The sequence below is a fragment of the Schistocerca piceifrons genome, chromosome 3 (genome assembly GCF_021461385.2).
Source record: "Schistocerca piceifrons isolate TAMUIC-IGC-003096 chromosome 3, iqSchPice1.1, whole genome shotgun sequence".
In the NCBI taxonomy this organism is placed as follows: Eukaryota; Metazoa; Arthropoda; class Insecta; order Orthoptera; family Acrididae; genus Schistocerca; species Schistocerca piceifrons.
The window spans coordinates 741,478,629-741,581,741 of record NC_060140.1 but is presented as its reverse complement, the minus strand read 5'-3'; the positions used below and the strand labels follow the sequence as shown (position 1 = coordinate 741,581,741).

General features: G+C 40.2%; 1 protein-coding gene and 1 non-coding gene across 2 annotated transcripts; one reads left to right on the top strand and one right to left on the bottom strand.

Moving 5' to 3' along the window:
- Positions 1 to 754: 754 nt before the first annotated feature.
- Positions 755 to 100,455, top strand: LOC124789628 (general transcription and DNA repair factor IIH helicase subunit XPB). The gene is made up of 17 exons (XM_047257049.1): positions 755 to 940; positions 1,702 to 1,782; positions 4,787 to 4,920; positions 7,158 to 7,268; positions 11,565 to 11,714; positions 29,428 to 29,604; positions 29,725 to 29,883; positions 34,729 to 34,826; positions 58,812 to 58,918; positions 71,323 to 71,445; positions 75,110 to 75,283; positions 84,402 to 84,670; positions 88,048 to 88,212; positions 90,102 to 90,288; positions 96,050 to 96,198; positions 99,051 to 99,188; positions 100,284 to 100,455. Exons 1-17 carry the CDS (start codon positions 910 to 912, stop codon positions 100,404 to 100,406), a joined length of 2,376 nt encoding a protein of 791 aa, XP_047113005.1. The 5' UTR covers positions 755 to 909; the 3' UTR covers positions 100,407 to 100,455.
- On the bottom strand, positions 91,865 to 91,939 carry Trnat-ugu. Its single transcript has one exon. It is a non-coding gene; the product is annotated as a tRNA-Thr (tRNA).
- Positions 100,456 to 103,113: the final 2,658 nt, after the last annotated feature.

Below are 103,113 nucleotides of genomic sequence, written 5' to 3'. Positions count from 1 at the left end.
GGCTTCACTTCTTTTATTACTCCAAAAGTCTAGCATTGATCTTGTATTTCTTATTTTTGTGTGTGCAGTGTATGGTTTTACTTTTCTGTTGCGATAGCGACAAAATGTTAGGTATATTTTAAGTTTCTATAAAAAGCGAAAGAGTAAATAAAGTAAAATTGAAAATAATAATGGACAAGTAGGTGGTGTTAATCGCTTACCGTATTTACCGTTCAGTTTCATAGTTCCAAATGTGTCGTTTTCTCCTGACACTTCAGCGCCATCTACAGCGTTATTGTAACGTAATTAAATGGAACAGAGATTCGACGATATGAGTAAGTGCAATCAGCTGTCACTTCTTATCCCATAACCGAAAAAGCGTAAATAAAGTGGAATCAGGGCCACAGTACTTTGAAGAAAAAGCACAATACCACTGCTCTTCAAATCTTTAAGCCAACTTCAGTTCCTGGTATCAAATTGTTCAGATGACTGTAAAATGCATATACAAAGTTTCACGGTACCGGTACTGCTGAAGGTGATTGTCTGTAGCAGCGAAGAAATAACACTCAAAATACTCTAAGCGCTGTACGGGCTAAAATGCGCCGTCCCAAAATCATGTGACTTGAGCTGCAGGAGATCTTGCGGACAGAATTCTCGTTCTGCGCATTCTCATTCCATAGATACTTATACTCCTTGGGCCACATGCAAATTTTCTGAGAAGGATTACAATCATAGATGTTGTACACGTATGTCAGAGATAACATGCATAACAAATTGTAAACACTAGTGCGCGGCTTGGCTGTTTTTGCACTGGCAGGGTTGCGTCAGTGTGTCATCGCAGGAGTGTGGTGATTGTCTGTGTGGTTGTACATACAGCATTGTGCAATTGTTATAGTTTTGTGTTTGTGACTCTGTGGTTATACAGCCGCAATGGGCGGTCAGAAGAGATATAAGAAGGATGGTAAAGAGACGATCTCCCTTTTATCTATGTCATATTGTGAAATTATTTCGTTACATCATTTGCTTTTGTTTTCTAGCAAGTTGAGTGGTAGCGATGAATAAGCAAGTAATATTGCCCAGACTCTTTAACAGTTTTTAACATTGTCACCCTCACTGTATTAGTACATACTTATATAGAAGCAGTATGTTCCTACTTTAAATTTTCGTCCGTCACTATTTTCTGCAAGAGGATACCAGTTTGTTTACAAATAGTATGTAAAATACCCGTGTAATGCATTCATGGTCCCTACAACTACGTTTTATACACATTATATGCATTCTTGGTCGCTTATGTGGCCAGGTGAAATACCTTTTCTCGCAAGTTACAACACAAAGCCACAGAATAAGCATCATTATTTTCACATTTTTCTAAATGACTTGGCCATAACATGTTATTGCTATTTGTTTACTTTGATCCCTGTGTACAGAAGTACCAGCTAAGAAATTTCGTAGTTAAAATTAACACACAGAATTAAAATAAATCGTCCAATTTTTGCGCTTTCTAGCACTTTTATAAAAACAGAACAACAAAATGAGAGCTTATTAAATGATTGTGAATGAACACTTGTTATTACTTTAACTTGCAGCGTGCTGTTCTGATGTGAACAATTTCTTTTGCATCACTGTATGATAACCAGTTGACAGTTGATGAAAAGGAGAATTTATTAAGAATTTTGTTTGTTTCCGCAGATTTATAACAGATCACATGTAATTTTTTTTCAGATCCAAAGAAATGGAAAAAGAAGAAAAAAGATGATGATGATTATTCATATGCTGATGACGACGGAGAACAAGGAGAAGGAGGTATTGCCAAGTACTGATATATTGTCTTCCAGTTTCTCTTTTGAAAAAAAAATTCTGCTATATTATGTCAGATATACCACTGAGACATGTTAAGGTGGTTTGTTTCTCCGAAAAAGATTAGAAAATGAATGGAAAAGGAGCAAGATTTTCGGTTCTTATAGCAGTGTTTTGTATTACAGTTTGCATGAGGAAAATTGGTTTTTACGGAAGCTACTGTGCAGAATATCGCCAGGTTATCACAGAATTGAGCAGCTAAATTTTTACTGATAAGAGCTAATGTAATGATGATGGAAAGTTACAAATGACCTACCAGGATTAGTTTACAGATCCTGGGAACATTGCGTCAAGTAATTTGATGAGTGCTTGCATAGTTCAGTCAGTAGAGCTCTTGCTTGCAAAAGGCACAGGCGCTGAATTTGAGCCATGTTCGGCGACACAGTTTTAATCTTCCAGGAAATTTCATATCAGAACACTTTCCACTGGAGAGTGAAAATTCATTCAACAGAAAAGAACATTTGAAGTGCAAAAACTTATTATGCTTTTGTACACAGTGCTTCAGACATAACATACATTATTTTCTTCTGCCATTCCAACCTCGAAATGGCAATAACGTGCTGAAACTTGGCAGATTATTGGCCTTTTATGTGCTTTTCTGCTGGTCAGTGCCACTTGTATTTAGTGAATAATTACGTGTGTTTGTGTACATGATTAGTAAAAAGAAATTATGTACAACACAATAAATATCATCCAAAATGTAAGTGGATTTGACATCTTGGGTCGTCGGGTGTTCTGCCAGATATCAGCATCGTACTTGCATGATATTTCGCTAACGTAACTTGTTACCTTCATCAGGTGTGACCTGAGACTACTCCTCGAATGGACCTAGTCCAGTATTTATGCCTGTGGCCTTCCCCCTTCACCAGGCGCTCCCTCTGCAGTCCGCACCCGCTCTGCGTTTTATCTTGTTCACCGCCCTGGAGTTGATATGATGTTTTATTCTGGCAAATACTGGTCCCACTTCTTCATCTCGACATCTCAGCAAAAAGCTGAGAAAACTCAGCATCCTCCCTTTCCTCTGTCGAAGCTTGTCCAGCTTCTTGATCATTAGATTGCCGGGAAAGCCTGAAGAATTACATCAAGAGACTCTATGGGGAGGAGATGTACCAGAATATCAAGAAGCTGGACAAGATTCGACAGAGGAAAGGGAGGATGCTGAGTTCTCTCAGTTTTTTGCTGAGATGTCGAGATGAAGAAGTGGTACCATTATTTGCCAGAATAAAACATCACGTCAACTCCAGGGTGGCGAACAAGATAAAACGCTGAGCGGATGCGGACCGCAGAGGGAGCACCTGGTGAAGGGAGAGGCCACAGGCTTCCTGATGGAGGTAACGAGCTACGTTACCGAAATATCGTGCAAGTACGACGCTGATATCTGGCAGAACACCCAACAACCCAAGATGTCATTAGATGGCTGGGAAAGCCTGAAAAATTAAGTGGATTTGTATTGTAAAATGGACAATATAATGAAAACAATTGTTCTTTCTTCAGTTCCCTAAATTAAAGTGAATTACAGAACTGTTAATGTAAAAAAGATAAGGCCAGTATAATTCTCCATCCTTTCCATGTCTCAGCTGGTGCTCTGTCAATAATGTCAAAGTTGTTGGCAGAACGTTGAATCCTGTACTCATTCACCCATTCCCCTTTCATTCTATAACTGCTCATTTGCATAAAGGTAATTATTTATCGCAAATCCAGCTGTTCAGTTAACCCTCACTCAGTATTAGGATTTTTCTGGCTATTAATTACTCTTCTGCCTCCAGCACTTATTTGCATATATGATTAGTGGATAAGCAGCATAGTGAATACATTGTTGTAGGCAATGTAGTTGTGAAACTAACAGCTGCATCAGTAGTGCAAGTCTGTATGCCATATGCCAGCCATGTGGCCTCAGCAACATAGAGAGTATGAGTGTTGCAATTTTTTTTGGTGTGTGTGTGTGTTTATAATATTAATTTAAGTCTTAGGAAGTGTTTTTTCTGAAGGTGTTAGTCTAGAGTGTAGCCTTGTATGGATAAATGTGGATGCTTAGCACTTCAGACTACATCTACGTCCATACTCCGCAAGCCACCTGACGGTGTGTGGCGGAGGGTACTTTGAGTACCTCTATTGGTTCTCCCTTCTATTCCATTCTCATATTGTTCGTGGAACTAGAATAGAAACTTTCAACATGCTGTGCCACAGAAGAATGCTGAATACTAAATAACTGGATTGAATAACTGATGAGAAGGCACTGAAAACATTTGGGGAAAAAAACATTTTTAGAATAACTTGACTTAAATAAGGGATAAATTGATAGGACACATACTGAGGCATCAAATAATAGCATGATAATGGAGGGAAGTGTGATGGGTAAAAACTGGAGAGAGAGAGAGAGAGACCAAGGATGAATACAGTAAGTAGGTTTAAATGGGTGTAGGTTGTGGTAGTTATCCAGTGATGAAGAGGCTTGCATGGGATGAACTACCATAGAGAGTTGCCTCAAACCACTCTTCGGGCCGAAGACTACAGCAGCACCAAATAACATCATGGTTCTGATTTCAGTAGAGTAAGTTTCATGTTCAGTATATCATTTGTACAGTTAATTGTAATTATGTGGTGTGAGTCATTGTTCATATGTAAATATGGCTTCATGCTGACCGTTTACAAGTGGTTTCTTTTTATTTTTGTAATACAGATGTAAATTAGTAATGTCTACCCACCAACCTTTAGACATTACAAGGATAGAAATTCTGTTATGGAATATAGGAGTTGTGAAGGAGATCCTTATTCAATTGATTTTCAAATTTAACTTTTCTGTCTGTCTGTCTGTGTGTTATAGATGCCCCTTCTCAGCACAATTTCTAATAAAATCCTGTTGCACTGAAACCAATATTGGACGGCAGCTGTACTTCTTCACTACATTCAACAGCATTTTCATTACAATACCATCATGTTTGTTTTACAGAGGGTATTCCAGATGCTGCTAAGAAAAATGTGGAGGCAGAAGATCAGTCTGCCCTGGAAGATGAATTTGGAGCTAAAGATTACAGATCACAGATGGCACTTAAATCTGACCATCAGTCTAGGCCTCTTTGGGTAGTAAGTATAGGCATTCCATTACCGAGATTCTATTTATTTATATTTCCTTTCCCAGATTGTTCTCATACTATATCCCCCTGCCTCATGATGCCTTGTATTTGTTTCCTCCGCGTTTGTTCATTTCTTCATTACCTCTACTGAAGGTTTATTGACGCCTTATAATGTTCCATTTCATTTTATGTGTTTCCCCGATTTCTGTTTATTTTTACAATTTTTGTTTTTTGCTTCCCTACTGTAGTCATATTCTATTTGCTTGATTACTGATATTTGCACTTCTCTAACTTCTGTTACTGTTGCATTTTTCTGTTTTGTAATTTATTCCATATCTAGGAACAGATAAGCTGTGTGCAAGAGGCAAGTCTGGTCTACAAACGAGGGTAAGTCAATTATTATCCACAAAGTAGTTATAAAATTTTATTGTAATCGAATAGGAAACTTATAGGAACATTATTTTTCGACATAGTCTCCTTGTGTTTCAGTGCACTTGGTCCATTGTTGTACAAGCTTCCTGATATCCTCGTAAAAGAAGATTCTCGGTTGAGCTGTGAGCTAGGAATGTACTGCTTCATCTGAGGCAAGTCGACGGCCCCTTAATGCCTATTTGAGTGGACCAAACAAGTGATAGTCAGGAGGGGCAAGATCGGGACTATATGGTGGATGATCCAGTACTTCAAATTTGAGTTTCTGGAGCGTTTCAGCAGTGTAGGCAGTAGTATGCGGATAGGCATTGTTGTGCAACAACACAACACCTTTTGACAGCAATCCTCGGTGTTTGCTTCGAATTGCAGGCTTTTGCCTGGCATTAAGCATCTCACTGTAACGTACAGTGTTTATTGTTATTCCCCTTTTCCTCACAATGTTCTAGTACTGAACCTTGTGTGTCCCAAAAAAAAACATAAGCATCAATTTTCCTGCGGACGATTGGGTCTTGAACTTTTTCTTGCACAGCAAATTTGGATGTTTCCATTCCATACTCTGCATTTTACTCTCCAGCGCGTAATTATGGATCCATGTTTTGTCACCAGTAATGATCCTGTCTAAGAAGTTGTCCCTTCGTTACCATAGCGATCCAAATGTTTTTTGCAGATGTCCAAGTGTGTTTGTTTATGCAACTGTATGAGCTGTTTTGGGACCCATCTTGCACAAACTTTATGAAACCCAAGTCTGTTGTGGATGGTTTCATAGGCGGAACCGTGACTAATTTGCAGAATACGTGCCACTTCTTCAATAGTTAATCATCTGTCTCAGAGTCATTTCACGTGAATCCTCAATGGTTTCTTCATTTGTGGCAGTGAACGGTCATCCAGCTCCTACATCGTGCATAACACTTGTGCGACCATTTCGGAATTTTTCAATCCATTCATAGACACTCCATTGTTGCAAATCACTGTTCCCGAAATGTACCGAAAGTCTTAAATGAATTTTGCCCCCTGATATGCCTTCCAACCACAAAAAATGGATCACTGAACGTTGCTCTTCTTTGGTGCAAATAGACAGTGGAGCAGCCATCATTAACAGCACGGCAGCAATAACGAAACTAAACTAGCAACTTGAAAATTGCAAAGATATAACAACAAATAAACAAACCAAGCGTCATCAATGTAAAACAACAGTACTACCAAAATAAACAAAAATATAACTAAATTGCGGATAACAATTGACTTGCCCTTGTATTTATTACCGTCTGTAATTTTTCCTAGCTTACCAAATTCTATTACTTATTTGTTATGACTAGTGGAAGACCATCAGTTGCATGGAAACTTCAATATTAATTAGTTGAAATATTGGATAACAGCTTTACGATATTCTAGGAATGCACTTAGTTTTAGATCACAAGGAAATTAACTGAGTAAGTTGAATAAATTTAAGATAAGACTGACTGCTAAACTTCTCATATTGTTCTGTGTCAAGAATAAATTTCTTGTGATTCAGATACACTAGTTTTTGTTTAGATATTGCTCGGAGTAGAGTCCTTAGGTCCAAATTTATGTATTATTTTGGTAGAGAGAATTATCTGACACTTACTTAGTTCATATTGAGGTCTTTTTGTAGTAGCTTATTTCAGTACATTTTTTATTTATTTCACTTTGCAAATGTTTGTTTAATAGAGTATTCTGCAGCATAATATTCTGTGGTACTTGCATAATTATTATCTGAATGTAGACTTTTCCAGCATATATCATTGATGAAAAGCTCTGTTGTGTGGCAATGACAAAATCTTATACTTTTGTTTCCAGGCTCCAAATGGCCATATTTTTCTAGAATCATTTTCCCCAGTATATAAACATGCCCATGACTTCTTGATCGCAATATCTGAACCTGTATGCCGACCGGAACACATTCATGAGGTCAGTTTTATTCCAGAAATTTCTTGCATTTTGTAGAATACTTTTATGACATTTACAGTCAGTCTATTTAATTGTTTTGGAATGCTAAAATTATAGTGTTAATGCAAATGCCAAAATTAGAGGTCAGCACATGAAGTGCTCCCAAGTCAGCTGATGTTGACTGTGCAGTGTATTCCCAGTAGTGAAATTTATGAACAATTTTTTCTTTGGTGACTTACATGCAGTTACATTTCTTTTCTTATGTGAGTGATGTGAAATTTTGCATACCCCAACAATCAGATTGCTGCTGTGTTGAGTTCACTTACTTTATCTCCTGGTAACATTGATTTTATAAGTAGACAGTGAATACAAGGAAAAAACATTCAGAATCATAGAAAATATGAACCTGTAAAATATGAAAACAATGACAGAATAAAACGTTCTTTAAACTGGGACAGTTGCTAGTTAAGGAAATCTTTCTCTGTCTTGTGGACAGTAGAATACAATGTTGCTCTGTCACTGCGTCGTTGGATGACCCATACATCAGTTGAGAGTGGAGCACAATGCTATTGGCACATTTTGTTATCCCATGCTTATATTACCCATTCAAGGACTTCCCTGAAATAACTATGCTATAATATGTGATTGACAGACACCAGTGATGGGGAACACAGTTGCCAAATCATACCATATACAGCATTTCACATGCTCATGAAATCAACAGTAACAGGTGCACACAAAAAGAAAAAGTAGTTACTGGCTGTTGTTGATGGTGGAGAGGGCAGTGGCGATGGCTGCAGCAGCTGTGTATTCAGATCTCTGTCCCCTCCCTACTGTTCCCCACTCTATGTGACAGCCTTGTCTGATACCCTACCACTTGACTCACTGAAACATCAGTCACAAAGTTATTTTGATCAAAGTATACTGCAACCAACTTTTGATTATGAAACAAGCAGGTACATTTCAGTATCTCCTCTGAACAAAATGAGCACACAAAAGGATGGTATATTTGTTGTTTTAAACATTTTTCTGTTATTAAGATCATTATAAGCAAGACTTAAACAAGTAATACTTACAGAAGTCTGTTCCTTTTAGCCCTGAATAGTGTTCCACATTAAGTTTACTCTCAAACATGGAGAATATCCCCATGTTTCATCTTCATGGTAATGGCTGGGTGTGGTCTGACTCCATAAATCTGAACCTGCTGTTATTAGACGTTAACTGTAGATATAACAGTAACAGAAAAATTACTGTCTGTTTCAGTTCATCAGATTCTTCAATTTCTGTCATTTGAATAGTCTTAAACAGAATTTTTGCTTTAGTGATAATTACAATGAAGGCTATGCTTTGTAGGGATTCTTTGTAGAGCAACCATTAACATAACAGGAGACAACTTAAAAGAAAACATTATACTCTCCTGGAAGAATGTATGTGTTGGCACAAGCAGTACTTCTGACTTGAACTGTCCTTTTGTGTCCCTTGTACACGATGAAAAAAGACATTAGTGTAAAAGTGGAAATGATAGACTTTATATGATTATGAGGGGTTGTTCCATAAGTAATGAAACACTTTTTCTGGAAGCAGGTCGGTTTTATTCAGGATTCCAGTACAACATGTTATTCCCCACTCTTTTGGCTACAAAATTGTATTTTTCGACATAACTTCTGTTCAATGCAATGACCTCACTCCATCTTACTGGGAGGATCTATATGCCTGCATGGTACCACTCTAATAGCCGATGTAAGAGCCAGCATCTTGCTGCATCATTAACCTTCCCATCATCTATGTACAACTTCCAGTGGAGTACATCATTCATTGGACCAAACAGATGGAAGTCAGAAGACGAGAGTAACAGGCTGTAGAGTGGACGAGGAAGAACAGTCCGATAACATTTTGTAGGCTTCTCTCTCAGTTGCCCAGACTCGAGTAAGGTTTGTGTTGTAATGGAGAGGGAGAAGTTCATTTGCATTTTTGTGATGGACACGTTGAAATCATTTCGTCAGTTTCCTGAGAATAGCAATATACACTTCAGAGTTAATTGTTGCACCACGAGGGAGGACATAGTACGCAATAACCGCTTCAGTGCGGCTTTGAATGTTTTCTTTGGAGGAGAGGTGATACGGTGCCACTCCATGGATTACAGTTTTGTTTCCAGTTTGAAGTGACGAACAATGTTTCATTGCCTGTGACGATGATCGACAAAAAAGTTTCACAATCGGCCTCTTAATGCACAAGCAGTTCCACACACATCGTCCTTCATAGCTCTTTAGGGTCTCCTGTTAAGTGGTGAGGATCCCAGTGGGCAAACACCTCTGAGTACCTCAACTGGTGGACAAGTGTGTCGACAGAGACGTCCAGTTGAGCAGTGAGGTGTCCGATTGTGATCTATTGGTCACCTAAAATGAGAATGTCCCCACATTCCAATGTTGCAAGAGTGACAGCTGTGTGCAGTCGGCTGGCATGCGGGATATTGTTGCGATGATGCCAGACACCTCTCGCTGTGATTTTGTTCACTACCAGGTCTCTGTAGACATTCTGCAAGTGCCTATGGATATCTGTGAAACTCTGGTTTTCTGCCAGAAGAAACTGTCATAGCTCCCTGCTTGGAACATACCTCCATTACAGGTGCCAGTTTGAAGACTACTTATAGTGCTGATACCTATCAGAGAAACTACAGGGGCAGAAGTGGGAATATTCCACAGTGTCCGCAACAGATTTGGTGTGTTTTCACCTGAAATTGGCTGGGGGAAAAAAAGTGTTGCATTACTTACAGAACTAACCTCATAATTTTATTTCTTCTAGACCAATCACAATAAGTAATTTACAACAACGATTGGTTTCAGCCATACATTGGTCATACAAAGTAAAATCAGCCAGTGTATGGGCTAACTCTGTCAGAATTTAAAGTGTTTTACTGTGATAGTGTCTAGAAAAAATAAATAGTATCATATAAATTTTCAGTTACGGACTGTCACTTTGTGAAATTGTAGGTGGTGATGGGGGGGGGGGGGGTGTTTCTGTTATTCTCTACAATAATGAATATCTCTCTTTGTTCAGTATAGTAGTCTAAATGGGAGGAACAGAAAATCTGTTACTGTAGATTAAAATAGCATCAAGGGGAACTGAACAACGTATCTGATCTGACGAACAAAGCACTTTCAGTACTGTGAAATACCCTCTCTCTATGACACCCTTCGGAGAAATTTTTGATTTAATGCAAGAACCCAGCTCTGTGGCTGAGGTTGCTAATGCGTGCTTGTACTCAGTGATGCTCAAACGGGGTGAGCTGGTTCGATTGCTACTGGTGGAAAAACTTTTCACCGCCAATATTTGGCCAGCAAGGGGAGGAAAGGTGGTGGTGTAAAGTTCCTGATGACCAGACTTTGGGCGAATGCCCTAGTTTAAATACCAAACCTCTCCTCACAGAGTCTCATGAAGTGAGGGCGTGTGACGCTGTTGATGTGGATCTGTCATTCAGATGGGGATGTTAAGCATGGTGGCCTCTTTGGTGTTATTAGCGAGGAGGAGACTATGTGCTGGCAACAGGTTTCATCCTCTCCTTTCTCCCACGACCATCTCCTCCTCTTCCTCCTCCTTCCTCCATGTGCCAAAAACATTAATGCAAGGTGTTGGCACATTGCTAGATTTCCACGTACTTAACACACTCTCATTAGCTAAATACTCGCTATGAAAAATTTCTTCTGCTGCCAGGAATCAACCCAGCTGCCTTACGGATCGAGCATTGATAGGCAACTGTTTCATTGACCTAGTATTGAGTTGTATTACAGTACAAAGGGGTTTTCATAATATAAAAGCAGTCTGTATGTAAGATAACCAGATTTTTATGTCATTTAGCTGAATATTGTAAATGACAAAATAAAGCTAAAATGAAATAGACCAAACATTTTGTTAGCAAGTTTTTTTTAGCAACAAATAAGTAATATGTAGCATATATTGCTTTATTTTGCAATGTATTACATTTTGGTGCCATATGACAATGATGAAGAATCATTTCTCCCTGGTCTTTGGTATGTCACAGATATTCCACAACTCTCTGAGAGAAACTGTGCTATGCCGGTTTTTTTCTCAGAATATTTTACTCTTAGATTTATAGCCTGTGACTTAGTTCTAGACCATCAAGCATATTAATCTTATATACTTGTTCCTTTGTAATAACCTTCTGAAGAGCAGATGATGCATGACAAAGTAGCTCAGCATTTAATTTTAATATGCAGAATTTTTTATGGTGTGATCACAGTGTAAAATACTATTCATTATTCTACAAGTGCAAATCTCTAGTTCATTCTTTTCTTTCAGTACAAACTCACAGCTTACTCGCTTTATGCTGCTGTGAGTGTTGGACTTCAGACGCACGACATAGTAGAGTACCTAAAACGTCTTAGCAAGTGCAGTGTTCCTGATGGCATTGTGGAATTCATCAAGCTTTGTACATTGTCATATGGAAAGGTAGGTTGAATGAGCATTTCATCAGATTTCCTTAATTTGAGATTGTTTATAAAGTTTTGTGGTAATAAGTGTAAGTTTTTTCACTTATAAATATCTGTGTAGATAGTACAATCTTTACAGGGAAGGAGTACTCCCCAGCTTGATTAACCACATGATTCAAAGATAATGAAAGGTAGTGCATTAAACCTCAAATTCCTGCCGTGTTTGTACCTTGGTTGCGGAGTAAGTGTTGTCTGTTGGTGAAGCTTACAATGCAGTGCCACAAAGACCCATTTTTGCTCTTGTTTTGTGAAACAGAATCCTCACAGGCCTCAAAGCAGCTGAGAGAATCTGCCAAAAAATATCAGTTTAAGGTCTCAGCAGCAGTTTCAAAGCGCAGGCAATGTTCATCACAATACAGCATTAAATTAACGGAGGGTAATTACTTCACAAAGGTGCCAAAAACTAGTGTTAATTGCATGACAGTTTCCAACAATATCTACAATACAGTTATCATTGGTGCTTCTAGCTGCCACAGGTGTTGCAGTTTCCTGACAATCAATGAAACTTGAAATTTCCTTACCGATTGAAACTATATATCAGAACATGACTCGCTCAGAACCTTGCCTTAAACAAGCAGTGCTGTTACTGACCAAGCTATCCAGGCCTGACTCAATGAACCCCCCCCCCCCCCCCTCCTCCTCAGGTCCGCTTCTCCTATTATCTCTCTTCTTTTCAAATCTCACTCATGTATATACCGTGTGTTTTAATCTGACAGAAAGTTTCAAAACAGGGCACATTCTTATGTAGAGTGGTATATTCGTTCTGGAAACAGTCCCCTAGGCTGGGACTAAGCCTTTTTTCTTCAATCTCCTTTCTTCCCAGAGGGCAAAGTATGCAGGAAAGCTTCTATGAAGTTTGGAGAGGAAGAAAGAGATACTGACAGAAGTTACACTCTTGTGATGAGCCTAGAGTCCTGCCGAGATAACTCATTCAGTAAGAGCATTGCCTGTGAACGTCAGGGTTCTGGGTTCAAGTCCATTTAGCACACAATTTTAATGTGTTAGTAAGTTTCAAAATGGCACACACTCTGTTGCAGAGTGAAGGGTTGCTAGAGTCTACACCTGTCGGACTCTTCTGATGCGATAAAAGTTGATGAGCTCCCAACAGATCTTCCTTACTAATTCATTATTAGTAACTCTTTGTGAAGGAGCATCTCAACAACCTGTGGATAAAGCACTAAAAATATTCACTCTTATACGAGAACTCACCCTCATTGTGTTTTGCAGAAAGCTCGTAACACAAAGATACAAAGAAGTCTTCATGTCACAGACATTCTTGTCTGTGGGACATTCAGGTCATTGGTGTTCCTAGGCACAGCGTATGGCACAGATGTCTCTTTGCTGCACTTGGGAGTGATGTCAGGTACAGCTTGACCAAACTTGGGGCTACATGAAGCCCAAAACAAACACCTCACGCATACAAACCATAACAACAACAACAACTATACATAGTTTGAAGAAACTATGATCCCAACTAGGAATAACTTTAATTCTCGAGCTCTTCTTTCCACGAATGGCAACTATGTCAAGCTTGTTCCATTCATCTGCTACTGTAGTAAGTGATTTCCCCCCCCCCCCCCCCCCCCCCCCCCCCCCCCCCCCCCCCCCCCCCCCCCCCCCCAGTCCACTACGTCCATCAGAATTATTACGTATAAAATCTTAGTAGTGTGTGTCCTGTCAGTGCAGACATAGACATGCTTATTTTACTGCTAGCAGTGTAACGTTAGGACTGTGAATAAAGAGAGCGGATACATCAGAGATGAATTGTATGTGTTTGCAGATTTATTTTCAAAAACTTATCTTTCATTGCTTAGATATCCGCCCCATGGACTAGTCAGCAAGGCCTCTGAGACAAGCTGGAGCCTGTCAGCACTTCCAGATGTCTGCATAGGTCCTCACTCCATCCCCACCCTCCTGACAATGTGATCAACACTCAGTTGATGTTGTGAGCCACACCATAGGGACAATGGATGACTGGCATTTGTGACATCTTAAGAGTCAGCCATATTACTTGGACAAATGATCAAAAATATTATGCATAAGGCTTCTCTCTATGATACAGTTCTAACACATGGAATATATTTCAAATGTCAAAAGCAACCAAGAGTATGCGGAATTTGCTTTTCATTGGACGAAAAAGTATAAATTTAATTTCCATAATTTAACAAGAGATGCTTCTATCCTTTGGCCTGAATGTTACTTACATTTGTCTGTGTTAACCCCAAATCCTCCAAAAAATATAAAGAGTAATTCTTCTGCCTAAGACATACAAGTATACCCTTTTACTCTAAAGGAAGTTGTCACTTTTTCCTGTAAGATAGATTGTCTCATTTATCTCATTTTCACCCCCATTTCTGACTTATGTCCTAGTGTCTGTGTTAATACAGTATGTAACAAGTTGTATGCCATGGCTGTCATAAAACAGCTAAACTATCTCATGAAATGAATTACATAATATATTTTCAATATTTAATTGTTTTAGTTATGTTTTATTATTCCTATAAAGCCCAACAAGGCTCTTGGAAATGCAGCTGTCATCTGTTTGTGGTCTTTGTTTAATATGTAGCAATGACCAGCACTACAAAGGTATACCTCAGCTGAGGAAAAACAAAAGTAAATAATAATAATAATAATAATTTATTATTATTTTAATAATATTATTAATAATGCATTGTCACAGTTCCTGTTAGTGCCACACTGACCAAAGAGACATGTATATGAACGTATTTAAATATATTTTATTTTATTTGTATAAGGAGAAAAAAAACAACAGTAGTCTTAGCCCATTGTTGGCTGCACCAAACTGAATTTATTGTGTAGTTTTGGTAAAGCCAACCATACCCTTAAAACCTAGTGGGAGACCCTTTACTAATTCCTTATTCGACATGATTTCTTCAGGACATAATGACCCAAATATTCCAATGCAGATGATAAACGGGTATTCATTGGACAAATATATTATACTAGAACTGACATGTGATTACATTTTCACGCAATTTGGATGCATAGAGCCTGAGAAATCAGTACCCAGAACAACCACTTCTGGCCGTAATAATGGCCTTGATACACCCGGGCATTGAGTCAAACAGAGCTTGGATGGCGTGTACAGGTACAGCTGCCCACGCAGCTTCAACACGGTACCACAGTGCATCATGAGTAGTGACTGGCGTATTCTGACGAGCCAGTTGCTCGACCACCATTGACCAGACGTTTTCAGTTGGTGAGAGATGTGGAGAATGTGCTGGCCAGGGCAGCAGTTGAACATTTCCTGTATCCAGAAAGGCCCGTACAGGACCTGCAACATGCGGTCATGCATTATCCCACTGAAATGTAGGGTTTTGCAGGGAGCGAATTAAAAGTAGAGCCAGGGGTTGTACCACATCTGAAATGTAACATCCACTGTTCAAAGTGCCATCAATGCGAACAAGAGGTGAGCGATACGTGTAACCAATGGCACCCCATACCATCATGCTGGGGAATACACCAGTATGGCCATGACGAATACGCGCTTCCAATGTGCGTTCACCGCGATGTCGCCAAACATGGATGCGACCATCATGATGCTGTAAACAGAACGTGGATTCATCCGAAAAAGTGACGTTTTGCCATTCATGCACCCAGGTTCGTCATTGAGTACACCATCACAGGCGCTATCACAGGCGCTCCTGTCTGTGATGCAGCATCAAGGGTAACCACAGCCATGGTCTCCGAGCTGATAGTCCATGCTGCTGCAAACATTGTTGAACCGTTCATGCAGATGGTTGTTGTCTTGCAAACGTCCCCATCTCTTGACTCAGGGATCGAGATGTGGCTGCATGATCTGTTACAGCCATGCGGATAAGATGCATGTCATCTCGACTGCTAGTGATACGAGGCCGTCGGGATCCAGCACGGCATTCCGTATTACCCTCCTGAACCCACCGATTCCATATTCTGCTAACAGTCATTGGATCTCGACCAACGCGAGCAGCAATGTTGCGATACGATAAACCACAATCGCGATAGGCTAAAATCTGACCTTTATCAAAGTCGGAAACGTGATGGTACACATCTCTCCTCCTTACACGAGGCATCACAACAACGTTTCACCAGGCAGTGCCGGTCAACTGCTGTTTGAATATGAGAAATTGGAAGGAAACTTTCCTCATGTCAGCACATTGTAGGTGTCGCCAACCTTGTGTGAATGCTCTGAAAAGCTAATCATTTGAATATCACAGCATCTTCTTCCTGTCGGTTAAATTTCGCGTCTGTAGCACGTCATCTTTGTGGTGTAGCAATTTTAATGGCCAGTAGTGTAGTTTCGATTTATGATCATCTTGGTGATGGTTAGGACAGGTTCCAGCCCAATAAATAGAGTTATCATGCCTGTCTTAGCTAGCCTATCAGCTTGTTCATTGCCACTGACTGACTGAGAACCCACAGCAGGTTTACCCCGCTGCTTTCTCCTAGTCTTGCGAGGGCATCACGATGTTCTGCTATGATATATAATCTCATTGCAGAGGCTGATGGAGATTTCAGAGCTGCTTGACTGTCTGAATAAATGTAGATGCTACAATCCCTCTAGCACCTATGCAAATTCTCTTCCGTGCACAGTCTGATAGTGGATATTTCCACCTGGAATACCATGACAAACTTCCATAGAGAGACTGCTCTCTCTCTCTCTCTCTCTCTCTCTCTCTCTCTCTCTCTCTCTCTCTCTCTCTCTCTCTCGTCTAGGCTACACCCCGTATAACTTGGCACCAGAATGTTTCTGTGTTCTTGACTCATCAGTAAACTAGATTATATCTCCCTTCTACCAACTATTAATTGGAAGATTTATTAAGGCAGCTGGAAGTTATTGTATGTTCAACTGGCATTTTCCCAACCACTCCAATATGTACCACACTCATTGTGTTGGTGCGAGGTTCTGGTTATCCTAAAGGTGTCCAGTTATGTGCCATTTTTAACCTGTATGCCCATGCCGCTGCCTCCACTGTAACCCAAAATCCCATCTGTGCGCGTACTGCTAATTTTGCCTTTTCTAGTTAAGCAGGCCAATCTTTGCACTTTGCCAAGCTTCTTAGCAGCCACCTTCTGTTGTACATTATTCCACAATGCTGTAGCCCCATAAACTGACATAGGTCTTACTGCATTGGTGTATATCCAGTAAATACTCCTGGCCTTAGACCCCGGTTTTTACCACTGGTCCTACTAGTGCTCATAAGAGTACCTTTCACCTTGGAGCATACATTCTTATGTGAGAGGTCCATGATAGTTTCGCACCCAGTATAACCCGTGGATACTTCACTACCTCCGATACTGGTAGATTTCCATTGAGAAGCTTCAGATTCCGGTATGTGTACTGGAAATGCTTCATTGTAAATTGTACAACAGTGTTACTAGGGACTAACCCTTAGATTTGGTTTTTGCACAATGTTCTGTGCACATCATGCCATTTTTTTAACAGTACTAGCAAATTTGTCAAGTATTACTATAATTAAATCTTCTGCTCATCCATGGCAGATGTAGCCTCTAATCTTTAACTCTTTAATGAGTTTATTTCCGGTCTCGTAAACTGACATACGGCTGGGAGTGCGGTGTGCTGACCACATGCCCCTCCATGTCTGCATCCAGTGACGCCTGAAGGCTGAGGATGACATGGCGGCTGGTCGGTACCATTGGACCTTCATGGCCTGTTCAGGTGGAGTTCAGTTTTTTTTGAGTTCATTCACCAATAGGTTCAACAGTAGTGGGGACAAAACCCTTTCTCATGGACACCATTTTGTCATTCGTCGTGGTGGTTTCTGCCTTTCTTCTGTTCAGCATGGTCTTAATCCTCCTGCATGTGGTGGTCTCGTTGCCATGCTTTTCTGCGACTCATGTTTGTGTTTGTGTGTGTGTGGGCCGAAAGCATTAATTGTGAGAGTCTTTTTGTTGTGCCTATCTGCGACTCAGCATCTCTGCTATATGGTGAATAGCAACTTTCCTTCTCATAATAATACACACATCAAAAAAAGTTTTGCATCATCTCGGTTCCGAGAGTTCCGGAACCTGTACAGAAAATTGGGATAGAGATCAACATAAACATCATTTCTGCCCTTTCTATTGCTCATGAAAACCACACATTGCATGTTGTACCACCATACAGTGAGACTTTCAGAGGTGGTGGTCCAGATTGCTGTACACACTGGTAGCTCTAATACCCAGTAGCGTGTCTGCTTGCGTTGATGCAAGCCTGTATTCGTCGTGGCATACTATCCTCATGTTCATCAAGGCACTGTTGATCCAGATTGTCTTATTCCTCAACAGTGATTCGACTTAGATCCCTCAGAGTGGTTGGTGGGTCAAGTCATTCATAAACAGCCCTTTTCAATCTATCTCAGGCATGGAAGACATCATGTTTACACCAGTGACTGTTAAACTTTTTATTTACAATATGCAATTTCGGCCTTAGGCCATTATCAAGTGCTGATGTTTTGGCTTTAAGTCTTGTCTACTTTATACAAGCTGACACATTGTATAAAGTAGACATGGCTTAAAGCAAAACATCTGCACTTGATTATGGCCTAAGGCCGAAATTGCAATAGTGGAAATAAAAAGTTTAACAGTCACTGGCATAAACATGATGTCTTTCAAGAAATTTCACATGACTGTGAATCCTAGTTATGAAAAGTTAAATATCTCAGGCATTTTTGCTAGGGTTCATATCTGGAGAACAAGCTGGCCACTCTAATCAAGCGATGTCATATCCTAAAGGAAATCATTCACAAGATGTGCACGATGGGGCCGCAAATTATCATCCAGGAAGACGAAGACCTCACTCTTATGCTGTCGATATGGTTGCACCATTGGTCAGAGGATGGCATTGTCATATCGTACAGCCATTACGGCGCCTTCCATGATTACCATGGGTGTATGTCGACCCCACATAATGCCACCTCAAAACAGCAGGGAACCTCCACCTTGCTGCACTCACTGGACAGTGTGTCTATGGCATTCAGCCTGACCGGGTTGCCTCTAAACACCTCTCTGACGATCGTCTGGTTGAAGGCATATGTGACACTTGTTGGTGAAGAGAACGTGATGCCAGTCCTGAGCGGTCTATTCGGCATGTTATTGGGCCCATCTGTACCGCACTGTACAGTGTCATGGACCTCACCTTGGACATGGACTTCGCCATCGATGTCGGAAGTGAAGTTGCACACCATGCAGCCTACTGCGCACAGTTTGAGTCGTAACATGACGTCCTGTGGCTGCACGAAAAGCATTATTCAACATAGTGGCGTTGTTTTCAGGGTTCCTCCCAGCCATAATCCGTAGGTAGTGGTCATCCACTGCAGTACTAGCCCTTGGACAGCCTGAGTGAGGCATGTCATCGACAGTTTGTGTCTCTCTGTATCTCCTCCATATCAGACAACACAAGCCGCGTATCTCCTTCCTTGTGGAATGACTGGTACTGATCAGCTGTTGGACCCCCTCTGTCTAATAGGCGCTGCTCATGCATGGTTGTTTACATCTTCGTTACTCATATAGAAAAGATAGTAATACTGCCTCAGTGTTTGTGAGCGAGCATAGAGAGAGAGAGAGAGAGAGAGAGAGAGAGAGAGAGAGAGAGAGAGAGAGAGAGAGAATCCCACTGAGAAGCAGAGCCTTTGTTTGGCTGTACTTAAAAATGACAACCAGGAGAATGCCATATTACTTCGAATCATGTCCACTTTAACATAACTTCTGTCTTTAGTCAATAGGAAACATTCATGTCGGATTTCTTGTTAATCACTTTCAATACAATCACTCAGTGGGAAAATGATATACAGACACCAATTCCAAAGGAGTATATTGTGATACACCGAGAAAGTATTTGAAACAGTAGCTTTTTCTCCATCTGTTTTGTCCACACTGTGAAAAAATTGATACTCTGTACGGGCGCTGATGACCCCGCAGTTGAGCGCCCTACAAACCAATCATCATCATCATCATCCATCTGTTTTCTTTGTTTCTGTTATGGTGGAGTGAAGACTTTATTTAATCTGCTAAGACAATTACTCCTTTGTTCTTGATTTCACTGTCCTCCCATTTTCCTCCTGCCCACTACTTAATTTTGTTCTGCGTTTAATTTTGTGCTAATTTGTGTAAATTACTTCCATATTCTTATGTACATGTATTTTTTTAAACCATTTATGGTTACTGTTTTCTGACTTCTAACACAGTTTTTCTCTTTATTTGCAATGTGCCCCATTACAATATTTGTAATATTACCATGTTTAGGTTTAATTTTTATACAAGATATACTAGGAACAAGTCTAATTATAACAAATTACAAAAGGAAGAGTAAGAAGTATATATTTATATTCACAGTAATATCTCCTGTAAGACCCATATATTTTCAGGTAGAACTTCAAGTAGCATAGTTATTCATATGCTAGAAAAAAATATTATTTTACAAATTTGTGAAATTTGTTCATATATATCTTTACTAAAACTGCTTTATTGATGGGTCACCTGTCTCCCGTTCTATAACACACTTCCTTAGTGTCTCTCTCTCATTATTAAGTTTGCAGCACGTCCATAAGAGGTGTTCTACTGGTCAATTACCGTCTGCAAATGTACAAACAGCACTTAGGCTAGACTGAAACACTTGTAGTTAATTTCCATGCCCTGTTAATATTGTAGTAAGATTACATGAATGCAGTAACAATTTGGAAAGACAAAGTTGAAGAGTCGGAAAATTTTTTTTGTGCTTGCGACTTTTGAAGTTTCAGCTCATTCTCTTTCCCAATTTTCTTTCTGTGTGCATTGTAATTTTCTTTTGATCACAGGCAGAAAAATTCTGTAGTAGCTTTCTGTTGCATTTTCTCAAGCTGTTTGTTTGTCAAGCTTGGCTGCCAGTTCATTTCAAGGAGTTCCTACATGGGCTTTTACCCATTCAAAGTTAATATGTTGTTCCCCTGATGCAAATCCCAAATTTTGTTTCTAATCCTTTCTAACTAAAATGTATGATTCTGGAATTTTGTAATGAATTCAGTGTAATTCGGTTGCCATGAATATTACAGTTGCCATTTTAAAATTTGTGTCTCATAAGTTATCTAGTTTCTCTAAACCTTGCAAAATTGTTAATAGTTCTGGTTGGCTAATAGTGAAGCCATTCTTTAGTGTGTACTTTCACTGACCGACAACTGTACTATTAATGATTATTGCCACTCCTGAACCTGTTTTATTCTCTAAATTAGTCATATTGACATAAATCTGTGTCGAATATTTCTTTATTGTAATGTTCTTCTAAAGTTAGTGTACTTGCCGGATGGGGCCACAGTTTTAAATCTAAAGGACTGACTGTAGAATGGGCCACATGTTCCATTTTTTATAATTTTATTTTCTTCAGCTGTTGCCTGGAGCCTAGTAATTATTGGTGTAAGGAGTGGTAGATTGCACAGTGCTTCAGTAGATGTTGTTCTGTAAGCCTTAGCAGTCTTAATGTTGATCAAGTTCTGAATCCCTCAAATCTTCATACAGTTATATTCTCTTCTTAGTGTGTCAATCCAAACAGGAGCTGCATGTGCCAATGTTGGTATTATAGCTCTTTTGTAAATTATTTTCATTGCCCCTGAACGATACTGATTTAAATAAATAATGTATTCATTTTGTTCACTTTTCTTTCATGTTCTGTATATGTCCATTAAAGGTAATTTTAGAATCATTAATTATATCCAAATATTGTTATTGTTCAACTTGTTGCAAAACATTGCTGTGTAGGACTACTAATTATTGCTTTGTCTGTATGCCTTCTCATCATTATTAGCAATACTTTTGACTTTAGGTCATTAAATTGGATACTGTTCAGAGCACAAGCTGTGATTTTCTTTTTTTCTATTTCTCTGTTGTTGTACTCCTGTGCACTAAGGACTGTATCTGCTTTGGTCAGTATGATTAAGTCATGTACAGATGCTGCTGTCTTTGTTTTAGCTGTGTAATCCAAATTCAGCAGAGAATTATATTGGGTACTCCAAAAATATGGATTACAGTAAGACTCCTGTGGGTGCCCTTTTGTCACCTCCTCTAGTTTGATGACGTTAAATGGAAACACTGCTGTTCTGTTACTGAAATAGTTTCTAGCCAGATTATATAAGTTTCTAGGATATTGAAACTTGTGTAGCATGTTTAGGATGCTGGGCCACCAAAAGCACCCTGAACGTCGAGACTGACCATTATTACGTATAGTCCTTCTTAACTGCCAACAATGCAATCTCTGTCTCTTTCTCTGGAGCAAATCCATACTGATCGTTGCTTGGGAGATTTTTAGCGAAGTCATGCTACATATTTCTATTAATTAAGAGCTTTTCCAAAAACCCCCCTCCCCATGCACAGAAAGCTGATGGAACAGAATTTGGAGACTACAGGGTTTGAGAGTGGGTTCTACTTTGGCTCTTTCCCACAGTCTTGGAAAGCAAGCATTCTGTAGGCAATTGTTACATAAAATGGTAAGATACTTGCTGTGTATTCTATGAAGGAGCTTACTAGTAACACCATTTTTACCAGGAGCCTCGTCTGCAAACAAGTTCATTATTATTTCCTCTGTTCTGTCTATGTAAAATCAGGATCATCTACCATTCCATTGACTCAGAGCCTTTGAGATCTTTTTAGTTTATGGTATTCTATGCCTTGTGTTTGGTTATTTTGAGTCTTAAACACTTTATTGAATAAAGTACCTAGAGCATCTTTAAATTCTGTAATAAAAGTTTCAATATTTGTTTCCACTTGAACTTTTTCTGCCAGATTGTGGCCTTTGTTTAAAAAAAAAAAAAAATTGTAAGGTCATGTTCTGTAAATATTTGTGTGTAAGCTCTTCCAAGAAGTAACATTCAAGATCTTGCTTGTGTGAATGAAGGTGTGTGTTTCCCTTTCTTTTTCTGGTGAAAGCTGTGGCATGAAGCTTATGTGTAAGTAACTTTTAATAGTGATGACTCACTGAAAGGCAGAAGTGCTGCGTCATCAATAGGTACACAAACAAAAGGTATAGAGCTTGGCCAGCTTTGAGAATGCACTGCCTTTTCTAAGCTTGTAGGAAAAACATGCACACACACATGCCCACACGCTCACTCACACTCATGCTCACTCATTCACTCGGTCACTCACTCATTTGCACATGCCTTCCGCTCTACATTGTGCTCAGTTGACTGCCAGCTCTTTTGTGGTCCATGTTGAATGTACTGGGGTGAGGTGGAGATATGGGTTGGGGAGGGGTGAGATATGGAAAGAGACTGGAGGCAGGAAGAGGGTTGGGGGGAGGCATCTAACAGCTTGTGGCAGAGTGGGGAGCCATCTGTGGTCTAGCTAGTGGTACAAGTAGAGAGGCAGGTGGCAGACAGCTGGGCATGTGATTTCAAAGACTAGAGCATGAGATAACAGCACACATCTGGCTAATGTGGGGACACAAATTCGATGGGGTACAGGGATAGGGGGTGAGGAACAGCGAGTTACCTTAGTTTTTTTTCCAGGAAGATTATGGGAGCGAAGGATGTGCTATAAGGTTAGCTCCCATCTGTGCAACTCAGAAAAGCTGCTGCTGCTGGTGGTGGTAGAGGAAAGGATCCAGATAGCATAGGCTGTAAAGCAGCCATTGTAGTCTCACTTGCTGTGCTCTGCTGCATGTTTTGCCACTGGTAAGTCCACCTAGGGTTTGGCAACAGCTTGGCAGTGGCCATTCATTCTAGTTGACAGCTGGTTGGTTGTCATACCAATGTAAAATGCTGTGCACTGGTTGAAGCAGAGCTGGTATATAACATGGCTGCTTTCACAGATGGCCCAGCCTCTGGTGGGGTAGAGTAAGGCTGTGACAAGACTGGAGTAGGTGGTACTGGATGGGTGCATTCGGCAGGTCTTGCATCTGGGTCTTCCACAGGCAGGGGATTGGGGACAGGAATGGCATAGGGATGGACTAGGATGTTGTGGAGATTGGGAGGGTGGTGAAACACCACTTTATGAGGGGGTTGGAAGTATCTTGGCCAGGATATCCATCATTTCAGGGCATGATGGTAGTTAATGCCCTGATGAATTAGTGGTTGTCATTCCAATCTGGGGTGGTATTGGGTGACAAAGGGGTGCACTTCTTTGTGGATGGTACTTGGGATGGATGTGAGGACCAGGCGTGTGTGAAGAAATGACACAGGAGGGCTGTTTACAGTGACCCCACTGAAAGAATCTCGGTTCTTGTTGATCAACGTCTCCAACCAATTGTCCAAAACCTAGCCTCCAAAATTAAAGATACCAACCATTTCGTGCACTGATTCTCCACCATCCCCACAACTTTACCTCCCAGATCCCTAATTGTCACTGTTGATGCAACCTCACCATTCACCACCATCCCTCGTGTCCATGGCCTTGCTGCAGTTGAACATTACCTCTCCCAAAGCCTTGCAAATTCCAGTCCCTCCACTCCATTCCTCATACAACTAACCAACTACATTCTAACCCGTAACTATTTCACCTTTGAAGGTAAGATAAACGAACAAATTTGTGGCACCTGCATGGCACCCTCCTAAGCCAACATCTTCATTGGCCTCCTAGAGGAAACATTCCTAGCTACCCAGAACCTCAAACCCCTGGTCTGGTTCAGTTTTCTTGTTGACTCCTTTGTAATCCTGACCCAAGCCCAGGACACGTTAGTCTCATTCCACACAATCTCAACACCTTCTCTCTCACCCACTTCACCTGGTCATCCCCCACCTATCGTGCCACCTTCCTAGATGTCGATCTCCTCTTTTCAGATGGCTCCATCCACACCTCAGTCCTCATAGACCCACCAATCACCAACAGTACCAGCACTTAGACAGCTGCCACACCTTCCATACCAAACATCTTCCCATACCCATGCAGCCCACTACCCGTGGTCAATGCATCTACAGTGATGAGAACTCACTCGCCCAGTATGCTGAAGGTCTCACAAAGGCATCCAGAGCCAGACAATACCCTTCAGACCTACTCCTCAAACAGATCTCCCATGCCATATTCTCACACACACCTGATCCTCACATCCACCCAAGTCTCAAAGAAGCACCCCCTTGTCACATAATACCAGTCCAGACTGGGACGAGTGAACCACATCCTTCGTCATGGCTTTGATTGTCTATCATCATGCCCTGAAGTGAGAGACATCCTGCCCAAGATAATTCCAACTTCTCCCAAAGTGGTGTTCCGCCGCCCACGCAACATCCATCACACACTAATCCATCCCTATGCCATTTCCATCTCCAATCCTCTGCCACAGGGATCGTACTCCGGTGAAGATCCAGATACAAGATGTGACCAATTCACCCATCCTAGCTCCACCTACATCAGTTCTGTCACAGGCTTATCCTTCTCCATCAGAAGCTGGGCCACGTGTGAGAAGCTCTGCTGCAACCTCTGCACAGCATTTTGCACTGGTATGACAACTAACCAGCTGTCAACTAGAATGAGTGGCCACTGCCAGTGGCCCAACATGCAGCAGAGCACAACATTAGAGACCAGCACTAGCTCTTCTGAGCTACGCAGATGGGAGCTATCCTTACAGCATATCCTTCACTCTGGTAACCTTCTTGGCCAAAACCGAAGGTATTTCGCTGCCCCCCCCCCCCTTCGCGCGCGTGTGTGTGTGTGTGTGTGTGTGTGTGTGTGTGTGTGTGTGTGTGTCTGGCGGGGAGGGGGGGGTGGCGCTCGTGCTGTTATCTCACACCCTAGTCAGTGCTAGTCAGTGAAATCGCATGCTCAGCTGTCTGCCACCTGCAACCTCCTCCACCTGCATCCCTAACTGGCCCCAAGATAGCTCCCCACTCTCCCACGAGGTGCTAGATGCTTTCCCCTAACCCCTTCCCTGCCTCCTGCCCCTCTCCATACCTCACCCCCCCCCCAATCACCACCCCACCCCACTCCATCCCCTTACCTCACCCCAGTACACTCATTGTGGCCCAGGAAAGAGCTGGCAAGCGACTGAGCTCACTGTAGGGAGACAGGCTTGTGCATGTGAATGAGTGCGTGCGTATGTACATGTTTTTACTACAAGATTGAAAAAGGAAGTGCATTCCAAAAGCTAGCCAAGTTCTGTGCCTTTCATTTGTGTACCAATCAATGACACAGCACGTCTGCCTTTCAGTGAATCATCTTCTTTATTCTGAAATAATTCGTAATTCTCAACCAGAACTTTCCATATGTTATTGTCTTTTAATTGTTTATGTTTGCAATTTAAAGTGTAATCTTTACAGTAAGTAGCAATCTATCTTTTCCTAAAGTGATGATATTCCAACCTGGAGTTTCCATTGTTTGACATTACACAGTTTTTTTTTTTAGTAGGGGGACCAAGATTTTATACAAAGGAAGAGTAAAAACCAATTAAAAATTAAAAACAATACAGCAACAAGAGAAATTACATCTCTGACATACCATTCATAAACCATCAGCAGGCACTAACAGAGTTTGCATAACTGTGGCTCAATTAATAATTGAAGAAATACAATCAGTAATAACAGTTTGCACACTACCATTTTACATTAATATTTAATTTGATTTTGATTCACCCGTAAGTGATGGCTTCCAAACAAACCAAATGTAGTCAGTGACTGTGGTACACTTCGTAGAAAATGCACCAGTGAACTTCAACCTCAGGAATAACCACGAGTCATTCGGTTATACACATGTAAGTGGTTTAGTATGAGCACTTGCTTTAGTCCAACACATTTTTGGAAAATTTATTTCAAATGTAAAATTAGTTGTAAAAGAGGCTATACTTTATTTATATTTTTTAAAATGACATTCACTGACATTTGCATGTACTTTTGTTTTTCATATTACTTTTTATAAATTTTTGTTCTTTTAAAAAACTTTTATAACTTCACAAATTTCCGTTCCTGGCAATGTGTTTTCTAAAATACCCAGTTCACGTGACTGGCTACAGAAATCACGAGTTGGTGCAGAGGACATTGTTTGCTATCCTCCCACCTCGCTTATGCTTTTTCCTTCTCCCCCTTTTACCCACTCTCTTCTTTCCTGTACCCAGTCACTCCCATAGTCGTATGTAATATTGCAGTGCAATATTCTAATTTCAATCGTTCATTATGTGACAATATGATGTACTTTCATTGAAGCGTTAAATGACTTTAAGATGTTCAAAGTGCCTAATTATATTTGTTCATATATCTGTATAGAGCTTTTTAGTGGATTAAGCACACTTGAGGATGGCAACTACATGCCAAAACAAGTAACATGTAAATTTTTTATATCGAAGCAATTGTGATGTAACAAATTAATATCCACACATTTACAAAGGTCGCATACATCAAGTTGGCAGTACGACCGATTTTAAAAAGTGACTGGTCATTACAGAATCAGTATCTTTGTTAAGTTACCAGTATTGCTGATATCAGGATTGCTATCTTCCCTAAATATCTAATTCCAACTATTTTTGTTGATAATAATATGGTTCTAGGATGAAAGTAATATCAATCTGATATTGCATAATAAGCTGCATTAGATTAGTTTTTACAGCTCTGGAGTGCTATAGATTTACTTGTATGTCCGTGATTTGTTTTTGAGTCATTTGACTTGTATTTGATGTCATCATTAGTGATAATCAATACTCTATTTAGGCTATGTACTGTTTACTTTCAACATACAAATCTACTGCATTGTTCTTATCCGAAAACAGAGATGACAAACACATATCTCATTTAGTGTCCATTTCTTTTTAGTTGCACTTAAAAATCACTGTAGTTGACGATGTTTGTTGATTTCTTTGTGTTTTGTGAATTGTTTATCGGTTAATTGTTGCAGAGCTAAAATATCTTTAGTGTACTGTTTTGCAATAAGAAGTGTTATTTCTGGTTGCTTGTTGCTTTTGAAAAGGCTTTGAATTATTTTGGAGACAGGTGGTTATCTTTAGGGATCTCTTCTGCCAATAGGGCAATATTTGTTGAGGAACTTGATTCTGATGAACTGCATTCAGATCCTGTACCATTTCATCTTTTATTGTGTACTGCCAGATGCAGATGTTGTCTCAGTAGCAGCTGCTGCACTTGACGTTATGTGAGCTTCAGTATTAGCTGGAAATGAGACAGATTTACCAGATACTGTCTCGCTAAATTCATTTAAGTTGTTAATTTTCTTTGGAAGGACTACGACAGTTCCATCTGCCAGTTTTTTTAAAAAAAAAAATCTGGAGTTCATCAGAAAAATTGTAATTGGTCAGGATTGAACTGTTGGCAGTATCTTTAGAAAATTCAAGATGAGATTAATGGCTTTTAGTATGTTAGTTGACATTTATAGTACAACAGCAGAAGAGACAGATGTATGTTTCTCTTCTTCAGACTGTGTTGGAGACAGGGCAATTTCAGGAGCTGCTTCTTTACAGTGATGACATACTATGTCATCCACAGTAATGATCAAATTGTTGAATATGTTTTGAGCAGTATGACAAAGTGATTTTATATGATAGCATTCCTGAACTTGGGAGCGGATTATAATATCTCTAACATGTCCTAGTGTATGTCCCCATTTAGATATTTTATTAACTATAACAGCATTACTAATGGAGGGAAATATATTTGAAGAAACAACATGTGTACTGACACTCTTAATACACTTTACTGGCATCATTAACTCCTTAACACACAAATTACCTTCTTGCACTGATCAATTTACATTTTCAACAGCTCTTGTAAAAATACAAATATTGCTCCAGATTTATACGAGTAATGTGTAATAGTGATGCTATAAATTATTTCAGTTTCTGATTTTTCATAGTCATCTATTACAGTATTGAGAACAAAACAGGGGATTGCAATTTTGATGGAACAGCCAGTGCTGGCTGAGGCAGTTCAGTCATGGAGGTTCCAGTCAAGCTTCCATTTGTGCGCACAATCATAGCTTTGATGTTGACCGTTGACTGCAGCACCATGCTGTAACTGTTCGAGGAGCTTGACATGCTGACAAAGGTGCCTCGTTTAACTTAATTACATGGGAACCTCAGCCCCTGCGCTAAAATGAATTACACCACAGTGATTGTTGTGAAGTAAACTATAACACAACAGAGTTCAAGAACTTTAACAGTTGTGTTAAACCACTGTTCTTAGGACCTATTCTTTTGGTGTACCCATATTGTATGAATCGTCCCTAGCAATTTTCCCTATTGTTAGTGTAGTTGTATATTATTTGTTAATTTTGTAAATGTTATACTGCTGCCTAATATCCACATTTGTTTTCTTCGCCGAGTCCATGTTTTTAATTTATTATTCGTTAATTCTAATCTTGCACACATGTGAATTGGCCAAATTCGTGGATGTGGAATTTTTGCGTTTCTGTGATTTTGTTGTAAATATCTACCATCAAATGGAATGCTGTATCAGTTTTCCATAACATTTCTCTTATATCCTTTTTTTCCATTCCAGCTCGCTCATTGCTTTCAGCTAGATAAAGGTTTCCTTATTTCAGATTTTTCCCTTCTTTGTGATGAAATTTGTTGATGCAGTTTTTTTGTTGGTTATACCTTCATTTTTGTTCCAAGATGATTTGCAGGCCTACTTTTTCTGTTGTTTTAAGTGTTCATGGCTGTTGTGATGCTATCTGCACACTGTCTGTCAGAATTGAAAAATCTGTTTTTTGTTTTTGCAGAGTAGTGGCTGGAAAAAAATTAGTAAAATTGTACAATGTTTCACCCTTTTTCTCCGTAGGTGAAACTGGTTTTAAAACACAATCGTTATTTTGTTGAGTCACCATTTCCTGAAGTGCTTCAGAAGCTGCTGAAAGATCCAGTAATTCAAGAATGCCGGTTACGTCGAAATGTGGAAGATGGTGCTGAGGGTGATGGCCTGATCACACAGACACAGGACAAGAAAGGTACAACACAGGTCAGTTGATTTCCAGCATTTCTTAAATCTCTCTCAAATATGGTGTTAATGCCATTTGCATCATAAATGTGTTCTTCTTGAATTTCCTATCATCTTTATATTCTTTATTTGCGTATGCAGTTTGGCAGCAGTGCACCTCCTACAGAAGGTGCAGGGCCGACAGATGCAGATGGCCAGGCTGTACCAGAGGACATAACTAGCTTCTATGACAAGATTGATAAGGAAGATGAGGATGAAGAGGATTCTGTTACAAAAATTGTGTCATTTGAAGTCAACCAGGTCAGCGTTTTTTTAGTGTAGTTGTTTACAGTTTGTACATAATCATAATCTTTAGACAACAAAGTTATGTTGGTACATGTTGAAGAATTTAAACATATTGTTCACTTGTTCAAACAATTGCAAAAGATATTGAGCACAAAAAACATGAGTATTGTTTTACTGTGAACAGTCAGAACACAATTACGGAACTAGGACCAATATCCAAACACATAAAAACACGTACTTATCAATTGCTGATACATTAACATTTAGCAGTGCTGACACAAACATAAAGCGCTTCAATATTGCATTATATTTGTTTTGAGGATAAATTTATCATTAGAATTAATGTTCAGAGTAGCTCACAGTTCTGTAGTGATTAAACAATAATCCTTTGATAAGGTATTTCCTCCTAAAAGTCAGCAGATTTTTAGATGCTCTCTCTCTCTCTCTCTCTCTCTCTCTCTCTCTCTCTCTCTCTCAAAATACTGCTGTACTAATTCACCTGTCTGAGATCAGAAAATTTGAGCCAATTACTGAATTTCTTTGTTTTCCATCCACACTTTTGTACATTCTTCTCTGGTAGCTTCAGACATTATTTTGCTTAATATAAACATGCCATGCAGTTGAATTCATTGGTTTTTGCAATAGCAGCTGCTTTGTTAATAATGGGCTGATACTCATGTTATTTCAGTTCAGGTTTAACTATTAGATAATCCTATTTCCTCTCACTGTTTATCCTCACTTTTAAAGCCAACATTTGTGGCAACTTTCCTTTCTTATTTATTTGTGTCTGCAGCAACCTATAAAGTAATCACTTCTCATCTTTGACTCCTACCCCCATGAACCATGGACCTTGTCGTTGGTGGGGAGGCTTGCGTGCCTCAGCGATACAGATGGCCATACCGTAGGTGCAACCACAACGGAGGGGTATCTGTTGAGAGGCCAGACAAAAGTGTGGTTTGAAGAGGGGCAGCAGCCTTTTCAGTAGTTGCAGGGGCAACAGTCTGGATGATTGACTGATCTGGCCTTGCAACACTAACCAAAATGGCCTTGCTGTGCTGGTACTGCGAACGGCTGAAAGCAAGGGGAAACTACACCCGTAATTTTTCCCGAGGGCATGCAGCTTTACTGTATGGTTAAATGATGATGGCGTCCTCTTGGGTAAAATACTCTGGAGGTAAAATAGTCCCCCATTCGGATCTCCGGGCGGGGACTACTCAAGAGGACGTCGTTATCAGGAGAAAGAAAACTGGCGTTCTACGGATCGGAGTGTGGAATGTCAGATCCCTTAATCGGGCAGGTAAGTTAGAAAATTTAAAAAGGGAAATGGATAGGTTAAAGTTAGATATAGTGGGAATTAGTGAAGTTCAGTGGCAGGAGGAACAAGACTTTTGGTCAGGTGATTACAGGGTTATAAATACAAAATCAAATAGGGGTAATGCAGGAGTAGGTTTAATAATGAATAAAAAAAATAGGAGTGTGGGTAAGCTACTACCAACAGCATAGTGAACACATTATTGTGGCCAAGATAGACACGAAGCCCATGCCTACTACAGTAGTACAAGTTTATATGCCAACTAGCTCTGCAGATGATGAAGAAATTGATGAAATGTATGATGAGATAAAAAGAAATTATTCAGGTAGTGAAGGGAGACGAAAATTTAATAGTCATGGGTGACTGGAATTCGAGAGTAGGAAAAGGGAGAGAAGGAAACATAATGGGTGAATATGGATTGGGGGAGAGAAATGAAAGAGGAAGCCGTCTGGTAGAATTTTGCACAGAGCATAACTTAATCATAGCAAATACTTGGTTCAAGAATCATAAAAGAAGGTTGTATACATGGAACAATCCTGGAGATACTAGAAGGTATCAGATAGATTATATAATGGTAAGGCAGAGATTTAGGAACCAGGTTTTAAACTGTAGGACATTTCCAGGGGCAGATGTGGATTCTGACCACAATCTATTGGTTATGAGCTGTAGATTAAAACTGAAGAAACTGCAAAAAGGTGGGAATTTAAAGAGATGGGACCTGGATAAACAGACTAAACCAGAGGTTGTACAAAGTTTCAGGGAGAGCATAAGGGAACAATTGACAGGAATGGGGGAAAGAAATACAGTAGAAGAATGGGTAGCTCTGAGGGATGAAGTAGTGAAGGCAGCAGAGGATCAAGTAGCTAAAAAGATGAGGGCTAGTAGAAATCCTTGGGTAACAGAAGAAATATTGAATTTAATTGATGAAAGGAGAAAATATAAAAATGCAGTAAATGAAGCAGGCAAAAATGAATACAAACATCTCAAAAATGAGATCGACAGGAAGTGCAAAATGGCTAAGCAGGGATGCCTAGAGGACAAATGTAAGGATGTAGAGGCGTATCTCACTAGGGGTAAGATAGATACTGCCTACAGGAAAATTAAGGAGACCTTTGGAGAAAGAGAGCCACTTGTATGAATATCAAGAGCTCAGATGGAAACCCAGTTCTATGCAAAGAAGGGAAAGCAGAAAGGTGGAAGGCATATATAGAGGGTCTATACAAGGGTGATGTACTTGAGGACAATATTATGGAAATGGAAGAGGATGTAGATGAAGATGAAATGGGAGATATGATACTGCGTGAAGAGTTTGACAAAGCACTGAAAGACCTGAGTCGAAACAAGGCCCCCGGAGTAGACAACATTCCATTAGAACTACTGACAGCCTTGGGAGAGCCAGTCCTGACAAAACTCTACCATCTGGTGAGAAAGATGTATGAGACAGGCGAAATACCCTCAGACTTCAAGAAGAATGTAATAATTCCAATTCCAAAGAAAGCAGGTGTTGACAGATGTGAAAATTACCGAACTATCAGTTTAATAAGTCACAGCTGCAAAATACTAACGCGAATTCTTTACAGACGAATGGAAAAACTGGTAGAAGCCGACCTTGGCGAAGATCAGTTTGGATTCCGCAGAAATGTTGGAACACGTGAGGCAATACTGACCCTACGACTTATCTTAGAAAATAGATTAAGGAAAGGCAAACCTACATTTCTAGCATTTGTAGACTTAGAGAAAGCTTTTGACAATGTTGACTGGAATATTCTCTTTCAAATTCTAAAGGTTGCAGGGGTAAAATACAGGGAGCGAAAGGCTATTTACAATTTGTACAGAAACCAGATGGCAGTTATAAGAGTCAAGGGACATGAAAGGGAAGCAGCGGTTGGGAAGGGAGTGAGACAGGGTTGTAGCCTGTCCCCGATGTTATTCAATCTGTATATTGAGCAAGCAGTGGAGGAAACAAAAGAAAAGTTCGGAGTAGGTATTAAAGTCCATGGAGAACAAATAAAAACGTTGAGGTTCGCCAATGACATTGTAATTCTGTCAGAGACAGCAAAGGTCTTGGAAGAGCAGTTGAACGGAATAGACAGTGTCTTGAAAGGAGGATATAAGATGAACATCAACAAAAGTAAAACGAGGATAATGGAATGTAGTCGAATTAAGTCAGGTGATGCTGAGGAAATGAGACACTTAAAGTAGTAAAGGAGTTTTGCTATTTGGGGAGCAAAATAACTGATGATGGTCGAAGTAGAGAGGATATAAAATGTAGACTGGAAAGCGTTTCTGAAGAAGAGAAATTTGTTAAAATCGAGTATAGATTTAAGTGTCATGAAGTCGTTTCTGAAAGTATTTATATGGAGTGTAGCCATGTATGGAAGTGAAACATGGATGAAAAATAGTTTGGACAAGAAGAGAATAGAAGCTTTTGAAATGTGGTGCTACAGAAGAATGCTGAAGATTAGATGGGTAGATCACATAACTAATGAGGAGGTATTGAATAGAATTGGGGAGAAGAGGAGTTTGTGGCACAACTTGACAGGAAGAAGGGACCGGTTGGTAGGACATATTCTGAGGCATCAAGGGATCACAAATTTAGCATTGGAGGGCAGCATGGAGGGTAAAAATCGTAGAGGGAGACCAAGAGATGAATACACTAAGCAGATTCAGAAAGATGTAGGCTGCAGTAAGTACTGGGAGATGAAGAAGCTTGCACAGGATAGAGTATCATGGAAAGCTGCATCAAACCAGTCCCAGGACTGAAGACCACAACAACAACAACAACAACAACATCTTTGACTAGTTTCACAGAAATCATTTCCTTAATCCGGTAAGACTGTTACATGCACAGCAGATAAAACTGCAGTACACCTTCTGTGATTACAACAGAATGTAACCATTTATACCACAAACAGATGAATTCTGATGGCAAGTAACAAGTGCAGATCTATGGGTGGAAAAAATTTATTTTGATCACGTAATTTGTTTGTTAGGGCATACGATGTGATACATACTAGATAAAATACTTGTGCTGTTATGCGAATTCTTTGTGAAATGCTCACGTGAAGAGGAAAGAAAATTTCAGGAAATTTCACACTGTTAATAGTGAGGCTGCAGTGGCTAAATTGAGAGAACACTTAGTTGAAAACACCTACTAACAGCTCCAAGTCCTATTAAGTTGTAAGATTTTTCTCCTTTAGTCAGCATTTAAATTTATTGATATTTTTAGGAAATTTGCATTGAACATTGAAAGTACATTAGTTCAACTGTTTCAGTTTCTTTCCATGCACTTTAGTATTGTTCTGTGGGATTATGAAATAATTTTCAGGCTTCCTTGTAATTATCATTTTTAAGCCTGCGAAATTGTGTTAGTCTTTTTTTTCTGTCACTGTAAAATAATTTAAAAAGAATAAGACCAAGAAAAATGCTGAATTGTGATAGGAGGGGGACAACTTTTGTGCAATGTCTGTAGACTTTCTTTTACTTTTGTGTAAGAAACTGGAAATGATTTACTAATAAATTTCTTTTCCTTTCTTTCCTTGTTACAGGAAAAAATTGAGGTGATCCAGAAGCGCTGTATTGAGCTTGAGCATCCCCTGCTGGCAGAGTATGATTTTCGAAATGACACTGTGAATCCAGATATCAAGTTAGTATTCATATATATAATTGTCAGATCCATACTTATTACAAAAATGTATGTATGTATGTATGTTCCACATCACCTCCTAAACCACTAGAGTGATTTCAACCAAACTTGGGACATGTATCCCTTACGTCTAAAAAGAATCACTGTGGAGTAAGAATCACCTACCTATTAAAGGATTTTGGGGGGGGGGGGGGGGGGGGGGGGGGCGGCGGCGGCGGCGTGAAAAAGAAGTGTAGGCATTAGGCATGACTTGCGAGTATCCAGACCTTACTTGTCCAGTATTTGAGAATGAGAGCACTTAGTGACTTGCAACAAAACTGTACACACAATTTCAAACCACAGAACTTTTTCTCACTGACAATGCCCACAAAATGATGAAAATGAAAAAAAGTTTATCGCTTAGTACATTTTCATTGTTGGTTCTGTAAAACTGCTGCGTTATTATTTGTTGGCTACTAACTCTATTTGCAACGCATTTCACAGATGGTATATATGCCACTGAACATACCTACAAAATTATATCATTTTACGACACGTCATTCAGGAGATATGATGTCATAAACATTTAGGTACATGAAAACAAAACTGCAGGCAAAATTCATTAGAGATAAAAGTGAACTATGTGCACAGACAACACAAAAGTTTTGTGGGTTTGATACTGCGTCATATTGTATAAAACTGCTGCTGGAGAAAACCAGTGTTTCGGCCATGGTTGCAGCAGCCTCCTTCTGGGACTTCTGTCACCAGTAGACCCAGAAGAAGGCCGCTGCAAGCATGGCTGAAATGTTGGTTTTCTCCAGCGGTAGTTTTACACAATATGATGTGGTACCATACCCAGAAAACTTTTATGTCGCCTGACTCTAGGCACAGAAGCCTACACAGTTGTATGTGTACAGATATGGATGAAATATGTTCAATACCCGTGACATGCATACAAAAGCAAACCTACACTGTGTGATCAAAAGTATCCGGACACCCCAAAAACATGTTTTTCATATTAGGTGCCTTGTGCTGCCACCTACTGGCAGGTACTCCATATTAGCAACCTCGGTAGTCATGAGAGAGCAGGATGGGGCGCTCCGCAGAACTCACGGACGTGGAACGTGATCAGGTGATTGGGTGTCACTTGTGTCATATGTCTGTGTGCAAGATTTCCACACTCCCAAACACTCTTCCAACATCACCAGATATGGGCTTGAACTACTGTAGTAATAAAAGAACTGCACTGCCTTCGAACAACTTCCAACTCACCCCAACCCGCTATCCTTCCCTGGGGCACAGCCACAGTCTCTACACTAAATTGGCTTCAATTTATTAATTCTCTTTATTTGGCTGTCAAGGGTAATTAACCTTTGAAAGTCATTATTGTTTAATTGTGCACTGAAGTATGTAATAAGAGAATGGTATAGGACTAACCTAAAGAACACAAGAAGTAGAAGCTCTAAAAATGAGTTTAGACTGCTTCGAATTTGCCGGCAAGCAACCAGACAACAAATTAAATCACTGCAAATAAATTGACCTTAGAATATTGTTTGAAAAAAAGGAAAAAAGAGAGAAATAATACTAACTGATCCATCACTTGCAAAATAACAGTACAATAGAAAAACACGAAATCAAAACTGTTGATTGAATTTAAATATTTTGGTGAAACATAATACACAACCTAAACAAGAAACTGACATGGCAAAGAGAATAAAAACCTGAACAAAGCAAATGACATTGCCAAAAACACACATGACCAAAAAGACCTATCAACAGTTGCAGGATTAAAACCTTATAAGGTAGTAACACAACCTGAAATAACATTTGCACCTTCAGAAGAGGTAATACAACATGAAGTTACAGAATACTAAAGACACAAAGAATAATAATTAGGAAGTGCATGGAGAATAGCTTCAGATTAAACAGTATACAAGAAAACGGAACTGGTAATAAACTTGATCAGAAAGAGAGACCCTCATTCTTTGGACATCTGATCAGAACACCAGAAAACATAGTTAGTAAGAGAACAATAGAGAACATGTGGAATACTAAGAGCAACATTAAATGGATTACAGAAATTAAGGAAGTTTTAAGAGAAATGAAATTTAAAGTAGATGATTGAGAAAACAACAGACAAAACCAAAATACTGCAAGACATTCAAACAGACCACAAAAGAAGATAAATAAAAGTACTACAGCAAGGTTGATCTCAAACAAAGAAAGGAAACAACAATATGTTTGTTTATATCTGAACAAATGAAGATATAGGGGAAAGACAGAAGAGCAAGAAGAATCCTTTGTATAATAATAAATTACATGAAACCTTTGTGTAACTATTGTATTATTGAATTGAATTGTGTTATTGGGTAATAGCAATTCGTTGTATAAACCTTTGTATAAATGATTAAAGTGGTGCAATGAAGGCCATAAAATTAATAATAATAATAATAATAATAATAACAACAACAATTATTCATTTTTAATTAAAGTTTTCATTTACTTGCCCATGTACAATAAAAATGAGTAATTTTATGTTCAAATAATAATGAGCAATGCATTCCTGTTTGGCACAAAGTTCGTATATAGATATTTCAGTGTGTCTGCATTATTAATTTCCCTCTTGCCTTTTAGCTGAACATAATTTTTCTATATTTTCAATTCAAATATTTTTAAAGTTAGTGCCACATCTAATTTCTCATTGTTGGCTTGCATTGCACAGAACTGTGTCTAAATTTTAATATCTATATTTCATTTTTTCTCATGATTCAAGTGCTACGTTCCAGTGCTCACATTTGTTTAGTTCAGTTCTACATCTACATCTACATGACTACTCTGCAATTCACATTTAAGTGCTTGGCAGAGGGTTCATCGAACCACAATCATACTATCTCTCTACCATTCCACTCCCGAAGAGCGCGCGGGAAAAATGAACACCTAAACCTTTCTGTTTGAGCTCTGATTTCTCTTATTTTATTTTGATGATCATTCCTACCTATGTAGGTTGGGCTCAACAAAATATTTTCGCATTTGGAAGAGAAAGTTGGTGACTGAAATTTCGTAAATAGATCTCGCCGTGACGAAAAATGTCTTTGCTTTAATGACTTCCATCCCAACTCATGTATCATATCTGACACACTCTCTCCCCTATTACATGATAATACAAAATGAGCTGCCCTTTTTTGCACCCTTTCAATGTCCTCCGTCAGTCCCACCTGGTAAGGATCCTACACCGCGCAGCAATATTCTAACAGAGGACGAACGAGTGTAGTGTAAGCTGTCTCTTTAGTGGACTTGTTGCATCTTCTAAGTGTCCTGCCAATGAAATGCAACCTTTGGCTCGCCTTCCCCACAATATTATCTATGTGGTCTTTCCAACTGAAGTTGTTCGTAATATTAACACCCAGGTACTTAGTTGAATTGACAGCTTGAGAATTGTACTATTTATCGAGTAATTGAATTCCAACGGATTTCTTTTGGAACTCATGTGGATCACCTCACACTTTTCGTTACTTAGCGTCAACTGCCACCTGCCACACCGTACAGCAATCTTTTCTAAATCGCTTTGCAACTGATACTGGTCTTCGGACGACCTTACTAGACGGTAAATTACAGCATCATCTGCGAACAGCCTAAGAGAACTGCTCAGATTGTCACCCAGGTCATTTATATAGATCAGGAACAGCAGAGGTCCCAGGATGCTTACCTGGGAACACCTGATATCACTTCAGTTTTACTCGATGATTTGCCATCTATTACTACGAACTGCGACCTTCCTGACAGGAAATCATGAATCCAGTCGCACAACTGAGACGATACCCCATAGGCCCGCAGCTTGATTAAAAGTCGCTTGTGAGGAACGGTGTCAAAAGCTTTCCGGAAATCTAGAAATACGGAATCAACTTGAGATCCCCTGTCGATAGCGGCCATTACTTCGTGCGAATAAAGAACTAGCTGCATTGCACAAGAACGATGTTTTCTGAAACCATGCTGATTATGTATCAATAGATCGTTCCCTCCGAGGTGATTCATAATGTTTGAATACAGTATATGCTCCAAAACCCTACTCCAAACCAACGCCAATGATATATGTCTGTAGTTCGATGGATTACTCCTAATACCCTTCTTGAACACTGGTGCGACCTGCGCAATTTTCCAGTCTGTAGGTACAGATCTATCAGTGAGCGAGCTGTTGTATGTGATTGCTAAGTAGGGAGCTATTGTATCAGCGTAATCTGAAAAGAACCTAATTGGTATACAATCTGGACCTGAAGACTTGCCCGTATCAAGCGATTCGAGTTGTTTCGCAACCCCTAAGGTATCTACTTCTAAGAAACTCATGCTAGCAGCTGTTCATGTTTCAAATTCTGGAATATTCCATTCGTCTTCCCTGGTGAAGGAATTTCGGAAAACTGCGTTCAATAACTCTGCTTTAGCGGCACAGTCGTCGGTAACAGTACCATCGGCACTGCGCAGCGAAGGTATTGACTGCATCTTGCCGCTTGTGTGCTGTACATACGACCAGAATTTCTTCGGATTTTCTACCAAATTTCGAGACAATGTTTCGTTGTGGAATCTATTAAAGGCATCTCGCATTGAAGTCCGTGCCAAATTTCGCGCGTCGGTAAATTTTAACCAATCTTCGGTATTTCGCGTTCTTCTGAACTTCGCATGCTTTTTCCGTTGCTTCTGCAACAGTGTTCGGACCTGTTTTGTGTACCACGGGGGATCAGTTCCATCTCTTACCAATTTATGAGGTATGAATCTTTCAATTGCTGTTGCTACTATATCTTTGAATTTGAGCCACATCTCGTCTACGTTTGCATAGTCAGTTTGGAAGGAATGGAGATTGTCTCTTAGGAAGGCTTCTAGTGACACTTTATCTGCTGTTTTAAATAAAATTATTTTGCGTTTGTTTCTGGTGGATTTGGAAGAAACGGTATTGAGCCTAGTTCAGTTAATATTCAGTCATAGCAAATGTCTTTTGACCTGTTCAGTCACCACAAGAAGACTGCAATATGTAACAAGTTTGAGAGGGAAGCAATGGACCATAAAAATGAGAGCTCCAAAAAATTTCTCATTTTATCATTAAAAAAATACCATGTTACTAATTCTGAAGGTGTTAGGGGAACATTCATCAAGAGGAGAAGGTTCACATTTTATCAACTTGTCTAATTCAGCACCAATTTTTTAAATTTTTTTTCTATTGTCATTTATAATCAGTCTCTACTGAATATTTTCATAATATGTACAACAAGGAATCAATCCTGTTTCAAAGTCCACTTGTATGGTGATGCGTAATAAATACCAACAATCCTTTAAGTTTCCAATGCTTATGATTCTAGTCAGCATAAGCAAAGGTACCACAATACTTAAAACACATGTAGGGTTATGTGTCTTGAAGACAGAGGGTTCAAATCCTGGTCATAGAAGAAATTTTTGTCACTTATACTTGGCTGGCACAGAGGAAAAGGAAAGATAGTATACTGTTCTTTGTAGCCATACTGCACACCAATTTATGATTAAAATGGGTCTGTTCGCCCACATCTCACAGACTGAGAGTGTAACAATAAATAAAATCATTCTTCTGACCAGTGTAAATGTTTTATCTAACAACACTTCGGCAGCTGATGTGTCAGTTTAACAATTTATTTGCTGAAGCAGCTTCTTATTTGCCACCATGAGGCTGTGTGGACATAGTCTCAGGACTCCTAACCTAGAAAAATCTAAAGTGATCATTATGAACCATCTCTGGGATCAAGAATCTGATGATAATGATCATGTTGTCAGATGAAGCTTCTAAGCTGCACTATTCCTTTTGGTGCTGTTCAACAGAAATAACCTATATTACAACATACATCCTTTTGTCTCATTGGCATCAAATCACGTTAAAATCTAAACATAGCCCTAATAATCCTTTATGCTAAAACACGTACGCTTAAAATATAACACAACATGCACATCCTGTAATGGGTAGGTGCCAGCCTACACAAACACTATATTTCAGTTTTGAAATTCCATCTATTACTTAGTGTCCCAAGTAAGGAAGTCCTACAGCCTACTGTGTTAAGAGAATACATAACAGGACAGAGAACAGAGATATTAAATGTGAATAATATTTAATATATCTAAAAACAAAGAAGATGTGACTTACCAAACGAAAGCGCTGGCAGGTTGATAGACACACAAACATACACACAAAATTCTAGCTTTTGCAACCGACGGTTGCTTCATCAGGAAAGAGGGAAGGAGAGGGAAAGACGAAAGGATGTGGGTTTTAAGGGAGAGGGTAAGGAGTCATTCCAATCCCGGGAGCGGAAAGACTTACCTTAGGGGGAAAAAAGGACAGGTATACACTCGCATACACGCACAAATCCATCCACACATACACAGACACAAGCAGACATTTGGAAAGGCAAAGAGTTTGGGCAGAGATGTCAGTCGAGGCGGAAGTACATAGGCAAAGATGTTGTTGAATGACAGGTGAGGTATGAACGGCAGCAACTTGAAATTAGCGGGGGTTGAGGCCTGGCGGGTAACGAGAAGAGAGGATATACTGAAGGGCAAGTTCCCATCTCCGGAGTTCTGACAGGTTGGTGTTAGTGGGAAGTATCCAGATAACCCGGACGGTGTAACACTGTGCCAAGATGTGCTGGCCGTGCACCAAGGCATGTTTAGCCACAGGGTGATCCTCATTACCAACAAACACTGTCTGCCTGTGTCCATTCATGCGAATGGACAATTTGTTGCTGGTCATTCCCACATAGAAAGCTTCACAGTGTAGGCAGGTCAGTTGGTAAATCATGTGGGTGCTTTCAAACGTGGCTCTGCCTTTGATAGTGTACACCTTCCGGGTTGCAGGACTGGAGTAGGTGGTGGTGGGAGGGTGCATAGGACAGGTTTTACACCGGGGGCAGTTACAAGGGTAGGAGCCAGAGGGTAGGGAAGGTGGTTTGGGGATTTCATAGGGATGAACTAAGAGGTTACGAAGGTTAGGTGGACAGCGGAAAGACACTCTTGGTGGAGTGGGGAGAATTTCATGAAGGATAGATCTCATTTCAGGGCAGGATTTGAGGAAGTCGTATCACTGCTGGAGAGGCACATTCAGAGTCTGATCCAGTCCCGGAAAGTATCCTGTCACAAGTGAGGCACTTTTGGGGTTCTTCTGTGGGAGCTTCTGGGTTTGAGGGGATGAGGAAGTGGCTCTGGTTATTTGCTTCTGTACCAGGTCGGGAGGGTAGTTGCGGGATGCGAAAGCTGTTTTCAGGTTGTTGGTGTAATGGTTCAGGGATTCCGGACTGGAGCAGATTCGTTTGCCACGAAGACCTAGGCTGTAGGGAAGGGACCGTTTGATGTGGAATGGGTGGCAGCTGTCATAATGGAGGTACTGTTGTTTGTTAGTGGGTTTGATGTGGACGGACGTGTGAAGCTGGCCATTGGACAGGTGGAGGTCAACGTCAAGGAAAGTGGCTTGGGATTTGGAGTAGAACCAGGTGAATCTGATGGAACCAAAGGAGTTGAGGTTGGAGAGGAAATTCTGGAGTTCTTCTTCACTGTGGGTCCAGATCATGAAGATGTCATCAATAAATCTGTACCAAACTTTGGGTTGGCAGGCTTGGGTAACCAAGAAGGCTTCCTCTAAGCAGCCCATAAATAGGTTGGCGTACGAGGGGGCCATCCAGGTACCCATGGCTGTTCCCTTTAGTTGTTGGTATGTCTGGCCTTCGAAAGTGAAGAAGTTGTGGGTCAGGATGAAGCTGGCTAAGGTAATGAGGAAAGAGGTTTTAGGTAGGGTGGCAGGTGATCGGCGTGAAAGGAAGTGCTCCATCGCAGCGAGGCCCTGGACGTGCGGAATATTTGTGTATAGGGAAGTGGCATCAATGGTTACAAGGATGGTTTCTGGGGGTAACAGATTGGGTAAGGATTCCAGGCGTTTGAGAAAATGGTTGGTGTCTTTGATGAACGATGGGAGACTGCATGTAATGGGTTGAAGGTGTTGATCTACGTAGGCAGAGATACGTTCTGTGGGGGCTTGGTAACCAGCTACAATGGGGCGGCCGGGATGATTGGGTTTGTGAATTTTAGGAAGAAGGTAGAAGGTGGGGGTGTCGGTTGGGTCAGGAGGTTGGTGGAGTCAGGTGAAAGGTTTTGTAGGGGGCCTAAGGTTGAAGCTCCGCCTGGACATCAGGAATGGGATTACCTTGGCAAACTTCGTAAGTAGTGTTTCTTAAAGCTGACGCAGTCCCTCAGCCACATACTCCTGATGATCAAGTACCACGGTCGTGGAACCCTTGTCCGCCGGAAGAATGACGATGGATCGGTCAGCCTTCAGATCACGGATAGCCTGGGCTTCAGCAGTGGTGATGTTGGGAGTAGGATTAAGGTTTTTTAAGAAGGATTGAGAGGCAAGGCTGGAAGTCAGAAATTCCTGGAAGGTTTGGAGAGCGTGATTTTGAGGAAGAGGAGGTGGGTCCTGCTGTGACGGAGGACGGAACTGTTCCAGGCAGGGTTCAATTTGGATAGTGTCTTGGGGAGTTGGATCATTAGGAGTAGGATTAGGATCATTTTTCTTCGAGGCAAAGTGATATTTCCAGCAGAGAGTACGAGTGTAGGACAGTAAATCTTTGACGAGAGCTGTTTGGTTGAATCTGGGAGTGGGGCTGAAGGTGAGGCCTGTGGATAGGACAGAGGTTTCAGATTGGGAGAGAGGTTTGGAGGAACGGTTAACTACTGAATTAGGGTGTTGTGGTTCCAGATTGTGTTGATTCGAATTTTGAGGTTTTGGGAGGAGTGGAGCAGGAAGTGGGAGATTGAGTAGATGGGAGAGACTGGGTCTGTGTGCAATGAGAGGAGGTTGAGGTTTGCTGGAAAGGTTGTGAAGGGTGAGTGAGTTGCCTTTCCGGAGGTGGGAAACCAGGAGATTGGATAGTTTTTTGAGATGGAGGCTGAGTTGATGTGTAGGTGAAGGATTAGGTGGGTGAGCGCAATGGATTGTTCAGTTTGGAACTGGTATAGAGACTGATGGAAAGAAGGGTTACAGCCAGAGATGGGAACTTTAAGTGAGACCTTTGGGGGTAATGCCAAATGTCAGACAGGCCTGGGAAAATAAAATATGGGAGCATAATCTGACTAGGGCGAAGGCATGTTTGCAGAGGGAATGTAAATAAAACTTAATGGGGATGTTGTGAGGGTGACATGGTATTAGAAAGTGGAAAGTGTGACATGAGGCTGAAATGAAAATGAAAATAAAAATATATGGGGAGAGATAAAGGTGAACTGGAAAGCAACTGGAGATCTGGTGTGAAAAAAGGCGAAAAAGTGTTGGTGAAAGCTGAGCTATGTTGATCCTGTCGTGAACTTGGGTTGGTAAACAATGATGAGCACAAAGGTTAGGTGGTTGTGTTGCCTCCAAAACACGTTAAAGGGTGGAGAAATTCGGGAAAATTTTGAAAAAAGGAGTGGTTTTGTGGTGGCAATTATGAAAATGAGGCAAACAATTGTCTGAAGAAGAAATAATGACGTTAAAACCTGTGGGAAGCGGCTAGAAATGATCAGTGATGTGGGAAAAACGGAAATGGACATAAAGCGAAAGTTATTAGAACTAGCCGAAATGGTTGTTTAATAGGTGAAAGGAACTGTTTGTGAACTGGAAACGGTGGATTTTATAGCAGCAGTAGTGTTGAAAGCGGAAAAGAAAAAAATTTTTTTTGGTTATGGTTTGAAAGTGGGTTACGTATTATGGAGTATATATAGGCGGGATAAAATTGTATGGTAGATAACGGTAAAAGGGAGAAGGTGAATACAAAGTGAAACTACTTGCAAAAACAGAAAGAGAAAATAAGATGACAGAAAAGATTTCGAAATGCAACAGTGACAATAACAAACGTAATTGTTGGGTTCAAATTAATGATATGAATATAATAGAGGGAAACATTCCACGTGGGAAAAATATATCTAAAAACAAAGAACATGTGACTTACCAAACGAAAGCGCTGGCAGGTTGATAGACACACAAACAAACACAAACATACACACAAAATTCTAGCTTTCGCAACCAACAGTTGCTTCATCAGGAAAGAGGGAAGGAGAGGGAAAGACGAAAGGATGTGGGTTTTATGGGAGAGGGTAAGGAGTCATTCCAATCCCGGGAGCGGAAAGACTTACCTTAGGGGGAAAAAAGGACAGGTATACACTCGCGCCCCCAGGGGCTCAGCATTCATTTGCTGGGTACGGGCTTGGCGACCCCGGGGTTCCTGAGCTGGGGACTGGTAAGCGCCACCTGTCCCCCGTCACCGTAAGCTCTGAGTACACTTCAGCGACCACCGTGCGGCGCGGCGGTGGAATGTTGTGTGTCTCAGGGAATGGGGATCTTGGCTTGGCCGCCCGGATCGCGAGGATGGAACAAACCTCTATAAAAAACCCCTCAATCTTCCGGTGTGCTCCGCGCCTATGAGATGCATGGCTGTTGAGGTGGAACAGTCGCAAGCGGGCAACCTCTGGGGCACCTGCCACACCCCAGTTGTATAGGGCTTACTCAGGCATGCGGGGCTCTGTCTGAGCGGACCTTTAGTTCCCTAGCTGCTCGTGGGATCGAGATGGAACCCTCGACGTTTTCTTTTCCTCCCAGCGGGAAGGGTGGGCCGCTGGTAGGTTCTAACACCCAATCTAACAAGAGGGCTCGTGCAGCCAGTCCTCCTGATTCAGGTACGAGTAACAGAACGCATTCTGCTTCTCAGAATGTGTTTCTCATAATTAAAAGAAAAGATGGGAGTTTTGAAAAAGTTTCGCCATTTTATATACAGAAGGGCTTAGAGGGTATTGCTGGCACGTTAAAGTCTGTAAAGCGCCTGCGCAATGGCACCTTGCTGGTTGAAACATCTAGCTTCCAGCAAGTCCAGAACCTTCAGAAGGCACACTTTCTTGGGGAGTTTGCGATAGAGACTGACTTTCACAACACCTTGAACTACAGCAAGGGTGTTGTGACTTGCAGAGATCTCGTCGACATTCCCCAAGACGAACTGAAGTCTGAATGGTCCCGGGAAGGAATTGTGGACGTGCAACACGTTATGAAACGGGTGGATGGTGCTCTCATAAAAACTGACTCATTTATTCTTACATTTAACAGCACCAAATTGCCAGAGCATGTGAAGGCAGGTTTCCTACGTCTCAGTGTACGGCCTTATTACCCCAACCCCATGCGGTGTTTTAAATGCCAACACTTTGGCCACACTACTCTCGGCTGTAAAGGGGAAGCCACTTGTGGGAAATGTGGTAAAGCCGCTCATGAGGGAGTTGATTGCTCCTCTCCTCCCAAGTGTGTGAACTGCTCTGGGGATCACCCTGTGTGGAGTAGGGAATGCAGAGTTTTCCTTGAGGAACGGAAGATCCAGGAACTTAAAACCACTAAACGCATCCCGTATGGTGAGGCAAAGAAAATCTACAAGTCCATGCAGCCGCCCACGTTCGCTGCCTCCTTTTCTTCCGTTCTGAAACAGCCTGTCCTGAAAACCGATGCTGCTACCCAAACGGAGGTTGCTACTGTCAGCACTAGCACCTGCGTTTGTCAGTGTAAATGTGCTGCTGCCATTCCTGTGAAGCCTGCTGCTCCCTCCCGGCCTTCTGACCAGGCTGTGGTAGCTGACATCATGGAACTTCCTGCCCCTTCCCGGGTCCAGTCTTGTGTACTGCCTAGTGCTGGTACACCCCTTACTGCTTCTGAGGTTTTGGCTCCAATGCCACCTCAGGCCAGAAAATCGAAGCCAAAGACAAAGGTGAAGACTCGCCCACTAAAGGAGACTGAAGTTCTACAGTCTGCTGATGTGGATGTCGTTCTCTCTGACGTCTCTCTCGACTCCTCTTCTGAGGCGATGGAGGTAGATGTCAGACTGGGGCAATCGTCTCGCCCCAAAACTGAGCCTCCACCTGTTGTGGGCTCTCCTCCCCGACAGAAAGTGCGACTGAAGGTACTCCCGCCCTGATAGATGGCTCCCATTATTCAGTGGAACATGAATGGATTCCGTGCACATGTGGAGGAACTGCACCTCCTAGCGCAGCAACGCCCCCTGTGCTTGTGTTTACAGGAAACACATCTCAAACAATCTGATGCTCCTGTACTCAGGGGCTATAGGTTGTATCGCAAAGATGACCTGACTGGAGACAGGGCCAAAGGCGGAGTCGCCGTGTTTGTCGATAATGACCACCACTCCTCTGCTCTCCCCCTGGATACTGACCTGCAAGCAGTTGCAGTTTCAATTTATTCCGGTCGGAGGCTTACCGTTTGCTCCCTTTATTTACCCCCTCTGGATGCAGTGAACTTAGAGGCTCTCACAAACCTTATCGACCAACTCCCCCGCCCATTTCTCCTCCTGGGAGACTTCAATGCCCATCATGTCCTGTGGGGCTCCACTTCTCTTTGCGCTCGAGGTCGAATTTTGGAGGGCCTCCTAACATCTCAAGTGTTGTGCATCCTCAACACAGGTACTCCGACTCATTTTTCTAGTGCTACAGGGTCATTCTCAGCCATTGACCTATCTTTCTGCTCTCCAACCCTCACTGACTCCGTTCACTGGGAGGTCATTGACGACCTACATTCCAGCGATCACTTCCCTATCCGCATTCATCTCCTGGACGGTGTATTGCTGGAGCAGCGGCCACCATCATGGATGATTGGCAGGGCTAACTGGCCACTGTTCACTCGGTTGGCTGTCTTTGACCGCCACACCAGCGTACAGGAATGGGTGGATCACATCACGCTTGTGATCCATCATGCTGCTGACCTGTCCATACCACAGTCTTCTGGCACTCTTAAGCGGCGCCTTGTGCCTTGGTGGACAGAAGAGTGCCTTTCAGCCATCCGTGACAGGCGTGCGGCTCTTCGGCGATTTAAATGCCGCCCAACAACGGTCCATCTTACCGCCTTTCGTATCGCGAGAGCCAGGGCACGCCGTGTCATTAAAGAGAGCAAGAAAAGGTCATGGCAGGAGTTTCTGGACTCCATCAACCGTTCCACTTGTTCCACAAAGGTATGGGAAGCCATCCGGAGGATTTCCGGTAAACGCAGCCGTTTACCAATAGCTGCAGTCCTGAACCAGGGATGCCTCCAAACGACACCCAGCGCCATAGCTCAGTCGCTGGCAAAGCATTTTGCACAAAGTACTGCCACTGCAACCCAGGATCCAGCGTTTCGTCGCTACCGTGCGACTGTCGAAAGAGCGAATTTGAACTTTCGGTCGAACGGTTCTGAGGCCTACAACTCCCCTTTCTCCATGTGGGAACTTGAGTCGGCTCTTACTGAGACTTCTGACACTGCACCAGGTTACGACCGCATCCGGTACTCCATGCTTAGACATCTTCCAGCGGCGTCAAAGGAAATCCTCCTTGAATGTTTTAATCTCATATGGCACACGGGAGTGTTCCCAACCTCGTGGAGGGAGGCAATCCTCATCCCTCTCCTCAAACCAGGAAAGGACCGCACATGTCCCAGTAGTTATCGTAGTATCGCCTTGACAAGCTGTGTCGGAAAGACCCTGGAACGGATGGTTAACCGTCGTCTGGTCTGGCTGCTAGAGACCAGACAGCTCCTTAGCCGCTTTCAGTGTGGATTCCGAAAATTTCGATCCACAGTCGACAACCTGACCCTCCTCGAGGCGGCTATTCAGCAGGCTTTCCTCCATCAGCATCACTGTATCGGTATCTTCTTTGATATCAGTAAGGCATATGATACTACTTGGAGACACTGTATTCTTGCACAACTGCATCAATGGGGCTTTCGTGGCCGCCTCCCTATTTTCATTCGGTCTTTCCTGTCTCAGCGGTTTTTTCGGACCCGCGTTGGTAACACACTGTCTGATCGCTTTGAGCAAGAGAACGGTGTCCCCCAGGGCAGTGTTTTAAGCGTTACCCTCTTTGCCATAGCAATCAACAGTATAACGTCTACAGTGCGGAGTCCAGTACAGTGCTCCTTGTTTGTGGACGACTTTGCTGTTTTCTGTTCCTCCTCTAGTGTTGCATCCGCGAGCCGTCAATTGCAACTAACGGTGCGGCGGTTAGAGGAGTGGGCTGCAAAGACGGGTTTTAGGTTTTCTGCCGATAAGTGTGTTTGTGTTCATTTTAATCGTTCTCGTCGTCTTTTTACGTTGCCTGCCTTGCATATGGGGGATACTGTCCTACAGTTTGGAGACACAGTGCGGTTTCTAGGCCTAATTTTTGACTCCAGGTTGTCATGGTTGCCACACCTATGTGACTTGAAAGCCAGAACACTGAAGGCACTGAACATCCTCAAGTGCCTCAGCCACAGGTCTTGGGGAGTGGACAGGGTGCGTCTCCTTCAGTTTTATCGAGCTTTCGTGCGCTCCCGGCTGGACTATGGCTGCACAGTATATGGGTCAGCGAGGCCGTCTTATTTGCGGATCCTTGAAGCTGTTCACCATGCTGGGATTCGACTGGCTACGGGTGCTTATCGGACCAGTCCCGTACCCAGCCTCTGTGCTGAGGCTGGCAAACCGCCACTTACCATCCTGCGGCAGCTCCTGCTGGTGCGCCAAGCTTGTAAGTTTCTTGCAGCTCCCAGCTCACCTGCTCACCATCTTGTTGCCCATCCCCCTCTGGATCGCCTTTTTTCCCGCCGTCCCCGGGCTACGTTGCCGTTTGGGATCAGAGTGCACCGTGCGCTTGAGTCCCTCGGTGTGGAGTCTGTACAACCCCAAATCCTGGGTTTTAACCGCCTGCCACCCTGGTTACTGAAGAGGCCACGTGTGATTTTAGATTTCTTGCAGTACAAGAGAGATTGCACTCCTGCCACCGTGTTTAATGCAGCATTTTCTGCTATTTTATCTGAGCACCACGACTATGTAGCTGTTTTTACGGATGGGTCGAAACAAGGGGATTCTGTTGGTTGCTCAGTTGTTTTTCCCGATCGTGTCCTCAAGGTCCGACTGCCTCAGACTTTTACTGTCTTTGATGCAGAATTGTCTGCGATCTTGCGGGCACTGGAGCCGATGAGACTTTCTTCCTCTCTTAAATTTCTTGTCTGTTCCGATTCACTCAGTGCCCTTCAATCCTTGCACCGTTTGTATCCGGCGGATAAAGTAGTCCAGACCATCCAGGATGCCCTCCTCCGACTACAGCGACTAGGGAAGGTTGTAGCTTTCTGCTGGGTTCCGGGGCATGTCGGCATTGCTGGGAATGAACGGGCAGATCTCGCAGCCAAGGAGGCGTGTCTTGGTCCACACGTATCTCAGTGTGCTATCCCGTTGCACGCACTCACCTCGCTGTTGAGCTCCAGAGTCATGTGTCGGTGGGAGGATGAGTGGCTGGAAGTGACTGACAATAAGCTCCGTCTAGTCAAGCCCACAACGCGTGTGTGGTGTACTTCCTTTCAGCCCCATCGACGGGACGAGGTTCTCCTCACTCGGCTTCGAATAGGCCACAGCCCTATGACGCATGGCTTCCTGCTCCGGCGAGAAGACCCTCCATTGTGTGGTGCTTGCGGCGTCCAGGTCACTGTGAGCCACATTTTACTGGATTGTGTTTTATTTTCTGACCAGCGGGCCTCGGCTGATTTGCCAGCGGACCTGCCAACTCTTTTAGGCAACACTCGGACGAATGTGGTTAAAGTTTTAAAGTTCTGTGCCTTGTCAAATGTTTTTACAAAGATTTTAGGGAGCGGATTTTAATTTGCTCACTGTGTGACAAGCTCGCCCGTCTTTTCTGTCAGTGGCCAGCCAGTGACACATTCCTATGTCACTCTTGTTGCTATCTTTTCCCTTCCCTTCGGTTATACTTTCTTATGTAGTAATTTCCCTCTTTTCCTGTTTTCTTTGAATGTGTTTTTCAGTTTTATTAGGTCTCTCCAAATTCGTTCCTTTTAATGTGTGTCAGGGCGCTGATGACCTCGATGTTGAGCGCCCATAAACCCCAACACACACACACACATATACACTCGCATACACACACATATCCATCCGCACATACACAGACACAAGCAGACATTTGGAAAGGCAAAGAGTTTGGGCAGAGATGTCAGTCGAGGCGGAAATACATAGGCAAAGACGTTGTTGAATGACAGGTGAGGTATGAGTGGCGGCAACTTGAAATTAGCGGAGGTTGAGGCCTGGCGGGTAACGAGAAGAGAGGATTTACTGAAGGGCAAGTTCCCATCTCCGGAGTTCTGACAGGTTGGTGTTAGTGGGAAGTATCCAGATAACCCGGACGGTGTAACACTGTGCCAAGATGTGCTGGCCGTGCACCAAGGCAATTATCATCCTCCACCAACACCATCACCACTGCCAACACCACAAATTCCCAACACCTCACAGCCTGAGCCCCCACTCAGTCTTCAGCTTCCCATGCAGGTTTTTCTTGAATCCTGAGACATCCATTCGTTCCAAAGGCCTAATCTTCAGTTTCAAGCACAAATTTAATCACACTGTCCTAGTCAAAAATCTCCTTTCATTCACTTTAAACTCAATTGGAAATACTATTTCGCCACACAAGCCCAGCTCAGAACCAACAGAGTGAACATTGAACCCTGCCTAGAACACTTCCAAACCTAATATCAAAAGTATCCTCCTCTTCCCTAAAAACATCTCCTCCAGAAGTCCTCACTTCCAGCATTGCCTCTCAATCCTTCCTGAAAAAGTCACTGAAAACTTGCACCTTACTCAAGCTGAGCTGCAGTAACCTGAAGGAAGATCACTCCATCATCCTTCCTGTGGACAAAGGCTCTGAACCTTCAAAAAGTCACAGAAACTGCTGTGGGCACCAGGATACAACCCTTGTCCTACACCAACCTTTGCATAGGCTGCGTGGGAGAGGCATTCCTCAAAACCCTGTGGCTTGGCACAGGTCAGTGAATGACATCTTTGTGATCTGGACTGATGGTTAACAATTCTTTCACTTCCTGCAACAGCTTAACTCCTTTTCCAGCTCATATTCACCTGGTCTTTTTCAAAACCCAAAGCCATCTTCCTCAATATTGGCCTCTGCCTCACTGCAGTTCACATCCAAACATCTGTCAATACGAAACCAACCAACAAGCAACAGAATCTACATTTTGATAGCTGACTCCATGTCAAATGCTTCTTTTCCTACAGACTGGGCATCCACAACAAACATCTGTATCATCCAAGCCTTAATTGCCTCAGTATAGTACTTCACCCAGGTTATTACTTTCACAATTGCAGCTCTGAAATGAGAACCTCTCTCCCTGATATCCTCCCCACCTCTGTAATATCCATGTCATACTATCTGATATTCAAAGACCATTATCCCTATCCCAGGGTTCCTATCCCCTGAAGTTGATCCCACCATAAAATCTGCCCCATACACTCTCTCACTCACTACCAACTACTCCAACCCCACCACAATTAAATCTTGCAGTATCAAAGGTAGAGTAACACGTGAAACCACAGTTTGTTTACCTACAAATGTTTGTATGCTGCCCAGTATTTTATACAGGAAATGATCACCACTAAACTGCCTGATTGTATAAATGGCTATTAGCAGAACTGTCTGCTGTACCCAGTTGCTGAATATGCTTTACAGTTTGACACCACACAGGCTTTTAGAATCTTCACCGAATCTTCCTTTCCCTGAACTCCAGAGAGGGGAACTTGACATCCGACACATCTTCAATTCCAGACATTATCTTGGGCTTAACCTCCATTAACGTACAGTCCCCCGTCTTTTTTCACTAAACCTAACCTAATCTAGGGGTAGTAGGGGTAATGTATACAAATAATGAGGCTGTATATACCAGATTGGTTGAAGTTGCTCCAGGTGTCCCTGAGTGTTGCTTGTATGTCACACATTTTCAACCTCACTCTCAGAAAACTATCATTTTGATTCTAATATTGGCTATTCTCAAATAATTTAACATTTCACAGCAACATCTAGGATTGGTGGGGATATATTTCCCCCACAGTATTGTAATATACATAATGAGTCCTATTAGAGTATATATAAAATTTGGTTAAAACTGCTCTGGGCAGTCATAACTTGTGCTTTTATGCCACCCCCCTTTTCACCTCAACCCCAATGGCAGGTGGGTAGTTCTTACCTGATAGTGCTTGTTTCCAGACAGTAAATGATATGTAGACCAAGTTTGATTGAAATTAATAAAGTAGTTTAGGAGTTATGGAACATACATACATACATACATACAATGATTTTTATAAATGTATTGATTATGCCTGTTTGATTATTTTCTTTAATGCTTTTTATTTCTCATCTTTGTACTCCTCTTCATGTCCTCCCCATACCACCACCACCAACCACCACCACCACCACCACCACCACCACCACAAGCCTCACTTTCTGGTTTTTTCTCCATCTCCCTTTCCTCTTAGTTCTTAATTGAAATACATATTTCATTTCTCTTTCTAATATTCCATCTTTACTTCACACTCATTTTGTATCAGCTCTTGACTGAAGTTGGCACAGTGCTGACCAATATTTCACTGTATTATCTTTGACCCCCCCCCCCCCCTCTCTCTCTCTCTCTCTCTCTCTCTCTCTCTCTCTCTCTCTCTCCCTCTCTCTCTCCCTCTCCCCCCTCCCTCTTTCTCTCTCTCTCTCTCTCTCTCTCTCTGATGCCTCCACCTTCATTTCTATCTCCCCTCCTCCTCTTCACAACAGGTGTATGTCTACTCTCTTGGGGTCAGAGTGATCTATTCTCCCTTTTTAACCTTCTTCAATGTTTTCCCCTTTCCTCCCTGAGGAAGGAGCTAACACAAGGCTAGGATAGTTCCTTGTACATTTATATGTATCTGTCAGCAGTAGTAAGAATTTCACCCACTGAACATAAGTACTGACCAGCAATTACATCTTGTAATTTTATAGTTTAAGTAAATGTCACAGGTGAAAGAATTTTTATCTACAAAATAATTCTAAATACTTATTTTAAATTTACAAAGAGACAGAATGGCTTGTCGATACTAATATTGAGGCAAAATTCCCACACTGGTGATACACATATAAAATGTAAAACACTAATCCTAGCTTTCAAAACTGTTAGTTCCTTCCACAGGAGGGCAAGAGCACAGCTAAGGGAAGATTAGAAAGTAGCAGTAGGTCACTCAGTCACCAGGATGAGCTAGACACGCCTGTTATGAGGATGAGGGAAATGAAGATCACTTCATATTTATTTACTCTCATCCTCACAACAGGTGGGTCCTAGTCATCTTGGATCTGAGTTACCTGCCATTCCTTTCTAACCACCCCCTTGCCTATCCATCTTACCTTCATAAGGAAAGAACTAATGGCGCTGAAAGAATCCGCATATTGCTAGGGTGATAATACTGCACACAAAAAATTGGTAAAAACATTATCTATCTGACTGAAATAACTGCTACTTATCCATTTCACATTCTGCCTGGATTGGTTCTGACACAAAAACAAAATTTACCAATGAAAGTTTCTTTTTAATCAATATTATTGGTATAAGGCCTATTCAAAAATAAATGAATAAATTATAATTTTAAATGAGGTAAGTTCTTTGTATATGGATCCACTGCTTATAATTGAACTGTGTTTGCTAAAACAGAATGGTCTAACAAGTAAAAATAACTATTTTCCAATTAAAATTAAAAACTGACAAACTATTGTGCTGATGCATATTATTTGCATGCGTGATGTTTGTGAAGTGTTTCCAGTGTTAAAATATTAATGAGATGAATGTTAATGAAGAAATTAAAGTTTAATGTCACTATATTAAATAATTTACTTCCATCCAGTCTCACGTACCAAGGTAGTTTGACATGTTGCCCACTTTAGTATAATATGATAAATTTAAAATTTGTTCTTATCAAAATGGTGCAATATAAGGTATGCAAATAAAGATATATTAGATGATCTTAATGATGTGATCAGCTGCAAAGTTTTATATTCTGTAAATTTTAGAGTACTTCCTGTCAGATTAAAATTATATGCTGGATCTAGTGTTTCATGGATTATTTTTCTCAACTTGTTTGCAATTTTAATCTGTCAGGAAGTTTTGAAATTGTGCACATTCTACTGCAGAATAAAAGGTTCATTTTGGAAACATTAGTCTCCGACCACAATCTATTGGTTATGAACTGTGGATTAAAACAGAAGAAACTGCAAAAAGGTGGGAATTTAAGGAGATGGGAGCTGGATAAACTGACTAAACCAGAGGTTGTACAGAGTTTCAGGGAGAGCATAAGGGAACAATTGACAGGAATGGAGGAAAGAAATACAGTAGAAGAAGAATGGGTAGCTTTGAGGGATGAAATAGTGAAGGCAGCAGAGGATCAAATAGGTAAAAAGACGAGGGCTAGTAGAAACCCTTGGGTAACAGAAGAAATATTGAATTTAATTGATGAAAGGAGAAAATATAAAAATGCAGTAAATGAAGCAGGCAAAAAGGAATACAAACATCTCAAAAATGATATCGACAGGAAGTGCAAAATGGCTAAGCAGGGATGACTAGAGGACAAATGTAAGGATGTAGAGGCTTATCTCACTAGGTGCAAGATAGATAGATACTGCCTACAGGAAAATTAGAGAGACCTTTGGAGAAAGGAGAACCACTTGCATGAATATCAAGAGCTTTGATGGAACCCAGTTCCAAGCAAAGAAGGGAAAGCAGAAAGGTGGAATTAGTATATAGAGGGTCTATACAAGGGCGATGTACTTGAGGACAATATTATGGAAACGGAAGAGGATGTAGATGAAGATGAAATGGGAGATATGATACTGCGTGAAGAGTTTGACAAAGCAATGAAAGACCTGAGTCGAAACAAGGCCCCCCGGAGTAGACAACATTCCATTAGAACTACTGACAGCCTTGGGAAAGCCAGTCCTGACAAAACTCTACCATCTGGTGAGAAAGATGTGTGGGACAGGCGAAATACCCTCAGACTTCAAGAAGAATATAATAATTCCAATCCCATAGAAAGCAGGTGTTGACAGATGTGAAAATTACTGAACTATCAGTTTAATAAGTCGCAGCTGCAAAATACTAACACGAATTCTTTACAGACAAATGGAAAAACTGGTAGAAGCCGACCTCGGGGAAGATCAGTTTGGATTCCGTAGAAATGTTGGAACACGTGAGGCAATACTGACCCTACGACTTATCTTAGAAGAAAGATTAAGGAAAGGCAAACCTACGTTTCTAGCATTTGTAGACTTAGAGAAAGCTTTTGGCAATGTTGATTGGAATATTCTCTTTCAAATTCTGAAGGTGGCAGGGGTAAAATACAGGGAGCAAAAGGCTATTTACAATTTGTACAGAAAGCAGATGGCAGTTATAAGAATCAAGGGGCATGAAAGAGAAGCAGTGGTTGGGAAGGGAGTGAGACAGGGTTGTAGCCTCTCCCCGATGTTATTCAATCTGTATATTGAGCAAGCAGTAAAGGAAACTAAAGTAAAGTTCGGAGTAGGTATTAAAATCCATCGAGAAGAAATAAAAACTTTGAGGTTCGCCGATGACATTGTAATTCTGTCAGAGACAGCAAAGGACTTGGAAGAGCAGCTGAACGGAATGGACAGTGTCTTGAAAGGAGGGTATAAAATGAACATCAACAAAAGCAAAACGAAAATAATGGAATGTAATCGAATTAAGTCGGGTGATGCTGAGGGAATTAGATTAGGAAATGAGACACTTAAAGTCGTAAAGGAGTTTTGCTATTTGGGGAGCAAAATAACTGATGATGGTCGAAGTAGAGAGGATATAAAATGTAGACTGGCAATGGCAAGGAAAGCGTTTCTGAAGAAGAAAAATTTGTTAACATCGAGTATAGATTTAAATGCCAGGAAGTCGTTTCTGAAAGTATTTGTATGGAGTATAGACATGTATGGAAGTGAAACATGGACAATAAACAGTTTAGACAAGAAGAGAATAGAAGCTTTCGAATTGTGGTGCTACAGAAGATTGCTGAAGATTAGATGGGTAGATCACGTAACTAATGAGGAGGTATTGAATAGAATTGGGGAGAAGAGGAGCTTGTGACACAACTTGACTAGAAGAAGGGATCGGTTGGTATGACATGTTCTGAGACATCGAGGGATCACCAATTTAGTATTGGAGGGCAGCGCGGAGGGTAAGAATCATAGAGGAAGACCAAGAGATGAGTACACTAACCAGATTCAGAAGGATGTAGGCTGCAGTAGGTACTGGGAGATGAAGAAGCTTGCACAGTATACAGCAGCATGGAGAGCTGCATCAAACCAGTCTCAGGACTGAAGACCACAACAATAACAACAGTCTATCTTGGTATGCACACATAACGGAGACCTGGAACTGTGTACTGGTTTTGCTGAGATATCCGTATGTGCATGGTTAGTTACTATTTCTGTTACAAAATTTCTCAGAAAATTATGAACAGAATTATGCTGTCATGCTGTCTTCAAAACTCTATGTTGTGTACGGAGGGTGTTCAATAAGTAATGCAACACATTTATTTTCCTGGTCAGTTTCGGTTGAAAAAATGTAGAATTTATTGTGGGGCATAATGAAACATCCCTGCTCCAGCCTCTATAGTCTCATAAGGCTGTGTCAGGTGTCAGTGCTATACATAGCCTCCAAAATGGCATCTGTAATGGAGGGGCATTCCAAGCAAATAGCTGTCATTGAGTTTCTTTTGATGGAAAACCAGAGCTTTGCAGATATTCTTAGGCACTTGCAGAATTTCAGTCATCATTGCAACAAGGATGCGCAAACCTGTCCAATCTTCCGCATGCCGGCTAACTGCACACAGCTGTGACTCGTGCAATGCTGGAATGTGTGGTCACTTGCATTCGAGGTGATCGACAGATCACAATCAACACATTGCTGCACAACTGGGTGTCCCTGTTGGTAGTGCTGACACACTTGTCCACCAGTTGGGGCACTCAAAGGTTTGTGCTCGCTATGTTCCTCACCACCTAACAGAAAACCACAAAGACCAACAAAGGACCATCAGTGTGTAGTTGCTTGTACGTTATGAGGCTGATTGCGACAATTTTTTCTCGAACCTAGTCATTGGTGATGAAACTCGGATGCATCACTTTGAACGAGAAGCAAAAGAGCAATCCATGGAGTGGAACCACACCACTTCTCCTCCGAAGAAAAAGTTCAGAGCCAGGCATCCTCATCCAGTAAAACCATGGCTATGATCTTCTGGGTCTCTGAAGTGATTGTTCTGTTTGATGTCCTCCCTCATGTTGCAACGACCAACTCTTGAAGTGTATTGTGCTTCCCTTAGGAAACTGAAGAAATGCCTTCAGTGTGTTTGTCATAACAAAAATTGAAATTAGCTTCTCCTTCTCCATGACAATGCAAGGTCTCACGGAAGTTTGCACACCCAAGAAGAGTTCATACAACTTCTTTGGACAGTTCTTCCTCATGCACCCCACAGTGCGGACATTGCACCTTCCAACTTCCATCTGGCCCAATGAAGGATGTTCTGTGCAGGAAACAGTACATTAATGACGTGAGGGTACTGATGCAGCAAGACATTGTCTCCTACTTCAACCAGTACAGTGGTACCCTGCAGGCATAAAGGCCCTCTCAGTAAGGTTACGCAAAGCCATCACGTTGAACCGAGATTATGTTGGTACATAGGGTTTTGTTGCCAAAAGAGGGAATGATTTGGTGTAGTGGAATCCAGAATAAAACCAAACTGATTTCACAAATGCCCCTCATACAATTGAAATGTAATTGAAATACCACCTAAATTTATTTAATGGGTAAACATTCTAGTCTGTGGTTTATTAATCTTATAGTCCAGTTGACCTTTTAGGTGTGAAAATTGGCAGATAACTGGAATCATACACACTGATCAAAGAAATCAAGAGATTTATCCCTTCCAGCCTCATTTTGGTTGATTGTATCCAACATAGTTTCAAAGCCAGGTAAATAATTTGTCATTATTGGTAGTTGTGTAAACCGCCAAGTAGTCGTTTGTGTTTTAGCAACAGTGAACGACTAACTTATTACTCAATTTTGTAATGTTCTTGTTTCCATTGTTAATTGTATATATTAGCACCCCTTTTTTTTTCCAGCATTGATCTGAAGCCTTCCGCAGTCCTACGCCCTTATCAAGAGAAGAGCCTCCGTAAAATGTTTGGCAATGGTAGAGCTCGGTCTGGTGTTATTGTTCTGCCATGTGGTAAGTAACACTTGGGTCTATCATAAATATTTGTGGTAAAAATACCATGTTGTTCATGCAGCTATGAAAATTTGCATAGCAGAAGCCGAACTGTGATTTATATTGCAAACCTCCATTAGTTTAAAAATTGCAAGGAACAAAATAAACGGAAATGTATGAACAGATTGTGGGTGAACATGCAGTTTTAATCTTCTTTTGAAATTGGAATACAGTGTGCATTCTGATGTTACAGTATGTGAAATGGGGGTGGTGGTGGTGGTGGTGGTGGTGGTGGTGGGGGGGGGGGGGGGGGTGTAACTTGTAAGATAACCAAATCGATTTTTTGTCATTTCTTCTTGTTTGCATCTGTAGCCATGAAACTGAGAAGCTTAACAAATAGTGGAATCTTTTAATAATTTATGGAATTTCACAGTTTTGGATTCACTTTTACATACATTTTTTATTGAACTTGATGCCATATTGTTCAGACGATGACCTGTTCTGTAACTTTGTGAAAAAGTAACACATAAATCAGGTTAACTCTCACGTCGAACAACAGTCCAGTGGCAATTTATCAGATAAATTATATCAATGTTGAAGCACAGTTTTTAGAAATACTATGAGTGAGTGGATCGAGTGTTGTTATAAAAGTCTTCAAAACAAAACCGGCACAGAACACAATTCATATTTACATCGTGTGTCACAGTAAATACAGTGTTTTGCATAAATCTATTACAGAAAAAGTTACACAGAGACATTTCATTCAGACCAGTCCTTAATGAAAGTTGTAACATACAATAATCAATTGTTCTAATCACCATGATTGTCCAACCTTTCTAGTATTTGCAACACAGTTTAGTTAAAATAGTCACTAGCTTGCATCAGAGTATTCACTAGTGGGTTCTTAGGTAATGACATTACTAAGTTTTCATGTTTCTACCGCAACATCTGTATATAAATAAATACTCCACAACCCACTGTACGGTTTGTGGTGGAGGGTACTCTGTATCACTTCTAGTCATTTCCTTTCCTGTCCCACTTGAAAATAGACCAAGTGAAAAATGACTTTCTCTATGCCTCCATATGAGCCCTAATTTCTCGTATCTTATCTTTGTGGTCCTTACACATAATGTATTTGGAATCAGTAGAATTTTGTGGCAGTCAGCTTCAAATGCCAGTTCTCTAAATTTTCTCGGAAGTGTTTCTCGAAAAGAACGTTGCCTTCCCGTCAAGGACTCCCATTTGAGTTCCTGAAGCATCTCCATAACACTTACGTATTGTTTCAACCTACCGATAACTAATTTAGCAGCTCGCCTTTGAATTGCTTTGTTATCTTCCTTCAATCCCACCTGGTACGTATCCGAAACACTCAAACATTACTCAAGAATAAGTCGCACCAGCGTCCTACATGCTGTCTCCTTTACAGGTGAGCCTCTCTTTCCTAAAATTTCCTAATAAACCGAAGTCAACCATTCACCTTCCCTGCCACATTTCTCATATGCTCATACCATTTCATATCACTTTGCAACATTATGCCCAGATATTTAAACGACTTGGCTGTGTCAAGCAGGAGACTAGTAATACTGTACCTGAAAATTATAAGTTTGTTCTTCCTATTCATCCGCCTTAACTAAAGTTTTTCTACATTTAGGGCTATGTGCCACTCATCACACCAACTAGAAATTTTGTATGAGTCATCTTGTATCTTCCTATAGTCACTCAACTTCGACACCTCACCATACACCACAGCATAATCAGCAGACAACCGCAGAGTGCTGCTCACCCTGTCTGCCAAATCATTTACATTTATAGAGAACAACAGCAGTGCTATCACACTTCTGTGGGGCACTTCTGACGATACCATGGCCTTTGATGGACTCTCGCCATCGAGCAGTACATACTGGGTTCTATTACTTAAGAAGTTTTTGAGCCACTCGCGTATCTGTGAACTTACTCCGTATGCCTGTACCTCCTGTAACAGCCTGCAATGGGACACCATATCAAATGCTTTCCAGAAATCTAGAAATATGGAATCTACCTGTTGCCGTTCATCCATAGTTCTCAGCAAGTCATTTGAGAAAAGAGCAAGCTGAGTTACCCCTGAGCGATGCTTTCTAAAACCATGCTAATTTATGGACATAAGATTCTCAATCCCAAGAAACTGTATTATATTCAGACTGAGAATGTGTTCATGGACTCTGCAGAAAATGGATGTTAGCAAAATTGGTCTGTAATTTTGCTGGTCTGTTCTTTTGCCCTTATTATATTCAGGAGTCACCTGCACTTTTTTCCAGTCACTTGGGACTTGGTGCTGGATGAGAGATTTGTGATAAATGCAAGTTAGGGAAGGGATGCAGGTTAGGGAAGGGTCCAATGCTGTAGAGTACTCCTTGAAAAACAGAATTGGGATGCCATCTGGACCAGGTGACTTATTTGCTTTTCAGCTCTTTCAGTTGTTTCTCTACACAAGGATGCTTATTACTCTACCACCTATACAGGAGTCTGTTCAATTGTCAAATGGCAGTATGTTTGTACAATTCTTGTGTGTGAACGATTTCTTCATTTCGGATTTCGTTTTGCTATCTTCCACTACCACACTAGACTGGTGAACAAATGACTGGATGGAAGCCTTAGATCACTTGGCAATACCTTAGGACCAGAATTTTCGTGAGTGCTCTGTCAGATCTTCTGCTAAGGTATGATGGTGGTAATTGTTGTATGCTTCATGCATAGATCTTTTCACATCCACGAATCTCGATTAACCTTTGCTTGTAGTCATTTGCGTGTTCTCTTTTAAACCAAGACTGCAACAGCCTCTGCTTTCTCAGCATTTGCAATACCTTAGGACCAGAATTTTCTTGAGTGCTCTGTCAGATCTTCTGCTAAGGCATGATGGTGGTAATTGTTGTATGCTTCATGCACAGATCTTTTCACATGCACAAATCTTGACTAACCTTTGCTTGTAGTTGTTTGCGTGTTCTCTTTTGAACCAAGACTGCAACAGCCTCTGCTTTCTCAGCATTTTCTGAATCTCATTATTAAACTAGGGTTGGTTTTTCGCCTCCTTAATTGACTTATGAGGCACATAACTCTTCAGACCATGATTTACAATCTGCTTAAACATTGCCAATCCTACTGAAACTAAGTGATGTTGACATTTGACGTAGACAGTTAATTGACAACTGCTTATCTGCTCTTTCTAGAAGAAACACTCATCTGGCCTTCTTAATTGTCTTATTAACTTTCATTACCATAGTTGCTATAATGACGTGATCATTAATCCTTGTTTCTATACTGACATCGAAAAGGTTCGACCTATTTGTGACTACAAGGTCTAAGATTTTTGCATTGCGTGTGGGCTGCCAAACTAGTTGCTCATGACATTTTTCTGGAAACTTGTTCAAAAGTACTTTGCACAACTGTCTCTCTGTACCCTATGCAATGAATCCAGACACATCCCAGCCCATATTCGGTAGCTTAAAATCACCTCTTACTGGTATTGCATGATCTGGGTATTTACAAGCCATGACTGTAGACTTCCTTTGAATGAGTCTAGAACTATAATAGCCGAATTGGGTGGCTGGTAAAGACATCCAACAATTAACTTGGTTTCACCTAGACCTGTTATACGCAACTAGATAACTTCATTGTCGCACAAAATTTTAACCTCAGTAGGCTTCAACTACTATGAAACTCCCCCTCCTACAGCCTCTAATATGTTTTTTTATATACATTCCATGTCTCGCTAAATAATGCAGAACTTTCCACTTTGGGTTTTAGCCAGCTCTCAGCCTTCAGAATAATTTGAATCTGAGAACTTTCTTAGAAATACTTTTACAATCCACTGATAAAATTTTGACAGTCGAAGTGTCTTTACTCTGAATGCGGTTCTGACGTGCCATGCTGCGTGTCGACTGGCGAATGTTCATCAGAGTACCTCAAACCACCAACTAGCCTAAAAAAACGTCATTTGCACTCCACAAGTTCCCTACTACCCGAGTAGCTGTGTTCTTTGTGTAGTGCACCTGTGACCTATCAAGGGTGTGGGCCAGAAAAAATGAGATTTATAGTCAAGCAAGTACAGGGCTATAAATACAAAATCAGGCAGGGGTAGTCCATTGGTAGGTGTAACATTGAATAATGAAACGAACATTGTGGGTAAGCTGCTATGAACATGCATGGTAGAATTTCGCACAGAGCATAATGTAATCGGCATTAACACCTGGTTTTAAAATCATGAAAGGAGCAGTATATGTGGAAGAGATCTAGAAAGATGGAGGTTTCAAATAGGCTACATAATGGTGAGATAGAGATTTTGAAATCAGATTTTGAACTGTAAAACATTTCCAGCAGCTGGTGTGAAATCTGACTGTAATGTATTTGCTATGAACTGCAGGCCAAAGCTGAAGAAATTGCAGAAAAATGGGAAATTAAAGAGATGTGACCTGAATAAATTGGAAGAGCCAGAAAGTTTTAAGAGTTTCAAAGGAAGCATTAAACAACAATTGACTGAAATAGGGAAAGGGGCACAATAGAAGATGAAATAATGAAGGCAGCAGAGAATCAGATAGGCAAAAAAAAAAAAAAAAAAAAAAAAAAAAAAAAAAGCAAAGACCAGTGCAAATGATTGGATCACACAGAAGATACTGATATTTAACTTACAAAAGAAGATAATATAAAAATGCAACAAATGAAGCAGGCAAAAGGGAATACAGGTATCTAAAAAGTGAGACTGACAGGAAGTACAAAATGACAACGGAGAAATAGCCAGACAAGAAATGCAAGGAAGTACAATCATGCATAGCTAGGTGAAGTACATGCCACCTATAGAAAAATTAGAGAGACATTTTGGAGAAAAGAGGAGCAACTGTTGAGTATCAGGAGCTCAGATTGCAAGCTAGTACTAAACAAAGAACAGAAAAGTGGAAGGCATATATAGAAGAGCTACACAAAGGAAAAAAACTTCAAGGCAGTATTATAGATAGGGAAGAGGGTGTAGGTGAAGATGAGTTTGGAGATATGATACTATGAGAGAATTTAACAGAGCATTGTAAGACGTAGAATAAGTACGAACAAAGCCCCTAGAATAGACTAAATTCCCTCGGTGTTATTGAGATGCTTGGAAGAGGCACCAACGGCAAAACTATGCCTCCTGGTGTACAAGATACACAGTCCAGTCACATTAATGTGACCACCACCAATGTTTGATGTCAACATGCAATAAGCACTCACAGACAGCAAATGGCAGCACTAGCACTAGAGGGTACATAAAGCATGTCGGACGGACACAGGAAACAGTGCTATTGTTCTCATAATGCGGAAATGAAGCAATTTATCCGACATCCAAAAGTGCGTGACCATTGGCTTTTGACCAAGGGTGGAAGCATTTCCTGAAAGGTTAAGTTTAAACAGTGCCACTGTTGTTAAAGTATAGTATGCAGGGTAAATGGTGCCATCCAAAACCAGTGCTGAGGCAACTGTCGTGCACCACGGGCAATAGATGACTGGGGTGAACAAAGGCTGTGGGATGTGTACAGGTGAGTAGACATGCAACTGTTAATTGACCACCTAGATGAACCAAGTGACTACCAACAGAGTCTCCTCAACCATCATCCAACAAAAGTTGTTACGTATGGGCCCTCGCGGCAGGCGCCTGGTTCATGCACCGGTGCTGACTGCAGTTCAGCGGCAACGAAGACTGCAGTTTGCATGCTAATACTGCAACTGGGCATCAGTTGGGTGACGACAGATAGCCTTTTGAGACAAATCGTGTTTTATGCTCAATTGGACAGATGGCCATTGCCACATATGGCGTGAAACATCTGAAAGCATACACCGTGCAACAGCATTATGGTCTGGAGTATGTTTTTGTGGCATTCCCTCGGTTACCTCATCATTCTGGAAGCCTCAGTGCAGCTTGAAAACTACAATAGTTTTTATATGTGTGTTCTGCTGACACTTGGTGAGTAGATTTTTTTATCTGTCGTGTTACATTATGTGTCCTAAGTGCAGATTGTTTTTCCTCATCATGATGGCATCTGCCAGCAGGACCATGTGCTGTGTCACACAGCTTGCAGTGTATGTGCGTAGCTTGAAGTGCACCAGGGTCAGTTTACTATACTCTCACAACCACCACACTCCCCGGATTTAAACCCAATTGAGAGTATGTTGGACCACCTCAATTGGGCTGTTGGTGCCATGGACCCTCAACCAAGGAACCTAGCACAACTGGTCATGACACTGCAGTCAGCGTGGCTTCACATCCTGTCAGTACCTTCCAGAACCTCACTGACTCTCTTCCTGCATGTCTCACAGCAGTCCATCCTGCAAAATGTGGTTACTCAGGCTTCTGACAAGAGGTCGTGTTAATGTGACTGAACAGTGTATATTTGACAGGCAAGATGCCCTCAGACTTCAAGAAAAATGTAATAATTCCAACTCCAAAAGGATCATGTTCTAGCGGATGGGAATATTATCAAAATAAACCATGCTTGCGAAACTGATATGAATTGTTTGCAGGAAATAGAAAAGCAGATAGTAGGTGACCTCAGGGAAGATTAATTTGAGTTCCGGATAAATGTAGGTACATTGGATACAGTACTAGAAGATAGGTTGAAGAAAGGCAAACCTACATTTATGGTATCTGTATATTTAGAGACAACTTCTGACAGTTTTGACTACACTACATTCTTTGATATTTTGAAGGTAGTGGAAATGAAGTACAGTAGCTGAAAGGATATTTACATCTTGTACAGAAACCAGACTGCAGATTTGAAGGACATGAAAGGGGAGCTGTAGTTGAGAAGGAAATGAGACAGTGTTATAGCCTCTCCCTGATGTTATTCAGTCTGTATATAGAGCAAGGGGAAATTTGGAGAGGGAATTGAAATTCAGGGAAAAGAAATAAAAAGTTTACAGTTTGCTAGTGACACTGTAACTCACTCAGATTGGAATGGAGCAGTTCAACAGAATTGACAGTATCTTGAAAAGATGTTAAAAGATCAGCATCAGCTAAAGTAAAGCAATGGCACAGGAAGGCAGTCAAGTTAACTCAGTTGATACTGAAGGAATTAGATTAGAAAATGAGACACTAAACATGGGCAGCAAAATAATTGATGATGTCTGAAGCAGAGAAGTTATAAAATGCAGACTGGCCATAGTATGAAAAGCAGATATGAAAAAAGGGAAATTTATTAACGTGTAATATAAATTCATGTTGGGAAGTCTTTTCTGAAAGTATTTGCCTAGAGTGTAGCTGTGTACAGAAGTCAAACATGGACAATAAGCAGTTGATATAAGAAGAGAACAGAAGCTTTTGAAATGTGCTACTACAGAATAAATCTGAAGATTAGAGGGGTGGATCAAATTACTGGTAAGGAGGTAATGAAATGAACTGGAGATAAAAAAGTAATTTATGGCACAACTTGACTAAAAGAAGATATCAGTTGATAGTACATCTTCAGAAGCATGAAGCAATCTTTAGTGGAAGGAAGTATGGTGTTAAGAATTGTAGAGGGAGACCAAGAGATTTATACAGTAAACAGATTCAAGTGGATGTAGATTACTGTAGTTATTCGGTGCTAAAGAGGCTTACACAGGAGTGAGAGACATGAAGTGCTGCATCAAAACAGTCATCGGACTGAAGACAAAATGAAGACAACCACCAAAACACCACACTAACCATAGAAGAGAGATTTTGGCCAAAATAAAATCAGTTCCAGGTATGTGATTACAATAAAATGTCTTGTCCTGTGCTGCATATTCTCCTACTGCTACAATAACGGAGCAGTGCCTTTTTATAATTTACTAGCTTGGAGGGAAATATTCAGAGATAAATTTTCTTTGTTCAGATTTCTCAGCCACTGAGTAATAGATTATTTGGAAAGTCCAAACCTAGTGGATTACCCAAGTTTGAAATGTATCATTCCAGTTCTGTGGTTTTTATACGGATATCTTCCAAATGTCTGTAACCTGACTTAAGAAATATGGTTTATAGTTATTATTTGGTCATATTCATAGCCATATTACACAAACAGAAATACATGAACAGATCATGGATGGTCTCAGAGTTTGTCATCTGCTGAAATATGAATTATGTGTGCATTGTGATGTGTGAAATTTATTTGATCAGGCTGACTCATTGTTGATCATTTTGGTAGTGGTAACAGCCCTGAATGATATGGAAGCTTTTAATTTTGCAATTTATGTTGACAGATAAAATCTTGGCTGATTATAACTAGGGGGTCAGTCTTCCTTGCTAGTGGTAGTTTCAGCATACTTCCAAGGAGCTTTAAATAAATTAAGTTTAACATTACATTTTATATGAACACATGATCTGTAAATTCATGGGTTATAATATAACTAGCTTTTTCCACACAGCTTTGCCTCCATATGCGGCTGACACTTATATTGAACACACCTCCATTCCTCCTCCTGTATGTTCACCTCTATCTGTCTTATCTCTTCCTCGCCATTCTCTGTCAATTCGTCTCCTCCTCTCCCTCTCTTTGTTCATTTCCTCCACTCCTCTCTCTGACCATATCTTTCTCCCCCTCTTTCTTTGTGTCTCCAAATCCCCTTCTCCTTTCCCATCTGCCCACTACCGTATTTACTCGAATCTACGTTGCACTTTTTTTCCGTTTTTTGTAATCCAAAAAACTGCCTGCGGCTTAGAATCGAGTGCAAAGTAAGCAGAAGTTCTGAAAAATGTTGGTAGGTGCCACCACAACTAACTTCTGTCGTCGAATATATATAACGCTACACAGGCATGCTTTGCAGGCACAAAGATAAATAAATTTAAAGAAAGGTAGAAGACAGGCTTTTTTCTCCGCCCTGAGTTTCGACCACCGCATTTTCATACATTATCCAACAAAGTAAATAGAAATTCACAATGCACAAGGCTTTAGGATTGTTGTGTGAGTTGATACGTTGGGGCTCATTAAGATTTCTTGTAGTGGCACCTATTGCTTCATGGAATTTTGTAAAGTGCTTGTTGGTGTTAGTGAATCATAATGAAGCGCTTTCATTTTAGTGCCAAATTCAAGAGGGGAGTTATTTCTTTTGTGGAACAAAGTTCTAATCGTGCTGCAGGTCTGCGATACGGGATTGATGAGAGCAAAGTCAGACAAGGGCGACTACAGAGAGAGAAATTACTTGAATGTTCAAGCAGCAGTAGGCTAAAGCATTTAGTGGGCCAAAGTGTGGCCGATATAATGCACTAGAAGTGATTTTAAATCAATTTGTTTAGGAACAGCGTCAGAAATTACTGCCTGGGAATGCCGAAATTTTAAAAATTAAGGCACATGGTGCTGGAATGGATTAGGCGTGTGTGGAATCGTCATCCTGGTGCAATGCTTGGTGTACGCAAGTGACCTCTGGTTTGCACAGTCTGTTGGTATTAGATGCTTACGTAGGCCATCTAACACGTGCAATAAAATGAGAATTAGAGGAAATCAAAACGGACTTGGCAGTAATTCCACGCAGGATGGCGTCAATTCTGCAACCACTTAACGTTTGTTTGAATAAACCATTTGAGAACAAGCTTAAACGCATGTACACAGACTGGCTTTCGAAAAGCGACAGACAACTGACACCAACAGAATGTGTAAAACGCTCAAGTTTCTCGCGAGTGTGCCAATGGATTTATGATGCATGGAAGTGTGTTCCGAATCAGATTGTGCAACAAGCATTTAAAAAATGTTCGATATCCAATGCACTAGATGGTACGGAGGATGATGCTCTGCATGTAGAAGTGAGCAACAAAGAATCGAGTGATAGTGATTCAGAATCATGACTAATATTTTAAACATTTCTTATAAGATGTATTACAAACCTAATAAAATTTCGTTTTAAATTTCAGCATTTAATTTCTAAGTTATTTTCATTCTTATTTTATAAGTGTTGCTACTCTGCATTGCACCGGATAGAAAAGGGTGAAGAGCTGCATCAAAACAGTCTACAGACTGAGGACCACAACAACACACTCTGCATTTGAACTCGTCACTAAAAATCTACTACGAAAATCTGGCTGGGAAGACTGTTTGGGATGTATGTCAATATGGCCAACTCTACGTTCTTAAATTTTTCCTACCTGTGACAAGAGATGGTTACTAATAGGAACTTTTACGAATCGTAAATCACATGCAGTATTCTCTTCACCATAAGAATAATATGACTGTAAACATTATGCCATGATTCTTTCGTGTCTGCTGCTATCTCATTTAAATCCTGTCTGCCTAATAAACTTCGAAACTGGAGTGAGAAACAGCAAATGCGAAAGAATATACATATCATGTCATGTTTATATTCATATTATCCTTATGCTGATTAATGATACCGTCAGAAATGAAGCACGGCAACTGACTAGATTTTAAAATCTAAGACGACTCTTAATTTCTGAGCAGAATGTAATGTACTAAATAGGCATCTGCAAAGATTTTCAAGCGGAGAAAAATTTTCACTGAACTCTAGCTCAGAACATCTATCATACACAGTCTATTATTTGGTTCTTGTTGATCATTATCAAAGAAAGCAGCAGTGTAAGTAACAACAAATAGCGGTCTCTTACCATTGTTTCGCTAATGAGACAATTCCTCTCTCTTTTTTTTTTTTTTTTTTTAATTGTAGGCGGCGGTAGTGCGCACAAAAGCAAGCCATGCCGCAAGCAGCGACAGATCATAAACACTCATTATCATAATGTGACAAACAATGCATGACGCAGTACAATATTGCATTTTCAGCTTAAGAGTGACGTAAACACCTATAACAAAGAGAACGGCACTTAGCAGATCAAAGCAAAACAATCAATTGATTCAAACCAGACGAAGCACGTGAAAAAGGAAGGGTACCCATATAAATATGGACAGAGCGCCTACGCACAGCAATGGCTACCTGGTAAAGCTTAATTGCTAAGCTTACGACTCGAACCAAACTACTGTAGCTGCAGCTTCATCCATTTGACCTAAATTGTGTCTCATGTTACAATGGACCAACTTTGTTTCGGTTTGGAGGTGCGGTCTAAGACTTTTCTCCCCCCTTGAATTTCAAGTCTCAAATTTCAGGTATGGGTTAGATTCGGGAAAATTTTTTTCCTTGATTTCAAGTCTCATTTTTCAGGTGCAGCTTAGATTCGAGTAAATACGATACCCATCTACACCTTCCACCTGCCTTGTGCATCTCCCCCTCCTCTGCTCTCTCCATCCATTTCCTCCCCCCTCCCCCCTCCCCCTCACTCAGTACATCCCCTCCTGTATCCATCTCAACCTGACCCCAGCCATGCTCATTGGCATGTGTAGCCCCTGCAGTACAGTTCAGTGAAGCAAGCCAGTACTGCTCCTACAATACACCTGTCATGCAGGGCAGGTGACACATCAGTGGCTTGTGTTGTGTTTGCATGAGTGCACGTGTGTGTGTGTGTGTGTGTGTGTGTGTGTGTGTGTGTGTGTGTGTGTGTGTGTGTGGAGAGGGGAGGGGGGGGGGGGGTTGTACGTTTTCCAACAAATTGTGTGTTGTCTATTTTCGACAAAGGTCTTGTCAGCCGAAAGCTCATTTTTGTGACATTCATTTTTTGTACCTATCTGTGATTCAGCATCTCCGCTATATGATGAGTAGCAACTATCTGTTTCATAATACTATTTATTTGCTTCTGATATACAGGCCATCACGCAGGGCAGCCTATATGTTGGGTCTGGGTAAACCTTTTCTTTCCCCTAACATTAGGCTGCCCTGCAAAGCAGATTGATTTAGCAGGCCAATATTGTTCACATGCAACATGCCTGTCATGGCGGGCAGCCTGTACACCAGAGGCTACTGCTTACAACCCGTTTTTTGCCTAATGGATATCTTCATGAAACAGTCTCTTTCACTCCAATATTGATGATTCCTGTAAGTTGATATCCTGAAAGAAGTAAGCTAACTAATTATTGTTCCATCTGCGATGAAGTCATTAAAGATGGAGCTCAAGTTTGGAATGGGTAAGGACAGTGATAGCAATAGGTTGTGCAATTTCAAAGGAACAATCCTTGTCTTAGGCAGTTTCAAGGTGACCAGATAGATATTTGAACTGCTATCTTGCAAGTCCTTTGTCTTACCATTAGGTCACCTTGCTTGATTAAGTAAGTGGTATGTTTGTTGGTGAACAATGCTGCCAGCCATGAATGTGAAGGTATAAACAGTTTGGAATCCCTGGCTAGGCAATTTCAGTGTCATTTTATCCATGCCGTATCTTATGAACTCGCAAGATCTAGCATGGATGAAAAAAAAAATTGGTATATTGTGTTGTTGGGGTAGTGTACCATGGAGATAGTGCGTTTCTTTGTCTGAATCTATTTAACTTAACAAGATCGTTATAAAAGGCAATGTAACTTGGATCTTATTGTGCATTACTCATGTGTGAGGTAAACATTATCACTCTGTTTGTATTGCAGGTGCTGGGAAGAGTCTTGTGGGTGTTACTGCTTGTTGCACTGTTAGAAAGAGAGCACTTGTCCTCTGCAACTCTGGAGTCTCTGTGGAACAGTGGAAGCAGCAGTTCAAAATGTGGTCCACAGGTATAGTAACAAGGTCACTACATGGAAATGTAGTTGTCTACTTTTCACATAAATGCTCTTTACCTTTGAGCACATAAGAATGAATATGGAAAATCACTTTACCTTTGGAGATGTGTTATATTTATGTGGAATAAGTGAAAATGTATTATTGAGTCCCTGCATTCAAGATAGTGATAGAGAACTCGGCAATACAAAAATTAACTTTTGTGGTAGATAAGTGTTTTACTAAATTATTCCTGATCTATAATGTAGGAACACCTTGTTCCATAGATGAAAATTTACTCTTAAGTATTCTCTACTGAACTGTGCTCTTATAAAAGGAATCCGTTAAACTTCGGTTACACAATAAACCAGTCAAATATAAAGGCCGTAAATTCAACTAAATACCTAGGAATTACAATTACGAACAACTTAAATTGGAAGAAACACATAGAAATAGAAAATGTTGTGGGGAAGGCAAACCAAAGACTGCGTTTTATTGGCAGGACACTTAGAAAATGTAACAGATCTGCTAAGGAGACTGCCTACACTACACTTGTCCATACTCTATTAGAATACTGCTGTGCAGTGTGGGATCCTTACCAGATAGGACTGACGGAGTTTATCGAAAAAGTTCAAAGAAGGGCAGCACATTTTGTATTATCGCGAAATATGAGAGAAAGTGTCACTGAAATGGTACAGGATTTAGGTTGGACATCATTAAAAGAAAGGTGTTTTTCGTTGTGACGGAATCTTCTCACGAAATTCCAATCACCAACTTTCTCCTCCAAATGTGAAAATCTTTTGTTGACACCGACCTATATAGGGAGAAACGATCACCACTATAAAATAAGGGAAATCAGAGCTCGTATGGAAAGATATAGTTGTTAATTCTTTCTGCGGGCTATATGAGATCGGAATAATAGAGAATTGTGAAGGTGGTTCAATGAACCCTCTGCCAGGCACTTAAATGTGATTTGCAGAGTATCCATGTAGATGTAGATAACTTTCATTGCCATGATTTTCAATCTGAATATGACCAAATACGTATAGTTTTGCTGCAGGCCACAAGCTTGCACATTCCATAGTATTAATTGTGCTTTGATATATTCTGAATACAGATTGAGGGACAGATATAATCAGAAACCCTTGTCATTGCCAGTTATGGGCTGTAAAATTTTCAGTTTATTTGCTATCAGCCAGTTTCAACCGTATAGTCATTATCGATCAACTTAAAGATTATCTCCATACAAAATGTTGCAATGGAAGTGATATACAAATTAATCTATCAGTCCGCATGTGGAACCCTACATAAACATTAACACAATCTGTTTTGAATATGAACAGAAGGTTTCTAATACATATAGGAGAACCACATACACCACAGTTTAAGTACATATTTGACACTCGTCCACAGAAAATCCAGTTTATTCCATACATGAACATCAGCTTATACATTCACTTGCCAAATATTAGAAGCCTTAAATACTAAAATATCCCTAGTTCATATTTTTTTGTGATATTTCCAAGACAACAAACAGAATGCAAAAAGTTGGCAGATGATACATGTGTTACAATAAATCCCAGTAGAGAGAAAACTACGGAAGAGATTGTCAATGACTTCTCTCAAAGATTTCATAAAGTGGATCTCTGAAAATACTCTCTCCCTAAATTTTAACTCACTGTATTCAGTTCTGTACAACAAATAGTCATACCAGCAATTGATGTAGCACATAAAAAGGAGTCAGTAAACAGGATTGAATGCTCCAAATTTTTGGGTGTACATATTGATGAAAACTAGAACCAGAAGCAGCATATTACTGAGATCTGCAGACAATTAAGTTCAGACACTTTATCTCTTTGTACAATTGCTAGTCTTGGAAACAAACAAGTCAACCACGTAATATATTGTGTGCAGTTCTACTCAGCATCGTTTTATGGAATAGTTCTCTTGGCTAACTCATCGTTTAGAAAGGAAGTATTGATTGCACAAAAGCAAGCAGTAAGAATGATATGTGGTGTTCACCTATGGTCATCATGTAGGTACCTCTTCAAGGAGTTAGGCATTTTGACTGTGCCATCACAATACATATATCCACTAATAAAATTTGTCATAATTTGAGAACAGTGCTGTTCATACCTACATCACTAGAAGTAAAAATGATCTTTATTATCCATTATTAAAGAAAGGAGTTCAATAAGCAGCAAAAATAACTTTTGATAATTTTCCCAATAACATAAAACATCTTGCAGGTCTTGTAGGTAACAAAGCAAGTTTTAAATCTAATCTGAAATTATTTCTTTTGGACTACTCCTTCTGTTTCAAGTTTTTATTTATAAACTAATACATTGTTAAAAACACTCTCGCTTTACAGTGTATCTGCATGAACAGAAGTAAAAAATTATACATTCATTATGCTTGAAATTAATCATCTATACATATCATGTAAAATGACTCATTCTATATCATTTTGATAAAAGAATCATTCAGATGATCTGCAGAACATGTAACTAAATAACTAAGTAAGTGGCTGCCATAAACTGCCGTATCTTTCTTCTTACTATGTGCAATATGAGAGAGTTATGGTGTGAGATTTTGCCAGCTTCATTATATTCAGATTCACAATACTTCTCAGATATGGGTTTATTATACTATACTTGAAATGTAATTCTTAGTTGTTCTAGGCCTTTCTGCTCGTATCCACACATCCTCTGTCTCTCTAGCTGAACTAATGGATTCTTCCTTCCTTTGTTCTCCCCTTTTATCAGTTTTTTCTTCGTTCATCCTCTAAGCATGTTTTATCCCTTGCTCTTTCGTAGGCAAGTGCCCTTCCCTTTGGAATTTTACTAGAGGATATTGTTATTTCTCTTTGGTTTCTATTTCCATAATAATAAAACTTTTGTTTCCAAACACCCTGTCATTGCTGTTTTCCCGTAGTTTTTATACATCTCAGTTCTGTTATTTATGTTGTCTCAGATTTTCACATATTTTCTGTTGTTCACTTCAATATGCATTCCTTTCTAACTCTATTAGTCTCCATAATATACACGCATGTGTTGAGAAAAACTGCTCTGCTCACAAAGAATACTTTTTGGCTGGCAGTTATCTTTCCTTTCTGCTTGATATCTGAGTTGTCTGTATTACCAGTCTTTGTCATTATTGGCATTCCATTTCTAATGTGTAGTTCTTCTCTCAATCTTACATCGGGTTCTAAGAGTCTATATTAAATTTGATGTGCTCGCATCTGCAGAAGAGGTTTTTCTTTCACACTATTTAGAAAGAATATTTATCTACAATAACTTTCAATTTGATAGGAGCTATAAAATGTGCTGTCATGAATTTCAGGTGTTGACTAATAAAGTATTATATATTTTATGTCAAATAATTTCACTTCTGGCTTATTATAGCTTTGTAGCTTTCAGAACACTGTAAGTAATGTTCGCATTACACAACAAAATACTTTGTGATTCAAGGTTCCCATTATTTAACAGTCAATGATCAAATTTGAACACTGAAATCCTGATGACAGGAACCTTGAACCTCAAAATGCATTGCTATGTTGTATGAATATTCCTGTAAAGTTTGTTGACAGCAACCAAGCTATAACAATTGACTATAACAGCTGCCCTTTCATATCTATAGAAATGGATGATGATATTAAACATTTGTGATTTTTTGTCACAGCGGATGACAGCATGATATGCCGTTTCACGTCTGAAGCCAAAGACAAACCAATGGGATGCAGCATTCTTATTACAACATACTCAATGATTACGCATACACAGAAACGTTCGTGGGAAGCTGACCAGACCATGAAGTGGCTGCAAGAGCAGGAGTGGGGTATTATGGTCCTTGATGGTAAGATATAATGGGTGTCTGTAAATTATATAAAAGCATATAAAACTATAAAATGTACTGAGAAAAATAATGGAAGGGATACAGAAATACTGTATGCAGGACTGGTGAGTGTTCTGCAGACCTATAAACAATCACAGATTTCAAATCTACATTCTTTATCAGAGTATGTCCATGGATGAAAGAGTGTCACACTTTACCCTAGTGTTTTTGTGTATTTCAAATTGAGCCTGCTGCAGTGGCATGTATAAAAAAATAAATGGCACACAAAGCTGTAGTTAAGTATATAATTAAGGCAAGGACAACCAATTGATCACTTCAGTGAAGATAATCGGCGAAATGCCCGTTTCTGTATATGTGCGGATGTGTGTGTGTGTGTGTGTGTGTGTGTGTGTGTGTGTGTGTGTTGGAATGACTCCTTACCCTCTCCCTTAAAACCCACATCCTTTCGTCATTCCCTCTCTTTCTCTCTTTCCTGATGAAGCAGCCGTGGGTTGCGAAGGCTTGAAATTCGTGTGTATGTTTGTGTTTGTTATTGTGTCTATCAATGTACCAACGTTTTCATTTGGTAAGTTACAGAATCTTTGTTTTTAGATATATTTTTCCCACGTGGAATGTTTCCCTCTATTATATTCAACCATATAATACTGTAGATATAAGTAGAACACATGCTTTCGGTAACGGAGCAAAGACATACAGGAAATAAACATTTGATGATGACTGATATCTTGAAAACAGTATGGTACATACAGGGTGTATACAACCCGGGACAACCAGGAAAAACTCGGAAACTTTTTCATCTGGGAGAAAACCGGGAAAAACCCGGGAATTTTTCTGAATCCCGGAAATTTTTCGTTGTTTTAGCTTTCAGTTAAATTTTTGTAATTTTGGCTTTTAAGAACTGATTCTCTAGCAAAGAATGTTACTGTATCCTGCTACTGGAGAATGATACTGCAGCAATAAAATATAAACGAGAGGAAAAAAATAAAACTTTAGTGGCAAAGGAAATGCGCAATTTACAACAACAAAACATCGTGCACGCACAAGCGTTTGCAAATAGCAAAAATATGTCAAAGGCCGTAGGGCAAAGACTATGTAATTCTTCGTAACAATAAACTGCTTGCTAGGAGCATGATGTCACAACTGTTCACATTAGGTTCATTTGACCAGTTACCAGCGGGCTGTTGCGCATGTGCAATTTACTCGCGTATAAGCAGTACCTTCTCCCGCTTCCCGCTACTTGAAGTTTGGCTGTTAGCCATATCGGCAGTAGCAGCAAGCAGCCAGATGCAAACGAGAAAAATTTTTCTCGCGCGCCTTAGCTGCCAGATTCGCGCATACACAGAGTTGTCTGAGTTGTAGTGGGGAAGGGGGTTAGTCTCCACATGACCTGTGTTTATGTTAAGTGATTTCGCTGCTTCTCTTCGTGTACAGCTCTGTAGCCGGGAGCTATCAAGTAAATTAAAATACATTCACATAATTACGGAGGACAAAAATATATTATTAGTTTCAGTTTTCTGATTTTATTTTATTTCCAAGTTAGTAGCAGTCAAGCATTAATCGCTTTGCAGAACAATGAAGTTATTTTTGCAAGTTTGCTAATGATATTTGGCTTTATTAATCTTTCCGCTGAGGCAATCATTTTATTTGAAACGAAGTGTTTCATTCTACAGTATTGGCTAGTTCCAAATGTTCGCTGAATTTCAAGTGCACGTTATCATCTTCTGCCATGTAGAGCATTATGCCATAATAAAGAACCAAAAATGAGTTCGTAGAGTACTGGTACTCCAAGAAAATTTACATACCAAACGCCACATTGAAAAGCTTAATATCAGATGGGCCCTACTTCACAGTGAATCTGGAAAAAGCCAATTTGCACTTCAAGCCGAATTATGCATTTTACTATGGTTTACGAAATTCCGATGCTCTTTGGAGTATCCTCTGATGCCCTTTTTTTTTATGGTGTAATGTAAGCTCTCTTAGTGCTTTATACACACGCACATGCGGGCTTCCTACACCACTGCAGTTGCACACGCACAATAATGCCTGTTTTCTGGCGCTCTCTGGCAACTGGTAAATCAAACCTATTTCTAACAGTCTCCTGATAGTATTGCTAACGGTGGTTACAAAAGCGTTACTTTCAAAGTAAATTTCTTTTTACGCAAGATGAATTATGTTACATGTGAGAAAGTGGGATGGATTTCTAAATCACAGAGCATTCGAAACTGAACAGTTTGAGGACCAGCCACTTACAAGAATTTTGAGCTGAGACATTTATGTCATATTTTAAATTTACTGGCACATTTGTGTGATGTATCTTAAAGTATAACACACGCAAAAAAAGATCAATATTAGATGTGAAAGCTTAGCTTCTGTTGTAGCGTGTTAATCTTAGAGACCAATATTACATGTGAAAGCTTAGCTTTTCTTGTAGATATATGGTACTGTGTACATTAATGTAAATGGTTAACTTTTCCTCTTGTGTGTTCGCGCTATGTAACCAGTGATCTTGCTATTGGCTGACTATAACTCGTGTCCTATGCTCTGAATAGCTGCTGTCATCGGCTGGCGAGATCTCGTGGCTTGAGATATGACTGGCTTACAAAAGGACATCACAACCTCGATTTCAACGCTCCGGCAACTAACGCACTGTGTTTGGCGCAATTCGAATTTATACTTTCGTAATACAAAAATATGCAGCGTATATGTTGCTGCAAATCAAAGGTCTTTCCAAAACTTACCTCCTTTTTTTATTAAAGGTCTCTCAAAAATTTCTCTCCCCCGCCTTTTCTTTTTTTCCTGGGAAGTTCTACGCGATTGTATAAAACGTGAACTGTTCAAAGGATTGATAAGTTTTACAGTTCCAAGGGAAAATCTACGGAAAACCTACTGTCACTTAGCACAGAAAAAGTGCATTTTCGCCTGGGAAAAAGCATATTTTTTAAACGGGATTGTTGTTGTTGTTGTTGTTGTTGTTGTTGTTGTTGTGGTCTTCAGTCCTGAGACTGGTTTGATGCAGCTCTCCATGCTACTCTATCCTGTGCAAGCTTCTTCATCTCCCAATACGTACTGCAGCCTACATCCTTCTGAATCTGTTTAGTGTATTCATCTCTTGGTCTCCCTCTATGATTTTTACCCTCCACGTTGCCCTCCAATACTAAATTGGTGATCCCTTGATGCCTCAGAACATGTCCTACCAACCGATCCCTTCTTCTAGTCAAGTTGTGCCACAAACTTCTCTTCTCCCCAATCCTATTCAATACCTCCTCATTAGTTATATGATCTACCCATCTAATCTTCAGCATTCTTCTGTAGCACCACATTTCAAAAGCCTCTATTCTCTTCTTGTCTAAACTGTCTATTGTCCATGTTTCACTTCCATACATGGCTACACTCCATACAAATACTTTCAGAAACGACTTCCTGACACTTAAATCTATACTCGATGTTAACAAATTTCTCTTCTTCAGAAACGCTTTCCTTGCCATTGCCAGTCTACATTTTATATCCTCTCTACTTCGACCATCATCAGTTATTTTGCTCCCCAAATAGCAAAACTCCTTTACTACTTTAAGTGTCTCATTTCCTAATCTAATTCCCTCAGCATCACCCGACTTAATTCGACTACATTCCATTATCCTCATTTTGCCTTTGTTGATGTTCATCTTGTATCCTCCCTTCAAGACACTGTCCATTCCGTTGAACTGCTCTTCCAAGTCCTTCGCTGTCTCTGACAGAATTACAATGTCATCGGCGAACCTTAAAGTTTTTATTTCTTCTCCATGGATTTTAATACCTACTCCGAATTTTTCTTTTGTTTCCTTTACTGCTTGCTCAATATACAAATTGAATAACATCGGGGAGAGGTTACAACCCTGTCTCACTCCCTTCCCAACCACTGCTTTCCTTTCATGTCCCTTGACTCTTTTAACTGCCATCTGGTTTGTGTACAAATTGTAAATAGCCTTTCGCTCCCTGTATTTTACCCCTGCCACCTTCAGAATTTGAAAGAGAGTATTCCAGTCAACGTTGTCAAAAGCTTTCTCCAAGTCTACAAATGCTATAAACGTAGGTTTGCCTTTTCTTAATCTAGCTTCTAAGATAAGTCGTAGGGTAAGTATTGCCTCATGTGTTCCCATATTTCTAAGGAATCCAAACTGATATTCCCCGAGGTCAGCTTGTACCAGTTTTTCCATTCGTCTGTACAGAATTCGCGTTAGTATCTTGCAGCCGTGACTTATTAAACTGATAGTTCGGTAATTTTCACATCTGTCAACACCTGCTTTCTTTGGGATTGGAATTATTATATTCTTCTTGAAGTCTGAGGGTATTTCGCCTGTCTCATACATTTTGCTCACCAGATGGTAGAGTTTTGTTGGGACTGGCTCTCCCAAGGCTGTCAGTAGTTCTAATGGAATGTTGTCTACTCCCGGGGCCTTGTTTCGACTCAGGTCTTTCAGTGCTCTGTCAAATTCTTCATGCAGTATTATATCTCCCATTTCATCTTCATCTACATCCTCTTCCATTTCCATAATATTGTCTTCAAGAACATCGCCCTTGTATAGTCCCTCTATATACTCCTTCCACCTTTCTGCTTTCCCTTCTTTGCTTAGAACTGGGTTTCCATCTGAGCTCTTGATATTCATACAAATGGCTCTCTTTTCTCCAAAGGTGTCTTTAATTTTCCTGTAGGCAGTATCTATCTTACCCCTAGTGAGATAAGCCTCTACATCCTTACATTTGTCCTCTAGGCATCCCTGCTTAGCCATTTTGCACTTCCTGTCTATCTCATTTTTGAGACCTTTGTATTCCTTTTTGCCTGCTTCATTTGCTGCATTTTTATATTTTCTCCTTTCATCAATTAAATTCAGTATTTCTTCTGTCACCCAAGGATTTCTACTAGCCCTTGTCTTTTTACCTACTTGATCCTCTACTGGCTTCACCACTTCATCCCTCAAAGCTATACGGGATATCCAGGAGAAATCCAGGAATAAGCTGCGAATTTTTTTTTTCCTTGTCCCCATATACACCCTGTACACAGTTTAGAAAATGAATAATAACTGAGGTAGTAACTTCTCACTCTAAGTTTTCTTATGACAGTGATGCAATAAATAACCGATATTTTTAGATTTCAAACACCAGTTTACGGTGACGGTGGCATAATTCCATTCAGCACCACATTGTAACTGTTGTCGAAATCAGTAAAACCATCATCATCATCATCACATCATTAGACAATTCATTAGTCACTAATGATAACCTTCCATTGTCAGTGCCGCTCAAATAAGTTTTTTGTCACAAGAGCTTCATGCAACAGCCTTTCCACCTCTGTTATGTTCCTTATATATGTCTTCACATCACTCCATACTAACTCAATGGGGTTGAAATGGCAGTGATATGGTGGCAGCCTTATTACAGTATGATGCTGCTCCTTGGCGAATTCGTCTGCTATATAATTACTGCTATACAATACTACATAATTACTATAAAATTAGGGAGGTGGCAGGGGTAAAATACAGGGAGTGAAAAGCTATTTACAATCTGTACAGAAACTAGATGGCAGTTGTAAGAGTCGAGCAGCACAAAAGAGAAGCAGTGGTTGAGGAGGGAATGAGACAGGGTTAGCCTATCCCTGATGTTATTCAATCTGAATATTGAGCAAGCAGTAAAGGAAACAAAAGAAAAATTTGGAGTAGGAATTGAAGTCCAGGGAGAAGAAATAATAACCTTGAGGTATGTCTAAGACATTGTAATTCTGTCAGAGACAGCAAAGGACTTGGAAGAGCCGTTGAACGGAATAGACAGTATCTTGAAATGAGGATATAAGATGAACATCAACAAAAGCAATACAAGGATAATAGAATATAGTTGAATTAAATCAGGTGATGCTGAGGGAACAAGATTAGGAAATGAGGCAGTTAAATTGGTAAATGGGTTTTTAAAGAGAAATTTGTTAACATCGAGTGTAGATCTAAGTGTCAGGAAGTCATTTCTGAAAGTATTTGTATGGAGTGTAGCCATGTATGGAAGTGAAACATGGACAATAGATAGTTTAGACAAGAAGAGAATAGAAGCTTCTGAAGTGTGCTGCTATAGAATAATGCTGGAGATTAGATGAGTAGATCATGTAACTAATGAGGAGGTACTGAACAGTATTTGGGAGAAGAGAAATTTGTGGCACAACCTTACTAAAAGAAGGGATCGGTTGGTAGGACACATTCTGAGGTATCAAGGGATCACCAATTTACTACCGGAGAGAAGTGTGGCGAGGGGGTTAAAATCATAGAGATGAATACAGTTAGCAGATTCAGAGGGATGTAGGTTGCAATAGTTACTAGAGATGAAGATGTTCACACAAGATAGAATAGCATTGAGAGCTGCCCCCAGTCTTTGGATTGAAGACCACAACAACAAAATAACTATGCATCCTAGGCATCATAGGCTTATTTTCTTTAACAAGCAAATATAAAAATATCTTCATCATGCTCATATCTGCAGAAATATTTCATGCCTGTAACCACTGTACCAAAACTTCCTTGCGGTCATTTGTTGTTGGACCACTGTCCATTACAGTTGTTGTTGGGACAGAAAACTGTTTTAAAAAGTTCCTGGACCACTCAACAAACTATGTATGGTCCATGTCTTCGTGGTAATCACCTATCTTTTTTGACTGAAAAAGTAGATGTGCATCATCATCAAAACCACTGGAAGAACCTGCACAGACCACAATTAATCTTGCTTCTCTCCACCGCTACTGTTTGGAGTGCCATCTGTCCAGCATTTACTGTCATCAACCCATGTTTTGTCTAGTTATATTATGGACTGAGAATCTTTGCCCACAATTCTCTCCAAGAATATGCTTCAAACCGTTACTGTATGTGCCTTTTCTAACAGGACTTTGCCCGTCTAGCCGTTTGCGAAGAAAACCCATACTTTACAGTTCAATTTTCAGTGAAGTTTTCCCACCCCTGGAAAGCTCACTTTCTTGTAACAACACTACCAACTTTGCAACAGTAGGATACTCTTTGCTGCTGTAGTAAGCAAAAATATGCCTGTGAATGGCATCTGGTGATGGGATGAGGCTGCTTTTTCTTCTTTCCAGCAGTTGCTAAAAATACATTATTCTATCCAGATGCCTCATAAGCATTACGGCTCACTTCTACCTCTGTCAACTTTTGCAGTAGCACTCCTTTACTTACTACTGTTCTTGCACCAAGTCAAAGAGTTTTTGATGTGTGTTCCACTGCTTTATCGGCGGGAACTGACAGCTGTCCATGAATATTTGTGTATCCTTTCTCCTGCTCGTAAAACTCAGTGCCTGGGTGTTTAGTGGCACACCTTGACACAACAGATTGTCAGTAGGCAAACGATCTCTTTTCTGTGGCTTTTTTCACTTATTAGAATTTTCTAAAGCATAGAACAATGCAAGCACACAGTAGAAACCAACCACAATGCATGTCGTTTACGAACACGCAAAACAAAGCCAGCAACATGCGAGCTTTGACATCATGACCAGAAGTGATTACCACGCTCGGATTGGTTCATGCCACAAGCCTGACACCATGCGTTTCTCATTTTTCACTTGTTAAACTGTTATGCTGCCATCCTGAAATGAATGCGTCAAGTGCAAAGTTTCACCAGTTGTGGTATACATCAGTAGTGTGTGAATATGTTGGGAATTTGGATGTGATAGTAGGTACTAGGATAGTCTGTGCAGTTGTGATGATCACTGTGCCTGGATGGCACAGTGGTCAGTGAACCTGCCTAGTAAGCAGAAGACACGGTTCGAATCCCAGCCCGGCACAAATTTTCAGTGTCCCCATTGAGTTAATCAATGCCTACTAGTAGCTAGTGTCACTAGTAGCTAGTGTCTTTCATTCTTTTGTGTCTCGATTGTTACATATGTGAGTTTTTGACTCAGTGTTGATACCCTGATAATTAACTCTTTGGATAACAGCCGGTTAGAATAATATTGAGCCTAGGAAACCAGCCATTTATGCCATTATTTAAAGTGTTACTGGCACATACGTAATTGATGTACCTTAAAGAGTAATACATACTGAAAAAAGACCAAGCGTCAAGATTTATTTTGCATATTTCCTTTAGTTCTTTGACAGATTAGAAATTTTAAAATAACATTGACATGAAGTATAATTATCCTTTCAAAAAGAATTGTGCGTCGAGCTATTGAGCAGTTTCTTCCTCTTGCCCTAAAATTTTTTGTTCACTCAACAAACACAACATATTTATAGCAAACTTACAACAAACTGCAGAGTCTAACGAGTACACATGCAAAATTATGTCAGTATGATCATATTGACTCAGTGATTTGTGACAGCAGCTGTTACATTCCCTAAGGTTTCTTTTGAAATAATTCTAGAAATTGACAACAGAAGACAGCACCAATCAAGCAACAGATAGGGATATGTACGTACATTTTTCTCATATGAAATGAGTCCAGTAATTGCGTGTTGAGAAAATCATGGCTTGACCCTTACTCTATTTTAACACAAAGTTCTGGCCTGAGCTATGTTTGGGCTTGGCCTCCAAAATGTTAATGGCTTAGTACTTGCTTCAGTAGTTAACATGATACATGTCAGTCTTCAGCATGAAGGAAGAGAAATAATAGGCATTAACTAGTGAACGTCAGATTTGTGAGTGGGGAGACAAAACACAGCCTGGTGGTAATGTATATTATTCCTTTTGTCAGAATTTAAATTAATGGTGCAGTCATATTTGTCAAACACTAACAGAGCTTTGAGCTGGACTGTTAGAAGGGCGTGAATTGTAGCTTTGGTCATAAACTTTCAAGAATGTGAAGTGTTTGCCATAGAACTTTTAACTTTTGCAGTCCAGTTGCTTGGAAAATGTTGTATTACTGCAGAAATTAGATGTGAAAAATTATGTTCAGTGTCCCATTGTAGCAAGCACAGAACAAAGAAATACTCAGAGTACAATTCTCTATGCTTGTTTTTATCCATTCTCCTCCATTATATATGTTTCTGAACATTATTTATGACCAGTAGAAAAATAAAATCACAAAGTATTTTATGTTAGGCTTTTAAATTTCATCTGTTGTAATCTATATTGCAGTTAAACAAAACTCATTTCTTCCCCACAGAGGTTCACACTATACCAGCAAAAATGTTTCGACGTGTTCTCACGATTGTCCAGTCACATTGTAAGTTAGGCCTCACTGCAACATTGCTCCGTGAGGATGATAAAATTGCTGACCTCAACTTTTTGATTGGCCCCAAGCTCTATGAAGCTAATTGGCTGGAGTTGCAGAAACGGGGTTTTATTGCAAGAGTTCAGTGTGCAGAAGTGTGGTGTCCAATGACACCAGAATTTTACCGTGAATACTTGGTCTGTAGAACCAGCAAAAAATTGGTAAGTACGATATACTGATATTGCATTGCAAAAAAACACAGACCATGTGGATACTTCCACCAGTCAAGTTCCATGAATTATGTAGATAGTAATTGTCCTTGCAACACACCCAACTATCCCTCCCACTTGCCACCTCCTTTCTCGATTTGCTCTTTCAGCCCAACACAACTGCTCAACCTAGTCAGGTTTTAGTGCCAGCACAGTGTAGTCAGCCAGTACATTGTTGTTGTAAAGGCATATGTGTATGTACTATATTAGTGCTGAAGAAGGATTCATCCTAAAGCTTAGCAATATTCTAAGTCTTTTTTTATGCGCCTGTTCATAATCCAATGCCTCGCATATGGCGAGCTGCTACCTCTATGTTATCAATTATGTACATAGGTTGGAAATGTTGTGGAGACACTATGCAATGGAATCTACTATTGTCGCTGATAGCACATGTTGTTGACATATCTACCTTACCTCCGAGCAAATGGGCTCGCCCGTCCCACATCGCCAGTGTGTGCACATTCAAGGAAAACACAGTCACTTGTGAGCAGGTGGTCTAACATAATGGTGTCACTATGTTTTCAAAACAGGAACAATGGAGTTGGATCAATATTGAATGTGCCAGAGGTCATACAGCACGACAGTGTCATCAAGGTCTTCAAGAGGCATGTGGGGAATCGGCATTGCCGTACAGAACAGTGGCACATTGGGTAAAAGCCTTCAACGAAGGTCAGCAAACTGTGGCAGACATGCATCGGGCAGGTCGTCCTAGCATCTCTGAAGAAGAAGTGCATGCTGTTGCTACGTTAGTGGACAGTGAACGACACCATACAATTCGTGAGCTCACCTACAAAACCGGATTAGCGCATACGACTGTGCGTTACATACTGAAGGAACTCCTGGGCATGCGAAAAATTGCATCATGATGGGTTCCGCATGACTTGACAGAAATGGATGCATTACAGTGCTGCTGAGATGCACTTGGAGTGCTATGAGTGTGAAGAAGAGGCTTTCTTACGCTGTATCCTAACACTGGATGAGACATAGGCCACATCTTACGAGCCAAAACTGAAACGCCAATCCAACGAATGGCATCATTATGGGTCGCCGCAAAAGTCGAAAGTGCGTCAGAGCCCCAGTATGGTGAAAGTTAATGGTGATTCTCATGTACGACTGTGATGGTGTTATCCCAACGCATTATGTTCCTCCATGGCAGACCATCAGTGCACAGTATTACTGTTCCTTTTTGGAGCATCACCTGTGACCAGCTTTGTGAAAGAAGCGGCGACACTTTCTACACAACCCACCCATAATTTTGCATGACAATGCTCGAGCGCATACAGCGCAAGCTGTGGCTGCTCTGTTGGGTCGATGGGACTGGGAAGTACTGTACCATCCACCATACTCTCCGGACTTAAGTTCTTGTGACTTTGATTTGATTCCGAAGATGAAGGAACCACTTCATGGCATTCGCTTCAGAACTGTTCCAGAGATTCGACTAGCAGTAGACTGCTCCATTTACACCATCAACAGAGCAGGCTCTGCTAACGGTATCCTATGCCTTCCACATCGCTGGCAACAGGTTCTACACAGTGCTGCTGACTACTCTGAAGGACAGTAACAGGTGCAAACAAGTAACTCTTTTGCATTGGTTATGAATAAATAGTTGTCACCATTTAAGTTCCAACCCTCGTATGTTTCACCAAGGTCTTTCTTGTTCCTTTAGATTAAAGGGAATATATTGCTTTAGTCCAAACCAGTAGGTCAAATGTTGAGAGAGTGCTTGCAATCAATCTTTGACTGTTGAAGAGTGGTAAATTCAACATGATTATATCACACCAGATACGCTCTAAGTGATTACAACAGTAGACTGAGCTGGCAATTATATATGGTTGAGTTATTTGCTGTTGAAGGTATTTATCCATGAGGTCAACCCTGCCTGGTTGAAAGTGGCATGAGGAATTCCATTTAACATATGCCTCTTTGAGGATAATGGCTTCTTTCGTAGATGATAATGGCTTCTTGAACAACCAGAAACCAAGGGGGAAAAAATGGGTGCAATCACTTTGCAAGTTAAACTGAGACTAATCTGGAAACATAGATGTCCTCCAGTGGTGTCCAATAATCACATAGACATTCCTATTGCAAATACACCTAACTGTAATGAATTATAAGTATTAAACATATCCACAGCTTATGGTCTAGCAGTTAGCATCGTTGCTGTTGTGTTCTGCCCACTCGTCTAATATAGGGTGCCTAGGAAACCTGCTTTCTCGGATCGCTAGACAACAATTCAAGCAAATCCTATTAACAGATCTTTATTACAGAAAGATAATTGACAGTGCTCAACTTTGAGAAATGTACAATCAGGTGTCACAAGCAAAGGGCGACATGAAACATAAGCAAACCTAAGCATTCTCTTCAGTACATGCAGTTCCAATACAAGTCCAGCAGTATCATTCATAAGTCACTGCTGTAGAGTTTGTAGATTGACTAGACTTCAACTTAGCTGCAGCGCTTATATTCTCTTCATGTAGAGACTGCTCCTGTCTCTGTGTCATCTGAGAGAGAGGTCACTCAGCATACTATTGGCTGATGTCTTCTCACAGCTCTCTCTGCAGTAATGTTCCTGGTCGACGTGCCAGCACTTGACGTTATGCCACAACAGCTGCCTGTAGATCGCGGGGTACCAGGCTGAGTCGAAGATTTTGTTCGATTGGGGTGTTGCTGAAGTGCTGTCAAATAGAAAGAGTTGCACCAGGCAACCGAGCAACACAAGACAAAGTCTCCCAGTCATTAATACCCTAAGAAGTTTATATTCAGTGGCAAACATGTCATTACCCACACTACACAAATATCACATTAATAAAGTCTTCTGCCCTGAGTACTCAGTGGTATTATTCTTTTTGTGACTGCACCAACAGCAAAATGTAATTGGAATGAGGTCATGATCTTATTCCATCAATAGGCAATAACCAAAATTAATTATCAACAAGTGCCATAGCCCGTGGCTGTTCTTGGTTGAACCTTCAGAATGGCAATCCAAACATTAACCATTTTCCCCATAACAACTGACAGCATCAAGAGGCATGTGGACAGATTTTAGTTGAAATGTTACCACTGGAGAATTCAGTGTTTCCTAAGACTCTGTCTTATTTATATTACCACGATTCTTTATCTGGCCGTATGCCAGCTGTGAGATGTGACTACTTAACTACTGTGTCTCATGATAATATGTATAATTTAGTGTATAAATGACTGGGAAATATTTATCAGTTAAGACCATTGAAATAGCCATAAAATTTGTATAATTTGGTATATATACTACTGAGAAAAATTCTGATTTGTGGCCTATTTATATAATGTAGTAATTTATTTTATCCCCACAGCTTCTGTATGTGATGAATCCAAACAAATTTCGTGCAACGCAGTACCTGGTCCGCTACCATGAAAGGCGTGGAGACAAGACAATTGTGTTTTCTGATAATGTTTTTGCTTTAAAACATTATGCCATCAAAATGAACAAACCATACATCTATGGCCCCACATCCCAGGTTGGTATATACCATGCAGCACTCTATATATCGTTGTCTCCCGCACTATAGCCCTCTCAGTTTTGTGACTGTTGCCATTGCCTCTAACTGTCCTGCCTTCCAAAATGTCACGACCTACAATGTCATGACCTACAATTGTGCCTCTCTTGTCCCAGTTGTCTAAGCAGTGACTCGGAAACAATGTTCACATAATTGCTGGTTTCAAGCCTTTAAGTTATCTGATTCCATCTTTCATCTTTTCCTGTGTACTATTATTCTTTTTAGCTTTGCATACTTACTAAATCCACTGACGTCAATACTCTCATCATTTGCACAGTAATTCTTGTCTCCTTTATAGTTTGTTCTTCTCTGCAATTCCTTCTGGACACAAGCTAATGACTTTCTCTAGGTCCAAAGTGTGAAGAAAACATTTCTTTTCCCTTATTATTCCTTCCATTACTAAATATAGCATCGCAGCTGCTTCTGGTTTCTTTAACTTCACTTTAAAGAAAACAGTTCTCCAGCCAGTGCTTCTTCAGTGTTTCTTCCCAATCTTCTGAAGTCTCAGGGTATGTCTCATGTTTTTCACAGATTTTGAACACAAGACAAAATAATATTCATGTTCTTGTATACACTCACTGATTAAAATAACTCTTAAGTTATCACATTGACTCTTGCTGACTTGCTTGATTTCTGTGCTTGCTCTTATTCAAATCACATTTCGATTGATACCCCATCAGTCTCCTCCTCCTCCTCTATCTGCTTCTTCTTCTTCTCCTCCTCCTCCTATTGTGCTATAGGACAGCTATTTCCAGTCTTCGTGTAATCTTGCTGTACATATGCTGTTTTTTCCACTACTCAGGATTCTCAGCTGCACTTCATTAATTAACATCTTTGCTTTTTATTTTACCAACACCAGTTAAATCTTCCGCAACAGAACATATATTTTTCCTCTGTCCATATTGCTTCAGTATCTTCACCTCCAGAGTATCCATATAGATGTAGATACTTCTTTGCTCTTTTTGTGGATTTAATTTAGAAGCAATCTATGCTTACACTTGTTTTCTCTTAGTCCCATCTTTCGTTAATAAACCATAATATTTAATGTGTTATCTTTGGCTTTGTCATCACTGTCTGTGCATTACTTACAGCAACACCTCTAGTCATAATTAGTTCCTTCTGTCGTATACTCCACTCATACACTGATAATCTATTTAATACGCTGAAGCTTGCTGGCTACTCATCTGCAGAATTCCAGTTCATTTATTCTTCCTTAATTTGACAGTATCCTGGTACCTATTCTGTGCTCCCTCTTATTCTTTGGAATTTCAACCTACTGTTCATCACTGCTTGATAATGTTCAAAATCTACACCTGAGTATGCTTTTGAATTCCAGTGTTTTGTTTACTTTGTCTCTAAATCCTTGATTTGATGCAGTTCAGTTGATATATTTTTGTCTTTTCCAGTGTTTCTCAAATTTACTTTCTTCTGTTCTAATTTTAGAAATAGTGTTCACATTAATTTATCCATGTTAATGGTAGTTGAGTGAATGGCTGTGAATTTAATTACTTGAAGAAATACTGCAACCAGCCTCTTTTTGTTTAGCTTTATTTATGCCAAGACATGTTTCAGTCTTCAGTCATCTTCAGCTGGTGTAATACATTTATGTTTTCATCAGTACAACATTTTTATTGACTGTATTTTGAATGCTGAAACTGCCTTTTGCTGCTTTTATACATATAGCACAAACACTTTTAGGTTCACTGATGCTCTTGAATTTGATTTTTTAGTTAATTCTTTGTAAACTAATTAAAAAGCAAATACATACATTTACTTGTGGTGCTCAGTGACAATTATACCAAATTATTCTTCATCAAGAGGAATGTTAATATCTTTTTCTTGTTAAACAGAGTGAGAGAATACAGATACTTCAGAATTTCAAATTCAACCCAAAAGTTAACACCATATTTGTCAGTAAAGTGGCTGACACATCATTTGATCTTCCAGAAGCAAATGTGTTGATCCAGATCTCATCGCATGGAGGCTCCCGTAGACAGGAAGCTCAGCGACTGGGTCGTATTCTTCGAGCTAAGAAAGGTTAGTGATTTTAACATTATTTTGATTAACTTTATTTAAAATCGTGGTGGAAGATGTAACTATTTGCAGTCTTTTAATTTTTATTCACTGATTACATATTAACCCCTTAACATAAAACCCCGAGTTGTTTAATTTTTATCATTTTGACAGAAAATTAAAATCCTGAGCAACGTAAGAGCAGACATTAAAAAAAAAAAAAATAAAATAAAATAAAATAAAACCTCACTTACGAGGTTTTAAGAATGGGTTTGTAATTGTACAATGGTGGTACTTACATGCTACTGTGATGCATCTCCTTCAAAATAGCCCCCTTCTGACTGAACACACTGACCCCAACGGTGTTTCCACTTTTGGAAACATTTCTGGAATTTTTTTCCTGAGGTGTGTTAAGGACGCTCTCCGTATTTGCCTGGATGTCTTCAATTGAGTCGAACCGCTTACCTTTCAGTGAAAATTTCAGTTTAGGGAACAGGTAGAAGTCCACAGGGGCCAAATCAGGGGAATATGGCGGTTGTGGAACCACAGGAATTTTGAATTTGGTCAAAAATTCAACGATGGAGAAGGCACAATGAGCTGGAGCATTGTCATAGTGTAGCATCAACTCCTGCCTTTCACAACGCAGGCCTTTTCTTCAGCACCTTTTTGCGCAAATGCTCAAGGATACATTTGTAGTATTCCTGGTTAATTGTCTGTCCTCCAGGGGTAAACTCATTATGCACGATACCGGTACAATTGAAAGTATTGTCTTCACCTTTGACCAGTTTTGCCGTGCTTTTTTCGTTCGTGGTGAACCTGGAGTCCCACTGCGAAGACTGCACTTTGGTTTCAGGATCATATCCATATACCCATGATTTGTCACCTATAATTACCCTATTTAACAAATCTGGGCAATTTTTAGTCCGATTAATCAGTTCTTGGCACACTTCAGGTCGGTATTGTCTCTGGTTCACTTGACAACACTTTTGGAGTGAATTTTGTGGACACTAGATGCATGTTCAGATCTTCAGTTAAAATTGACTGAACTGCATAGAAACTTAAATTAAGTTCATCAGCCATCTCCCTAATTATGAATCTATGATCAGAGTGCACTAAGTCACGAACTTTCATAACATTTTCATTAGTTTTTGAGGTGGAAGGATGGCAGGACCGTCGTTCCTCTTCAAATGATTCGCAGCTATTTTTAAATCTATTGAACCAGACAAAAACATTTGACTGGCTCATACAATTGTCTCCAAAAGCTGTTTTTAATAGTTCATAAATCTCAGAAGCTGATTTACCAGTTTTAAAACAAAATTTCACACGATCTCTGTGCTCCATTTATAAGTCCATTTTCACGCAGACAGAATCTGGGAACAAGCCCTAACAGACCCACTCTCAACCAGCTGCCACAATGAACTGAATAAAGGAGTTTCCTGTCAGAGGGCATTAGAGGACAAGGCAATGACTCACTCCCCACCCTCCATGTACCTACCCGCCAGACCAGTAAGCAGTAGTGGATATGAAATAATAATTAAATAGAAACCCTAGCTGCAAGCAGGCGTTGATACACTTCATTGGGGACATGTTGAAAAATGTGTGCCCCGACCAGGACTCGAACCCGGGATCTCCTGCTTACATGGCAGACGCTCTATCCATCTGAGCCACCGCGGGCACAGAGGATAGTGCATCTGCAGGGACTTATCCCTTGCACGCTCCCCGTGAGATCCACATTCTCAACATGTCCACAACACTACATTCATAGTGCGCCTAATAGATGTTTGCTCATCATACTCATTACTCGTGGCAGATTAATCTACCAAGTCCCAAACTCGTACGGGACTTGGTAGATTAATCTGCCACGAGTAATGAGTATGATGGGCAAACATCTATTAGGCGCACTACGAATGTAGTGTTGTGGACATGTTGAGAATGTGGATCTCACGGGGAGCGTGCAAGGGATAAGTCCCTGCAGACGCACTATCCTCTGTGCCCGCGGTGGCTTAGATGGATAGAGCGTCTGCCATGTAAGCAGGAGATCCCGGGTTCGAGTCCTGGTCGGGGCACACATTTTTCAACATGTACCCAATGAAGTGTATCAACGCCTGCTTGCAGCTAGGGTGTCTATTTAATTTCATTTCTAGCAAAGCTGCATGGTCATCCACGGTAACTGTTCTTTCGGGAACAGATACTACCGTCATATACAGTAGTGGATACATTTTTAAAACTTTCCAGTCACACCTCTTATATCCATTTCAGCAGTGATAGTTAAGTGTTCAGTGCTAGAGAGCATCTGGTCCTACTTGTGTAGCCTGGCTCTCATGTTTTGGTTGAGATGCTTCCACTAGATATTGTTTTTACTTTGTGCAGCTTTGAATATTTCGCATTAAAAGTGAGCCGTCATTCCCTCTCCAATGTTGTTGTTTAGGCAATGCTCTCAGAAAAGAATGGTTATAATGATCCTGAGTTTGACATTGAATTTAGTGGCCCAGAAAGTGAACAAGAGTAGGATGTTTCTCATTAATAAAAATATTATCTTTTAGAACACAATTTTTTAAGAAAACACCATGTTTTGGGGATTAAAAAATCGTTCATGTCTACTGAAGTTAACTCACCTGCTGATTGCCACCAGCGAACAGAAGCCACACACAAGAAACATACATAAAATTTTTTAGGGTAAGTGCTGTATTAGAAATGCCATTAGATAAAGAATCAGAAACCGTTTCAACTAAAGTTACTAAGTACCCAGATTTTGCTATACTACACCATAACGTTCAGTCACTCACAAATAAAATTTCCATGTTGGAAGCACTACTCCAGTATGCACTAAACATAGATATAATTTGCATTACTGAACATTGGCTGCGAAGCGACGAAGTAAAATTAACCTCAATCTCAGGATATAGATTAGCAAGTCATTTTAGCCGAGAGTTTTCCAAACATGGTGGCTCTGCTATCTTTGTGAAAGAACAAATAAAGTTCTGTGATGTCAGTTAAAGTTATATTGACTCAATTGAAAAAGACTTTGAGCTTTCCATTACCAAACTGCCAGAGCTTAATTTCATAGTTATTAACATATACAGAGCACCAAGTGGAAACCTGTCAGTCTTCATGAATAAACTAGAGGTTCTGTTGAACAAGATTAGTACACTAAATATGAAGATAGTGCTTTGTGGAGATTTCAATATTGATTTTTCAAAAGACAGCAGCAGCAGAGATGCTTTGATAAATATGACCAACACATTCAATATGATCCCCACAATACACTGTCCAACAAGATTAACAGAATGCACAAATTCCATTATTGACCAAATATTCATCTCAGAAACAACTTACAGATTCACAAGCAGAGTACTGAGCATGGGTTATAGTGATCATGAGGCACAGCTGCTGTGTATAGAAATGCCAACAAGTAGTATCAGTTCCGGAAAGTAGTTGAAAAAAGAACCTTCTCTGAAGATAACATTAGAATTTTTAATCTCTTACTGGCGAAGGAAAACTGGGAAAGCATCGCCACTCAGAACAATGTTGATAGCATGTACATGAGTTTTCAGAGCATCTTTGTTCACTATTTTAATGTAGCATTTCCAAAAGTAGTAAAAACAGTAAAACCTAACAAGATTAAGCAATGGGTAACTAAAGGCATAAAAATTTCCAGTGAGAGAAACAGATTTCTGCAGTACTCTTGTAAGAAATATAGAGTAACCCAAGAATTCGCAGATTATTCAAAAGCCTACAGAAGAATCTATGGTAGAGTAGTCAAAGAGGCAAAAATTATGTGGAATGACAATTTGATAAGAAACTCATCTAACAAAATGAGATCCACATGGAGAGTTATAAAGAAAGAAACTTGTAGTTCAGTGCCAAAGAAAGAGAATGTATCATTAACACTAGAAGGCTCAAAAGTCACAGACCCAAATTCAGTTGTGGAAAAATTCAATGAATACTTCACCTCACTAGCTGAAGACCTCATTCAAGTACACTGTCAAGGACCAGTCCCAAGTTTCTCCAGCAATTCAGTGACCTTCAATGCTTCTATGTATGTGTATGAAACAAACCCCAATGAAATTATAAGTAAAATTAAATCATTAAGCAATAAAATGTCAAGTGGTCTTGATAAAGTACCTGATTTCATATTAAAAGCATGTGCTCACCACATAGCAAACCCCTTGGCAAAAATTTTCAACCTCTCTTTAAAAACTGGTGTATTCCCAGATATTTTTAAAATAGCAAAAGTTTCACCACTGCTAAAAAAAAGGTTCTTCTGAAAAAATATCAAACTACCGACCCGTGTCACAGTTAAGTTCCTTCTCAAAAATTGTAGAAAAGCTCTTCTATGACAGGCTTTTAAGTTTCATAAATAAATATGCACCTCTTACAGTACAACAACATGGTTTTAGAAAGTCTAAATCTACACAGACAGCAATTTTCGAATTCTTAGACTGCATTTTAAAATCCCTTGATCAACATAAATTAGCTGCAGGTATTTTTCTAGATCTATCAAAAGCCTTCGATGTCCTGGACCATAACATTCTGCTCGAAAAATTAGAAAGACGAGGAGTAAGAGGTGTAGCACATAGCTGGTTGTGTTCATACCTAAAAAACTGCAGGCAGAAAGTATCACTTCAGTATGAATTCAACAAAATGAATAAAACAAGAAACAACTCCTTTCTTTCTAGGGAATTACCAATAAAATATGATGTACCACAGGGCTCAATCCTAGGTCTACTACTCTTCTTGATTTATGTGGACGACTTAGTTGAATATATGAGTCCCACAAAAACTATCCTGTTTGCCGATGACACCAGCATATTGCTCACTGGATCCAGACCAGAAACTTTGTGGTCCACAGCAGAAAGTTCTATGAAAAGACACTCTTGAGTGGTTCACAAAAAACAAACTCATTATAAATACTGAAAAAACTGTATGTGTCGATTTTCATTTAATTCCTCCAACTAATCAAATGTCTATTCAAGCCCAATTAAAAAATGATCCCCTAGAAAATGTAAGTGTCACAAAATTCTTGGGTCTTTGGGTTCAGCAAGACTTAAAGTGGGACACACATATAAATAACTTGTGTAGAAAACTATCTTCTGTGTGCTATGGCCTAAGAATTTTAAAGGCTACAACAAGCAAAACAACAGTACTGCAAGCATACTATGCACAGTTCCACTCACTAATCCGATATGGGATCATTTTCTGGGCATACTCAACTCACAGTGTAAAGGTCTTTAGAATGCAAAAAAGAGCTTTAAGAATAATTTGTGGCCTTAAAAAGATGGAGTCCTGTAAATCCCATTTTACTGAGCTTGGTGTTCTTAATGTTCCAAGTTTATTCATTTATGAAACTATCTTGTTCACTAGGGACTACCTCCTGAAAACAGGCAAACTGCTACAGAACAAAAGTGTACACAACTATAGTACCAGAAGGGAATCAAATATACATCAAAAATTTCACAGAACAATCACCTATCAGAGGAGCATAATTAACATTGGTGTAACACTACACAATAAGATACCAGAGGAAATAAAAAATACTACTCATCCAATATTTAAAGCTAAACTAAAGGCATTTCTAATAAAGCACTGTTTCTATTCTGTCGTATTATTGTAACTTATCTTTGACCTGTCCAATATCAATTGTACAATTTGTGCTATATGATAAAACTGGACCAATAAAAAATCAAATCAAATCTTATACCTTCTGCAAGATATAAACTATATGAAGAACATTTTCTCAAGTTGCAGTCATATTTCAGCTGTATATTTTATATGTTTGGTACAGGAGCAATAGCAGAGGAATACAATGCCTTTTTCTACACCTTGGTGTCACAGGATACAATGGAAATGAGCTACTCACGTAAAAGACAACGATTCCTTGTTAACCAAGGCTATAGCTACAAAGTTATTACTAAACTTGCTGGAATGGAAGAGGTAATGTGCAGTAGATTTTCATTTTATACAGTATTTCATGCCATATTTATTTGTGTTTGATAAGAAACTCTCATTTTATTTTTTGGACTGGAACAACTGGGCTATAGCCTTTGACATGGCTTTGGTTATTCTCATCCCACCCAGAAATGAGGGACTTCAGACCCAAAGTCCTTTCCAACCCTTCTAAGGTATTGTTCCATTGCCCACACACAACCTTCACAACATCCTAGTCCATCCCTATGCCACTCCCATTCCCAGCCCATTGCCATAGGGGTCATATCCCTGTGGTAGACCAAGGTGCAAGACTTGCCCAGTCCACCCAGCCGGCACCTCTTACTCAAGTCCTGCCACAGGCTTATCCTATCCCATCAGAGGCTGGGTCACCTGTAAAAGCAGCCAATGTCATATACCAACTATGCTGCACAGCCTTCTATGTAGGTATGACTACAACCAGCTGTCCATCAGGATGAATGACCACTGCCAAACTGGTGCTAAGAACAAAGTTGGCCACTCATTGGCACAACTGCAGCTGAACGCAATATGCTCAGCTTTGCCGCTGCTTCACAACCCAAGCCAAGCCCCTTGCAACACATCTTCTGCTCCCGTAATTGTCCTGTCCTCAATCTCAGGTAACCCACCGCCTCTCCATCCTCCTCTGTACTGTCACCCCTACCATTTCACATCCCCACATCACCTCCAGTGTGTGCTGCTTCCCAGCAGTCACTACAATCATGCCAGCACATGTACATGCCACAGCTCCCTCCTAAATTCCTAGCCAGCTAACCGGCCACTTCCCTCTGTGCTGCTAGCCGCCCATCCCATACCCTGGCCTCAGGGGTAGTAAACCTTTTTACCTATCGTCCACCTTTCTATCTCCGTTAACTGTAAAATTTTCTAACTGCCCACCATTTCCACAGCAAAGATGATTTGTAAAGAAGGGAAGTAACTTTACTTTATAAAATGTGTAAAGCAGAGTTATAGCAAGTTAGAGCATATCATAAAAATTACATACCAAATACTTTACATTAAAATTTTATGAAATCTAATGAAAATGTTTTTAAAACCTTTACGGCCTACTAGTGTGCATTAGGGACCAGGTTGACTACCACAGCTGTAGCTCATCAAAGGATAACTCTGAAAGCTATGGAGTTTCTTTCTTTTGTGTGTGCCTTTTGATAACTCGGTGCTTTTGCTATTCAGTAAGTGGTCTCCTTTAATCCTAAAATACTTTTAGGAATGTATCTCAACCACAGACGATCTTTATCTAAACTTGTAGAGGATGGATGATATATTTGATGGTCAACAGTATATTTATGTGCCTGGATATGTAAAACTGCTTCCATTCTAAGGAAGAACAAAACATTGAATTCTGCCCATGTTGAGTGGTCATTTTGTCTTTATGCTGAACTGTAGTATGTGCCTCAACCATAAACTTTTATGATTGAATCGAGGGTAGTTTAATGCCCCACTCATAAAAAGGTCATTAGATACGGAGCACATTCTCAGAATAGACAATGATGGGGAAGGAAATTGGTAGTGTCCTTTTTAATGAGAACCATTTCAGTATTTGTTTCAGTTGATTTATAAAAGCATCTGGGTGACCAGATGTGGATTTGAACATTACTCCTTCCAGATGAGAGTTGAGCAAACCACCCAATGCCCCAAGTGGCTTTGTAAACTTCCTACTAAGTAATGAGTTTATTATGGGTGGAACAAGGGTTCAAGCTCATTAAAAGGTATACCCAAGACATCTCTGAAGAATCCACATTAAGCTACAAAAAAGAATTTTAAAAAAAGCATGGAATATAATCAATACAAAATAGAATATTTTTTAAAAAAACCAGCAAGGAATGTAATTCTGTATAGCTAAACCAAGTTATTTTAAAGTATGGATCCAATAGTGTGCCACTATGTCATATAGTTCACTCTGCATTTGGTTGTACCCTTTACAGTCTGAATTGCACTGACTGCAATTGGTTTTGCTTTACAACCTTCACCTTGCTATAAAAAAACTTCAGTCATAGTTAAAATTATTATGTCAGAAGATGAGAACAACTCATTGCACATGAGATGAAGATGCTGGACTCACATCAGGGCATGCAAATTTAAGTTTTCTGTGGTTTCCTTCAATCACATACGGCAAATGTTGAGAGTTCCGAGGTTGTGCTTTATCTCTGAAAACCTCATCAATGCGACGTTTGACTGTAATCTTCCTTCCTTCCTTCATAGATGCGAGTATATTTCTAGAGAGTGGAAAATGTGTCTTAATTGCCATATGAGAAAAGTTTTCCCATAGTTCTATTTTATTTATCATTGCTTCATTTTGTCTTCAACTTCTTATGTTGTAGTGTTTTTTTAGATGTACATTTAATATGTTTAAAAGTGAGGATATAGCCAAGAAATAAGGGAACAGTAGTCAGCAGGTGAAACTAGAAGAGTGAAAATTGTTTTACAAAAGAAAAGTTTTTACTTTACTTGCCTCTTGATGGCCAACATACTCCAGAATGATATTGTTGATTTATGTCCTGCGCATCTTAACACTGCTGTTCCAGTTTACATCTAATTTAATTTACTATCTACCACTGAAGCAAGGCTAAAAGACTTTCGGATTTTTCTAAAATTCATTCACATGGAATGAAGGTTGGAAACAAGAAAAACATAGTGAAAGAGAGGAAAAAATTCTTTGAAACCAGGGATCAGAAGACTCTCAAAGCACGGGAAATGATACTGCTTGCGTGTGTGCGTGTTTGTTTTCAGTCATTTTTGTAGTCTGGGAATTGCTGTTTTTGAGAGTGTTGATAAAACAGGAAGAAGTATTTCACCTAGTCTTAAATTCTATTTTATATTTTTAGGAACCAGACCTACTATATGGAACTCGTGAAGAACAAGGGCAGCTGCTACAGCAGGTACTAGCAGCAAGTGATGCAGATGCTGATGAGGAACGTATCCCTGGAGAAGGACCCCGATCTGCTTCAAGTTCTGGTCCATCAGTAAGTATTTACTAGTATGGATGTTGCAGTGTGTATGGAGACATAGTATGATAGGGGTGAAGGAAGATAACATAGCATAAAAAGGCCGACACTTGGCCAAGAACACATTGTTTGATTATCATCTGGAAGTAACCTCCAGTATCAAGTAGTTTCAGAAATGGGCTGGGGATGGGGAGAATACAACAGTTGCTACACTGACTCCCACACTAGGTCATCTGTTATAGAGACACTTTTTTTTCTGTCACCTATAGTAGCCATTCAAAATGACTGTTGCCGTTGGGGGCCAAATGTCATGAGTGAAGATCTGGCACTACACAATATCAACTGCAGGAAACTTTCTGTGGATTTCTCCAAGTGTTTGGCACGAGACAGTGACTACACAGTTTGGATAACATGAGTTCTGTACTTGTTGAGCAGAATAATTTTAAGTATTTTTGATCCACACTTGACAGCACAGTTTAAAATAGGGTAGGGAACTGAAACAAATGATAAGTTAAAGCTCAAACAGACGATACTTTCATAAACATTAGACAGCTTCTGAAGAGTACATTTCACAAAACGAAATAGGCATGATATTGCACAAAAATTCTCAAATAGGCATGATATTTCTTAATAATTACACTGATTGACTGACCTGGATGTCCAAGCACATTAAAGTGTCCATTTCTGGGACACAGGAAAGTCCCACGATTAATGAGGGGAGCATGTGTGTCGGCAAGCCTGGATGTTGCAGAGTGTGTGTGTGTGTGTGTGTGTGTGTGTGTGTGTGTAAGTATAATTGGTTTTCTGTGGCTGTGATGTACCCAAATCATACTGCACATTTTTGTGAAATTTAAACATTTTATGCGACTTGGACCTCATTACTTGGATGAGAGTTCTCTCCATTCCTGTATGGCAATTTCTATTTCAGCACCACAAATGTATGACAGTGTCATGCAAACCTCTTATTCCTGATCAAAATATGTCCAAAATTAAAATCCAGCCATCAAAATAAAGTGAATGTACATTTTTTGTAAGATTATTTTAGTCATTGATACCTTAACATTGTCAAACATTGCCATATTTGGTTTAACTGTTTTCTGTTCTCTCTACTAGGTTCATAGGCGGCCAGGAAACATGAGTTCCTTATCTGGAGCTGATGATGCAGTGTACTTGGAATATAAAAAGACATCACATTCAAATGTCAAACACCCTCTGTTCAAAAAGTTCAGGGCCTAGCCATAAGTGTTTCCTTGTTATAAGATTTGTTATGTTGTAAAATATTTTGTACAAAATGTTTTGTAACCAAAAGCATTTTTTATATTAAAATAAAAATATATTCAAAAATTTCTTGTTACTTTACAACTCTCTTCCCTAATGAAGCTGTAGTGTTATGAATGATCTAATGAACAAGTTGTTTTAGTAGAAAACTAATAAAAAAAATAGTTCCATGCTTTACAAAATACAGTGAAATCATCTCCAACAAAATCTATACACAAGTAAGAACATTCTACCCCCCTCCTCCCTCTCTCTCTCTCTCTCTCTCTCTCTCTCATTGAATGAAGTATTTTAAAATGAGGATAATATATTCTCTTAAAATATTTATTTTTTAATGGGCCAACTAAATGGTCACTGCTTTTGTGAGAATTTTCCTCAATGTTTCAGAATATTCATTGAGTTTGGATCACTTCTTGTCTGTGCAAGGGTATACAGGGTGTCTCAGAAGGAAGGCTCAGTATTCAAGAATATTACAGGAAGGCTCGTTTAAAGTAAAAAACTCCTTATTTTCATATGCCCTGTTCCAAATGTTTCCTGAGCTGGAACACATTTAATGCCACTTAAGCGCATTTTTCCTGAATAATTCAAAAACCACAGCTTCCAATGAAAATGTGTTGCAATACAAAATAAAACCACATTAAATTTACTACAAAAAAGATACTATTCATTTTTTACTCTAGCACGTAGTTTGCATGAAGAAAGAGAGAGAATATTGAAAGTCTCACTTGATGTGCATTCAATGTAGCTTAGTTAGTTCTTGTAGGCCAATTTAAGGTAGTTTCCTGACTCTATAGACCACAAACATCCAGTATAAAATTATTCCTCTCTACTTTCTGTACACTACTGTGGTACAATGCAAATAATGTCAATGTACTGAATAATATGGAAAATAAATTACAATGTACAGTGAATGTGTTCCGTCTCAGAAGCCGTACAGAGTAAGACATATGTCCATGTGAAGCTTTTTGCTTCAAATGGTCATTCTTGTCACTCCCCAGAATATTCACCATTCTTCCTGGGACACCCTTATAGCTTACATATTCATATCATTTGGAGGTCACCAATTCCTTAAGGAAATATAAAGTTGACACAGTAAGATAATTTTGCAGTGTACCTCAAATACTGGTTCTCCGAGCCTACCCATTAGCCTTACCTAACAAGAAGTTTCTCATCCAACCGTTTCCACTCATGTTTCTGGAACATCTTTGCATGTTGTAAACTGGTTAATTATAACAACAAAAACTGAATTCCTTTGATCTCTTCCTTAGCTCAATTTGAAACAGTTCTCAATAAAAAGTAACAAGTGTGTCTTTTGTTTGCTCACCTTTGCAAGTGTATCTCTCAGTGCCATACTTCTCCCAACAAACTGAAACCTTAGGTGCTCTTCATCTTATTGATGTTACATTGATTCCACAGCATTTCATTTATTATATCATTATTCTTGTATCCAGGAAAATACAATATATTTATTTTAAAATTCCAACCATATCTACAATAAATACACAAGACAAGACTCTGTAGATTTCAATTGCTTTTGAGACTGAGAATTTGGCAGTCTCGATTGCTGGATATTTGCTGAAAACACGTCACCCAGCATGCAAGCTTCAAGCAACTTCGGGAAGACCAAGAGGTGTTCTTGATCTTGAAGTTCTCCACACTCATAGGGTGCATCTCCTGTAATTTAGCATCACCACTTCAAGTTTTGTTTGCACTGCGTCTGTTCAAAGACTTCCATGTCCGGCAGGGTAGTTGGCAATCAGCCGCATGCTCTTTCTTCATATTTTGACTATTACTTACTTCTAGTTGCCTTGTTTTGCCACAATTCTATTTGGCAAGCAGAAGGTGATGATGTAATTGCTTTGATTGTTCGAAGAAAGCTCTTTCTCAACTTCCACTTAGGATGTGATGCTTTGCTTCCAAACATGGCTTTGCTTGGAATTGTTTTCCTATTTTTTCTTCTCAGTCTCTGCCGCTGTTCTTCATCTGATATCCAGGGATGCTGTGCCTATAAGATGGTAGAGATTGTCAACTAGTGGTTGTAGACAACCAGTTATAATGTGGCCTGTCTAGTTCAGAGTGGTTTCAACACGCCTGGTGTGTGTGCAGAGTTCTGCCAGACATTTGGTTGAGCGCCCATGTACTGTTAGTGAGTTTGCATATAATATTATTTCAGCTGCAGATCTTGAGCTTCACATTCTCGCAATGGTCGTATTGTCAAAGTATTCTGCCAGATCATTTAGGCCTGCAGTCAGTTTCATTTTTATCTCCTCAAATGTTCTTCCTTGGATTGCAACTGCTGTGTAGTTGGCGTAAATGAAAGATCTTGTGTTTGTTCTAGCAGATTGGTCATTGGCATGGATAATATACAGCAGTGGTGGCAGCAAACTGCCTTGAGGAAGACCATCCTTCTGGATTCTCTATGAACTTTTCTTGTTCAGGATGCCAAAGAATTGCCTGTTTTGTTATAGGCCTTGGGATGAAATGCCTAATCAGTAGTCTTTGGTGCTTGTATAAATCTTCCTTCCCTGTTCATTATGATTTACTGTGTCATACTCCACTGTTTAGTCCACAAATTCCACACCTATGATCTGCCCCGTCTCATATCCATTTTCAGCATATAGGTTTAGGTTCAGGATCTGGCCACAACATGATTTTCCTAAATGAAATC

What these genes read in the sequence shown, in the direction of transcription:
- LOC124789628 (XM_047257049.1), top strand. Translation starts at nt 910, where the DNA reads ATGGGCGGTCAGAAGAGATATAAGAAGGATG. An exon ending in GACCGGAACACATTCATGAG is followed by an intron (nt 7,269 to 11,564) that starts GTCAGTTTTATT and finishes CTTTTCTTTCAG; the next exon opens with TACAAACTCACAGCTTACTC. An exon ending in ACAAGAAAGGTACAACACAG is followed by an intron (nt 29,605 to 29,724) that starts GTCAGTTGATTT and finishes TTGCGTATGCAG; the next exon opens with TTTGGCAGCAGTGCACCTCC.